The sequence below is a fragment of the Leptosomus discolor genome, chromosome 18 (genome assembly GCF_034619465.1).
Source record: "Leptosomus discolor isolate bLepDis1 chromosome 18, bLepDis1.hap2, whole genome shotgun sequence".
Taxonomy (NCBI): domain Eukaryota; kingdom Metazoa; phylum Chordata; class Aves; order Leptosomiformes; family Leptosomidae; genus Leptosomus; species Leptosomus discolor.
Window position 1 is genome coordinate 10,353,284 of NC_141408.1, and position 113,395 is coordinate 10,466,678.

Consider the following 113,395-nt stretch of genomic DNA (forward strand, 5'->3'; position numbering starts at 1 on the left):
ACGTCCCGGCACCCCAGCGGGGCCGGATCCGGGTCGCCAGCCCGGGATGACGGGGTGGGCAGGGGGACACCGGGCATGGCTGTGCCCCCCCCCCCCCCCCCCCCCCGCCCCGCGCCGCGCCCCACCCGCGCTGGTGGCCCCGGCCACGGTCCCAGCCGCCCCCCGCCCCCGGTCTGGAGAGGACCCGTCCCCCCCCTTCCCCCCCCCCCCATGTTTTGGTTGTTTCATTAATAAAAACTGGTGTTTTAGAAGAAGCAATGGCGTCTTCCTCGGCAGGGCCGGGCAGCTCGCAACGGGGGTGCGCCCCGCCCCTCCCCCGCCCCGGGTGGCCCTTGAGCCCCCCCCCCCCCCCCCGCATCCCACCCCGCGCCCCCCGCTGCATCCCCGCCCCCAGCCTGCACCCCCATGGCATCCCCCCCCACCCTGCCCCCTCCTCCCACACTCTGCGGTGGGGTGGGGCAGTGCCCCTTTAAGGGGCGTGGCCTCCGCTGAGCTGACGCCACGCGCTGGCTACCGCCCCCTCCGCACCGGCGCACCGTGCGCCGCGCGCCCCCTGCCGGCAGGTGGGCTCCACCGCGCCGCCCCACCCCGCCCCGCCCTGCGTCGTGACGTCACCGACGGCCGCTTTACCCCGTCTCCGTCTACCCGTGGCCCCCGGAACGTGACGGCAACCACGCGCCTGCGCGCCGTCCTCCTTCACCCCGCCTCTCCCGCGCCTGCGCTTCGCCTTGGCGCGCCTGCGCGGGAAGGGGGCGGAGCGAGACGGGAGCGCGGAGGGGGGGGGGGGGAGGCGGTGCCGGCGTCGCGCCTGCGCAATGTTGGCGCGTACGCACCATCCCCCCCCATCCCCCCCCCTCCGCCTCCCTCGCCGCGCCAGGGCCGAGAGCGCGAGGCGGTGCGGGGCCGCGCCTGCGCGCGCAGGGGGAACGGGGAGGGGGGGGGGGGGGGGAGGGGGAGGGAGGGGCGGAGGGGGCCCGGCGGCGGGGCGCGGTCTGCGCGTGCGCGGGCGGCGCGGCGGTGGCGGCGGGGCCCTGAGCGTCGGCGCCGCCTGTGTGTGTGCGTGTGAGTGCGTGTGTGTGCGCGCGGTGCGTGCACGGCGGCGGGCGCGGGGCCGCGCCGCCCCCTCCCTCCCCCCTTGCGCGGCATGGCAGCGGGCGCGGGGTCCCCCGCAGCCGCCCCCGGGCCCGGCTGGAGGAGGAGGAGGACGACGGGCAAGCCGCAGCGGCCCGTGGGCTAGGCCCCGCCGCCCGCCCGCCTCCGCTGCCGCCCCCCCCCCCCCCCCCCTTACCCCCCTCCGTCCTCGACGCGGAGCCGCCGCCGTTGAGGGGCCGCCCCCTCCCCCGCTTCGCTCCCTCTCGCCGGGGGGGGGCTCTCGGGGCCGCTCCCGGGCTGGATGAATGTGGGAGAAGATGGAGACCAAGACGATCGTCTACGACCTGGACACCTCCGGGGGGCTCATGGAGGTGAGGCCCGGGCCGCGGCGGCCGGGTGGGGGGGGGGGGGGGAAGAGGTTTGACCGGGGAGGCCGCGGGGCTGCAAAATGGCGAGGGGGACCCCCCCCGCCCCCCCCGAGCCCCGTGGCCATAGAAGGAAGTGCGGAGGGACGGAGGTGGCTCGCCCAATCCCCGGGAGAGGCCCTCCTGGACACGGGGCCGGCGGGCGGGGCGGGCCCGGCCGAGGCCGTGTCCTACCCGTCCCCCCAACGGTGGGCCGGTGTCCCTTTTTACCCGTTGGGCAGCTGGGAGGAGGGCTTTTGGGGTCAGGGTCCCTCCCAGCCCCTCAGAGCCCCTCTCTGTCTGTCTGTCTGTGCATGTGCAGCAAATCCAAGCCCTCCTGGCTCCCCCCAAGAGCGAAGATGGGGAAAAAAAGAGCAGGAGGCCCGAGAAGGAGCCCAGGCGGAGTGGCAGGGCCACTAACCACGATAGCTGCGATAGCTGCAAGGAAGGAGGGGATCTGCTGTGCTGCGATCACTGCCCCGCCGCTTTCCACCTCCAGTGCTGGTAAGGCTCGGCGCTATCTCCCTCCGGGTCTGGCCGTTCCGGCCCAGGCAGCACCTTCCCTCCAGCGGCTCCCGCTTCCCGTTAGGTCCCTGCCTTTGGCCCGGGGAGGGGCGGCGGCGGAGCGGGGGGAACACACACACACACACACACGACATGGGGCCGGGCGTACCAGGCGGGAACAAAAAGGAGGTGCAAACCCTACTCGGGTGCATCCCCCCGAGACTAATCGACAGCGGCCGAGGTGAAAAGCCCCCCCCCCCCGCTTTCTCTGAGGGGGTGTAGGGGGGGGTGCACGCCACCCTCCTTTCTTTTTGTGCTGAGCAGCGGTTGAGAGGAGGAGCGAGGCCGCCGGCTGTGCGGCCTGCCTGCTTTGGTGCTGGCCCTACCCGGCCTTCCCCCTCCTCCTCCCCTCTCCCCCCTCGGAGCGGATAACTTCCCCTCCTCACCCCTCTCTAAGGGTGCGTTGTTTGGGGGGCGGGGGGGGCCCTCCGGAGGGTCCTGGCCAGAGCCGAGGGGAAGCGGCGGTGGCGTCTCTGCACCAGGCCTTGACGTTCCCAGCGCTTCCGTGCTGCTGCAGCTGCTGGGAATAATGGAGGTTGCTGTCTCTGTGTCTCCCTGCCTCACTGTTTACAATATGGCGACCTTCCTTTAAATTATATTTTTATTCTCAGCGCCATTTTGGCTGCATATATGACTTCCAAACCCTCACAGCGCTCCCCCAGTATCTCAAACGCGAAAAATACCTTCCCTGCGGAAATCCAGGCCTCCAGACTTTAAAATTGGCCGGGTTTATTCCTTTCCCTCCTTTTTTTCCTTCCTCCTGACTCTTCAGACCCGCTCGTCTCATCTGTGGGAGTGACTGCCATGAATTGGGGGGCACTCGGGTCCTCTTGCTGGGAGCTGCGTGGCTTTGTTGATGAGGGCAGATCTTTCTGCATGCAAATCTGGGTGCCGTGTGGGAGCCGAGGAGCGTGTGGAGGCGGTGGCAAACCTCTAGTCGGTAGAGGCTGCAGCGGGAAGGGCTCTTGCAGCTTCCTAAGCTCTCGGGCACAAAGCAACCCGCCAAAGGCACCTGAACTTTCCGCCCTAAAGTTTTTTTTTCCTTTCTGCACGGGGAGCCCAGGCACATCCGAGGCTGCCTTACCCGAATCTCCCCTTCAACAGTTGACACAGGCGGGCGGTTTGTCTTAAATTAGCGCAGCCAGAGTGGATAATGGAGTGGAGGAGGGAGCGGGGCAAGTCAAACAGCTGGAGCTCGGGCGTACAGAGTATTCTTCCTTAGGGGAGATTTTTTAACCACATTCCTTTCTCTCTTTCATGCTTTGGAGCTTTGTTTGCCACCCTGTTACAGCTGTCTCCTCTTTGCCTTTTTTTTTTTTTTCCCCTCTTGTGGTTTTTTTTTTTTCTCTTTTCTTGGTGGTTATACTGTGTTTATATGGTAATTGCAGGTCTCTGAACACTTATTAAACTGATTGCTGATATCAAGAAAACTGCCTGTGCGGTCACAGTTCTGTAGGGAGTGTCCCGTTAGCAGCGTGTAGCCAGACGAACCCGACAATGCTGTAGCGTGCAGCCATGACATCATCCCTCCTGCCCTGAGGAAGTGCTACTGGTGGTGGTGGTGCAGATCCTCTCATATTTACTAGGAGGACACTAATTAGTATTATTTCTTGTCCGGCTGTAATTTCAGGGTGTTTTTTTTTTTTTTCTTCTGTCGGGCATAGTTGCTTAAAAGTCAGTGTTCACTTTCAGATGCTGCCAAACACACCCTGAGCTTTCTTTTAGGGAGGCTGGAGCGATGGCTGAAACTTTGTATTTTGAGATGGAAGAGCTGTGACTAATGCTGTAGAGTTTACTGGTTGATTCTGAGTCCTAGTTAGTCCCAACTGGAAATGAAACCGCTTTGTGCATGCCTAAATCTGGCTAAATTTCGTGGCTTAAATTGGCAAGTTTCTTTTAGTGGGTGAGGGGAAACAGCCATGTAAATCAGATGCCTGTAAAGCTTTGGCTGTACTGGAGTTAGTTGCATTATAGCTATAAAAAGATAATCTGTGGCTAACTAGTCACCCTTCAGAACAGAAGTGGAAGGGGCAATTCTGATGACACCTCACTTCATTTGTTGCCTTCCCTGGGGTATCTCGTTTTGAGAGCAGCCCAGACCCTGCTGCTGGAGGTGGCACAGTCTGGAGGGGCGCAGCGGCCCAGAGGCCACCGGCTTGGACCCAGTTCTGCCTCCCTGCTCGTGGACCTCTGTCCGTCGCTCCGTCAAGGCCTTCAAGCGAACCAGGGTGTTTCAAAGGGATGCTCAGGTTTTGTTTTCGTGTTTTCTCCCCTTTACCTCCTACACCTTGCTTAAAGTAAACTTCTGTTCTGGATAGAAACTTAGGCATAAAGGCAGCACTTGCAACTTCCTTTCTGCCTCCTTTTTTTATTTAAAGGATAGCAGCTGTAATGCAATGCTTGTTTTAAGTCATTTGAATAGCAGTTTAAATATACTGCTGGGGCATACTAGATGAATTGTGTCGACAGCTTAACTGTTCTTCAAATATTTATTGTAAACTTCAGTACCAGATTGCATTTATTATCAATATAGCAAAAAAAAAAAAAAAAAAAAAAAAGAAATAATAAGAGCAGCTCTTAATTGGTCTAGGATTTGCAGTCAGTTGATTAAAGCTGTACAGGAGAGGCCATATTATGAAAGAAAATGAATGACAAGGGTGTGATCAGCCCAAATGACGCAGTAGGCTGGAGACCAAGCCAGGAGTTAACCCAGCTCAGTGGCCCATAAACTACTTTTGTTTCTTCCTGTCTACAGAAGGCTCTTCTGTATTGTGTTGTTTAAACCTGTAGTGAGCGAGTTGCTCCATTAGGTAAGTGTGTGGTTCTCAAACCTCGGCAGTTTGCTTTAGCTTCAGTTTAGTACCTAAACCTGTTGTCTTCCGCAGAAAACAGAAGGCGCTCGGCCAAAACCCCAAAACTTTCCAAGTCTGATAGTATTACACGTCTCGATGGCAAATAACAAGTTTTGTTGATACACTGTGGGAACGACTGCTCTCCTGAATTAATGTGGGTGGAAGTGCCTTCCCAATTCATCTGTCAGGGTGTCAGCTCTTCTCGCAGCTCCATCGCTAGTTCAGCGTAAAACTCCTACAGGTGCTGTAAGTGTCCGTGGACTGGGAGGGTTACAGCCTGGCTGGAGATAAACTGGCTTGGTGGGAGGGATGCAGGAAAGTGTAAAATCCCTTCCAGATACGTAGTTTCAGCATACTTCGATTAATATCGTAGTCAGGTGACTCTCTTCAGGTTTGAATCTGCAGAGAGGGTTTTTTCTGTCCTTAATAATTCTTGAAAACAGAACACAGGATTTTTAGCTCTTAAGTCTGCTTCTGGTTATGCTGTTTGCCCATAATATGCTGCTTTGGGTGGTGGTGCAGTGTGCATTTTCATTCTGATGTTCTGCCTTAACCCAGGCCCCTGGGAACGATGTACGCTCCTTCTTTACATGATTGAAAACCAATTTTCCAGTACTACTTCTATTCTTCTTCATTTATATCCTCCTCCTGGCTATGTGATTGTTAGAATTCCCTGTATTTTCTTGAGCTTGTGGTAAACTTGATTCACGTTGAAGTCAGTTTGCAAAGTGACTGATGTTGCAAATTCATTACAGCTTCGCAGAAGGATTAGAAAGATCCCTGGGAGAGGAAAAGTTTAGTTAACAAGCTGGGGGAGGGGAGCGACAACAGGAGGGAGAACTGACACAGAACAGTTTTGTGTTTGTTTTTTCTTTTTTTTTTTTTTTTTAAAGTCTCACTGCCTGAGTTTCTGGTTGGAGGAGCCCAAAATCGCTAACCTCGCTGAATGCTGCCGTTCCCTCTTAGAAATCGCGCGCTGCTAGCATGGCAAAGTGACCCGAGTTGCCTAAAGCTGACCAGCTGCCCCTTACAGTAAACAGACAGTACCAGTTGGATGGCACTGCCCAGCAAAAAGGCTTCCCTTAGCTGCTGGATCAGCCCACAAGCTGTGCTGGGAGAGGTACACTGCATCCGTACTGGGGCCTGCTAGCTCCATCAGACTTTTTGCAACGCTTGCCTCTTCGTGTTTATATTTGGAGTGTTTGGCTCCATTTCCCCTCTGATTTGGCAGTCTTCGCCGAAGAACGGGAGTACAGAGCTGCAAAGCAGAGGAAGCTGAACTAGCCTGAGTTTTGCATATTTTCTCTGAGTCACCTCGGTTGAGCGCTTTGCACAAGGAATGGTAAAAGGTTGTGTCTGACTGGTAGGACATCAATAACTTTCCCCACCTTACTCAGGTCTAAAATGTCCTGCCTTATCTTGGCATTTGGTCTAGCTCTGGGGTTTTTGTGTGAATACTCATTCTGTGTGAGGGGAGGGAAACATTAGCCTGGTCTATTGTCTTAGCTAATCCTTCCCTTAACGGGCATCCTTGGCTGCCTCGGGGGTTTCAGGTGAAAATTTGGAAACTGAATGGTCTGAAGCATCTGCTGCTGCATGGAGTAGCTGGGTGTCCAGAAAAGTGCTGGAGAGGCTAACTTCATGCCTAACAGTGAGCTACAGAGGGGCAGGGTTTCAGTGCATTGAATTACGCCTTTTGCTGGCACTTCTGGCAGTTTCAAACAAGCTTGTAGTTTAACTCTGCAGGAAGTTTTTGTTTTGAGGTTTTCTGGTGTTTTGGTGTCTTTTTTACATTGATTGACTGGCAAAAACCTGCTTTAATGTTTCTGTAATTGCATTTTGAAGATCAGAGATTTAAGCTGTTCTGTTCCAAACGTTAATTTGAATGTATCTGTCTTAACCAATAGTTTGTTAAAACAATATACTTTCTTGTTTTCAAAGCAACAACTTTTTTTTTTCTCTTTGGTTCTGATACTTTGGTAGTGTTGGGGCCGGCGTAGTCTCGATCCTAAACCAGAAGGAAGCAATTGCACTGGCTGGGTTTCGCGGTGCGGAGGGTCACTGCGCCTGCGCCCGCAGATGTGGTAACATGATCAGTCTTGGCAGTTCTGTTCAGCAAAGTTGTACCGATGTGATCTTTCGCTCCCCTTGTTTTGTCCTAAATCTCTCGATGCAAAGGCAGATAAGGTCAGCCTAAATCTACGAGCTGAAGCCGAGGGCACCAGGAAACCGTTCACAGTAAGAGTTTGATGAACTAATCTGATTTTGGGGCTCGCAAACCACAGTTCTCACCTGTGTGTGTGCATGTGTGTTGCTTGTGTTAAACTGAGCGTGAGCAGATTTTGCAGTGTGGGCAAGAGTTGGGCGTTCAGATCAAGCTGTGGATTGCTGCTGCGGTTCTCAACATCAGCATAAAGTGGTAGGAGCGAGGCATGAGGATTCTGGCAAAGTCAAGGAGCGGGATGTTTAACTGCTTAACTTCCGCTTTGTCTTCTGACATGGCTGCTCTATGGACTACGTCAGGCGTCTGTGATGGTCTGAAGCTGTTCGAAAGGGCACGGTACGAGACTTAGTAAGGAAAGTTCTCCGCTGTTTTGTCCCGTTGCTTGGGAAGGTGCCAGTTTTATGTTGACTGGGACTTGTGGAACTCAGAGGTCTCCTTTTTTTTGTGCTGCTGTGGGGTCCATTTTTGAGTTGACTCCTCAAGTTTAGTAGGATGCAGGTGGCTTGCTTCGAGGTGGGGTTTGGGGCTCTGTTGGTGCTGCTCTGGAGCTGGTCTTTCCTGGCGTGTCAGACCTGCAGGCGTGACTCACAGGGAGCTTTTCAAAATGTGGGAAGGTCTTCCCAGAGGAATTCCAGCTCCTCCAGGCACTTGCAAAGGAAATTCTTAATTGGATTAGATTCGTAATACTAATCTGCTAATGACTGTTTGTTATGGAGATTTTGGCACTATCTTGTAAATATATTCACCTTCATTTAGCTTGCCTGGTGTCTTTTTGTCACATAGAAGCTCAGTGCTGTTAAGGTTGTACAGCCGCCTGTGGATCTTACAGTTGGGAATGGGAGGACTACTGTGTGTGTTACGCAAAGTGGTATCATGCTCTCATCCTTCTCCCCTCTCCATTTCTCAGTGTTGCTTTAGGTCGGGGTGGTAAGTGGGAAGCAGTCATGATTATCATGTCCCACATCCAGCTGTACCTCTCTCGCAGCGGGTGTGAAGGACACCTCGCATGGGGAATGCCCCCATACTGTTGTCAGCGGCAAAACTCTGTATTTGTAGTAAAAGTCAGGACCCAAACATGCATTTTTCCCCCTGAAACTGACCTTTTTGACTTGGGTTGTAGGTGCTGTTGTGATGGTGTGAAGGACACCTGCGGACAGGGCTCCTGGCTGTCTCCCTGTGTAGGACAGACTGAGTCATTTCGAGATTTCAGTTGTAGCATTGATACTGAAACAGTTTTTCATAGTAAAGGTGCTAACATCAATTCTTCCGTTTATTGACCCACACAAGTGGATGTTAAACTGGTTTTGTTGCTGGAATGACTCACTGGTACGTGTCAGGTGCTTGAGTTTTTCCTGTGCTCTGGAGCCCTTATTAATCCTTGAGTCAGTAGCAAGTAGCAGGAATCTGCTGTGAAGAAAGCGAGCAGTTACTTCCAGAGTAGCAAAGAGGTGTATCTTCCTGAAAGTCTGAATATTTAGGGAGTGCTGTCTGTTGCAATATAAATCATGTGTGAGAAGGACGTACCTGATTTTTTTTTTTTAACCAGTCAGGAAGTAAGCTTGGGCTTGTGAAAATGCTAATGTATCTGTGAATATAATACAGCTTTGTTATAGGGATATGAAGCACTGAATTTGAAAGAAGTTGAGCGTAAGCAAAAAGCATCTTGCCACGTCAGGTTATTGGCTAAACTTTTGATTTTTGTGACACGGTCAGATCGTCGGAGTTGGCTTTTTCTTCTCCTAATAGTCGATTTACGCTGCCTCCAACTCCACCGCTCGCTAGATGTCTGCCCAGCTTCCTCGAAGGAATGCTGCAGTATCCAGTGACTCTGTAAGCTGAGTAGAAGTAGTGTTGTACCTTCCCTTTAATAAAGGGGTTGACAGATACCAGTTGTAATGCGATTACATACCTTTTTAGGGTATGGAGTAAACGCTCCCTATAGCCAAAAACGAACAAGAAGAAAATTCTATAAATCATTCTTCCAGTTGGTGTATCAGATCTTGAGTACAAAAGGCAAAGAGCATCTCAGCCAGCTGGGGGAAATCTAGCGCCTGAACCCGACTCTAACCTATTTCTGCTGACGTCTGCTCTGCACGAGTCACTTGAATTAAACTAGATGGAGCTGGAGATTAGTGACTTTGAACCCTGCAGAAAGCAGTGGCCTGAGGATGCAATTTAGCAGGCTGCAAACCCCATGCTGAATTTCTGGCAAGCGCTAGTGATTGGTGTGAAACACCTGCCTGTACAGCCTCTGACTTTGGGCAAGGCATCATGTGAACTTCTCAGTGATCTCCGTCTCGAATAGCATCAGGAGCAGGATATGAAGGTGATCCGGAAAAGGTGGAAGAGAACGGATACCCTGCTTTAAGGGGTTTTTTGGTGGATATTTGTATTGCTGCTCTTTTCCCTCTGTTCCCCAGTGTTCTTGGAAAAGCCTAGTCCACATGTAGATGTCAGAATTATACTTCACCTCTGCTTGTGTGAAGCCAAATTCCTACTTTTACTTGTGTGGGTCTGTCCTTCATCCTCTTCTGATGTGCTGCTTTCCCTTTTTCCACCTTATTGCTTCTGTCCTTTCACCCCCGTCTCCTTTGAACACGTTTGGTATGACTAGGGCTGAATGTGTTCACTTCCCAGAAACCTCTCAGACCTGTGGTTTTGATTTTTTTCTTTTTTCCCCCACCAGAGATGTCTCTTCATTTATTGTTCTTTAAAGACAAAATTGGATGTGTGATTCTCACTAGAGCTGTGTTGTTCCTCAGCCCTCTTTCTTTTCCCTGAGCCTGCCCTGTGTGTCATCCTATAAAGATCTGAACACTTAACGAATCTGGACGTTGAATTCAGGCTGTGGTTGCTATTGTCTGCGGCACAGGCATGAGTGATACATGGGAAAGAAACAGGAGTCCGGACATGCAGAATGTCTGCATTTCTGGGTCTGACCCAAATTTTCCAAAGTCAAGAAGTCTTCTTATTGACTTCCATGAATTCTGCTTATAAGCACAAAGCTGGACTGATCCCTAGCAGCTATGTCCCAAATACCTGAGTTCATAACCAACCGAACTAATTTAAAAACAGACAAACCAACAAAAACCTCAGCATGGTACAGGTGATTTTACACACTTTTTAATGCATATTTATTTGTATAGATGTATACTTCGGGTTTTTTTAATATAAGTCGAAACTTAATATCTTAAAAACAATACTTTCTTTAATATTTTTGTCAGCTGTTAATGAGGATAATAACTAATGAGTTGTCTAGGGAATGGTCTCTTTGGGCCAGGTTCTTTCTATAAATAGAAATAACTCATTAAATCAAGTGATCACATGTTTACATGCAGCTTATCCAGTTTATTGGACTCTCCTGCTTGTCAGGTCTGAGACAAAAAAAGTTGTTCTTCATCACATTGGAGGGAGCTTTTCTGATTCCCTGTGAGTCTCAGGATTGCCTGCGCAGGAGTGCACGGGGAGGAGGCTGCGCCCCTGGTGACAAGTGGGGAGGGAAACTAGGTAAGGTGGGTAACGTCTGCTTCCGTGAGGTTGTACTTGGCTCTGCCTTCCCAGGATGAGACTAGCAGGAGCGGTTTGAGGAAGGATACCAGTAAATTACTTCACTGGCTTCAAAATTCACAAAGGACGCAAATTCACAACACACTAGTGCTTTGGCTTGTGAACCGGTACCGGGTTCTTAGGAGCAGGGCAGTAGTACTGCTGCCAGAGCCTCGAACTGCTGGCCAGCACCACGTTCTGCCCGTGCCGTGTTGAACGCTGGCGGTTTTAGGAGGTAGAAATAAGGACACAGTGAATGAAATTTTGGGATCTGGCATACCTGGTGATCCTATTTCTTAAACTCTTAAGAGTTCGACTCTTCCTCTGCTCTTGTACTGGCACGTGAGCAGATTATGTTAGTGTACCTTTATTTTTTCCTTGCATGCATCTTGTTTCTCGCTGTCTGGCTGTATAATGGTGTTTTAATCCTGGTTCTGTTCTCTGTCTGTTGCTGAACCCTTATTTCCAACTCTGGCCGTGCTGTCGGAAAGATGCATGCTAAGCAGATGCAGTGTTCCAGATGATGGGATTTGGTGACCTGTGAAATGGTCATTTCGGTTCCCTTCTTTGCATAGCGGCAGCCAAAATAATCATGTTCTGACCTGTACAGTGACGTCCAGGTCTCCCTGCTGGATGTTACTCATTTAGAACTTCTTATATGCATGCTGAAGACACTCACTTCAATGTAAACAAAGTTATGCTGGCTGCTATCAGGCCTTTTTTCACTAGTTCCCTCAGGAGAAGTTGAACTACAGATAAAAGTATAGTAGCCGATGCTCTGTAGTTAATGTGAATTGCACTGCTGGCTTCAAGTAGGTCTCACTTCTAAAATACGTGAGCCTAACTGAGACCAGAAAGTTCCTGCAACTCGCAGGTTAATGTGGTTGGGTGATGCTTAGAGGTCTGTAAAGAGCAAAGATTGTGCCTGTCTGATCTGAAGTTTGGTGGTCTCCATGTTGGTGCTTGAGAAATCTTCGGCTTCACCAGGAAGATTGTTTCTTGTACTTCTGAGTGTCATGGCTTTATCCATGTTAATGAGCAGTACTGGTAGACCTTCACTGAGTAGTTTGCGTTGAGGAATGATCCTGATGCTGCTGGAATAGAGCAGAGAGCTGACAGTGTTCCTAATAACTATTTTTAAGGTAACGGAGCCTGACATCTGTCTTCAGAAAACTCTTTGTTGATGCAAGAGTTGCAGTAAGAAGGTAAGAGGGTTGCAGTGGGAAGGAACTTGAAGCAGGCTGCAGCTGTTAGCTTGTTTCAGGTGGTTTTGTTATGTATGAGGTGGAGGCTCCGAGCGCTGCGTTCCAGGTGTCCTCCTCCTGCAGGGTTTTGGAGCAGCTGTGAACAGAAGTGTGTAACTTGGGCGCAGTAAAACTCTTTCAAAGAACTGAATTTGTAAATGATGCAACTTTCTCTGTTTCTCAATGAGGCGCTTGTAAGGCACTGACAGTGAGGTTGGTTTCCTGGTTTGTTTTAGTTACGGCTGCCATTGAGGCCCTGCTGGAGGAAACCAGGGAGCCTTGTTCTTTATGAAGCTGGTAGAACAGCTGTAGCTCTATCCATCATTGGGATAAATAAGAGTCCAATAAAGAGCCGAAAGCCTTCTTCCTTTATCTAACTGGCAAATATAACCGGCATCCTTCATTGTAAGCCTGTCATTGAGTCTTGGTGAGTTAATTAGAAGATTTCTGAGAAGGAAAAATGTTCTTCCCTGCATTTTTTTCATGGGGTTACTATTTTCCCCTGCACAATCTTAAGTCCGATTGTTGAAAACAACTGACATGAAAGACAAGTTATTCAGGAAAGCTTTGCCAGGCACTAGTTTTCCTGCCACCATTATCCCAGCCTGAGAGCTGGCTGTAGCCCGGTGGGTCTAGAGCGTGCTCTGAGTGGTGTTGACGTGCCTTTGACGCAAGATGGCCACCAGGAATGCCGTGTGTAAATAACTTCAAGTTTGCTTGTAGCTGGTTCCTTCGAGAGCTATGGCCCAGTTCGTATTGGAGAAGGTGCCATTCCTTTGAGCGTTTGTTTACGTATTTATTGAGGTCAGCAAAGTGAAGAGTAATTATGGGCTTTAGACTCGCAACAGGCATCTGATGTATGAGAGCTCCAGAGTGTGAAATTGAAAAGCTGAGTGGCTTCATGCTATTGTTTGCATGATAAAAACTCCTAATATATGGATGACTCTTGAAGATTTTTTTTTTAATTTCATCATAGCCATTTAAATTTTATTTAAGGGAGGCTTTGCATAATGTTCTGACCACGGGAGGTGGTCCAAAAGTTTACAAGAGCAAGTCTTGGCAACATAAATCTGGTATGAATTTCGGGAGATGTAACTTCTTTAGAAAAAGCCATGAGACTAGGATTACGGCAAGTGACTTTGTATCAATGTAGTGGCTTTTGAATAGCCAGTGATAAACATCTCCTTCAGTTTTCAGAGGCTTTGTTTAAGTTGATCTTCCAGGTGTTTGTATAGGTGTTAACTTTGAAAGTCAGCCTCAGTTTTTCGGAGCTGTTTTTTGTCTTAAATTCAGAAACACGTTCTCTGAGCAGATTTGATTCGGGTCACACCAAACCTCCTAGGTAGAATAGCGCTGGCCACCACTCTGGCCTGTGGTGACAAAACGGGAAACTTTCTGAAACAAAGGTTCAGCGAAATCGTACTGAGCAGTGCAACTGATGGGCGTGTAGCTGAAAGGAGATGTGTTGTAACTGAAGATAAAGTTGGTGCTGTACAATTCCAGGTCCTGTTGGCAGCAAACACTAATGGCTGGAGATCTGCATGCTAATGAACCTGTGAAAGATAGGGAGAAAACGGCCGTGGTGCTCCTGCCAAAGTGCTAATTCTTACCTTGGTTATGAAGATCAAGTATCTTGTTCAGATTTAAAAATCAGTTTCACTTATGCTTATAGTAAAAGGTTGAAGAATGTGGTCATAACTAGTTAATTAAAACGGCATTCTTTAGCGCTTCCCTGGCTTTATGCTAAGACCCAGGAAATGCTCTCTGCTTGCAGAGAGGCCAGCAGTGCAGGAACAGCATTCATCAGTCTTTGTTAGTGCAGCGAGCTGCCTTGATGAACAGTTCATTAACCAGGAGAAGCAGAATCAGTCTTTTAATACACTTGCTATAGCGGTTAGGCCCTGACAGCGAGCAGAAAAAGCTCAGGAGGCTAGTCTGAGAGCTAAACCTTGCTGCTGGTCTGAAACTAATCTTTTCCCCTCCTTCCACCAGCCTTTGGGTAGCAGCATTCATTAAAATACTTCTCTAAGCTGTCGTTTGAGAGTAGCGCGTATGCAGGATCTCATGGTCGTTGAGCAGATGGTTCGAACATAACAAATGGGACAATAACAGACGCACTTAAGAAGAAACCTGTTCTAACTCTTCTAGACACCTCTCAAGATTCACTGTGGTATTAATTGTTTCATTGTAAAATGTGTAAGATTGAGGTAACAGTTAAAACAAATAACCGGAGGCATCTGGCAGCGCGTGGATCCCTGGCACGCCGTGCAGGCGTTGGAATGGGGCAGACGTGTTTCCAGCAGTTCAGGCACGCTTGTCGGTAGCTTCAGAGGGCTAAAATTCACTACGAACAAATCCAAAGTCTGTGGGTTTTTTTTCCCCTGGGGTGCTGGGAGGGGAGGGGGGGAATGGGCCGGATGGATCTGTACTTGCTGTAGCTGCAGGTCTAAAGAGCCTGGTTTCTAGCAGGAGTAAAACCTGAGCTGTTGCAGGATCTGCCTTAGGATTCAGAATGGATTTACGCTGCAGCAAGCACGTGGGGATCATTTGTTACTCTCCTCCTTCCACCCCCCCCATCCCCACTTCTGGTAGCAAAAGATTAGTTTGGGGCAGGGGGAAGTTACTGCTTCAGCCAAACATTTGAGGCTTCATGTAAAGCAGCCAGTAGTTGAGGCTTTGGTGCTCTCGTCTAGAGCCTGATCTCTTGTTCATCCAAGTTCTCCAGGAAATGAGAAACATAAGCTGCAGGTATGTTTGTGCATATATGCAGAGTGCTGTGTTTCTGGAGCGCCGGGAACACGGAGGCCTCTGAAACCCTGCACTCCTCCTCAAAATGGCTGCCAGATGTGTTGGCTCTACTGAATTCTCTGGAGCCTGACACCAGAAATGCTGAGGTTATTACCAGTTTGGTTCTTGCTGCGTCCTTCCTTCGGTCTTCCAGGCGCGGTGTTGCAAGACCGAGTGTGACCCTGGACGGCTGCGGTACCTGCGGAGGCTTTCAGCTGGCACGCTGGCGCGCTCGGGGCAAGGCTCGCCGGGACTCTGTTTAAACAAAGGAAGCATGTTTGTTTTTACAGCTCAAGCTTGGGCGCCTGGGCTGGGATCCTGTGCCATTTCCCCGTGCTAGGAGCAAGATTCTCGAGGAAGACAGCCTCTCCCTGTGCTGCAAAGCACAGCTCTTACAAATATGCATCTTATCCTCTCCGGCTTGTCAGTGCTGGAGAATTCTTGAAGCTTAACTTGGATTTGGTTTGATATTTGTCTGTAGGTGCAATAAACAGTATAGAGGCCCCTGAAGTGAACCACAGTCTGGCTGCCGATGCTGGGTGTCTTCTCCGGACGGTCTTGTAAGCTCCTTGCTGGTGTGGCCGCACTACTGCTTGATCACCACATAACCCCGCCAGTCCCAGCTGGATCCTCTGTAACCCATTTCCCAGTCAGTGGGAAAGGGAGCTGCCAGCACCTGTGATAGTGCATCTGTCTGTTCAGCGTTCATCACAAGAGAGCAGACTTGCTATGCAGCTGTCTCTAGCATCACTAGGCAGAACTTTTAAGAGTGTATCTTTAAAGCCACGCTGCATGGTGACTGGCTGTTTTTCTGACAGCACGTACACTTTTCCTGCAACAGTCAGCAGTTTGCTGAAATAACAAACCTTAATGATAGAAAGGTGTTGGGAAGTACTTGGGCTAGTAGTAGGATCCGTAAGGAAAGTGTATCATCTAACATATGCTGCTCTGCCGTTTAACTGAGGAAAAATGTTTCTTGAAATAGTCCTCCTTACTCCTTCGTCTAATTTGCTTTGGTTTATTTCTGGCATCAAAATGAGAATGTCATTTCGATGTGGTACAGCTTTTATAGTAAGTGCAGATCCATATGAGTAGGATGTATCTTGTGCTTCGTAGCCAAGGCAAGCTGTATATGGTGACACTTTTAGGGAGTATTTGGGTTGTCTTAAGATAGAAAGTGGTTTCCACCATTAAGCGAGTGTGCCCAGGGATGGAGTGCATGGGAAGCGGTGGGTAGACTTCATGGCAGCTTGTTCAGTTGGACTTGTGCTGTGAATTCAAGGGATGGAAACGCCTGGATATATGTCTGGGCATGCTGCATGGGAACCTGTGTAGTCTTACGGGGAGCAATCGAGTTATTTAAGGAGGTATTGGGGGGGGGGGGGGGGGGGGGGGGGAGATACGTGTGGAGCACACAAGTGAACCTTCCATTTCTCTTTGCTGTTAAATTCTAAGACTGTCCCTGAAACGGTGGAGCATGCTGCATCGTGGAGATGAGAGATGGGTGTCGTGGAAGACTAGCTTTAGAGGTGGCTTGCTAAGTGGGTGTATGGGGGAGTGGAACCGGGGAGCATCACCCTAAAGAAAAGGAGGAAGTGCCTGGGAGCAGAACCTGCAGAGCTGCCCTGACTCGGGCTGCACGTCTGTGAGAAGAGGCGTTCCAGAAATAACAGTAAAGCGTTGCTTTGTGTTTCTCTTGTAGCAACCCTCCACTCAGTGAGGAAATGCTGCCGCCGGGGGAGTGGATGTGTCACCGCTGCACTGTGCGCCGCAAGGTAAAGCCTCTCAACAGACATGATCCCCGCCCTTCCGACTGCCCATTTGAAATGTGAACCCTGTGTTTTATACCTTCCTCTCCCCTTAAAGTGTATGTATATACCACCAGAGTTGCTCTTTGTACTCGTGGTTGTGAAGGGCTTTGTTAGGAACAGGCTTAAAGAAAACTAAGGGGTCTTGATGAGACCATCCTGATATTTTTAACCTCGCTACTAGGAACCAAAATTGAAGTGCCTGATAAGTTCTTGTCAAGCTGTGCCTTTTACACTGGTTTCCTTCCCCCCCCACACACACTTCTGGAAAGGAGGGGTTGCTGAGGCACAGAGGGAATGGCTCCCGTGCTTAAAGAGGTGAGCTGTCTGCAGGGGAAACAGGAGTCACGTTAATGCCGCTTTGGCATCAGGGCTGCGATGCTGGTTAACGTGTGTGTTTGAGAAGTGTGACTTCGCGGGAGTTGCACATCAGCAGAGGTTGAAATCACAGTGAGTTATGATTTCCTGGGCTGTTGAACAGGATGGGGAGGAGGTGATTGGGCAAGATTGTGGCTTGTCTTTTTTTTTTTTTTTCCCCTTGATGCTCTTTCTCCAGGAAGCTGTCTTGCCCAATGTAAACAACTTATTGCTGTGACTACGTAAGACTGCGTAGCAGAGGGTTTAGGAACTGCACCAAACTATCTAGCAACTGTTCCCTTGAAGTGACACCCAAAACAGATTGGAAGAAAACTGTGTACTCAGCCTTTTGTTCCTTGTTATGTTTCCAGGGTACTGTTCAGCCATCTGCCAACCGTAAAAATGAAGGTTGCAAATTGAAAAAATAATAATTAAATAAAAAGGAGAGGGAAAAACAAAAAAACCAAACCCCAACTTTTTTGTGTTAAAAATTGCCTGATAACACTTTGCTCCTTTTACAGACTGTTTTAGGGATCGAGTAGGTTGGTTGATCCATATTGGTGATGCTGTCAGGCACTGGAGCAGTGAACAGTTGCCCGTACTAGGCCACGCAGCGTCCCCTCCTGTTGCAAAATGGATCTTGTGGTGATTCCAGTGTGTTGTTTTCCTCTGCTGCAGTTCTCCCTGCTCACCTTGCTCAAGACCTGTCGTCGAGAGATAGCAGAGTGGTGTTTGTATATTGTGCTTGTGTTCCCAAGCTGACCTTGTTGTACTGTAATGGGTTTGGATGCACTGCCAGGGTTAGGAGACGGCACTGACACCGAACGGTCTAGCGTGGGGTTTCTCAGTGTTGGCTGGCAAAGTAAACAGAGTTGTCTGATCTGTCAGGTATTTAGGGCTAGGTGCTGTGAAATGCTGTACTGATCTGGGCTCCAGTATGGCTGTCCTGAAAGGAAAGAGACATGCTAATTTTCTACCCCATGCTTGGTTCCCTTCAGCTCTTTTGTCGTCTGTACATTAGCTGCAACCAAATTGTTTTTGCTAGGTCAAGTCTTTAATGACTTCACAGGGGAAGTTGTAGTAAGTGGCTCAAGCCTTTTCAGATGGTGTTTGTCTTCGATTGCATATTTGTCAAGGTTGATGTGCTTTGTTTGTGGCCTCCATGATAAGCCTGCCTATTCATGTCGTGCAGAAGCGAGAACAGAAGAAAGAGCTGGGGCAGGTAAATGGATTGGTGGACAAATCTGGGAAAAGGACCACCTCCCCCACCAGTGACGCAGACCTGTTGGACAGGTCTAGCAGCAGCATCAGGGCTAATGCGCATGCCAGGATCTTGGAAAGGAGAGCAAGCCGGCCTGGCACTCCCACATCCAATGCCAGCACCGAGACCCCCAACTCAGAGCAGAATGATGTCGATGAGGACATAATTGACGTGGATGATGACTCTGCCATTGCAGAAATGGACTGTGGGCAGCCCCAGCTGAAGCGACCCTTTGAGCTTCTTATTGCTGCTGCCATGGAAAGGAACCCAACGCAGTTCCAGTTGCCGAATGAACTGACCTGCACCACAGCACTTCCAGGTGAGCGATGGCTTGTCTAGCGTTGGTGGAGATGTCCGCAGCTGCGTCCTGCTGCCATCTTGCCCCTCTTCCCTTTTGGCTCTTCGGCAGTTGCGGTTCCAGTGATACTCAGAGGTGAAAGCAGAGGGTACAGAAGTACCCCTGGTCCTCCTCCAGCTGTCCAAACAGCAGGTGGCCTCTTTCAGATGTGAGCTGTGGGGACACTGCTGCTACACACTGCATTTCCATCTGCACTTGTGATAGAGCTTGCTGTTGTCACCTTAGTGTAGATGGTCAATCTGAAGGAAAAAGAATCCAATTGTCAAAATACTTTTATTTTGATTTATGATATGATAATCTGGTAACAAAGTAGTGACTTTGTGTATAGGATTTGAAATGATTAATTATAAAATACGCCTGTAAAACAGACAGTCTCTGTCACTTAACACTAAATTTAGTGCTTGATAAGGGTTCCTTAAAGCAGCTCTTTTTGCCTTTTCTGTGTCCCTCTGCCTGAGACAATGATGTGTATCTACCAAAATGCAAATCTCCGCTATGTGGGTAACCCAAAGCCTTTTAAAATTTACTTTCAGGTACTAGTAAGAGGAGGAGAAAGGAAGAAACCACAGGAAAGAATGTCAAGAAAGCACAACACGAGTTAGACCACAATGGTTTGGTTCCCTTGCCGGTGAAAGTCTGCTTCACATGCAACAGGTACGTGACTTTTCCAGGGAAGCTGTTTGGTGTAGCTGCACCCTTCACAGGAGCAAAGTTTTTGCTGAAAAAAGTAGATGACCTGTTCCCTTTCCCATTCTCTTTCATTACTTGCTTACAATCCTCTAAACGAACGGAGAAATAATCATCTTTGCTAAATAACGGTTGTTTAACCGTGGCAGGTGTAGGTGTGGCTTCTGCAGCCCTGCATGGCTGTAAAGGGGTTTAAAGCGAAGCCCAAAGAGAGTTGAGCCATCTCGTCTTCAGTATGTTACTACTAAGAAAAACTCTAAAGAGGTGGTGGTTTAGAAAATGGAGAAAATTGTTTACGGTTTGTGAAGGAAGTATGCGAGGAGGTGACCTTTAGGAAATAGAAATCTACTGAGAGACATTTAAGTCCAAGGCAGCTAAGAATATTGTGCTGAAATAGTAAATCTGAAAACCAGTATAAAATACTGCTGGTTTTTATAACTGCGTAAAAACCCAAAATGCACAGATAAATCCCATTTCAAAACGTCAGTGGAAACAAAAAACTTGATTCCAGGAACCCAGTCAGAGTGAGGCTGTGGAAGTGGGCTGGAGACTCAGGTTGGCTTTTGTGGAGAACAGCTGATGACTTAAAAGCCTGGGGAATCAGATGTAGTAGCTTTCTGGAGTTTGAGACTTTGCTCTGAGAACATCTTGTTGAAGTACACGTCCCGACTCACACACGATTCATCTGAGGAAAATTGTAATAACCTAAGTCTGAGGTTTCCTTCTGATCTCTGAATTTTGCTGTAAACGAAGCCACTCGGAACTAACGCACAAGGTCGACTTGGAAAGTTGCTTATGTGAATCTGACAGGTGCTTACAGCTTTCCAGCAAGGGCATCTCTTCCTGCCGAAGGATCTCTTTTGCACCAAGAAACCCTCGTGTGCATGGGCAAGTCCTTTTGCCTCGAGTGGGTCTTGCAGAAGGTCCGTATAGGTCAAGTTACAAATCTGAAGCCTAATTTTAGATGCAAGTAACACAGTGTAGGGGAATTGGTGGTTAAAGCTAAAGTGGTTCGCTGAGTTTGTCTGCGTCTTGGGTTTATTCTCTGTATTCTGTATGTGAAGTAAGAGACAGCTCTCTCTTTGCAGGAGTTGCAGAGTGGCACCTCTGATTCAGTGTGATTATTGCCCGCTCCTGTTCCACATGGATTGTCTGGAGCCACCGCTTACTGCCATGCCTCTGGGTAGATGGATGTGCCCAAATCACATAGAACACGTGGTGGTAAGCAGGACTATGATTGCAGTATGGTAACCGGATGCTGGAGTGGAACCTGGCAGGTCCATTAAAGGACAAAGTACAACAAGTGTAAAACAGCTTCTGAGCTCTTACTGCTCCCTGTAACGCTTGTAAAGCTCCTGCTGCAAGCCACGCACTCTCCAAAGGAATATGCTGCTGCTATCTGCAATAAAATATAAAGATGGGGAAACTCCTTCCTGTAACTGAAGCTGAGAGCTCAGAGTGTGGCTCACTGACAGCTTGTCTAGTTTTCAGACTGGACTCTTTAAGATCTAGATGAGCTTCCAGAACCGTGATACAAAGCAGCACAGTGCTACAAGTAGGGGAAGTAATTCTTTGCATGCTTAACCCAAAAAACTTTCGTTCCGAGAGGGAGTTTTCATTTGTGGAAAAGCAGCGTACTTGAGACTAAATACTCAGGAAACAGGGGGCTGAAACAAAGGGCTTGTGCCCAAAGAAACTGCTTCTGAGAGCATTGATGCTGCTTAGCAGGCCTCTAAATGCTTTTGTATTCATCTCCAGCCATGTGCCTTTTAACAGAAATGGTTAGTGCTGCAGGAAACAAATAGTCTAAAGCTGAGCTGATGCTGTACTGCCAGCGCTACGAGGCGTTATGAAAGTCTTAGGGTACATTAAAGTGACCCGCAGATCCCTAACTCCTGTGGCATTATCTGATCACCCAGCTGAACCAGAAGAACTTGACCCTGAGTAATCGGTGCCGAGTATTTGACCGGTTCCAGGACACCATATCTCAGCATGTTGTCAAAGTGGATTTCTTAAACCGAATCCATAAGAAACATCCTCCGAATCGCAGAGTTCTTCAATCAGTAAAGAGAAAAGGTCTGAAGGTACGTGTAAATGAGTAGGTGTGGGTGAAACTCCCTGTATATATATATCCTAGTTTGGAAGGGAAATCAGCACGCCCCGTTGGGATCGCCTCTTGGGGCAGGAGGAAGAGGGTGGGGTCTGAATGAATGTGTTGGTGAGAGGTCTGGAAGTCAGCAGTTACTTTTCACCATGTGTGGAATTTAAGAAGTTTTTTTTGGTTTGTTGTTTTGGGTTTGTTTTTTTTTTTTGCCAACCCTAAGGCTCAGATATTACAAGTGAGCCTTTAAATATAGCACAAGCGTAGAAAGTGCAACACAAAACCTCCTGAAGGTGGCCTTACAGTCAGAATTGGGGCTGTTGCATGTTCTCTGTTAAATCCCAAAGAGTATTTGCTGCCAGAATGCCTGAAAAATGCCATACAGGTTTCCCTTCTTACTTGGCCTTTTTTGCATGACTACATTCATGCTGCAGCCACCACGTTGTGCTGAAGTCATGCCTGACCTAAGGGAATAAAAACCTATTAATTCAGCCTAGCTGCATCAATTTAAAGTACTCAGCCCTTGAAACTTCTAATGTATTGTCTGCAGGGTTCCTTTGGGTCAGAAAGCAGCGAACATGAAGCGCAGTGCTGGTTAGGCACTTTGTTTAACTAGTCATTCTTGAGTAACTTTTCTCATGTGTGATCTTCTTTCTCTGCAATGTAGGTTCCTGATGCTATAAAGTCCCAGTACCGGCTTCCACCCCCGTTACTTGCACCTGCAGCAATTAGAGATGGCGAGCTGATCTGTAACGGGATCCCTGAGGAACCCTTGCAGAAGCACCTTTTGAACACTGAGCACTTAGCCAGCCAGACAGAACAACAGGAGGTAAATGAAGTCAAATGCTTGGACTCCATGTCTGTAGTTGCTTTGGTCGTCTTCCATTTCCGTCATGATCAGAGCAGTTGTCTAGGAAACCAGGCTCAAAATCATGCCTGAAGGTGATAGCTTGTCTTGTCTCTGACACCCTTGCCCGTTAAAACTTCATTTTGGCTTTCCAGGTGAAATGTAAAACTCTTGACACTTCAGGGGAGGGGTGAAATAGTCCTCTGGCCTTAGGAGTGGAGTCAAAGGCTCTCTGTCTAGATGTCATCTTTTATTTCCCTGCTGTGGGGAAATATTTTCCACTTTGATTATGTAACCTGCTCTCTGACATGTTTATTTGTATGTTAATGTCACATTTCTGGGCTGCTTTTAATTGCCAATAGAATTGGGCTTTTAAAATCAAGGTCAAATGGGTGTTTAAATCTTGTATGAAACTTCTTGCCAGGTTCCACAACACAAAGGCATGTTGCTTTGCAGTCGGTGGTGTAGTTCAGTCCTTCTGTTAGCTCAGGCAGGGTTCCTCGATGTGCCAGGTGTGCATTCACCACGGAGCTTAAAACTTCAAATAAATCTTTGGGTCTTCCTCTGCCTTGTGTAACAGGAAAGGTGCTCTCCTCCCCAGCTTTGGCAGGTGACTCCCTGTAGCGTGAGGTAGATCAGCATTTCTTCCCAGCGTGCTACAGAGTAAGTTGGAGGGTTGTGTTTGGATAGAAGCCCGTGTTAGTGAAAGATGCGTTTGTGAATAGCTGAAGAGTTGCAACGCTTAACAAGCGAAGAGGAGGAAGAGTTTGGGGGTGAGGAAGTGCATCGACTGCCTTCTCCCTCCTTTAATCTCAGCTCCTCTGTGTACTGTCCCCGGCATGGAGATAAACAGTATTTAATTTTGGTTGCGCTTTTGTACTTCTGGGCAAAACCTTCTCCTGTAATTCAAGGCTGCACCTGAGCGCTCAGCAGCACAGTGAGGCAGCTCAGGTTCTTCGAGCCGGGTAAACGGTGGAGTAACTGTTGAGGTTTGGAGCACTCTCTGCCTGTGGAGCTAACCTGCGCTTCTTTCTTCCTCCCAGTGGCTCTGTAGTGTTGTTGCGCTCCAGTGCAGCATATTGAAACATTTATCTGCTAAGCAGATGACTTCGCTTTGGGACTCTGAACAAACAGAGAAGGCTGATATTAAGCCTGTTATTGTGGCAGACGGCTCACTCGCCAACCCTTACCAGGCAGCTGACAAGGCACCCACACCTTCCCTCTATTCCATGTCATCCTGCACCTCAGGGATTACCACCCAGAATTCCTTGAGCTCCTCGCAATCCCAGCAGACTTTGTCACAGGAAGATGTCAACTGCAGCTCTTGTATAGATAAATCCAAGAAGGGGTCTTCTTGCGGGACTTCGAACGGGCCGACAGCCTCTGACATTAAAGTCAACGGTCCTCATTTCTACGGCGTTTCATCTGAATCTTCAGCGCAGTTGACTGACTCCCAGAGGCTAATCGGATCCGGTAACACAATACCCGTTTTGTCTCATCGGCAAACGTGGCCTCGGCCCCTCACGCCCCCAGCCACTTGTGGACTTCTCAATCACACCATTGGAACCATTGTCAAAACGGAGAACGTAGCAGGACCCGTTTCTTGTGCACAAAGGGGTTCTGTGCCGGTCACAAGTATGCCTACGTCCATATCGAGCTCCTGTGCCAGCCTGGAGACCACCAGCACTTTGCAAAGAAAGAATGTGCAGACGCAGATAGGACCGCCGCTGACGGCAGACCTGCGGTCGATGGGCTCCCCTCTGACCGCCACGAGGGCTCTCACCCCTCCGCAGGCTGCAGGGGATGGCATCTCTGCTGTGGGGTCCACAAACAGATTCTGTTCACCAGCACCACCTTCAGGTACGTGCCAAAGAGCTGATCTTGGCCCCCGGGGCTTGGAAAGTGTTCCAGCTGAATGTTATTCTGGACCTCAAGGCTCTAGCAGTTTGCCCTCATTTAACTGGGAACTGGGTTTTCTGTGGAGAGCCGGGAGAAGTTTCTCAAGTCTCCTCTGTCTTAGGTCCCTTCATGGGAGCCATGGGATGTGTTTTTGCTGGCTGCGTATAGCTGAGAGGGGAACTCTGTCCTGAGAAGCAGGATGGTAGAGCAGTTTAATTCTGGAAAGCAAGAGTAGTTTTAAATTAGAAGTCTTCGGCTGCACAGCCTTGATGTCGGAGAAGCGTGGGTTTGGGAAGCTGTAGCCCATTTAGTATCTGCTGGTCGGTTAATACAGGGTAGTTATGGACTGAATGTACCACCTCTGTCCTGAGTTGGACCCAAACACCATGCTGTACAAGTGCATATGCCTGTTCTTCAGCATACAAACATCAGGTCAAAAATGCTGATAGCTGAAAGTCAGAATTACTGCCCATAACTCAAATTTTGCTAGAGTAGGCTTTTGCTTAAAGCGTTCTCCTACTCTTCCCTTGCCCTACACCACAAGGCTCAAACTGGTAAAGCCTTTGTGCAGGCTGGGTTGGAAGCAGTCGCTGAAGAGCATGCGACAGAGCTGTCTGTCACTTCTCTTGCAGTTCCTAGCTGCTCAGTGGCAGGCTTCCACGGAGTGGCTCGGATCTGGTGATTGCAAGCAACAAAGGCAACATCTTTTTATTATTCTTTTGAAAATTCCTTAATGAGTTACTTCTGAGCTTTACCTCGCCTTTGGAAGCAGTCCTTGGAGTACTTGGCCTCCGTGCTTACTGCTGAACAAACTTGGTTACTCTGAGGCCGCTAGTTTGACCGTACCCTGCTTAGAAATGCAAGGCTGGGAGAAGTTTTGGTGGAAGAAATGAGACCATACTATAGGAAACATCATGCTTGTGGCTTGCAGAGCATGCAAACCCTACAGTTACTTAAGGTGTTAAATAATTGCTTTTGGTGTGAAGTTTGCATTCTACAAAATGCACATTAAACCATCAGTTTTGGTGCAGTGTCTCTTGGGAAAGGTGCAGATATTTAGGTTTTCCATCTAACACGATGCACGTATATATAACATCTTAAATTACAGTGTGCAGATTTTGTCGCTGAGTACAAAAATACAAATCATTCATCACCTTTTTTTTTTTTTTGACATAGATTTCAAGCATATAATAGTTCTACTTCTAAGTAAACCAGCTCCAGAAGATCTGGTGTCAACAATGCATTAAAGGGGTTTTGTTTCCTGGCATTTGCCGTGGCCTCTTTCAGCTGCATGGTTGCTGCCAAAGCAGTAGGATTTTATTTTGTAAATAGTAAAATCTGGTTATGATGGTCACATTCTTACTAGACAGTGAAGTGCACCCCGGACTTGATAATCGTGCAGGAATAAACATGTGGCAATTGTACTTTTTATGCATGTTCAGACCTGGACAAGCTACTCAGCCAACGTCTCTAGGTTTAGCAAGCTCTTCAAGCTCCTAGGGACTTTGTGCTTATCTTTCCAGTCTGTGTAGGAAATCACCTAGAGTCTCTCATTGGTACTGCTTTGAACAGGGGTAGGAGCTTAATGTATAGCTCCAGAATTCCTCTGCCAACTGGAGGTGAGAGGCAGAAGCTGGCAGTTGGCTCTGGGTTGGAGGCACACACTAGTCCTTCTGTGAGCAGAATAAAGCTAATGGCCTCTAATTCAGGCCTTTTTCAAGGCATGACTATGAGCAAAATTAGTCATTCTGAGCAGCTTGGAAGCAAAGTGCAGCCTGAGGGCTGGGTGAATGTCTTGCCAACGTCACAGTGACATATCTTCTCTGCACCATCTTTCCCTGTAGATGGTAAGGTCAGTCCCAGCACCTTATCCATAGGAAGCGCTTTAACTCTACCCTCATCACTCACTTCAAACTCTGCAGCTATGTTGGACCTCACCAGTTCCCTGAAAGCGTTTATGGACGGCGGTGAGTATCTGGTTCGTTATCAGTCCCTACGAGCCCTCTGTGTTTGCTTCCCTAGAGCGTTCTGTCTCTGCTTAAGGAAAAGTTCCAGAGATAAAGGAGGGTTGCAGTCAGGTGAGGGTGGGGCTGGGTATACATTACCTTAAATATGTCACATGCTTTCCTCCCGGCGGTGTTGCCAAGGCAGCAAGGCCAATGAAGCAGTTTGTGCCTGAAGCTTTTCTGGGGAACGATCACAAAGCTGTTGCAGGGGCCGCTTTCCAGGTGGAATTCGCAGGCAGAAACCTGCAGCCCTGCCGTGGCGTTAGCTGCAATCCAGAGCTGTTCTCGACGGGCGTAAAGTCCGGCCACAATAGATCTTGTAGTCGAGCAGTCACCTGAGTGGTGATGCTCTAATGGGTCAGTTAATTTTCTGATTTATTTCTGCTCCTGCCAGTCTTCTAGACTGGCCCTTTTTTTTTTTTTTTTTTTTTTTAATTTTCCTTTTGTTGCACTTGGCAAGGAATGCCAAACCTTAGCGGAGTGACTTGAGGAGGGGGAGATTGCTGAACAGCAATCATCGGTAGCATAGCGAGGCTGTTGCCAGAGACTTCTACATCTGAAGAACAGCCTTTCTGGCGTTGCCAGCATGACCCTCTTTTCTTGGGTGAACCCTGACTGCTCAGCCTGCCCAGACGACCTCTCTGCTCTCGGGAAAGGCCGTTACAGCTCTGCTTCTTCTGCTTGCCATTTTAGCTGTCATTGATGTGGAGAAAGCTCTTGGAAGAAGAGGTTAGCTAGCCTGCTTGCTGCCAGAAAGCAGAGCTCTGTAGGGCTTTACGAATATAAATACTTCAAAGCTATCGGCAACAGATCTGCTTTAAAGCTCGTTAATGATATTGTCTGAATTGCCCTGTTTGGTTTAATTGACCTTGCTGCAAAAGCGCGTGACTCAAGAACGAGCCTGTAGCAGCTTCAAAGGTGGTTACAGCTTTCCTCTGTAATGTAGGGTTAGACTTTCCAACTAGAGAATGGAGCTTCATGGGAAGGACCCAACCTGCTGCCCGAAGGGGCACCTCTGCAGACCCATTGGTGCTGAGCCAAACCAGCAGATTTTCAACTTCTATCAGTCCTTGTTCCCCTAAACTTCTGCTTGCTGCCTCAGTTGTAGCTCTCTGGCCATCGCTGGCACTCTCCTCGCCCCCTGCTCCCAGGAGACGATAGGAAGTGATAGATCCACCTATATGTAAGGTTCTTGGTATTGCAAAATTTGTCAAGTCTTTGCTGTTGAAGCAAATGGCAAGTTAGAAAGTGGGACAGTTAAATCCACTGCAGCTCAGATTGCACCCTTTCCGTGAATAACTTACTAATTGCTTTTTGTTTATTAACAGAGATTGAGATAAATATGCTGGATGAGCAGCTGATCAAGTTTCTGGCCTTGCAGAGAATACATCAGCTCTTTCCTTCCAAAGCTCAGTCTCTAGCGAGCAGTGTCAGTTCCCATCAGCAATCTCCTGTGGGAAACCACATCGAAGGTAAGAGCAGCCCTAGAATAGTTGGTTTATGTTGAGCCATAGCTTTTTGGCACTCCCTTGCCTATTCATTGAAGGAGATCTCCCTCTTCTTCTGTTATCTCTCTGATGCTGCCTTTCACATTTCTCTCCTCTCGTCCCCATGCTCTGGATATCCACTGGCCAGAAACTCCTTCAGGTCCCTCTACTTAATTATTTACAAATTATGGCAATGGAAATACCTTCAGTAACTTCTGATTTTTCTGCTGGAAATCTTTAGTGAAGCTGTGTTTTAGTCATCTTAGAATTAGCAAGAGATGGGAGGGTTCAGCTGCTTTTGTTTTTTCCCCTCACCTTTGAGATGGGTAAGAGAAATACCTGAATTCCTGCTCTCTCTTTCTGGAGAAGTTGCTTGTGAGACAAGCACCAAACAGGAGGAACTGGGGCACAGAATAGATGTGTGACTTTGTCACTGCCTGTTCAGAATGATGCCACTGTCAAGCCGCAATGCTAAATGCGACTAATGCAAACAATGGAAAACGACTTGCCCTTCTGTTGGAAATCTCCAGATTCCCAAGTTCAGCGTTGGCTTTGTGTATGGTCACTGGTCTCGGCATGCTAACACCTAAATGTGCAGGGCGAGCATGGCTTCATGTTCCTCTGCACGCAGCCAGTCCATTCAATCTGCTTTCAAGCCCTAACTGGACAGCCTGGTGATGGGAGCAGTTGTCTGCTCCCCCTCTGCTAGGCCTGGGGGTAAAATATTCAAGATCTTTGGAAGTCTGCTAGCAGTCGGTAACCTTCTTCTGAAACTGTGCTTGCCTGCTCGCTTGCTGCTGCAGCATCCCAGCATTCCCTGAATGCTTTGTCAATCTTCTTTGGAGCACTGCTGTAGGACACGGCACCAGGCTGTGAGATGAGCCGCTTTCCTGCGCGGCTCCGAACAGGCGAGTTCTGGAAATCTTCAGCAGCCTGCCTTTCCGAAGGCAGATCGATGCGGTCTTAACCCATCACCCTTTTTGGGCAGGAGTGATGCATCTAGCTGCCTGTTTAGCCTTGCTGATGAAATATTAGATCCAAAGCCTTTAGCGAGCCCTGTTGAGGCAGCAGAGCCAGACCGCTGAAAGGGCTTGTGCAGGGCGGCTGGGGAGGGGTGGGGACCTGCACGTCAGTGTGGCCGCTGCTCCTGACGTAGGTGGGCTCTGCAAGCAATCTCTCGTAATCCTCGTGTCCTGGTCTCTGCTTTCACACTCTTGGTATAAAACTGTCGTGCAGATGTGGTATCAGGAGAGGCCTAAACTCTGTATAAGCAGCTTATCTTCCAAAGACAGCTGCGGAAATCCTGGCTAGGCCTGTGTGGTCCAGGGTTTGAGATCTGTTCCACAGGAGATGATTTTTCTGTCCAGTCAATGTGGGCATGTGAGAACGTGTGATTTGGACTTGGCTGCCAGGGAGCTGCTCTGGAGGCTCAGCCCTGGAGCGGCTGTTGTCCAGAGTGCCGTAGGGGCCGACCTGAGGAGTCCACTCGTAAATCATCCTGTCCTGGGCGTAAATCATCCTGTCCTGGGCGCTGGGTTGGTCCCCGGATAAGCCCTGTTTAACCCCTGTGTGTTTCCTGCAAGAAGTGAAACCACATCTGTTAAGTTGGTGACGTTCACCAGCACCATTTTTTTTTTTTTTTTTTTAAGTGGCACTTTGACAGCAAGACTCAGCTCTTTGATTACCCAAAGTGGGAGAGATTAAGAAAGAAGCTGGTGGTAGGAGGCTTCTGTTTTCCTCAGTGTGGCTCCACGGTGCACACTCGGTTTTAACGTTCCCCTAGTTGCACGGCTTGTGTGGGCTACTGCAGAGAGCAATTTTCTCTGATGACTGGCAAAAAGATGTTCCATGCACAATCATTCCTAGAGGCTTGGGAACTGGAGTTGAGGCCAAAGCTGACTGCATCCTCCTTACGATCTGTGCTTTCTGGAGAGCCTAGCGCTGGGGACGCTGGGGTCAAGCAGCCTTCGTAGTTGATAACATTGTTCAAGTTAATTTCTTTTTATCTTGCAGCGCAAAGAAAGGAAGTGCAAGCCCGGGCGGTGTTCTATCCTCTGATGGGCTTGGGGGGGGCAGTCAATATGTGCTATCGAACCCTCTACATTGGGACAGGTGAGTAGCTTTTCCGTGCCCTGACCTCTCCGAATCAGGGTGGTTCTCCCTGACCCTCCCCAATAGGTGTTTGCCAAGTGGGTGTCGAAGAAAAACAGACCCATTGTGTACTGGGCTGCTTTGCTAACAAGAAACGTGGAAATTCCCCGTCCACTTGAGTCTTTGTGGGGTTGTACTTTTGTAACCTGGCTGGTATCGAGATCAGCAGAGTGGCTGTCCTGGAGATGTAATGCCTGACTGATGGAGAGAAGAGTCACGGCTTGCTTTCAGGGTTCATTTCTCTCTGCTTAGAGTCTTCTGGCGCTCGGGATAGACCCAGTCACTGTGAAATGCTCTTCAACCTTCATGGAGCTGCCGGCCTTCCCTCCCCCCACTGAAACTTTGTTCGGTGGCTTATCGAAGCATTATTCATGCAGTCCTGGGAGCGAGGACAAAGGCAGTTGCTCCCCTGTTGTTTTGCTAATTGAAGTTTAATTCTGTCTGTTGTTCTCTGCTGCCTGACAGTTTTTTTTTTTCTGAAATGAACTCAGCCTGTTTTATCCTCCCCGTTGACAGGAGCTGATATGGATGTGTGCCTTACAAGCTATGGTCACTGTAACTATGTGTCTGGCAAACATGCCTGCATATTCTACGATGAGGTGAGTGCCTCAGTGGGGGCGTTTTGGAGTGGGGTGGGTTTTTTTTTTTTTAATTTTTATTATTTGGCATGCATGGCAGTGGAAGCTGGAGATGCAGGCAGCAGGTTGTCTTTGTGTGGTGCTCCTTTGTGGACTACAAAGTAAGAGCCAGGGCTGTGAATGGTTTCACTCCAGTGAAGGCTGCGTCAGCGTTTTCTGTCAAACCCTTTTCTGAAGCACAGAGCTCTGCCAGCATGATTTCTCTGAGCTAACTGCTTGTGGACAAAGACTGACCACAAGTAAGCACTGTCACTGCTGGTGTCTAGGGAAAGAAAAAGTCGTAGAAACGCTTCGATACCTTTTGATCTGGCCGCTTCGTTAATAAAAAGCTAAACTTTACCTGTCGACATCAAACCTCAGCTGGAACAAAACAGGGAACTGCTCCGAGTCTCTTGTTTTCAGGTGTGATGGTGGAGCAAAGCGTTTGTGCTATCCACAGTGCTCTGTGTCAATTATTTATTTAACTAAAATTGCAGTTGGGCTCTCGGCACAAACCGAGGTCTACAGTTGCTCCTTAACTACAGTCCAGAGATTAGTTTGTTCTTGCAGTAAATAGACTGGCGGGTCTGCCAATAAAAGCGCTGCTGGAGATGTCTCTTAGCATGGAAACAGTCTTTGAAGCAAGATAGAGTCTTTTGTATCACCATTTGTCAACCAGCTACTGAGCAGGATCCAGGATTAACCCAGAGCCAGCTTGAGCTGTTCCTCCAGTGCACTACAAGCTACAGAACACACTCAGTAATGGGATCCAGACCTTAAATCTGTGTTGAAGCATCTCCTCACAGTGGTCAATCCTAAATCAGGCTCTAGGCACTGAACTTCTTCCATACTCCAGCAGGCCTTCTATGGCTGGGGCCGCTCTAGAGGGAGAACTCCTCCTCCTTAGCTCTGCCTGCTCCTTCTGCTTCTGGCCTTTGGCAGCTCATGCTTGGCCTTGGTCTCTGCAGTCTAGCAGGTCGCTTGAAAATTCACTGCCCTGCGCATGGGGAGTTTTTGTAACTTGATTAAAGCTCTGTAGTCCCTGGAGGACAAGGTCTTCAGCCCTCGGATGATTCCTGTGAGCTAACCTGAAATCTCCTCCACTCTGTCAACATCCTCTGCAAAGCTCAGCTGAGCGTGACGCTGCTTGTGTAACGCTCCGTGTCACGATAACGTCTCCTGGCGTTACAGCGCCTGCAAAAGGCCTGTAAATCCCAGACTGTCTGTCTCTCTCTTGTGGCTGCTGCAGCACGCTGGCATCCCTCTTGCCATCTCGTGTCTGCTTTCCAGAGCACCTCTCTTCCCTGCTGGGCACAGGTCTTGGGCTAAGTTTGCATCTAGTGCGCCTGTTAAAATGGCGTGTTCGCTTTGTGAGAATTGGCTTGAATCCCCGTTTCTGGAAGATCTCTGTCCAAGTGCAGCAGGTAGACCCCACTTCTCTTCAGAGCTGCTTTGGCCATCCTTCCCTGCAGGGAAGCAGCTCTTGCTGGAAAGCCGGCTGTTCTGTGAGCGTGAGCCACGCACAGGGGTCAGGTTGGTGGTCTCTGAAGCTGGAGGATATCTAAATTCTCTTACTTATCCATCAATATCAGTAGGGAGGGAGGGGTTGTGTTTCAGTGCTCCAAAAGGGGTATACAGGCAGAAGCCCTTCTGACACTTGATGTCCTGATTCCCTCCTCTTCCCTTCTTTTTTTTTTTTTTTTCCTCAGAATACGAAACATTACGAGCTGTTGAACTACAGTGAGCATGGGACGACCGTGGACAACGTTCTGTATTCGTGTGACTTCTCGGAGAAGATGACGCCCACTCCTCCCAGCAGTATTGTTGCCAAAGTGCAGAGTGTGATAAGTGAGTGTTGAGGTGGCGCCAGCCCCACGTCACACCACAGGGAGCGAGCGGAGGGGGGACAGGAGCGGGTGCACATCGATTCCTTGTCGATGCCCCTCGTCCTGCAGCGGCTGGCGCACCCCTGGCCCAAAGGGGAGCCTCTCTGGGTTGCACAAGACCTTCCTCTTGGCCTGGGGAGTGCTTTGCTGTTAACCCCGCTCCTGCCTCTGGTGCTGGGGTTAACCAAGCTCCAGCCCTGCCTGACATCAGCTCCGGTTCAGAGCTGGACTGAGGGTTTCCCCACGCACGTCCTCCCCTCCCAGGCTGTGAGTAAGCGATCTGGGCTGTGCTAGGGGTACCCCATCCCCGCATGGCTTACTCCTGCTCTCCACCTGATCGGCTTCCTATGGATTTTTTTTTGGCTGCCAGAATAGATGTGCGAGCGCCTCTGCCTCTCCGGGGCTGTGGGGAGATTCACGTTTCCCTTTGATGAGCTGCTCACGGAAATGCCTCCTGGCTGGAGGGTCTTACCCCAGAGGCACCTCAGCAGTAGCCCCTGTTGATGCGAACAAGCTGCTGCTGGCCTGCCCAAACCTTACATGTTGGGTTTTTTTCTTTCTTTCTTATCCAGAACGACATAAAAGCAGAAAACAAGAAGAGGAGCCGCATGAAGAAGCTGCTGTGATGAATTCACAGGCGCAAGGGCAGCATCGGAAACCCTGTAACTGCAAAGCCAGCAGCTCCAGCTTAATAGGGGGCAGCGGGGCTGGCTGGGAGGGGACAGCCCTGCTCCACCACGGCAGTTACATCAAGCTGGGCTGCCTGCAGTTTGTTTTCAGCATTACCGAATTTGCGACCAAACAGCCCAAGGGGGACACTGCCTTAGTACAAGACATGGACTTGGAGGAGAAGCTTTCTCTCAAACCCCACCAGGTGCCCGTGCTGCGGTCCAACTCAGTTCCCTAGGAATTTTAGGAAGAGAGCTTTTGGAGTAAGGAAAACGCCCTCAGACTCTTGCAATGCAAAAATGTACAAACCGAGGTGGGATTTTTCTGTGTCGGCCCAGAGACTGTTCACACGCCGTTTGCATGAAATGAAGAACGTTTAACTTTTTTTAATTTTTCTTTTTTGCTCAAGTTTTAGGGGCATTTGCACATATATTTGTACTATACATTTCATTTTAAAAGGAAAACTGCAGTGAGAGCAGGACGTGTCAGAGCGAGGGGCGACCGCTGTCTGACTCGAGGACTCTCTCTGACAGATAGTTCCCATGCAGTTGTAAAATAATCAGAAACTTGTTCTATTTTGTGCCAGTGACAATAGTTTTATATTAAAAGAGAAATACAGTTTTCATACAGCAAATCTATACAATATCATTGTTTTATTTAATGTAAAGAAGCGCTCTTCTTCCCACAGTTATTTTTCCCATCCCTCCCTGCTATGGTTGCACTACAAGTAGCTACTGTGTATTATGGGCAGTGAGAAATGAGTTCTTTTCCTGGTGTCCATCCTATTTTTATTTCAGATAAGGAAAAGTGTTGGATTCCGTGTAAATACATCAGTGATGGCATTTTTCAATGTTTTAAAGCTGTGTACAGTGCTACATGTGGTATGACGTTCCTCAAATTGTCTATTGTAGCAGATCGTTTGTCGTAACCTGTCTGTCTCTTTTGTTTATATGCCACCTCCCCGCAGCAGAACAGCTAGTTCCACTGTACATAGTAATTGTAACGTTTTAGACTTTACAGAAACTTTCCTGTATTCTGTATATAAAAAAAAAATACTTCACATTCTGTTTTCTGACTGTCTGTCTGAACTCTTGTCACCACAACCTGGAGCTTTCCCCGCACCCCCCCAGTGTCTGACCGCAGAAGAGGAGGAAGGGGCTGTGCCTGGCTGGAGGCAGCCCCGCGGGGAGGGTCGTGGGAGGATGCTGGTGGTCCAGGATGGCGGGGACTGAGGACATCAGGGTTGGGTTGGGTTGGGTTGGGTTGGGTTGGGTTGGGTTGGGTTGGGTTGGGTTGGGTTGGGTTGGGTTGGAGGGGACCTCGAAGGTCTCCTGGTCCAGAAGCATCTTCAGCTCGCTCAAGTCCAACCTGACCTCGAACGCTCCCAGGGGCTGGGGCATCTACCGCCTCTGGGCACGAAAGGGGGGGCCTGGCCCCCCGCCCTCTCCCGCAGCGCCCACCGCTCCGGGGGCTCGGGCTGGGCGGCGGGAGGCTGCGGGGAGCCGCTCCTCGCCCTCTCCCCGTCTCTCTGCTCCCACCCGGGGCCACGAATCCATCTCGTCCTCAAACAAAGCCCTCGGCGAACCTTCCCCCCCCCCCCCCCGCAAACCGCTGCGCTCCGGTCCCATAACCCCGCGCTTCGGTTGCGAAAGGAGCGGCGCGGCCTCCCTTCCCCCCCCGCCCCGTCTATTCTTCCCGCCCTGCGGGGGGCGGGGCGCGGGGCGGGACACGGAGGCGGCGGTGCCGGTGTGGCGGCGGGATGGGGTGGGTGCTGCTGGGCACCGGGCTGCTGCTGGCCCTCTACACGCTGCTCCGCCACGGGCTGCGCCGCGCCCCGCCGCCCCCCGTCCGCCCCGCGCTGCGCGGTCGCACCGCCATCGTTACGGGTGAGCGCCGGGAACGGCGGGCCCGGGAACGGGAACGGCCCGGCCCCGGGAACGGCGGGCCCCGCGCTCACGGCTCCGCTCCGCAGGGGGAAGCGGCGGCATCGGGCTGGCCACGGCGCTGGAGCTGGCCCGCGGCGGGGCCCGCGTCGTCCTGGCGGCCCGCAGCGTCCCGCGGGGGGAGGCCGCCGCCCGCCGCATCCGCACGGTGAGCGCCGCCGCGCCGCCACCCCCCCCCCCCAGGGGACCCGCGGGCACCCTCGTGGGACATCCCTGGGCACCGCGTGGGCACCCCCAGGACACCGCCAAAACACCCCCCCCAGCACCCCGGGGGCACCCTTGAGACACCCCTATGGGACATCCCTGGGCACCCCCAGGACACCGCCAAAACACCCCCCCTCAGCACCCCGGGGGCGCCCTTGAGACACCCCATTGGGACATCCGTGGGCACCCCCAGGACACCGCCAAAACACACCCCCCAGCACCCTGGGGACACCCTTGAGACACCCCCATGGGACATCCCTGGGCACCCCCAGGACACCTCCAAAACACCCCCCTTCAGCACCCCGGGGGCACCCTTGAGACACCCCATTGGGACATCCCTGGCCACCCCCAGGACACTCCTATGGGTACCCTCAGTAGACCCCCAGGACACCCCCGGGCACCCCCAGCACACCTCCAGGCACCCCTACACGACATCCCTGAGCATCACATGGGCACCCCCAGGACACCCCTGGTCACCCCCAGGGCACCACCCAGGACACTCCATGGGACACCCCATGGTGCACCCCGGGGGCACCCTTGAGACACCCCCATGGGACATCCCTGGGCACCCCCAGCACACCTCCAAAACACCCCCCCCAGCACCCCGGGGGCACCCTTGAGACACCCCATTGGGACATCCCTGGGCACTGTGTGGGCACCCCCAGGACACCCCTATGGGTACCCTCAGTAGACCCCCAGGACACCCCCGGGCACCCCCAGCACACCTCCAGGCACCCCCACACGACATCCCTGGGCATCACATGGGCACCCCCAGGACACCCCCATGGGCACACTTGGGAGACCCCCAGGACACCCCTGGTCACCCCCAGGGCACCACCCAGGACACCCCATGGTGCACCCCGGGGGCACCCTTGGGACACCCCCATGGGACATACCCAAGCACCCCTGGGCACCCTGAGGCATGGGCACCCCCAGCACAGCGCAGCCCCCCTCACCCTCACCAGATCCAGCTCCCAGAGCACACCCCCCCCCCCGGCCCCTGCCTGGATCCATCCCCCACCCCAGGCAGGGTGCCCCCCACCCCGGGGCCCTGCCCCAGGCTGTGCTGTGCCCGCAGGAGACGGGGAACGCCGAGGTGCGGTTCATGCAGCTGGACCTGGCCAGCCTGCGCTCCGTGCGCGCCTTCGCCAGCGCCTTCCTCCGCCAGGAGCCCCACCTGCACCTCCTCGTCAACAACGCGGGTGAGCACCCGGGACCCCCAATGTCCCCCCTCCTTGCACCCCCTGGGGCACCCACCGTGGGCCACCATTGCCTCCTTTGCAGGGGTGAGCGCCGGGGGCACGACGGAGGACGGCTTCAGCCTCCCCTTCCAGGTGAACCACTTGGGCCATTTCCTGCTCACCCAACTGCTGCTGGAGCGGCTGCAGAGCTGCGCCCCGAGCCGCGTGGTCATCGTCGCCTCCCGCGCCCACTGCGCCGGCCGCCTGCACCTCGACACCCTGGGCCACCCCCCCTCCGGGTGGCTGTCGACCTTTCAGGACTACTGCGACAGCAAGTTGGCCAACGTGCTGCACGCCCGCGAGCTGGCCACGCGACTGCAGGGCACCCAGGTGACGTGCTACGCTGTGCACCCAGGTAGGGACGCAGAGCTGGGGACGGTGGGACGGGGTGGGGTCTCTTTTTTGGGGGGGGGGGGGTGTCCTCTGCATGGTGCATGCTTTGCAGGGAGCAGCCCTGCGCACGGGGCTGCCGCTGCACGGCCTGATTTTTATACGGTGCAGCCTTTGCACAGAGAACTCCTGCACGTGGAGCGTCTCCTTGCACGAGGCATCCTTTGCACGGCGTCTCCCTTTGCGCAGAGCAAGCTTTTGCACGCAGCATCTGTTTGCACGGTGCAAACTTCGCACCGTGTCCCTTTGCACGATGCACTTTGCGCGCAGCGCACCCTGGGCCTGAAACATCCCTGTGCACGGCGCGGCCCTTTGCACGAAGCATCCCTGTGCACAGTGTCCCCGTGCACGGCGTGGCCCTTTGCACGAAGCACCCCTTGGCACAGCGCACCCTTGCACAGAGCATCCTTCTTGCACGGATCACTGAGCCACTGGCCACACGGGCCACGGGCAGCACCCCCGCGAGCGGCCACGTGCAAAAGCCACCCTGACACCGCCGCTTCCATTTCTTGCACCAGAGCCACCGGCTCCCGCTTGGGCCCATCCCCGCCGGGAGCCGGGGTGCAACATGGCCGCTTCCCTTCGCCCCAGGGTTCGTCAACACGGAGCTCTTCCGCCACGTGCCGCTCTGGCTGAAGCCGCTCTTCCTCCCGCTGGTCTGGCTCTTCTTCCTCGACGCGGCCGAGGGCGCCCAGACCTCCCTGCACTGCGCCACGCACGAGGGCCTCGAGCGCTTCAGTGGCCGCTACTTTGCCGACTGTCGCCTGCAGGAGCCGTGGCCACCGGCCCGCGACGACCGGCTCGCCCGGGCGCTCTGGGAGGCCAGCGAGAGGCTGGTGGGGCTGGGGGGGCCCGCGGGGAGCCCCTCGCCGGCCGCTGCTGCGGTCGCGCAATAAAAGTGCCGGTGGTGCAAGGGAGGGAGCCGCCGTCAGCTCCTGCGCCCGGGGCGGGTACGGGGAGGCAGAGGGTGGCCTCGGGCACGGCCCTGGCTGCGGGAGGCTGCGGCCCTGCGTGCGGGGCAGGCCCGGCGTGCTCCAGTGCAGCTGGGCACCGGGGGGTGCCCCCCTGCAGCGGGGGTGCAGCAGCGGGGGGTACATGCACGGTGCAGCGGGGGTGCAGGTGCGGTGCAGCGCGCTGCCCCCTGCGCACGCCTGCAGCAGCAGTGCAGCCCCCGCCTTCCTCTGGCGGCAAGGCTGCTGCCCTGCTCGGCAAAGACGCGCTGCGGCGTGCAGCGTGCCCCGCCTTGCACGCCCATGCACGCGCTGCGGTGTGCAGCGTGCCCCGCCTTGCACGCCCATGCACGCGCTGCGGTGCACGCACGCCCTGCCGCGCACACACGTGCCACAGCGTGCACACCCCACCTTGTGCGCCCGTGCACACCCAGCAGTGCACACCCAGCAGTGCACAGCCTCCTTGCACGCCCATGCACACACGCAGTGCACACTCCCCTCCTGCACGCCTATGCACACCCCCAGCAGTGCACACACCCCCCCAGTGTACGCCCCTGCACATACAGTGCACGCCCCCCCTTGCACACCCACGCACACCCCCAGCAGTGCGCGCACCCAATGCACACACCCCCCTTGCACACACCCAGTGCACACCCCCACCCCTGCACGCCCATGCACACAGTGCACACACCCTTGCACACACCCAGTGCACACCCCCACCCTTGCACGCCCATGCACACAGTGCACACATCCTTGCACACACCCAGTGCACACACACCCCCTTGCACACACCCAGTGCACACACACCCAGTGCACACATCCCCCCTTGCACACCCATGTACACAGTGCACACCCCCTTGCACACACCCAGTGCACACACCCCCCCTTGCACGCACACCCAGTGCACACACCCCCCCCCTTGCACGCCCATGCACACAGTGCACACCCCCTTGCACACACACCCCCTTGCACACCCCCAGTGCACACACACACCCCCTTGCACGCCCATGCACACCCAGCAGCGCGCACACGCCCCTCGCGCACCGCTGCCCCCGCCGCAGTGCGCACGCGCGCGCCCCATGTTACCGCGCGCGCAGACACGCGGCACCCAACATGGCGGCGGGCGCGCGGATGCTCAGCCCCGCCCCCGGGGGGGGGGGAAGTGGCGCGGCGCGGCCGCAGCACTGACCTTCCCAATATGGCTGCGCCCGCGGGTCGCGCCCGTGACGCAAGACGCGCGGGGGCGTGGCTTGGCGGGCGCGGGGGCTTGCGGGAGCGGGCGGTGGGGCGGCGGCGGCGGGCGCGGTGGGCACCATGGGCAACTGCCACACGGTGGGGCCCAACGAGGCGCTGGTGGTGTCAGGTACGGCCGGAGCCTCGCAGGGGGCCTGGGGGGGTCCCTGTCACGGGGGGGACCCTGAGAGTATTGGGGGGGGGGTGGGGGGGGTGTCTCTGTAATGGGGTCTGCTGGGAGGGGGGCCCCGGGGGGAATTGGGGGGTCCTGGCTATGAGGGGACTCTCAGGGGTCCCTGTCATGGGATGTGGTGTTGGGGGGGGGGGGGGGGGGTGGTCGTCACTGTCCTGAGGGGGCTTTGAGGGAGTGAAGGGGGACCCTGCGATGGGGGGTGTCCTGGGTGGTGCTTTGCGGGGGGGGGGGCTGGGAACTGGTGGGGAATGGGAGGCTCTGCCTGGCGGGGTGGGGGTGGCGTTCGGGGGTACTGCAGCAGGCTGGCCTGTGATTTTGGGGGGGGGGGGTGTTCCCCTAAAGGAACACTGGGATGTTGTGGGGGGAGGCCCTTCCTTGAAGGGAGCATGGGGGGGCGAGGGGTGTCCCTGTCATGAGGGGACCTTGCGGTGTTGTTCAGGGGGGTGTCGTGCTGTGGGTGTCCCTGCCCTGGGGTGCTGGCGGGTGTCCCTGCCAAGAGGGTGGTCTGGGGTGGTGGGCAGCTCCCTACCACACAGGCCCTGGGCCTTCGGGTTGGGGTCCCTGCGGCGCAGAAGGCGGGGGGCGAGGTCGCGGTGCCAGCGGCACACCCCGGTGCTGCTGCTGCTGGTTTCGGATGATGTCAAGCAGTGGCACCGGCCAGGCTGCCGGGCTCTGGGCCGCTGCCAACAGCGGCTTGGGTTGCCAAGAAGCCGTCCTGTTCCTGGGGGGCAGGTTGGCTTGGCCGGGCAGGAGGAGCTGGGTGTGAGCATCCCGCTGGGACGGAGAGGGCAGCCCGGGGCAGGGCACCTGGGGTGCCGTTATCCATCGTGTCCTATGGCTGCTTCGTTACTAGCACGTCACCGGGCCTCTCGGTGCTGCTGACAGATGCTGGGCGCAGCTGATGCCCACCAGATAGGTACAGTTTGCTCTTCAGGCGAGCTGGTGGCTTAGGTAAGGGTTAAATAAACCAGCAGTGAAATCCCCTGTGCCTGATTCAACCTGTAGCTGCTCCAATACTCTGCTGAGGCTCTAAAGTGCACTTTGGCGTAGACCAGGCTGCATGCGGGCAGGACTTAATTACCATTAAGTGATGTAACGGCTTGCTGTAAGGGCTGGATACTCCGCTCTTGTGTGACAGGCTGGGGGCCATATGCGAGGTAATAACCAAGTTAGATACAGATGTTTTGTCGCTTCACGTGTCCTCAGTCATGTTACATCCTTTCTGTCGATGCTGGACTAGTTTTGTGGCAAGTGCTGTGGTGCTCAAACCTAAATTCACGTGGGGGAAAATGTTTATCAACGTCAAGGCTGTGCTGCGATTGCGGCTCTGCCGTGCATGTGAAATTATGTTGTTGTGTTTTCGGAGCCAAAGCCTCCAGCGGGCTGAAGCACTTCCTTCTGACTGGTCTGTTATCGGTTCATCTCTCTTGGATCACAGACCTGTTACAGGAATTGCTGAGGAGATGCCAGAAACAGGCTGCAGTTTTGGAACCAAATATACCCGCTGTGGCGGCTGCTTCTAAGGAGTTACAAACCGCACCCACCAGCTGCCTGGCACAACGGTATTTCTTGCGGTTTTCCTGGTCTTCTGCACGTCTCTGCAGTTCCCAGCTGGGATCTAGAGCTGATTCTGTGCTTCCCTCTGAAAAGACCCCCGTCAAAATCGGCGCTGCTTGATGAAACACCATGTCCAGCAGGAGGAATTGGGACCTGTGCTCCAGGTGTGCCGGGATGCCCTTCAGTCTTAAAAGCTTGGTTTCGCTTCTCTTCAGATCTGAAGTTTACAAAACGCGGCTTGCGGGATGAGCCAGCAGGAATTTGTGGCATCTGCTTGCAATTCCAAGCGTTGCTCCTTCCCACAGCCGGGAGCAGGGAGCCGAGGACACTCCTCGATGTACAGCCACGTTCTGCGAAGGGAGCATAGATCACGCCAGGCTCTGCGAGTCAGAATTGGGTTCAGTGCTGCCACCAGATGTGGTTTTCCTCTGCTGCTGCCCAACGTGGTCTGCAAACGCTTGGTGTCCCCTGAGAGCACCGGCTGTGAGCTTCAGGGGCAGCCCGAGAGGCTGTGGGCGCTCGGCAGAGCCCGGCAGTTCCTCCGCACTTACGTGCAGAGTGAACACCAGGGCATTAGCAGGAGGCGTGTGACTACAAGCAGTTGTACTTCCAGGAACTTGAGCCACGTCTCTCCGGGGAAAAAGAGAGAGGACCTTGGGGGCCAGCATTTATTTGGGTGCTATTAGGTTGGATTTGGGGAGAGGGAAGGGAAGAATAAACCAACAGCAAGTAACACTAACAGCAGGCTTTCGGCTTGCAGTCTTGAATTGTCATACAATTGTGACTTGAAAGACTTCGCTTTGTGGGAAGGCACCTCCAAATCATGAAGCTGATGGACATTTTTCTGTGTATTCTGTGCTTCTTGAAGGAGGTTTAGTCACGTGCCTCCCCTGGCGTGTGGTTTCTCTCTGAGGAGTGGGGTTCCTTTCTTGCGAGACACTTGAGTTCCTCCAGTGCTCAAGGAGCAGCCGGCCATGCCTTGGGAACATCTGTGTGTGAGGAGCTTCATAGCCTTATTTGGGAAGCTGCTTCCCAGGCACGGGTCAGCCTTCCCACTGGCACTCGCGGCCTTCCCTGTTGAGCAACACCAGTCTCCTTCTAAGAACTGGCACTTGGTCAGCCTACCCACCCGTGGGACGTGGAGCCCAGGCGTTGTGAGAATGCTCCACAAAGCCCTTCGGAGGCGACGATGGTCTCTCTGGAATGTGGGTTGGGTAGTGGTGCTGGGAGCCTCCCAGTGAGGTTTGGTGGAAGCTCTGGGGAGGCTTCGGCAGGCGCCTGGCCCATCGCTGAGTCCTCCCCAAGCACAGCTGGAGCCGCTTGAGTTTTCAGGGAGATACACAACGTACCTGTTCGTCCTGATATCCGAATGTTCCCACTGCCCAAAGAGGTTGTCTCAGATGCCTAACGCAGGTTTGGGGTTACAGTCTGGTTGCATGCAGCTTTCGTGGCTAAGGATCGATCTGCTCATGTTGAAATACACCGTAATATTTCTGCAGAGTCTCATAATAAGGAGGTTTAGTTTATAATAGCCACGTTCCTCTTACCGGTACCGTAAGTAAATCGTGTGGCCCAAGTCTCTACGGTTGGGGCGTTTTCCTCCTGGCTGTCGAGGGCTGCAGGGTGGCACCAGGCAGCAATGGTCCAGCAGCCAGAGGAGCTTCAAGGTGAGCACGTGGAGATACGTGACAGGGGAAGGCTGGCACAGCCCACTGTGTTTCTGGGTGAGAACAAGCTGCTGTTTCAGCAGAAGTTTGGGGGGTGAAAGGAGGAAAACAAAAAAAAGGTCAGGGGAGTTGCAGCCCAGTCGACCTAGCTTTGTTGCCTGGGAGAATACTGAAACAAATACGTTGCTCGTCAACACCAAGATGAAAACAACTACACGTATTTGCTGAGTATGAGCTGTGCCCAGCTGATCCCACTTCCCTCTCAGGTGGGCTGACGCTGCGTAGGGGATGAGGAGAAGCAGCAGATGTGGTACACCTCGCCTTTGCTAAGGCTTGTTCTACTCTGACGGTTTCTCAGAAATCAGAAACATGATCCAGCCCAGTTCCTCAAACTTTACTTTAGTGCAGCACCCTTTGGGGCTCCGTGATCTCTGTCGAAGTCAGTAATTCCAGTTTTCTGTAAACATTTCCTGCCGCACCCCAGCAGTCAGGGGTAGTTAACCCTTCCGGAGCTGCTCTAAGCTCGCGAGTCCTGTTACTGCATCCTTCTCATTCCTGCAAGAGGAACCGGTCATGATATTGAGCCAGCATGACTGTGCTGTTTTTATGGTACTTCTCTAAGGTTTGAAAGCCTAAAATAAAGGCTTCCTGAGGCTTTGCAAGCCCTTCTGCAAGAGGTCTACAGTGCAAGAAGGAACTGGTTTCTCAGATACTATAAAATTGATATGAAACTGCCTGAAAAACCATTGCCAGGGAACTTGACAGTGTCTCACTGTTCAGCTGAAAGGATTTTTCAACTAAAAGTTCCTTGTTTTGGCTTGGATAATGGAATCGAGAAAGTGCTTGTTGAATTTGCAGACAGTGCTGAGCTGGGAATGGATTCGAGAGCTTTGAAGAGCTGGATTAGAATCAAAGCGAACTTGACAGATTGACCAAATGGTCTGAAAGAAATACAATGCAGATCGACAAGGAGACATGCAGAGAGCTACACTTGGGTGATACCAGCCGAGTGCAGGAATCCAGAACAGGAGGAGATGGTCCAGGCCGTGTCCTGCAGAAAGACGTGGTGATCAGCAAGAGCCGACTGAGGCCTCACGCCTGCAGCGGGGCTGGTGGCATTGGGATTGTCCCTCCACTTCCAGCTGCAGGCCCGTGTGACGCTGGCTAGTTGCAATTCCAGTTCTTCAGCCTCAAAAGCAATATGAGTTTGTGGGAAGGAGCAGGCGGCATCACCTGGGTTTCACGTGACAGTGTGCCTTTGGAGCGGTTCAAAACTGTTCCCCCAGGGTTGAGGTCGAGGTATTCCACCTCTTGCACAGGGCAAGCCGGGCAGAAAACTTCTAGTGGCACTGATTGTCGCCTGCCAGGTTTAACTGAGTGTTCCTGCAGAGTTAGGTTCGTCATTTTGGCTAGCCAAAAATCTTTCCTCGCAGTCGTGCTACTTGTGACGCTCGGGGGTTGCTTTCCAGAGGGCAGCATTGCAGCTTGTCAAGTCTGTAGCGTGAGACGGCCGGTGCTCGAAATGGGTGTTCACCCCTTGCACAAAAGGCAACTTATGCAGCTTCTCTGTGGTGTTTCCTTCTCAGGAGGTAGTTCTTCAGCTTTTTGCAGGTGGTGGGGCTCGAGGTTTCCCTTGTCAGGTGCTTATTAAGTCTCCAAGACTTGTGAAATTACTCTTCAGAAAGCATAGCAGGAGAAGGAGGTGGACAGAACAGCCTCGGGGCTTTCCTTTTGGTTTCCAAGGGGAATTCTGGGGTAGGATCTCTGTAGTTTTGTTGTGTAACTTCATTGTGGTTTTGTCTTCTCTGTGTTTCTGTTTACAAGATGAGTTAAGCTAAATGTGTTTTTAAACACGCTCTGTACCGTTGATACTCATAGCTTAAAACAAATCATTTTGATATAGATTACATCCAGAACAAGCTAGCCAGCATAATCTGCTTTCGTCTGCTGTGGTGACCATCAAAGGGGTTTATGGATTCAACTTGGAGCCCTGCATCATTTTAAATTAATTTTTGTTAACCTTGTGCCATTTCTGGATGTGGACAAAGCCTAATTTATATGCACAGTGGGGCCTAAGAACCAGACACTGATTTTAGTCTAGACCCTACTTTACTACGTGATTTTCTTTATGTATCCCTTTGCCTTTTTCTCTCCTCTCCGTTACATCTTTTGTCAGTAACTGTTTTCAATTATCGATTTTTTTTTTTTCCTTGTCTTTCTGCACTCGCTTGATAGCCCCCCATGACATCTCCCAGCACAGCGCTGCTTCCCTAACAAACCCGGCTTCTGTGCGACTGGGCCGAGCTGTTCATTCCCAGCTTTGGCGGCGGGTCCCCCTGGAGGAGGAGGCTCTGGCACCGCATTGCCCTGAACCGAGGCGTGACGATGGCAGCTCGGTCTGGGCAGGTGAAGGCAGCGGTGTCTGCTTTGTTCGTGCCTTCAGCCTGCAACAGTCTCCGGGAAGGAGCATAGTTATTGAGTTACCGTAGCAGCCTGTTTGCCACGGCCTGATTTCTGAACGCTCACCGCTTCCTGCCAGTGCACAAGCTCGTTGCCTCGAGTTACGTTGGGAGAACAAGCAACACAGAGCTTCTCCACAACCTCAAATTGTTCCAGCTTTGGTGTTTTGAGCCCTGTAACTGTTGGGGCTTCTCTTCTTCCTTGCGTGCTGTCCCATCAGAGCAGCAGCTTTCTGCATCCTCTGAGAGCTCCATTTATCTACAAATTCCCAAGCGATTAATCTCATTTCATCAAAAAAAAAAAACCCAAAAAACACCCACCACCACCAACCCAAAACCCAGACAATGTGCTTTCTCCTGGCTTTGGGAATTCTTGCTTGGACGTGGGACCCCTTCGTTTGGGAAGAGGCCAAGCTGGATGGCAGCTTCCCGGCTATGAATCCTCCGTTTGTAGTGCGCCTGGCCGCCGCACACTGCCCCGGAAGAGGCACGGTGGATGTTTGTGGAAGCGATGGCCAAGCGGCTGTGAGACCCGGGCTGCTAGAACAGTGGGTGTATTATAGCTGGAAAAGGCAATTTCTCTGCCAAATCTCATTGTGCAAGAGGGTTTATTCTTTAGCCTTGCAAAGATTTTGCTTTGTTGGTTCTTTTTTCGCTTGCTCTCTGAGACTTGGGAAAGAGGCTGCAGGACTGCAATGGAAAATGAGCGTTCAGCTCATCTGACTTGCGTTACCAGGACGGAGCTCTGCTGCGCTCAGACGTCCGGCTTGCATGAAAGCAACCAGCTGGCATCCCGCTCCTGTTTCATGTGTTCGTGTTCACTGGTTTTCCTTACGCTCTGAACGCTTTTGGGCATACAGTCTGGCTTAGTAACCTGTGCTGTGCAGCAACGGTGTGTAGCGCTGGGAAGCCAACGTGGAGCTTGCTTTGGGTGTGGTACTAAATAAGGTATTTCCGTGCATTGCCTGCAGGAGAAAAGAAAGATCCGTGTGGAGAGGCACGGTCTTGTAACAATGGTGGGATTAGGGTGCAGAATTTTCTTGGAACACTATTACGAAACCACTACCGGAGGTTCAGTAAAGACCACGTAGACCTCGTGATCTAAAATACCTTTCCATGTGGAGCTGCTTTTCCCAACTGCGAGGAACACCTCCGTTCCTGTTGATGGAAAACAAGGGCCTGGCTAAAAAGGCTGAGCTAACCAGGCTGGTGTCCCCCAAGAAATGTTAGAAGGCGTTGCGGTCAGTGTGCTGCAGGATGTTGTATCATCAGCTTCTGTAACTCCTTGCCTGGCTGAAACAGCCTTCCAGCTACAGGAAGAAGCCATCCAGAGGCTGTCTCGGAGGTGACGGGAGAATATTCCTCTAGGCTGTGAAGCACAGGAGACCTGAAAAAGCGTGTAAATCCATCTCGCGTTTGTGTTTACTTCTTACTGAAACCAGAGGGTGAAGAATTGTAGATGGAGGCCTATCCGCTGATTTATCAAGCAGTGCGTGGAAGCCAGTGAAGCAGGCGATATCTTTAGCTGATAGCTGAAGATGGCCAAACACTTGAGGATGGAGAGGAGGGACAGAGTCTCCTCCTGCGGTCCAGAGAGCCCTGCCGGCACGCTGGCCTGGCTGTGTGCTGCCTTTGCTTCTTCCTTTTGACCTGTTGCAGCCAACTGAATCATTATCCTCTCTCTTGGAAGGGCTGGCTTCCGTGGCTGCTGTCTGCTGGCTTCATCGTTCTCCCTTTCTCCTCCCACAAGGCGATGCTCCCACGGCGTTGCAGCCACGCTGATTTCCCTGCCTGCCTGCTCTTCCTCTGCACCGGCTCTGTCTTGCCTGCCTAGATAAGTCCTGCAGGGCTCAAACTGTCTGTTGCTGGGTTGGTACAGCCCTTGCCTTGCTGAGGCCCTCGGGTGCTGCTGTAAGAAGTGTGATTATGAATAGCAGGCTAGGGAGGGACCGCTGGCTTGATCTGCTGGAGAGACGGCAGCTCGCAGCCATGGTCCGAGCCCGGGGGGGCTGCAGAGCTCCTCCCTTGCCAGGCATGAAACCTGGGGCTGGTGGCTGGCAGGGGGCTCTCTTGGAAGGCAGCAGGTGGTCTTATTCGTTGAATCAAAGATGTGAAAATCCAGACAGCCTCTTCTGGCTTCACTGGGGTCAAATCTTAAATGTGTTGGAGGAGTTCTGGAGGCTGCCCGAGCTCCGGGCACAGCCAGCTCTGTGATGGACCATCAAAGCCTCAGGCACTGTAGTACTTGCGTGAGCCAGTGTCTTGGTTTGAAAAGACAGGTGTCTGTGGAGGAAGGCAGGAGCCTCCCTTGAAATGGAAAGTGCAACCCCCTTCCCTCCAAATTATTATAATTTTGAAATTAACGGGCCTTCAGGCAAAGATATGGGGAATAGGAATAACAGTTCTTTACTAATATATATATATATAACACAAGGCAGGAAAAAACAAACAACCCACTGGTTTACACTGACAGAGTCAGGAATACAACCTGACACCCTGTTAGGGTGGCAGTAGCAGTCGGATAAGATGCTGGCTGCAGTCCTCCTGAAGCGATGGATGCAGTTCTGTGGAAGCAGCGATCAGATCAAAGAGTCTGGTCTTCCTCCGAAGGTCCGGTGGTAGGTAGGTAGCTCTTGTCCTCTGGAACTCCAGTGGGGGGAAAAGCTCCTCTGGGAATCCAGTGGAAGAAAGGCGGCTAGGGTGTTCAAAATCTCCGTTTTTATTTGGCATGGACTGCTTGGCTCCTTCCCCCCCCTCCCCGGGCGGAGCATCTCACCATGGGATGGGGAGTCCTGAGGCAGTTCCTTGATGGGGCATTAACAGGAGATAGCCCAGGAGGGAGTTATCGATGGGTCAGGCGATAAGGCATTGTTGTGCCCATTGACAGGAGATAGTCCAGAGGGGGGAGGCAGGGAGCACCGCCCCACCTGGTCTCAACAGCTCCTGGAGATGGTAATAGAATTTTTTTTTTTTTTTTTTCCTTTTGGCACATTTTACATCGTAACCCAGGACAGCCAGAACTAGGAGATGTTTCTGGGGAGCTCAAGGGTTCTTCTCTCCTCCAGTGCTGACCTGCTAGCTTTTTGGTGGGTTTAAGGGTGTTCTGCAGCATGGGGTGAACAAAAGGAGATGGATTTCTTATGTGGCTTTGCATAACGGAGCTGGTGCATCAAGGTTAAAGATACTGAAACGTGTACTTAAACCAGTTCTGGTTGCTTGAACTGCTTAACAAAACTAAAGTGAAATCCTGGTTTGAAATACAGTCACTTTCTGTGTGTTATTGTTCGTCATACTGAATTATTGCAAATACTGTTTTCCAATTTTATCAGACAATTCTGAAAAAAGGTTGCCTTTGGAAAGTTGCCGTGTGGAGCCCGTGGAGGCGAGGAAGAGCGTGGGTTTCCCCAGTGGCCGGCTGCGTTATGGCCGACCGAAGGGCATCCCAGGGCTGCTGTGGATCTTGGAAAGAGTTTTCTGTGTTCATTATTTATCAGACAGTGCCAGCGTGCTTGGATTCTTCTGGGTCATGCTGCAGAGCTTGGCTTGGGAGCACTGGTTGCTGTAACACGGCCAAGCCGAGGAGCTGGGGGGACCGATGACCCCCCAGGATGCCTTTTCCTCAGCACCCAGAGCCTGGGCAGGCTTGGTGTGAAGTTGTTCTGCTCGTGAGTCAGTCTGGGTGCAGGTTTTTCCCTGGCTGAGGGCAAATTGTGTGTGTCATCCCTACATCTCTGTGCTTTCTGCTGTGCTGCAGGTGGCTGCTGTGGCTCCGACGTCAAGCAGTATGTGTACGGAGGCTGGGCCTGGGCTTGGTGGTGCATTACTGACACCCAAAGGTAAGGAGACCCCCATTATTTGTGTGGTTCGAGTAGGAGTTAGGCAAAGCCATCCCAGTGGGGCTGTCAGCAGTGTCTTTAGGAACACAGGACCGGGCACTGCAAATGAAACCATGGATGAGCATCAGCCCAACCCACGGCCTTTGGCTGTGGCCAGCTGCCGGAGCTCGGAAGGCAGGCTGCCTTGCCAACGGCCCTGCCAGGAGGTGGAAGAGCAGCACGTGCCCTGTGTCGTGCCTGGAAGCGTAAGGAACGTAGGGTCCCTCGCAACCGCACAGCTTCTCTCCATCCTCTGCTTTGAGTGGTGGGGGCTGAGGTTGGCCGAGGCCCCGCAGGAGGTAAATCCTGTCATTTCAGGCTTACTAACAGGAAACCATGATGTGCAAAATAAAATCACAAGGTGGGGGAGTTCTGTGCTGACTGTTTGAGCTGGGTGTCACAGTGCAAAAGACAAAAAAGAACAGAAATCCCATGCGCTCAGCTGAAGTACTTTTCAGATCGCCTCTCTGTCCACAGCGCTCCTCAAACCCAAGGCAATCAGGGACTTTTTTTAATTTTCCTTTTTCGTTGTTTTTTTATTTACATAAAAGCCACCAAGCTGAGAGGGCCGTAGCCTGGCTGGTCGGTGAGTGCTGAGGAAGGCAAGAGCCCTGCTCTCCTCTGCCGCTGCCTTTGCAGTGCTCTGCAGCTACGAGGCTCTTGCAGGGATGCTGGGCAGTGGGGCTGCTGGGCTGGCTCATCCATGAGTTCACCAGAGGAGCTGAGTTCTGCCCGGTATGGCCCAAACCCTCACCCAGTAACAAATACATTTGTGACATGCAGTGGGCCAGTGCCTCCTCCTGCTCCTCAAGTCTCTTTTTCTAAAGATATGCTGACTGCTGTCACCTTGGGAGCAGACTGTGTTCTTGTTTAAAACCACGGGATTTCCTTTCTCTCTGTTTCCTCAGTCGTGGATTTTGCTTGCTGCTTCTTACCACGCTGGTCTCTGAACTAATATGCTGCAACAGTGCTGCTGTCCTGCTAACTAGCTCTTTGTCTTTAGGATCTGTGGGAATGTTACTCTCTCCTAACACCTCCCTCGTGCTCACCAGTGCAGGTTTCTTCCATCTGTGTAAAAAAATAATAGGGAAAAAGGATAAAGACGTGACTTTTGGGGTTTTGCACTGAGTGATGGCCAGAGGTTGTAGTTAACCCTTGCTGGCTGATCTTGCCACCTCTTTTCCCTGTTCACGTGTTGCCACCAGCAGACAAAGTGAGCATGTTGCTGCCCTCACTCTGCAGATGACGCACTACCGTAGCTGCTGTTCGCCTGGGGGTCAGGCAGCTTGCCTTCTTCGAAGGGGTCCTGGCTGCTGCTGAAAACTGACTCACGACAGCTCTCGGGTCCTCTCCCAGGTGGCTGGTAGTCAGGATTGCTACAAGAGCCTACCGCAGTGCTCCGGCTGCGTGAAGAGGTCTCGGCTAACAACTGCTGCTTTAGCCTGGGCTCTCCAGCAATGCTCATATGAGGTGGGAAGGAAGAGCCCAGCTTGTGGGGCTCAGTGCTTAAAAACTGCGTTTGATCCACGTAAGCTTCGTTCCCAAATTTTTATGAGGCATCTTTTTGGGAGAACTGTTGAACAAACGGTTTCTGCTCCTCCTCTTGTGCGAGAAGCCCAGAGAACAGCGCAGGACCTTGACCTGCCGTGTGCAGGAGATAACAGATGTATTCGGGAGGCTGACTTAATAAGTTAAGCAAAGGCTGAGTCCAGGGCCAAGAACTGCTTGCCAGGAATGAGCTGTCATATGACAGAGGTCTGTGCATTACTCAGCAAACGGGGCTCTTGACAGGAATGCCAGCACCCAAACAAATCTTTTACTTTCAAACCTGTACCCGTGATTCATGCCATGGGATATGGGGCTTAATTCTCCTTTTGAGAACAGACCCTTTCCCGAATACCATAAGCCGTGCCACAGATGGAGCCCGCTGCATTGACATGAAGAGTGAGGCAGATTTCCTCCTCCGAAATTAGGACATCTTTTCTGGAACTGCCAGTGCTGAAAGCGAGAGAGACGGCAGCAATTGTGTTGCTGTCAGCGGCATCCCGCCAGGTAGCACTAACCTGGGAACAAAAGGAGCAGTTAGAGCTGGCAGGGTGCGGGGCTCTTATGGTGCCGCAACCTTGAGAGCGGGAGAAAAAAAGAGGGGAAAAAAAAAAAAAGTTCAGTCCCAGTTTAAGGGTCAGAAATAAAAGCAGTGAGAGAGACAGCGTGGTGTTACATGCCTCTGGGGGAACCAAATGGTATTATTCAGCTTCTCAGGACAGGACTTGGAAGCACTTTCTCTCATCAGCGCCTTAGCCAGGGTGGCCAGGTCCCTGGCATTTTGATTTTTCTGGCCCCTCTTAAGTGTTGGCATAGAAGCACCTCAATTATTACCAAAAAAAAGGAAATTTCTGGACTCCTACAGAGCGTTCTAGCTGACTCCAGGATGGCAGTCCAGGTGGGATACACAGTTCAGTTTCATCTGCGGTGGCGTACGGGACGCAGGGTGGCGATGAGTCCCCAGCCTGTTTATCCTCATGAAAAGAAGCAGCTGGATGCTGCAAACTCCCCGTCGTGACCAGGGAAGCTGCTCTGACCCAGCGTTACGGGCGGTGGGAGAAAGGCAAACTGAACAGGGGAGTGCCGAAACCTGAAAGTCTCGTCTGTCCTTTGCAATGAGTGTCTGACTCTCTGATAACTGCTTTGTGTATTTGCTGTCCTACCCTTATTCCTCGCTGCTCAGACTGTCTTTGGAGGTTATGACCATCCTCTGTCGCTGTGAGAATATTGAGACGTCGGAGGGGGTCCCACTGTACGTAACAGGGGTTGCACAGGTAATAATCCACCAGCTTCCTAACATCATGTCTAACTGTTTATCCCTCTGTTTTGGGCAGCAGCAACAGCAGCAGCAGCAGCAGGATAACATAAAAACTGATGGTTTTCTAATGGGATGGCTGAAATCTCAATGCCCTCCTCTCCTTCCCCTTCTCCGCTGGGGCGCACTCCACAGTTTGTAGGTAATGCAGACAGATGTGTACTTGGCAAATTCCAAATTCAGCATTGCTGTGCTGGACCCTTCTGATAACGCTGCAGACATTCGCTCCAGCTGTAACCCTTTCCTCGACAGCACTGTTTCCCTTGTGTGCTTGGTGGAGAGCAGAAGGGAACCCGCTTTTGTGTGGAGCCACAACCTGGCCAGACTGGGTCCTGTACAGGATTTGGGGCAGGTGGGAAGGCAGGTTTCGTGCCGTTTCAAAAGGAAACCCGTACACGTGTGGGGAAATTGCAGCTGTACCTGGCTCTGCGGTTTTGGATGCGGGTTTCTGCTCAGGCCTTCTTCCTCCACGAGGAAACAGTGCCCGTTTTGGGTGGAAACAGTGCCCGTTTTGGGTGTTGTCACGTTTGAAAGTACAGCATAGAGACCTCGGATGAGTTGCATCATACAGGACTAGCGTTTGCACTGTGAGCAGTTATGAACCCGTGTAACAGTGGTTACCAAACATCCCTGAGACTTGCCAGCTAAGAAGCAGCACGGTATTGAAATTAAATTCAGTGTGTAGATTAGGCCTTCAGAAGGCTAAAATCCTGCACTAGCTGATGAAAGCTGTGAAAGCGTACGGCAAAAAATGCCTGTGCGCATCCTGGGCGCTGGGATCCGTTTTATCCGCTCCCAGTTTGCATGCCAGTTTAATTAGGACAGGAGCCAAGGCAGGCATGAACTTGCAGAGATCCGTTTTGGCACTTCCAGCCAATCCTGGAGCGACTCAGCCTGCCCGCAGCAGCCCAGCGCAGCCCCTTCATGGTTCGGATATTTGACCTAATGTTCGCTGACACAAGCTCCCTGCCCTGTGGCTCCCTGTCCTGACTCTCAGTGCCTTCCCAGCTTGTTAGGGCTGACATGAGAGCCAGGCTTTGCTTCCTGAAGCAGAACCTGCCACGGCCAAGCGTGTCTTCTGTTTTACCAGATCGTGACCTGCAGGTTGCCAGGTCTGGCCAAAGTACCACGAGCCCACCTCGGGTGACTGAGCAAGCTCTGGATCTGTTCCTGGGTGCTTGATACTATAGAGGCACAGCCCTAAAGAGCTGGAGAGTCACTTCTGTCTGCCTTTGGGTCACAGGACCCAGGAAAAACAAGAGGGAGAGGTGAACCAGATGAGGGGGTAGGTCTGCAGTAATGCTAACCCAGCGAGGGCGAAGGGGGGGCTGCTGCTTGCAGCATCGGCGCCGGGCTTTGCCCAGCACCAGGGCTCCTGCGTGGGGTGGGCGGGAGCATCCCGGGTCCATGCTGTGCTTTTCAACCGGTGACACCAGCCAGCGAGAGCGCTCCCTGCCCCGGCGTTGGGCAGCGTGGCCCTGTGGGGTCCCCGAGCTGCTCGCTCTTGGCCACTTGGCTAGCCCAGCAGAAGGGAAAGGGTCACAGTATCGCTTCCAGGCTGGCTCCCAGCCTTTCTCTGCTGATAAATTGCCTTTAAGCGTTATCTGAAAATCTCTTTCTTGGCCAAAGTGACTTGTCTGTCTGCAGTCACGGACGTAGTCCCGCGGCTGCGTTCTGTGCCTGTCTTACATTACCTGTGAGGAGTGCGGCAGGCAGTCCGGGGCAGGAGATGCAAAGGGAAGAGCTGAGCGTGTGTTACGTGGAAACGTGCAAATATTTTACGTTTTTTGGCAGGATTTCCCTAGAGATAATGACGTTACAGCCCAGGTGTGAGGACGTAGAGACGGCGGAGGGGGTAGCTTTAACTGTCACAGGTGTGGCACAGGTACAGTAACTCCAAAACATCATTTCAGGAATGCATGTCTCTAACTTACATCTGGTTTTCACCCTTAAGAGGTTACTGTTCAGGAACAGAAGCCAAGTGCTCTTGTACAAATTCTTGTACAAAACCCCCACTGTCCTCCTTGGTTCAAACACACTACAGCATGCCCTGTGTTGTGAAGGGGGTTGTGACCTCTCCTCCTCTCCCCAAAATCATTCCTCTTTTTCTGGGATCTCATTTGTCCACGTGGCAAATGAGGTGTGTGGGGGTGACTTGATCTGTTTGTGAAACGCTGATGTACCGCGGTGCCCTTGGAGCTGTGTGTGACCCTGCAGGACGGAGCCGCTCACTCCTGAGATGGTATCGAGCGTTATGTTGCTTTGGATTATTATTATTATTATTATTAGCACGTGGACCTTGTAATCATTCACGGTGAGTTAAAGCTTGAAGAAAGAGCTTAGTTCCTCCAGGCACTAAAATTTTTGTGTCAAATTTCTGGCTTGAATTGAATTTTGATTCTCTCAAGCCTTCTTCGTGCATGAAAACCCAGCTCTTGCCGCTTGTAACAGTGCACCGAAACACCTGCATTTCTTAGACTCCAAGGTCTGCCACCCTGATACAGAGTCTGGCCTTGTGACCAGGTCCTGCCTTGGAGAGGATGCTGGGAGGAAAACGTTGTTGGCTTTTGACAGAATTTGACTCCCCAAATAGGCAGCTGGATGCTTTGATTGAAAATTGCTCCTGACAGCTCGTGCTGGCTGTGTGAAACGGAGATAGCGGTTGTCAGTGCGCACAAGGCTGCGGTCACCGTGTGTCCAAGGCATGTCCAGGTCTGTTGCTGCAGGAGAGGCGACTGCCACGTTCCCTACGGTGAGCAGTGGATCCGAGGGGAGCTGTGGAGTGACGCAGTGACGTGACCAGAATCCCACATGCGTCAAAAGGCTCCCCCCCCCAGGGAAGAGCACCGTGGCTGCTGCAGCCCTTTTAAGACTTAAGCACTTGACAGATTTCACCCAGTGCTTTCCAGAGCGGCCGATTCCTCCCTGGGTTCATTGGTTTGCTCTGAACTGACGTGGCGGAGGAGCTGCGTGTGTGCCTGCGCGTCAGTGAGGATGTGACTTCAGCCAGGGGCGGTTTCTGGGTTGTCACACACGGCAGAAGGGCTGGGCACGACCGTGACTCAACCGCGGATAATCCATCGCCCTGCTGCCGTGGGGGAACGGGGCTACGTGCGAGAGCACCAGCACGGGAGCCACCTGCCTGGGCTCGTCCTGCCTCTAACGCCGCGAACCAGCATCCTTGTTTTCAGTTTTTCCGTTCCTTATATCCATTTAGCTGCTAAGGTGTCACGGAACTACAGCGGTCTTTGCGTGGTTGGCAAAATGCGTGCAGCCACGTCTCCCCTCACACGCATTTCATTAATCTGTAGACTTTTCCTTCTGCATTTGGAAAAGGTATTTCTGTGAAGCCAGCGTTCCCTTTTTGACCTAGCTTTGGGACATCCTTCCGTTGCCTGCAAAATGGTCTAGGCTGGGTGGCGTGCGCTAGCAGAAGGCTGGATCACTGGGTGCCTTGGTTTAAAAATGCAGCTCCCAATTCATCCCATTCCTATGATTCTCTCTTCTCACTGAGGGAGAACTTTAAATTTTAAAGATTTAGGGTTGTGAATTACCATGCAGAAAGCAGGCTTGAGGCAGTTGGGGGCGTGCGTGGCAGAGCTTACCTTGATTTTGCAGGAGTACTTCTGAGGCAAACATTTTTCTTTCAAGGGCTTGTGCGAAACAGGAAAAAGGCAAGTAAATTATTACTCGAGAAACGCCTTTTAAAATGTTTGCCGTAATAATGGAAGTGCTTAATGTGCATAAAGATGCTGTTGGGTTTTTTTTTTTTGAAGAGGGATGTAATGAGTACTCCCCAGTAGCCTCCTTCCTGTGTTGGCTGGGTGCTCGGGGGGCGCTGGGATGCTGCTGCCTTAGGCCGTGCTGGGCTTCGTATCCTCCCGTCCTCTTTTTTCTGAGCCTCAAGCTAATTGGATTGTCTTTGCTCGCCCCTCGCTGTGATTGCAGCTGGCTCTGGCTGGGTACGGCAGTATCGATCCTCCAGACGGGATTGTTTGATGGAAGCGCTCTGATTCCCTGCCAGCTAAACTCGCTCTCTGATGTGGATGACATTTGAAGAAGCACCGAGTGTCGCAGTGCCCTGTCTGAAATACTGGAAACAAGCTGAGCGCAAATTGCTCAGCTCTGTTTTGTTTCGTGCAGCCTTGGCTTTGTAGGTTGACATCCGTGTTCAGCAGATAACCAGGCTGGCTCGGGGTTTGCCGGCGCAGGCAGGCTGCTGGCTGGCTTTATGCACAGAGGCTGAATCATTCCTTGCTCCTGGGAAGTACCGCAGGGAATCTCTTACAGAACATCCCGCTCCATGCTCTGACTGTCCTCTCGAAGGGTGGGGATTGTTTAGAGAGGTGGAATTGCTGGCAGATGCACACCGTAAACGTTGCTGCCGAGGCTAATTGGGTTGGTTATTTGCAAAAACCTCCCGTTGCAGCTGCGTGAGCAGCTCTCCCAACTCCCCCTTGTGTAGAAAGGGCACGCAGCTGGCCTGGGGTGCAGGAGCAAGGAACCGCTGTGGCCTGGCCCTGCAGGGAGACCAGAGGTCTTGGGGAGAAAGCAGAAGGGGATTGACAGGCTTCCCTGAGGGTCGGTTTGGTGTTTTGACCAGGAGACCCAGACTGAGAAGCAGAGGTGGGACACAGGCTCAGCCCGGGTTGGTGCTTCTTCACGTTACAAAGGGTAGGGTTGTGGCAGCTGAGTCTTGGTCAGCTTGCCCTGTCTAACACAGTCCACCTCTGGTCCCCATAGAAGGTGGTGGCTGGTCCCAGTTGTCCTGCTCTCTGGCCTGATGCTGCTGTTCGGCTCCGGGGGTTAGGCTGCAGGATCCGAAAGACTCGCAGACTATCAGACCAGGCTTTCTCAAGAAGTAGTTGTGTTGCTTTAGCCAGCAGTTTGACCCTGAAAAGTGGTCTTGTAGGTGGCAGGATGAGGTCTGTAGGCTGTGAACCCATCAAGACCGTGCATTGGGACCCTCGGAGGGCCCCTGTGCAGCACCTGAAGCTTCAGAGTTCTCTGAGCCAGGACCATGCTGGCATCACAGGCAGCAACAGGTCCAGCCAGGGCCCTTGGAGCAGGATGCAGGGTGCCACCAGCGTCTCATGGGAGAGGAGGCACTGCCCAGCCCAGATGTCTCCATGAGAGGGTGCTGTGGGACCCACTCAGGGCCCAGAGGTCCCAGCAGAGCTGTATGGCTGGTATGGCCCTGCTTCCTTCTCCGGTGCTGCCGGGCACAGAGACATTTGTGTGTCCAGGCTTTGCCTGAGCCCTCAGACTGGACTGGGCCACCAGGAGCTGTCATGTTGGTGGGTTGTAGCTCATAGCTGGATCCTACAGAGCTCTGTGAGCACACATCTCCACTGCCTAACATACCCCATAGGGATTTTTAACCCACTTTGTCTTTAGAAAAGCAGCCCCGTGACCAGCAGGACCATCTTAAGACCCTGGCTTGTCTGGTCCTGGGGATGCTTTTACATCTGGCTCTGACTGGGGGAGGTGAAAGCGGCGCTGGGGCAGCTGTGTCCCACCTCTGGGGATTGTTACCAGACTGACCATGCAGAGCAGGACAACTGGGTCCTGGCTGTGGCCCATTGGGGTCACCACGAAGGGCAGCTGGGAGCTCCCAGCCACGAGCAGGACAAACCAGTGTGCAACGGCCACCTCGTCTCATCTGTCCTTGCAGGGAAGGCCAAATGGAGCCCCTGTTCCCAAGCTGCTCCTTGGGCATGTCAGATGCTTCCTTGTTCTCTGCTTTTCCCGTCTCAGAAAAATGAATTCTAGTGAAGAAGGAGGAAGAGAAAGGTCACAAAATGGCTTTTGGCCAGGGGTAGTGATAGAAAGCCCTCTCCTCCTGGGTCTGGTTTTGGTACCGTGGCTGAACTGGTGGTTCAGGGCTCTTTGGTAGGGTTTTCATCAGGTGGGACTTGTAGAGCCAGGCTTTGTGTCCCCCATCACCCAGTGGCCGCTGCTGCAGGATAGATGGCTGCGGGGAGCACCTCTCCACCCTGAGCTGCAGTCGGTGTTTGGAGAGGTGTCCGCCCCGGCCGCTGGCGCCGCTGCCTGTGCCTGCAGCAGGGCTCTCCCCAGCGGCAGTGAGCGGGGGCTCGCTGGCCGGGCCGGTGGCCTGGCTCAGCACGGTGACAGCTCAGCATGGTCCCTTGGAGCATCGGTAGCACAGGGGCCTGGCAGCCTGGTGGTGGTACTGCTGCTTCTGCTGCTGCTGCTGTTGGGTGCCTGTCCCTCTTCGGGCAGGCACCTCCAGTCCCTTTGGTTTTGTCTCCTGTCTCTAGGTGAAGATAATGACCGAGAAGGAGCTTCTGGCTGTGGCCTGTGAGCAGTTCTTGGGGAAGAACGTGCAGGATGTGAAGAACGTCGTCCTTCAGACGCTGGAGGGGCATCTGCGCTCCATCCTAGGTGTGGAAGGGGCTCACGCCCTTGCAGGCAGCTTGAGCAGCTTTCTCCCTTCCCTGCCGGCTGGTCCCAGCAGTATCGCTGCCGCCGCAGCAGCTACCATGGGCGCTGCCTCTGCTGACTGCAGAGGTGCCATCTTGGGTTGTTCCTCCCTTACAGCAGCTCCTGCTGTGTTGCTGGGTGTTGTGATAAGTGAGTTTTCAGTGCCTGCAGTAAGAGATGTCTGAGTTCCCGTGGGTTACAGGTGTGTGTGGTGCTTGTGAGACCGAGATGTCGGTCTGCCCTGCAGGGTCTGGGTAGAGGATTATGCCCTTGTGCCCAGACCTGAAGAGATTAGGGGCAACGAGGATGTTGCTGAGCTTAGACCCATGCCATTGTGTGTTCCCTCTTCCCAATAAAGTGCTTGGCCTTCCTTCCCTCTGCAGGTACGCTGACAGTAGAGCAGATCTACCAGGACAGGGATCAATTTGCCAAGCTGGTGCGGGAGGTGGCAGCTCCCGACGTGGGTCGCATGGGTATTGAGATCCTGAGCTTCACCATCAAGGTACGCCCAGACGTAGGGCGCTGCTCTGTGGGCCACTTGGCAGAGCTGTAGCAGCGGCCCGGCAGAGCCTGGCGCTGGCTCCTCTGCCGCGGCTGGCCGAGAGGCTCCGGCTGACAGCCGGCCCCAGCCCTCCGGGAGGTTCCGTGGCAGCACGTCCTGCATCCCGGCAGCTGGGCGAAGAGCACCTGGTTAAACACGGCTCGGGGAGAGAGCTCGCTGAGAACGGAGCCTCCAGGGAGTCGGGGGGAAGGTGTCGGCAGAGCCCGCCTCTCCCTGTCACGCCTGTTTCTGTCTGGCAGCAGGCTGCCGTGGCGCGTTCTGACCCCGGCCTCACCACACGAGTAGATGCTCTGAGCTTCAGCGGGATGGAGTCGCTCGTTTGAAGTGGTCGTGACTTATCTTCCCCCTCTCCAGGACGTCTATGATAAAGTGGATTACTTGAGCTCCCTGGGAAAGACTCAGACTGCGGCTGTCCAAAGGGATGCCGACATCGGGGTGGCAGAAGCCGAGCGAGATGCTGGCATTCGGGTGAGTCCGGGGATGCGCTGGGCTTCCCCAGAGCAGCCTGGTTGGCTCCAGCTGCACACCCTGGAGCTCTGCTCTCTGTTTCATCCCTGCAGGAGGCAGAGTGCAAGAAAGAAATGATGGATGTCAAGTTCATGGCAGATACCAAAATAGCAGATTCCAGACGGGCTTTTGAATTGCAGAAAGCTGCCTTCAGTGAGGAGGTCAACGTTAAGGTGAGAAGTATCCGCCAGCCCACTGCGGTACCCTGGCTGGTTCGTGACGGTATTGGTAGCTTGGGGACTTGTCAGATTCCTCCTCCTACATAGGTTAGGAGAGCTGGAGGTGGAGAACCCAGGTTTTTATGTCACAGTGTGAGCTCCTTGCAGCAGATTCCTGTTTGCAACAGTTAGGTGGGACTAGGAGGAGAGGAAAGGGTGGGGAGGGTCATCCAAGCTGAACCTGGAGCCAGCTGGGTTCAAGTGCTGTGGGAAGAGCACGCAGGGAAGGACAGCTCTGAAGATTGGGGTGTCACCCCTGGGAAGAGGTTTAGGAAGAAGAGCCGTGTCTGGTTTCAGGGCCTGCCAAGGGTCCTTATGTCTCCACACAGGAGATCATGGCCAAGACCCTTCTTCTCATCTCTCCTGTGTGCAGACTGCGGAGGCCCAGCTGGCCTACGAGCTCCAGAGTGCCCGGGAGCAGCAGAAGATCCGCCAGGAGGAAATTGAAATCGAGGTGGTGCAGCGCAAGAAGCAGATCGATGTCGAAGAGAAAGAGATCATCCGGATGGAGAAGGAGCTGATAGCCACTGTGAAGCGGCCGGCCGAGGCCGAAGCCTACCGCATCCAGCAGATCGCCGAGGGCGAGAAGTGAGTGAGCCCGTCCCTGGGTCCAGCCCCGAGCCCGTCCCCGGGTCCAGCCCCGAGCCCGGCTGCGCGCTGGGCTGGGGTGAGGCAGGAGGACGGTGCAGCGGGTGCCGCGCTGCCACCCGGCTGGTGGGCTCTCTGCAGGGCGGGCACGTGGCTGACGGAGGGAGGGAAGCGGTGCCGGGTACGCTGCGGGGATCTGGGCTGCTGGAGGGCTGGGTTTCCCTTTCCAGGGTGAAGCAAGTCCTCATTGCTCAGGCGGAGGCGGAAAAGATCCGCAAGATCGGAGAAGCGGAGGCTTTTGTGATTGAGGCCATCGGGATGGCGGAGGCGGAGAGGATGAAGCTGAAAGCTGAAGCGCTCCAGCAGTACGGAGAAGCTGCCCAGCTGGCTCTAGTGCTGGATGCGCTGCCTGAGGTGAGGGGGGAGCAGCTTTCTCCTGCTCCAGGCGAGTGGGGGGGAGTTCCCAAGCTGGGCTGGATCTCCTAGGGGCACAGCAAGGCCCCGTGTCATGTGTAGGGTCATTGCCCAGCAGGCTGGTGAGCAGCTCCTTGACTTTGCTCCTCCCACCCTCCTTCCTTGCTTCCCCAGATCGCTGCCAAAGTGGCTGCTCCCCTTTCCAAAGTGGACGAGATCGTTATTCTCAGCGGAGAGAGCAGCAACACAACGTCCGAGGTGAACCGCCTGCTGGCCGAGATCCCCGCCTCCGTGCGTGCCATCACTGGCGTGGATCTCACAAAGGTGAGCCGAGCACCGGCAAGTCCTGCAGCTCTTAGGGCACAGGGACTTGCCTGAAAACTTTCAGACTCCTCGGGAGCCTCTGCTTCCCCAGCCCTGGCCAGGCACGGAATGTGCAGGCAGCTCCTTGCCTCCCCCTAACAGCTTCTCTCTTCTGTAGATTCCCCTGATCCAGAAAGCCACTGGAGCCCAGGCGTGAGGCTGGCCAACCCAAAGTTAGTGAAGATCACTCCCTTTTATGCACTCAGACATCAACTGCCTTCAACACGTGGGAATTCCTTTTATATCAAAGACAATTGGAGTTTAATTTTTAAGCTCTGGTGCCTTATTTTGTAGGGCCAGAAAGATGCATGTCCAATCAGCTGCTCTTTTTATTACAAAGGGTGGGAGGGGATTTATTTTCTAACTGTGTAGCGTAGCAGCCCGGGGTTTGGGTCTGATCCCCAGTTGTGACTGGCAGCTTGTTCTGGTGTTGCAATCCTGGTGCCTTGCTGTTCTCTGTCCTCGGGTGGACGCCCAGAGCTTGGAGCAGAGGCTCGGTGGGATGCAGAGTGCGGAGCTCTAGGAAGAGAACAGCCAGGACCTGCCTGCCCTGGGCTCCCGCCTGCCCTGGGCTCCCACCTGCCCTCCCGCAGTGACCCTCCTGGGCACTGCCCAGCCCCTGCCCCTGCCCTCAAGCTGTTTCTGTGGCTGGTTTTCCCCGTCTGAGTGTCTCGCCCGCAGGACCCTGCTCCGTGCTAGCAGTCCTGCCCAGGCTGGGCTTCCCCGCGGTGGCAGCCACCCCCCCGAGAGGGTGACAATCATGTGCTGCCAGGGCGTGCTGCCTGCTCCCATCCTGCCTTCCCTCGGGGACGTTTCCTCCCGGGATCTGGAGGGGGGAGAGCTCAGGGGGGCTGTTCGTGGAGGGAGCCCAGCTCAGCCCTGGTCTGAGCCAGGCTTGGTGAGTGCCCACTACCAGGACTGCCAAAAAACAGCGCTGTGCCAAAGCCACCCCATTCTCCGAGAGGGAGACGAGACCCCCCCAAAGGCTGCTGTCCCCGAGCGCCGTGGTGCCTCTTGACCCCCACAGCTCCTCAAGCCGTGGGTCAGAGGGAGGCAGGGGACCAGGCAAGGTGCTGTGGTGGGGACAGGCTCCTCCAGCACCGTGGCCTGTACAGCTGGCCGGGGACCAGTGTTCCTGGGGCTACCCCTGGCCCTGAGTGCTGGCCAAGGGATGCTCTGGCAGGCGCTGCAGAAGCCCCTACCTCGCTCAGTCCCCCTCCCTCTTATGGCCAGTGGCTTTGCTGCCCTAAGTGACAATGTGAAAGAGGTTGTCCCCTGTGTGTGTCCTCCCCACGGTGCCACCGGGGCCCTGCGCTGGCCCGTGCCCCTTCCCCGCCTGTGCTCAGCGTGGCTGCGGCAGCCAAACCCACGTGTGAAGCCAGCCCGGTGCTGCTGGGGGGGTGGTGACCTACGCAGGCACCACGGGGTGCTGGTGGGTCCCTCCGCTGGCTCTTTCACCCGCAGCTCGCTGCCACCCACCCCCCAGTTGCCATAGGGTGGGTGCAGGGACCCTCTCCGCCCTCCTGGCAGCGCCCCCCGGTACTGGCCGGTCCCTTTGCCAGCAGGAGTGACCCGCTGCAGGGTGGCTGGGTGCTGCTGGGCTGGTGGCACCCCGTGTCCCCCTCCCTGCCGCCGGGGTGGGGAGGATCGGCGTTATCAGCCCCCGGCTTGTGGTCGCGCCGCGGTGCCGCCGGCACAGATCTGGCGCTGGCTGGCGGGTGTGCCGGGCGAGGCGCCCTATCTGCATGTGCGTGTGCATGCCCGTGTCCCTGCGACCGTCACCGCTGTACGATAATAAAGCCTTGTCACCACGAGCCTTGGCTCTCGTCTCGTGCCTCCTGCACCCCTCTCCCCTGCTGCGGCACCACCGCGCCCGGGGCAATGCCAGAGCCGGTGCTTGACCAGCCACGGCGTGGCCTGGCCGGGGGCTACTGGCCCCAGAGCAGGTGTGTGTTCGTGCAGGGATGGGGAAACAAGGGGTGTATGGGAGTGAGGTCGTGGCTCACGCTGCTCCCCGGGGGCTCCTGACCTCCCCATGGCCACCATTCCCCACGGGCTCCTTGCCCCGTCCTGGGGGCTGCTCACCGACCGCCCTTGGTGGGGGCAGAGCCTTGTCCTGCTCCCGCACGGGTGCGTACGGAGCCAGGAGCCACCGAGGGCGGCCGGTGAGCTCCGGCCGTGTCGCCCTCGTTAAGCCAGGGAGCTGATCGCTGGGGGAGGCCCCCAACCAGCGGTACCCCAGGGTTCGGAGCAGGGCCAAGGCTCTGTCCATCCCAGCAGCCAGGCTGGTGGCACCAGCTCATGCTGCCACCATCTGCCCTTGCCCTGCCTCCGGAGCCCCGTCCCAGGCTGGTGCACCCTTCCCTGCACGGGGTGGGGGGGGTTGACAGCAGGGGTGGCCCTGGGGGTACCTGTCCTTCTGGGGGTCAGCCTGCGAGTGGGAGCAGTGACAACCAGTGACAGGGGGGCCTTTGCTGCGCTGCCCTCCCCAGTGCAAGGGTGGTTCCCTTGTGCCCTCAAGACCCTCCGTGTCCCCAGCTCAGGCTGGGCAGGACAAAGAGCCCCGTCCCGGTGGCCCTGCAGATATGGCGGGTGGGGACAGCTTGGCAGCCCCCAGCAGCTCCTTATCTGCAGCCAGATATGCTGCCCTGGAGCAGCACGGCTGGCAGGAGGGCTGCAGCACCCAGGGGGTCCCCACACCAACTCCGTGGTGCTGGCCTGGGGACACTCAGGCCCCTTCTGTCCTGCGGGGTGCAGGGCCACAGGGCAGGGCTGCCCTGAGGTGCTGTGGGTGCTGAGCAGGCAGTGGGGCTGGGATGGGGATAATCCCATGGGTCTCACGTGGGGCTGGCAGGGCTTGGGGGACTCTTGGGGACACTTTGCCTATGTCCCTGCTCTAGGTGCTGGGCTGCCTGTGGCGTAGTTCGAGGAGCACTATAGGTGTGTCCCCCCAAGGGCATTTCTGGGCCACAGGAGGGGTTGAAGATAGGAGGGGACAGTCCCTTGCAGCCCACAAGTCCTGGCATCCTCGTGCCTGGGGACAGACTGGTGCCAGGGCTTGACCCTGTGCCACCTCCTGCCAGAATCTGGCCAGGCTGGGGGGAGCATGGGTGATGCTGCCCCTCTTTCTGTCACCCAGAGGTGACAGTGGCTCTAGGGACACCTCGCATGGCAGGGAAGGGTCCTCGATAGCCGGACGCTGCTGCTTATCGGGGTCCCCATGCAGACGGTCCTGGCGGGGAATTATCACCTCCCTGCAGGCGGCTTCCAGGAACACCGGCGTGTCCTGGCGCAAACAACTGGGCACAATGGCATGGCTCACCGCAGGACATGGCCCTGGGGGGACAGACAGTGCTGGGGACATGCATGGCTGGGGGACACATATGACAAGGGTCCTGCACAGGCAGGCGATGCTCATGGCCAGGGGCTGCAGCCATTTGAGGACACACATGGCCAGGGGACAAGTATAACCAGGGTCATGTGCAACGAGGTGACACAGACCCCTTGGGGACACGAGTGGCCAGGGGGGCATGTCCTTTGGGGACACACAGCTGGGGGATACATCCCTCCAGGGGACAAATCCTGGGGGGGCCACATGCAGGCAGGGGACATGTATTCCCAAGGGATGTGTGGATCTGCAGGGTGGAGGGCACATCTTCTTGGGGGGGGACACACTCCTAGGGGACATGTCCCTCAGAGAAGCATATATGGCCAGGGGTCACAGCACTTTGCTGGCCACCCACCCCAGGGGGGGACAGGCTTCCTATGCCCACATGCATGTGCCTCATCTGCGGGTACCTGTACAGGTTGACCCCCTGCACCTACATGTGTGTCCCCCCCCCATCACTCTGGGCCCCATCCCCATGGATCTGCCCCCCTGCCATGTCCAAAGCTCTTGTCCAGCAACCAGGAACCACTTGGCAACAGGTAGCTCCCAGTTTGGGGTCCCCCCACCTATAGGGAGGGACCATCCCAGTGACCACAGGGGTCAAGACAGGAAGACAAGGGGTTTGTGGGGGCCTTTGACACAGAGGGGGGCCTCCCACAAGCCCCCCCGCCCCGTCCCCAAGCCCACCAGGGGCTCTGCCAGGCTGGGAGGAGCTGCTTGGGGCTGTGCCCCCCCCTCCCCCCTGCTGGGCATGAAGGGGTTAAGGGGCCCTGTCCAGCTGTGCAGTGCAGATGTGAGATATGCAGATGAGGCAGAGCAGGTTTTATAAGGCGGGTGCAGACCCAGCACCCCACAAAGCCCCAGTGCCACCCCCATAGGTAGGTGCCACCTCCTGGGGAGCTGCTGTCCTGCTCCAGGGTGGTGAGACTGGGGGGGGACAAAGATGGGGTAGGAGGACTGCTGGGGTCAGGGGGCTATTGGGAGCCTCTGTCCTGCTCTGGAGTGGTGGGATTGGGGGGAGATAAGGAGGGGTTAGGGGGGTGCTGGGATGGGGGCGGTCATTGGGAGCTTTCATCCTGCTCTGGGGCGGTGGGTATGCGGAGGTTCAAAGATGGGGTAGGGGGACTGCTGGGGTCAGGGGGCTATTGTGAGCCTCTGTCCTGCTCTGGGGTGTTGGAACTGGGAAGACAAGGAGGAGGCAGAGGGATGCTGAGGTGGGGAGGCCTTCGGAAGCCTCCATCCTGCGCCAGAGCAGTGGGACCAGGGGGACAGGGGTGGGGTAAGGGGGGTGTGCCGGGGACCCCGGTGCTGTGCTCCCTAACGGTGCTCTCTCCCTGCCATGCAGGCGCTGCTCCCCAGTCACCCCACGGCACACCGCCCGCCTCCCCGGGCAGGATATCATCGTATACTGTAAGTTGGCGATGAGACACTACAGTATAGATGATGTACTCCCCGGGGCGGCACCGCCACGGCCCGGAGCCGGGGCTGCGACGTGGGACCGCGGCGTGAGGCACGGAGGGATGGCAGGGACACGGGGCTGGGACGTGGGACCGCGGCGTGGGGCACAGAGGGATGGCAGGGACACGGGGCTGGGATGTGGGACCGCGGCGTGGGGCACGGAGGGATGGCAGGGACACGGGGCTGGGACGTGGGACTGCGGGAGCAGGGAGGTTGGGGGGCCGTGGGGCACCCCGAGGTGCGGGCAGCTCTGGGACCCGCGGCCGGCGGGGAAACCGTTACCATTACTGAGTTTAGTAATGGTAACGGTTCTGCCGACGGTCGGGCACACGGCACGATGTGGTGTGGCACGGCACGGCACGGCACGGCACGGTACAGTGCAGTATGGCATGGAATGACACGGGGGGACAGGGCCCAGAACGGTACGGCATGGCGTGGCACGGCATAGCGTGGCGTGAGATGGCACAGCACGGCACGGCGTGGCACGGACACAGCGACGGAGCCCGGGGATCGGGCACGGGGCAATAAAGGGGGTTACGGCACCGCGGCTCTGGTCTCTCCTTCCTCACCGCGTCCCCTGGGGGCTCCGGGCCCAGCGGCAGGGGTGGGTCACTGGGGTGGGTCACTGGGTGTACTGGGGTGTTGGGGGGCTCAGGGGGTGCACTGGGGTGCAGGGCGGGACAGGGAACCGTGGGGTGTGTTTGGGTGTAGGGGGGCTACAGGGGTACTTTGGGGTGCAGGGGGCACTGGAATGCATTGGGGTGTACTGCAGGGGCACTGGGGAGAACCGGGAGGCACTGGGGTGTGTGGTGAAGGGGACTGGGGAGATTTTGGGAGCGCTGGGGTGTATTGCAGGGGGAGCACTCGGGTGCCCAGGGCTGCACTGAAGAGCAATGGGAGCACTGGGACTCACTGGGGAGCGCGGAGGAGTATTCAGATGTGTGGGATGTGTTTCAGGGGGCACTGGGGTACACTGGGATGGCCTGCGGTGTGTTGTAGGGAGCATTGGGATACACTGGGGTGTGTTGCGAGGGTCACTGGGGCTCACTGGGTGCACTGGGGTGTGTTGCAGGGAGCACTAGGACACACTGGGGTGTGTTGCAGAGGGCGCTGGGGCTCACTGGGTGCACTGGGGTGTGTTGCAGGGAGCACTAGGACACACTGGGGTGTGTTGCAGAGGGCGCTGGGGCTCACTGGGTGCACTGGGGTGTGTTGCAGGGAGCACTGGGACACACTGGGGTGTGTTGCAGAGGGCGCTGGGGCTCACTGGGTGCACTGGGGTGTGTTGCAGGGAGCACTGGGACACACTGGGGTGTGTTGCAGAGGGCGCTGGGGCTCACTGGGTGCACTGGGGTGTGTTGCAGGGAGCACTAGGACACACTGAAGTGTGTTGCAGAGGGCACTGGTGTTCACTGGGCGCACTGAAATGTGTTGCAGGGGGCACTGGGACACACTGGGGTGTGTTGCGAGGGGCACTGGGGCTCGCTGGGTGTACTGGGGTGTGCTGCAGGGTGCACTGGGACACACTGGGGTGTGTTGCGAGGGGCACTGGGGCTCGCTGGGTGTACTGGGGTGTGCTGCAGAGGGCACTGGGCGCACTGGGATGTGTTGTGGGGGGCACTGGGACTCACTGGGCTGTGTGGTGGGGACTCTGGGAGCACTGGGAGCACTGGGCTGTGTGGCAGGGTGCCACCGCCCTGCGCCGCGCGGCGGGGCCAGCAGGGGGCGCTCCCGCTCATCTCCCCGCCCACTCCCCGCCCCCCTGCCCCGCCCTCGCCAGCCCGCACCTCCCGCTTCCTCCCCACAACCCCCTGCGGCGGAGAGCGGCGCGCTGGTCCCGCCCTCCCCCTCCACTCTATGCTCCCCCGCTTTGAGCCAATGAGGGCGGGCGCCGCTCGCGCTCCCGCCCTGCCCCGCGGCGGGGCAAGATGGCGGCTCCCTTCGCCGTGGCGGCGGCCCGGGCCGTGCGCTGGGCCGTGAGGGGCGCCGCGGCGGGGCCGCTCCTGCTGGGCCCAGGTGGGGCGGGCGCGGCCGGGGCCGGGGCCGAGGCTTTGCTCCGGGGGCGGCCGGGGCCGTGAGGCGGCGCGAGGCGGGTTTCTGAGGCGAGCCTGGTGGTCGGGGGCATGAGGCCGGGGGCGGACGGAGCGGGGCCGGCCCAGAGGCGTTGTGTGAGGGAGGAGCGCTGCCTGGGCGCTGCAGGGTGGGGAGAAAAGGGACGACACGGTTTCGGGACGTTTAAATGGAGTGTTTGTTGGTGCTGTCCTTCCAGCCCGTCTCTTGGAGAGCTGCGCCCCCTGGGCCGCCGCGCCCCCCGCCCGCTGGAGCGGGAGCAGCTCCGCGCTGGGCAGCATCTTGGGCATCCCCGACGAGAAGCCGGCTGGCACCTTGGGCCGGCATCCTCCGCCCGTTGTCACCAGCAAAAGTGAGTGATACTAGCTGCCGCCCGGGGCCCGGCGTTGGGATGGACGATCCTAACCCACTGTGGGGTTTTAGCGACGTTCAAACTCCTTCTTTTCCTGCTAGAGGAACAAAACCGTCTCTTACGGCATCGGCCTGACCAGCCCCAGAACCCCAAAGTTCTAAGAATTGCCATCATCGGAGCGCCCAACGCTGGGAAGTCGACGCTCTCCAATCAGCTCTTGGGCAGAAAGGTACAGCTGGGGTGGAGCAACAAGTTCAGGCTGCGAAATGTCTTTTTTTGACATATTCTGGCTATGTAACGTGTTTCATTTCTTACAGGTTTTCCCTGTCTCTAAGAAAGTGCACACGACGCGGTGCAAAGCCCAGGGTGTCGTCACGTGTGAGGACACCCAACTGGTGAGCTTCCAGACCTGCTCCCACTTGGGGCAGCGAGAATTGTTAGCCAGAAAGTGCAGGGGGTTCTTGTTTGTACCCCATGAGGTCACTTCTAATTGCATAAAATAAGTTTTAGCTTGGCCGCCAACCGCAGGCCAACTTACAAGCTCTGTCTTTGCTCTTTCTAGATCATTCTGGACACACCTGGCCTCACTAGTCCCTTCAAAGCCAAAAGGTATCACCGCTGTTGTGGGGAGAGCAGGGGTGTCCTGTCTGTTGAGGTTTGAGAAAACCAGAGAGTGATTTCCACCATGCAAAGTTTGTAAAATAGGAGGGATGGGAGTGTCTATTTTTAGCCTTATTGTGGTCTCCAGAGTTTTTCGTTGTTGCAATTTCAGTAGCACAGAGAGCCTGTGGCATCCCTTGAGCCCTGTTATGTTTGATTCTGCGTACCTGCGTGTCACGAGATATGTCACAGCCCATGAGACAGCTTTGTGTCAGCTGGGATGGTGGAAAACGCTGGGTTTCCTTCCCTTTGAGGGGGAGGAAGGCGATTGTGACCAAATGTGTCCGGCTTACTCATCTGCATTTGTCTTTCAGACACAAATTAGACAAAGCCATGCTGACAGACCCATGGGATAGCATGAAACATGCAGATTTAGGTGGGTACTCAGCTCCTTGGATCAAGCCAAACCCTTTATCTGCCACAGAAGTTTACAGCTCTGTGGCTCTGGTACCTGGATGTTTACTGGGCAGTGAAGGCAGCCCTGGGAGCGTGAGGGAGGAGGGAAGGGCAGTGAAAAGGTTTGAAATAGCGAGCTGAGGAGGGGATAAGAGTTGCCTGGCGCCGAGGGGGGCCAGCTTGGGTTAATAATTGGGCTTGGATGTTAAGTTTTACTATGTGTGATGTCATCTGGATGACAGGTGTAAACTGCACTTTATTGTTTTATCAATAAAAATGCTCCTTTTTAGTTCTACCCATGTGCTCTCCTGTAGGAGAGAGAGAAGTAGTAGCAGGAGGGAAGTGACCATAGGGTGTGAAGCAGCTGAAAAGGAGCACCTTGGAAAGTGCAGGTTCATCGTGTTTCCCTCGCTCTTTTCTGGCAGTTCTGGTTTTGGTGGACGTGTCGGATCACTGGACGCGAAACTCCCTGAGCAAGGAGGTGCTGCAGTGTCTCTCTCAGTTTCCCCAGATCCCCAGTGTCCTGGTGCTGAACAAGGTGAGTGGGGAGCTTGTTCTTTCCACCTTCTGCGGTGCGTTACGCTGGTGCCTTCAGACAGGACCCGGCATCGGGGCCGGGTGTGTTGAAGGACACCGGTTCCCCCCTCTGCCCCGGCGTGTTTTAAGTGTGTGTGTTGGCGCTGCGTGCACAAGCGTCCCTGAAGCTGTACGGACTGGGGTTTAAATCCCCCTGGGAAGAGGAGCTGGTGCCACAGTGGGGTTGGCCAGTGAGAATCTGAGCAGAGCCGACAGAGAAGGTGTTGCTGTCAAGTCGACCGTGTTGGGACAAACGGCTGGAGCTGCCGACGCGCTCTGGTTTGGCCCCTGGTTGAAAAACTGCTCGGTTCTGTTGCAGAAGCCTTGTCCTGCAGCGGCTGCCTCCCCTGGGTGGTTTCTTCTGGCTCCTTCAGATCCAGGGCCCAAGGTGCCAACCTCATTTAGGACGAATTCCTGACACCTCTTTTTCTCTCGCTTTAGGTGGATCTGCTCAAGAATAAGTTTATCCTGCTGGAACTAGTAACTGAGCTAACGAAGGGGATGGTCGATGGAAAGAAACTGGAAATGAGCTCTGCATTTAAACATAGTTCCAGTTCTTCAGCAAAGTGTCCTCGGGCTTCTCCCCCTGTGAACAGGCCTCCCGAGTCTCACTGTCTGCAGGAGACACACCAAGCCCGGGAGGGCTCCAGCTCAGACAGCAGCAGTGACACGAGGGCTTCCGAGTCCGGTCTTGTCGCGGAAGCAGCACAAGGGCTGAAGCGCCATGGCCCCAGAGACCTAGAAAACATGAAAGGCTGGCCCTGCTTCCAGGAGATCTTCATGCTGGCAGCTCTCCATGGGGAGGAGGTGGACACGCTCAAGGTAACTGCAGCCTGAGCTTCCATCACACTGGTGTGCTCTTACCCGTGTGGGACCCCGGTACTTCATCCTGAGCTTCACCTCCTGTGAGGAGGTAGCAGAGCTGCTGTGCTTGGCCTAGGATGTGGGAGGGAAGATACCAAACTGCTGCCCCGAGGCCTGACTAGCAGCAGCGCCCTCACAGCGACTCGCTGCAGGGTGAGCCCGGGGCTTGGTGGCACCGCGAGGGCGGTACGTGACCCCGATGGGCGCGGTGTGTGTTTTGTGCCGACAGCGGTACCTCCTGATGCAAGCCAAGCCAGGCCCTTGGGAGTTTCACAGCGAGGTTTTGACCAGCCAGTCGCCTCAAGAGATCTGTGACAACACCATCAGGGGGAAGGTGCTGGAGTACCTGCCGCTGGAAGTGCCCTACGGCGTGGTTCAGGTGGGGAGCGTGCGCGAGCAGCCTTGCCTTTACGCGGTTTGGTGGGAAACGATCGGGCTGTGCGGTGGGAATCCCGCTGTTGGAGTCTGTGAAATCTGCCAGACCCTTTACAGGCCCCGTGGGGTGACTTGGGACTTGGCACGTTGGGTGCTGTGAGCCCTTTTAAGGGCCACCCTGGCGTGCTGGTGTCGGGGGAGCCGAGCAGGTGGCATTGGCGGTTCCTGCGGCGCTTTGCCGAATCGCCGAGCGCACGTTTGCTGCTGCAGGTGACGGAGATGTGGGAGGAAGGACCGAGTGGGGAGCTCCTCATCGTGCAGAAGCTCTTGGTCCCCAGGAAGTCTCATATGGTGAGTAACAGAAGAGAGACGGGGCGCTGGGGAGCAGGTTCCTTAGGTCCAGCCTTGTCCGTCCTTGCTGCGACCCCCTCTCCCTCCGCTGCGGGGTCTCTGGGAGGAAGAGCCAGGTGCCCCACACAGTCAGTAGCAGCTTGCACCTTTCTGAAGGTGCCCATGGTTTGGTTTTGGGATTTCTCTAACTGCTTTATCCCCTTTAATTGCTTCTGGGGCTGCCCTGTTGCTTTCCTGGGTGATTCCTCCCCGCAGTTAAGTAATGTAAGGATGAGGATGATGATCTTCTCCTCTCTGGGTTTTGATACAGGCGATGTTGATTGGAAGAGAAGGTAAGGTTATCAGCAGGATTGCTCAGGAGGCTGGCTGTGACCTGATGAACGTTTTCCTGTGTGATGTCCACTTGAAGCTCAAGGTGGAGGTGAAGAGTTGAGCTCTTTGAGTATGTTTTAACAGCCCTTGGGCTCTCTGGTCACGTGGAGAAACTAAGACCGTTTCCCTCTGTGAGCGCCCTGGCACCTTTTTCTCAATGCAGAAACAGGATGATGGAATCCATCTAGCAGGCTGAAGTAGGATATATTATTCTTTGGGGGAATGGCCCAACCTGAAATAAAATCTTCTGACCTTATCTTGTGGAAGCTGGGGACGGACAGCAGAGAACCAGCTGCACGTGCCATTCTAGCCCTGCGTTACGGAGCCATCGTCCCCTTCTTCTGGGCTCTGTCCCACATCCTTGCTGTCGAGTTTTTGTGCCTGGAAGTTCAGGAGCATCTCCTGTCTTTGAGCAGACAAAGGGTTGCAGGATTCTCGGCACACGTTGGTCATCTCTTCCGAAGGCTGAACCTCTCCAGCAGCGGCTGTGCAGGAGGAGGAGGCTGCCGGCGCGGTGCTCTCCTGTCGGCTGTGCTCTCTGCCCTGTTGAAGTTCAGGGGTGTGTGACTGTGTAGGGGTGTGCTGGCCAGCAGAAACGCTCTGTAGTGACGGGCTGTGACAGAGGAACCTCCCAAACCCTCTGTAGATCTTCAGGGCCAACGGTTTCCAGCTCCTGTGTGGGAGCCCTTCCCGCGGGCTTGCGTGCACCATCCTCTTCCACGACTGCGAGCTGCTGCTCTCGTTTGGACCTCTCCTGTGCAGTAGGTCGTAAAAATGCTTGTTCCTGCCTCTGTCATCCTTCCCTCCAACTTCCTCAGCAGTTTGCTGCTCCTGGCATGTGGTCCTTGCTCCAGAGGGCTGGGTCTGATCACAGACTGATCCGAGCGGATCCCTGGAGAAGCAAGAAGTGGAACCGTGGTCAGTGTGTGTAGGAGCTGCTTCCCTGACCGCTGGTGAGAGGAGCAGGGAGGTCGGAGAACGGCTCTCTGGGCTGCGAGCGTTTGCTGGAGCATATTTGAAAGGGAAACGGAGCAGGGAGGAGGTGTTTTGTTTCTGGTGCCCAGCGGGGTTCTGCCTGTCCGCCCCTCTGGAGCTTGGCTAATGGCTGAATGTGGAGTGGCTTGGTCTGAAGATGCTGCTAGCAGCATCTCATAGGAGCTTACTGCTTCAAAAGGGCTTATTTGTCACGTGAAACCAGAGCGGACCCCCTTTCTTAGGAATTTGGGTCACTTATCGCACCAAAGCTGCTTCAGAGTCATTGCTCTTTGCGCCAAGGTCGCAGATAACAAACGCAGAGGCTGTCGCAGCTGGAGAGAAGCCCAAAGGGGGGAGATCAGGGGCTTCTGCAGCTCGGGTTTAACGGGGCGTCGGGGATGGAGAGCAGCTGGCAGCGGTCGGGGCGCGAGTGAGGCTTGGAGGCTGGGGGAGCAGGGCGGTACCCAGGGCTGGGGCACTGCGGCCGAGCCCTTGGCGTGGAGCCTGGTGCCACGTGTGTGTGCCCGGGTCCCTGCCCTCCCTGCCGGTCTGCACATGGGGGCTTGAGTTTTTGTCTTCCCCCGGTGGCTGTGCTGAGGTGTTGGAGTAGCTTCCTGCCAGAAATCCAGGTAAATTAACACCCCTGAGTGTGGAGACCCTAGGCTACTGCCCTAACACGGGAGAGATCTGGTAGGTTCTGCTGGGGCCTCTCAGCTCCTGCCTGGAACCCAAACCTGCTGAGGAAATCCTGTGCCCCCACCGTCGGCCCAACGTCGAGGATTCTGCCATCAGGAATACAGGATCATCCAAAAGCCGGGTTGAGAAGCCTCCGTGGAGCAGCCTCTTCCCCCCCGTGCAGGGGACACTGTGGTCCTCTAAATCCTGCTGCCCCACTTTTGTATTTTCCTTGCAATAAAATGAGGTCCCAGCACACGCGCTTTGTTCTCACCTCCTTTCTCCCCCCCCCCCCCGTTAGCCCCCACCTTCCCTCCGTTTTATTCCAACTAAAACCAGGCCCCTTTGCTGCCTTTCATCCCTTTCCTCCCAGTTGAGCTCGGATCCCGTTTCCTGAGCCCTGCCTTCTCAAAGTTCCACCTTGCGGGGTGGGGGGGGCAAAGCCGGGTAAGGGTGTTTTGGGGGTACGAGGCGGCGGCCGCGGCAGGCAGAGGTTCAAGGTCGCACGGTGCTGCTGCAGAGCCTCGTCCCAGGCTTCTTCCGGGGGTCCTGGGGGCGCTGGAAGTGCTCCAGGCGATGGAAGAGGTGGAGGCATGGCGGGAGCAGCGGCTGAGACGACCCCCCCCCCCCGGTGTTCGGCGCTGTACGCGCCACCGGGCGCCGCCAGGGGGCGGGGCGGCGCGGCGCAGCCCGCCCGCCCCTTTCGGAAGAAGCCGCGCATGCGCGGTTGGGCGGGGACGGTGGAGCGGGCAGCGCGCGTGCGCGGGAGCGGCTGGCGCAGCCACCACGGCGAGAGCGGGCGGCGGCGGCGGCGGCGGCGGAGGAGGAGGAGGAGGAGGAGGAGGCGGGGGGAGGCGGCGGCGGACGCAAACGCGAACGGCGGGGCCGGCACGGGCACAGCGGCGGCGGCGCCATGAGGCCCGGGCAGGGGCACCGAGAGTAAGTGCTGGGCGGGATGAGCGGCCGCCATCTCCCTCGCAGGGCGGCGGGACCGGCGCGGCCCACTCCTTCCCCCCCCTCCCCCCCCCCCCCCCTCCCCCCCCCCCATTGTCCTTCCCGGGTGTCCCCTCCCCCCATCTTCTGAGGCAGCGTTGAGGTATCCCCGCTGTCGCGACAGCGCTGCGGGGCCGCTCCCGGGAGGCGGGTGAGGGACGGGACGCGGGGACGGCCGTCCCCGCGTCCCGTCCCTCACCCGCCTCCCGGGAGCGGCCCCGGCCCAGCCGCCTCCCCGGGGGCCTCCTCCTCTCAGTCCGGAGCTCCCCGGCTTGTCCTTGTGGGGAGCCGACAGCCCGCCTAGGCCCCTCTGCGACCCCGGCGCTTGGAGCTTTAAATACCTTTCCCTCGAGCTTAAATACACGGCGGGAATCGCGATAATACGTCAGCCGTCGCGACAGAGCAGTGCCTTCAGGAAAAAGGGGGGGGATTGCGGTTGCGGTGCGCGCAAATCCTTTGTGTGATTCTTTGCCAAGAAAAGTGTCTTTTTTTGCAAGAGGGATCGTTAATAAATTGTTCGTCGTTTTTTTTTTTTTTTTTTTTTCTTATTTCCTACCTACCATTTTTTTTTTTCGAGCATCTTAACACAAGCGTGAAGAAAACTGCAGAGCTCGACTTCTCTGGTTTCAGTCCACTCGTGCGAGCAAAGTACTTAAATGCTTTTGGTTATGCAGCGTATGATCTTCCCAGAGCAGCACCTGCGAGGGCTCACGGACGTGTTTTATCCTTCTCTTGATATCACCTCTAATTGCTAGGTACAAGTTTTAGGATAAATTGCAGATGCAGGTTGCTTAGTTCCTTGTACGCGCTTCTTACCTTGATTTTTCTTTCTTTAATCGCATCTACTGTCTCGAGAAAACGTAAGTTTATTTGGAAAACTTTTTGCAACGATACTTTTGCCTCTTTATTGCACAAACGCAGCTCTTTGTTGCGCTGGTGGCTGCAGGAGAGCACGCTCTCAGGAGATGAGGTTGGGTTCCCGAGTGATGTCATTTGTGCTGGAGCAACGGTGATGACTTTGTGATTGAATAAATCCTCCTGGACGTGTCAGGCTTCGTGATTTTGTGTGTGTGTGCTGTAGAAACTTTGTCTGATTCAGCAGTCGACTGAGAAGATTCTGTGAGCGGTGCTACGTAGGCAGTAAAGGAATATAGTGGTGATAGTTGCTTTTTCCTCTCAGCGTGTGTATTTCTGAATCGGATCTTTTTTCACCTAAAGAATTCGAACTTGTTGGGGTCCATTCATTTAAGTAAATACGTAAAGCAGTGGGGAAAGATGCTGTTGAAGCGTATGACGGGTATCTGAGGTGGAGAGAGCAAGCTCTCGCAGCCTGGGGAGGGAAGGATGCAGGGAGGGTGTTCAGGTGGGTCTGGTGTCCTGTAAACCAGTCCAGAGGGTCCGAAAACTTGGGGGAGAAAAAGCAGCGACAACAGAAAGCAAGCAGCGGTGAATTAACTGACCGGTAATTTTTAGTGAGGAAGGCTTGGGTCGAAAGCAAGTAAGTGTCAGAACAGAGGGTAAGATATGCAATAAATACAGAATCTAAGCTTTCAGGATAAAATGCTTCCATGAAAGAAAGGCTGTTTATTTTTTAAAGTATATTTGCACTGTGCAGTTGGGTAGAATTTCTGAGGTGAAGAAATCTGAGATTGACCCTTTTCTGGGGGAGTTGCAGGTCAAGCTGGAGCTAGAAGATGGGTTGATGAATAGGCTGTAATTTACAAGCATCGCTTCAAGTATTTTCAATATTTCTCAACTATTTTAAGAAGCCATATTGAGCTCGAGCCCAACCAGCCTGATAGTCTAGAGAGAGGAAGGATGTGTGTTGCTGGAACAAGAATTAAGCAAAAATAGATAAATGTGACATAATGGATGACAAGGGAAAGATGATCACTGAAAGATGCTGGCATGCTCTCTGTTCCTTCATGCTTGGCATGTATTTTGTTGTGTTACATGGCTTTTGAAGTGTAAAAAAAAAAAAAAAAAGAAAAAGAAAAGGAAAAAAAAATCTCATTTTATGCTGAGATAAAAGAAGAGGCAGGTGCTTAAATTCTGTTAAGGATCAGCTTTGATACTGACGATAAGTAGTGACCTTACGTGCGGTTACCCCTCTGTCATTTTGTGAACTTCTCAATTGAATAAATAACACACTTAGCACCGGATAAATACCATTTAATAAGATGGTATTTTTGATCCCCCTTTCACTTCACATTGCAAACAGATTCACACTTTTTCTGCTTGAGCACAGCCTGAGGTGCTATTTCTGTTAATAACATTAAAAAATAAGTTGGAGAATGTCCACATAGTATTGTTTTTTATCCAAATGTAAGATTAAGGAACCCTTATGTTCTCTGTAACTTGGATATTTGCCTTCATTTAAGTCTTATTTGTATTTGTTTCAAGTTGTCCTCTGATAGATGAGCTTTTATATCTACGTTTGCTTCTGGGAACCGGTACCAGATCAAGCGGAGAAGTAAGGATTTTTGTCAAGGACTGAAGTACCCGTATTCCCCAGAAACGCAGGCTGTGTGATGTGCAGCAGCCTTAGCTTGTGTCCTCACCTGCACTCGCTGAAATGCCTGGACTTGGGATGGGAACTTTTGTGGGCGTTTCCTCTCCAGTGCAATACTTTTCTTTTTCACCATGGTTTCTCCATTCTTCATTTTTGACCTCGACGTGGTGCTGCCCAGCACGTGGTGATGGGGAGAGGAGGAGGTAGGGGTGGTTGCTCAATCTGCCCCCACCCCAGAGCCTCCATCGCTGAAACATGTCCTATATCTTGCTGGCTCGTGCATCTTCAGCGAGGTAATAGTGAGGGGAGTTAACTGATTTACGGAGATAGCAGGTGAAGTAATGTCCATTCTGTATTTCTCTAAAGCTTGGTGACTTCCAGGATTCTGGGATTTCTGGGATTGTTAAATACACCACCGAGAACATGGCCACAGCTCGACTCACTTGATTTATTTAATGGATGATCACGAACCTTTACATGATTGCTTTCAGAACATGTAGCTCCCTGAATACTACACCCAACAGTGGGGTAACAGGTCACTCCATCACACTGTAGACTGTAACCAGGGCCTGCTGACTCCTCTAAGGCTGTTTGTGGGGGGAGATGCTCCTGGAAATGAGTAAGGTTTCACAGTTTTCTGCCTCTGTAATGGAGTGTATCGCCCTCCCGTTTTCAGCATTTTAGACGTTTTCAGACTGGGAAGTGAATAATTTAAATTTTGTTCGTGGTATGCCGTGTTCCCATTGTCTTTTGTGGCTCGTTGTAAAGTCTTAACCATAACCGTCTTTGAGAGATTTTTCTTTTAATTGCAGATTGTTAGTTTCAGTTTGAATATGAATGCTAAGATGAGTTTGTCACACTATTCATCTTTTTTCTTTCTAAAAAAAAATGATTTCCAAATACTGATTCAGCTGCTGAGGAGCAGAGCTCCTGAAAAGGCGTTCTGCTGACTGGCATCCAGAAGAGTTGTTTTTAACTTTGCCCAAAGATATTTTTCCAATGGGTTCCTCAAAAGCTAAGCTTACTATCCAAAATAGTTATAGCCTGGCCGCAGCCTTGCCTGCCTCCGGAGCTGACAGAGACCATTGTGTTCATCAGCTGCTGCTTTCAATGTTTTTGGTAATTTGATTTAAATGGGCACTTAAAAAACCCGACGATGACTGCAGCCCATGGGTGATCCGGCTTCATAGGTCCTGCAGACCCCTAAATTCAGTGCATTCTGTCTGGGTGTCTCTTCATGCCTCCTGCCCATTTTGTATTTGTTTGATATGCTGTTGGTATAATTATTCTCCCGTTGTGCTCAGAAATTATGTCTAGTTTACGTATTCCCATTGCTGAAGTTGTGTTTAAAGATTAGTCCAAGTTTTCAGGGTTCATGAAGAAAATGGTGCTGTTTCGTTATTGGATTGATTTCACAAGAATGTCGTTTGGCTGCGGTCTGGCCTTGGTACGGGATGGCGAGGGCGTAGCACTTGGGGTGTGCTGGGATGAAGACTGCGAGAGATTTTTAGTTTTCAAGGCCCCTGCAGCATCGCTGAGTCTGAGGATGATGATGTGCTGGGAACACGCAGAGCAGTTGAGTTGAATGTCTGGGTTATTGATGTATTCAGAGAGAACTCAACTGCTCCAGGCTTTTAAATAGATGCATTGATGGGTGTACTGTAGGGAAACGTGTTAGAAAACAGGTTTTCTGTAAACGCAATGCATGTGAGACAAAGCGTTAAGTAAAATTGTGTTGAATTAGGTGATGGATCCTGCCTCCAGCAGGAGGGGGCTCAGTAGCATCTTTGGCGTGCAGTGAGTGAGAGGAGGTTCTTAAATTTCTTACGGTGTCTGTAGTAATGTGATGCAGGAAAGGTGAACCATGAAAGTGAAGCTATTTTTAGTATTTAAAAAAAAAAAAAAACCCAGTCAAAAAATGATCTACCGAGTGATACGTTGCTGACGTCCGTAGCGCAGCCAACCCAATTAAGGTGCCGTATATTGTTTCCAGCAGGATTCTGATTGTTTCTAATTTGGGAACCACGTGAGAGCGAGTGGAAATAGGTGAAGCGACTTTGCTGTTCGGAGTGGATCTGGCATCCAGGGCTTTCTGTAACTGCACTTCTCCTGCTTGGGCAATCTCCCTGCCCTCTGCTTCTCAGCTAAGATGGTAGCTGCACGCAGCCTTCCCAGGTGATTTCTTCCTGCACGGTGAGTGTAGGGTTCCTGGCAGAGAAGAATGATTTGCTGCTGTAGGGAGAGCAGAGGGCAGTGAAAGAGGGGGGAAAACCCAAAAAATCATGCCTGTTTTTACTTGGTAAAATACTGCAGAAGTCAGTGTTCAGCGCTGTGGATTTTTTTTTTGTTTCCTGACCCCAGCGTATCCTTTGCTGTATCCTGCTGTCCCTCTGCTTGCCTTCACGTTGTCAGACTTGGAGCGTGCCGGTTAGAGGACTGGCGTATCGCAGTCCTGCCCTTTCCTGTGGCTGTTGCCTCTCGCTCGTTTGTTCCTCTCCGTAGGCAGTTTCTGCACGCGGAGCGCTTTGAGAAATGTCGTACGAGCGCTGTCCTTAGCCAATACCGTGTGTATATATAGTTCAAATGCTGTTGGATGGAAATAGCATTGTATGAGCCTTTTTCAAAAAAAATTACCCATATGCTCCCACTCTCCAAAGTAAACTTCCTCCTCTGCTAATCTTTTTTTAAATCTGGGATGGAAAGAGCGTACATTTTTAACATCTGGAAAGGGGAGCCCTTGATGCCTGCTCTGTTATTCTTCTATCTGGCATTGCTTTTCATTCATCCTTCTAGTCTGTCACTGTTTTTCTTAATTTTTTTGTCCTCTAAGCTAGAGGAATGTCACGTGCTTTGGCTTCGTTGTGGACAGGGAAAGTGAGGTATTTGCTTGCCCTTCTTCTCCAGCTCATCAGTCTATTCTGATTTTCAGTTGGTTTTTTTTTTTTTTTCTTCAGCTACAGAAAAGCCCTCAGCTTTTTGCCTAGAATGGGTGGTGTGTTCCCAGAGCTGGTAATTCATGCATCCTTTTACTCCAAATTGTTCACAACTATGCTGAGCATTTGTGAATGTGTGTGGGGAGAAATCAATATGTGAAAAGGCCAGAGCAGGCAAGGGAAAACGATTCTCCCAGCGCCTTTTGCCTGGTCACACCATTGCCTGATTTTTAGTTTTCCTGCCTGTGAACTCTTCAGTGTTTAAATTTAGAAATGGCTTGTTTTGGAACAAGTCCTGTTAAGATCATTTCCAGAAGATTTGTGTGTAATTTAATCCCATTCAGGTTTGCTGCTCTGATCTGTGATTAGCTGGTTCTGCAAGACTTCAGCTTGCTCTTTCTCCCTATACCTCTCCCAGTATTTTCTAGAAATTTGGGGTATTTTCCTAGTCAAAACTGCGAGAGCATTTATGAAGCCTTTTATACCTTTTCTATTCTGTTTCTATTCATTGACAAGGTGGTATTTTTAGAGTTGGCTTTGTTCATTTTTGTTAAAATAGTCTGAATGTTTAAAAAAATGTGACTTCAGGCTCTCTGAAGGATCTCATTAGTGATATAAATACCCTAGAAATGGAATACACGTTCTTTAGAAATTAGCCTGAATAATATATTTAATATTTCTGATGTATATTCTCTCTTATTTACTATTCATTTCCAGCACAGTTTAGTTTAATATTTCACAGGATCTTCTTACTTACAGATTATCCGTGAGTGAAGCTGCCAATGAAGAACCAAAAAAGTCTTCTCAAAACGTGACAGTACGACATAACATTTCAGCCACTTAAATTTTAAGTCGAGGCAGGAAAGAATTAAGATTTTACATACTTCCATCTAGTGTACGTGAGGGAAATTGCATCCGCCGTTCAAATCCCAGCCCTTCTCCTCGCAGTTCCAGTTGGGCAAGGATCATCTCAGCCGTTGGTCTTTGTTAAGCGGTTACTGCTGACAAACTGGGTAGCATCCCAGGGCTGACAGATTTTAGCTCTGAGTATTTATGTGGCGGCAGCTTTGCGATGTCCATAAAATGGCGACACGCGGAGTTTAAGAAAAATCACCTTTCACCGGGTGGCATTCATGCTCTCCTTCAGTGTGTTCTGCTCTATTTACTTGTCATTCTGTGCTAGAATTTCAGCTGCTTGATTTATGAATTATTGCTATTGGAATAAAATTAAAGTGGCTGTTCAGTTATTTAAGAGCCAATTAAATCTGATTTTATTCTGATGTAACATTTCCAATGAAAGCGCGTAAAACGCAGCCTTTGGAGGAAAGTTAGACATAAAAATGTTTAGTGTTTGTTTTTTATAATCTCTGCTTTAGACAGCTTGACTTGCCAAATAAAATCCATTGCAATCTCACAGTAGTGAGTTCAGGTGTTCGAAGTTGCTCTGTATAAGAAAATAAAGCCGTTTTGGTGTTTTCAGTGATCCTTTATGAATCTTTAGCTGTGGCTGCTGCTTGGAGAGAGTATTCAACCAGGAGAAATTAATTTCTCTTGTTTGCAACACTTTTGGATAATATAATTTATTTACTGGACTTTGAAGACTTTCAAAGGTAGAAACAATGGATTGTCTGGGACTCACGTTTCTCAAATCACGGGTTGTTTTGTCTTGAGGGATCGGTGTTTATGTTGGTTGAGTTTCCAGTATCAGAATGTGCTAATTACTGCGAGGTCCCCCGCTCACAGAGCACGCTCAGGACCAGATGCTTTGAGAAATGCACCCAAGGACCTCAAGCGGTTCCTGCAGGACAGACAGAGATGTGTCATTTGTCGCGTGATGTCGGGGAGCCGAGTTCGCTCTTAACAATCTGCTGGGGCGCAGACACACCAAAAAGCTGATGGTACCAGAAAATACCCTGCCAAGCCTTACGGTCCTGAATTGTGTTAGCAATAAATTCAGCAAGTGCAGAATGAGCAGGTACTTTTCATTACGTGTGGCAATTAAAATCTGTCTCTTGATTGTGGCATTTTGTATTAGGGGAAATGATGCTGCCAATCCCGGTTTTATTTTGACAATTTAACACTGTACATTATGTCTTCTGTGGGCTGGGAGGATGCTGGCTGAGACTATTTTGATATTAAGGGTCTGGTTTGCCTTATTTTTTATTAAAAATAAATCATACTGATGCAGATATAATCTTATTTCTAACTAGACAAGCCTGCACTAGCCCTAGCCAGCTCTCGGGTTTGTGGCGTCTGTCTCCGACAAGATCACAGATACGGAGAAAATGATTTATTTTAGTTCCCAGTGCTTAGATAAAACTCTGTTTTTGTGCAGATGGCACTGAAAGGATAACACATAGCTCAGATAAATTTGTATAAAGCCCTGTATATTTGTACCAGAATCCAAGTCTTCAGTACATCAGTAATATTGAGATTTAGACCACTATCATACTAGCCTGGGTTTTTTTCAGCGTATAGAATTAATTGCCACGAGTAGAGGTCAGCGGGGTTGGTGTACTCCGGTCTGGCTGTTCCGTGCATCTTGGTGGGGTGCTTCCAGCTGCCCAGCCCAGTACCCCAAAAAGCTGTGGGGAGTTGTCTGGTTGATACTGGAGGATGCTTTGGGGTTTTTGGATGGAAAACATCCAGAGCGGTGCAGAGCAGGAGCACGAGGGCACTCGGCTTTTTGGAGAGGGTGGGAGATGGTACAAGTGTTTGTGGAGGTACCTGCTCCGCCATCAAAGGCTTTTATAAAGCACTTTAGTAGAGTGTGATAAAGAAAATTCTGATAGTTGCACTAAGTCTAAATACATGTTTACTAAACAACATTAATGGATTTAAAATGTTTTTAGGAATAGTTATTAGCCCTTTTGTCTCGTATGGCGAAGGGAGTTTTGTCTCGATGGGGGGCTGCCATTTTAATGCTTGCTGGCAGGAGGCCTATTTTGATCATGCAAATTAGGTTGGAAAAAGTAGGCTAAGCCATTAAAAAGTAGGAGAGATCATGAAATTTTAAATTTTTAAGGTGACTGTTTTTCTAATTCTTAACATTTTTGTTACCGTCGGTAGCGTACGTCACTTTATTTTCCTTAATTCTCACCTCCTCATCCCTTAACGCTGACAACCTCAATGCTGGTTGTTCTCACATCCACTACTCAAAATGGCAGTTGTAGTCCATTGGCTCTTTTATTCCCAGCAAGGTGCCTGGAAATACTGCCACGTGGCGTGTTTTTGTGTAATTAGAAATGCAGATGCAGACTTCTTTGTTGCACCGTGGTTAATTTTTTCTATTCTGTGACCATTAAGAGGGACTGAAGGTTAAACTTGGCTTATGTAAACTCTGGGTGTTCGCAGGGTGGTTCTTGGCAAGGGGATTCATTCTGGCGGTGAGCAAGGGGCACACGTGCATATGGGCGAGGATCAGAGCCGGTGCCCAGAAGACCGGATCTCCAGTGAGAAGACACTGGAGTTTTCACCAGACTGGTGGAATGGAGTCCCGCTGGAGATGTGGCGAAGAGCCCCCTGCTACCCATCCTGGCCGGCACCCGGACCCCGTGGCCACCGTCCTGCAGGAACGCAGCAGCTCGTCCTTTGCATCCTGCTCCTCCGGGCAGCAAGTCGGCAAAATAACGGTCTTGGTGCCTGCCGGCTCACGAGCTTCATTTCATCCTATTAATTTTTAATAGAAAATTAACATGAAGCTAGCGTACTTCTAACGTGGCTTTGCTTGCGTGTGGAAAGACCCCCGGTTTGTGTTTGATTTGGATAAGAATGTTGGATCTTGCAGGAGCCAGACCCTCATGGTGGAGCCAGCAGCCGGAGCAGCGTGGGGCTTTGAGCTGAGGGACGCGTCTTTGTAGGGCTGTCACCTTCAGCAAAGACAGTACTAGTGCCCCGTCCCACCTCAGTGACCACAGATGTTGGTTGGATTTTAAATGTGTATCTCTAAAAGTGGCGCGCTGCGGCGGGGTGGTGTTTGTACGCCGTGCTGCTTGGATAAACTGAGGGGAACTGGGGATTTCCAGCTAAACGCGTGCAACAAGTGTGTTGCATGGCGATTAGCACAGAGCTGACCTGACCGGTGTCTGGTGGAAAATGCCAAACGATGAGTACCAATTTACTTCAGTAAATATTAATTTAAGCGATTTAAGGTTTCTATTGTTAAAAAAAAATAGTATATTTTTAATTGCCGTTTTCACTAGGAGCTAGTACAGGAGAGTTGTGCTGGAGATGGAGAGTTTGTACCCAGCCACCCAGCTGTGGCTTTGCTACAGTCGATGTTCTGCAGCCTCCAACATAGTAAACTTGAAACAGGAAGGTCTGCTCTGTGAGTTGATTGTATCTTTCTCGTTAAGATAGATTCTGGGAAAGTAAGCTGCATTCCTTAGCTCTTGCAAACCTTTTTAATTGTTTTTTTTCTCACAACCTTAGCCCGATCTTATCGTGTGAGTAGTTGTTACATCATATTTGCTGTATTCTCTCTACTGGGAAGTCAGATAATTGCTTTATACTTTTTAATGGGAAGTGTTTGGGAAGCCTGTTACCTCGGAGATGTGGATGAGCAGTGCAGCGACTATTGCAGCGCTCACATTCTCACAGCTCTTCTGGAGCTCAGCGGGCAGCGAGCAGAAGAAGGGAGGCACGGACGGCTGGCACCTTCTCTTGGGTTGAGTAGCAGCCATGAAGTTACTCGGTGTTTCAGACTCCGTGATAAAAGCAAAGCTACCAGCTCTGATGTGCCTTGTATTTAGGTGTATCACATCTGCAGGAATATTCAGCCAGACTTCCCTTATGAAGTAATATTATAGGGTATTAATTATTCATAGTCAGTTTAATTCTTCTTTCTTGCATATTTAATTGTAATAGCATGCTGTATGTCGCAGTGATTTCCCAGAAGAACTGTACACCAAAGGAAAACCATTCAGGTATATAGTCTTAAATATGTCCGTGCTAATCTTTGTTGTTTAATTTCGGAGCAGAATGGGATATTATCAGATGTTTCTTGCAGAGAAACAATTATGCAAAATCATGATTTCACTTAATCTTTTCAGCTAAATTCTTCAAGCTCAAATAGCTGGTTTGAGTTTTGCCCATGACATTTATGTTGTCTTGCTTATTTTATGAGGCAAAAATGCTTAATGGGAGGGAGGACGTGACTTTTGTTGTCTCTGAAGGGGGAAACCTCTATCAAAGGCTTTCGAAGTGCCGATCGATTCCTTCCAGAAGATGAAGGAAGGGAATAAGATTTTTATTGAGTTTTTTTCAGTGATCAGAATAGCAATGCTCGTGTGATTAAGGTTGGGTTTTTTTAACGACTTGGATGGTCTCTTAGTGCTTGACGTGAGAAAATATTGGAGGCCCAGGAACTGCAAATGCATTCACAATTTGATTTGCATCCCCCTCGTTCTAGAGCTGTTTCACGCTCCTAAGGCACTGGGTGAAACTGAATCCCTCATGTTTGGAGAGCAGGATTGTTCTCTGAGATTTACCGTAGGAGTTTAAACTTCTGAAAAATCTGTTTACAATGTGCCTGAACTGGAGGATAGAGGACACAGTAGAGACTGTTATCTGTTTACTGCTCAGATAAGGAGGTGGAATAGATTGCTGGCCTGTTTCTGAACTCTGCTTAATGAATGGTTGCTAGGCAAATTGCATCTCAATCAGCTTAATCCTCAAGATGTCATTTACAGGTCTGCTCTTTGTGAGGGCCAGAACCGTGTGCTTTCAAACTGTACAGGCCAGAAATTGCTAGCAAAGCAGCTTAGAATAGCTTGTTCAAAAATTCAGCGTACATGTGTTGCTGAGCTGCCCAATTTAAAGTGCCTGTTGTCGCAGGGCCGTCGTTGCGCGGCCACGCGCTCGATTAGATGTTCGGTGGTAGACGGGAGGCAGCAGCATCGTTAGCACCGTTTCTGGATCAGCACGGTGTACGTCGTAACGTTTTGGCACTGGGTTAACGTGACAGGAAACGTTTCTAAATGGGGACTGCACTGCTGACGTGATGAAAGGTATTTCTGTTTTGATGGAGTTTGCTCAGAGCCCGGTGTGATTTCGGGGTGTGTACGTGGGACATGATTAACTTTGGCAAACAGCTGAAAGTGGAAGATGGTGTTCCCAGGCACGGGGCTGGCCTTGGTGAGAGATCTCTAATCAGGAGAGGGTATGGGCTGATCGTATGAAGGCTTCAGCCTGCCTCTGGAATGTGGACTTTCTCCCGCAGCATCAGGAGAGAGCTGGTTAATTGCATATGCTGGTATGTGTGTTGGCCACACGCATCAGGCTCATGATTTAGTCCAAAGGAAAAAGTTCCCTTAACATAGTTAAGCTTTAACAGTCTCTTTGTAAAGAAAGATAACAAGATACTTGTTTTTATTGGTTTCCCATGGCAGTGATTAATCTTACTGCAGGCAGAGCATTGTTCTTTGCATGGCTACACCTTCCTTTCCTTTGACATATATCCTCTGTGAGTGCTGTATGTCGTGACACCGAACACTGTAAATGCAAACTGGAAAAGACTGGACTTGTTGAACGCTAAAGACATTTTAGAACTGTTTATGGTCACGGTGTGCTGATATGAAATGTCCTTCACGTGGCACAGTTACTAAAAGTGCAGGTGAAAGCGTAGTGTGTGAACTTTGCAGTGCTTGCACAGCGTGGATGTGTGCAGCTTTTGTGTTATTTGAAAATACTGTTAGGATTTTAGGAAAAGATTGTATGAAAATGTTGAGAGCCTCTCCAAATAAAGCATCAATAAAATATTCCACCTTAGTCACCAGCAAAATGATAGTGGTGCTTGCATCTTTACGCTGTACATGGGAAGAGGACTGTTGAACAGAAGACTTTGTGATCAGAGAGTGCTTTTCATGCAAATGAAGATTTTATTACATGCTGCTGAATCAGGGGCTTGTGTAGCGAGAACAGCACAGAAGTGATAAGATCACTTTGTCATAGCTTGAAATTTTGCCCAGCGTGTCTTTCAGATCGCTGAAACGGGCAAGAAACACTCTTGTTAAGGGCACAGCAGTAACTGATATAATATTTTGAGGGCTGGGCTTTTTCTTCGTGGCACAGTCTGTCTACAGTGACCTGCCACGTGTCTACAGCCCTGATTTCAAAGCAATGAGGAACTGCAACGTGTAGGCGACCCTGTGTAGCAGCAAAGTTGTAAAAGCTCCCGTTCCTGATGGGATCCTTGTTCTGCTTTTGCCTGAGCGGGTACAGAATCTCCTCTCTGCTGCAAGCTGGGAGCCGTCAGCACTGGGTAGAGCCGAGCTGGCCGTCCGTTTGGCTGGGATGGCCCGTGTTGCCTGTTCCCGAGTTGTTCAGGGGCTCTGCGTGTGCAGCGGGGCTGTGTTTTGCTGCAGAGGGCACCCATCCAGGACTGATCCTGTTGATTTTCCTTTTGTATTTTGTTAGCTAAGATTGTCTTCCCGATGCCCTTCTTTCACGGTTAGAACCGGTTTGGTTTAATGAGGACCGTTGTTGCCAACAAGCGAATGGATATATGTGGTGAATAGGCATCTAAATCTTCCCCTGCAGATGGGTAGTGTTCAGCATCCTGATGTGACCTTGGTAAAAGTTCTTCAGTGTGCTGCTTTCCCTCTTTATTTATCTCTCTTGCTATGTAGCAGCTTTCCTTACAGAGAAGTGTCTGAGCTATTGGAAATCTGTCCTCTCTTCTCTTCCTCTCTCCAGAGACACTGTCAGCATAACACCCGAGCTACTTAGATTGACGCCTGAATATTCTGCTTTTGCACAATCAGGAGGCATTCAGTAAAGCAGCAAGATGAGAAGAAGTTTAAAATTTAGGACTGACGTTTTTAGACACTTTTCAGTGCATAATTTTGAATAGTCTTGGTGAGGAAGGTCAAAGGCTTCCTTCACATGGGATGCCCTTGTATGTGGGTGTTGAGCATCCATCCAAGTGTATAGCGCAGGGGTGAAACGTGCTTAGCAGCCTTCGGATTGCTGCGTGGGGCCGTTCACATTTCAGATTCTCATCTGAAGAGTCTAGGAACAAAATCTAACCCTGCATGTTCCTGGAGAGTTTCAGAGCAGCAGGATGGAACCTTTTTCCTGGTTTTTGCATGCAAATTATGGTAAGGATTATTCAGTGTTTAAAATCTGGTTTATACCGGCTTCTGAATTTCATTTAAAATAAACATCTGGAGAGCTTTTTGATCTCCTGTGCAAGACTGTTGTCTGCCTCGCTTGTTAAAGTGACTTCTGCTTAATTTTTAGTGAAAGGCAAAGACCTAGATCACTTCAGCCCAGAGGTGATCTAAATGGTTCACCTTCTGCAGTTAGAAATTTCCATGAGTGCACAGCCCATCCGGCAGGTATTTAAAAACCTTTCTCTCAGGGAGTGTGGCAGCAGTAGGTGTCTGTTCTGTGCTGCTCTTTGGGTTCTGCAAGGCTGCTACCTGTCGGGCGGTTGGTACGTCTGCAAAGCCTCGTTCTCCTGGTGCTGAGCATGTATCGGATGCTCCGTTTGAGAATTACACTCTTGTCCCTTTTCAGCTTGCAGTACAAAGCCCTCCTCCGGAAGACTGCCAGGGTTTGCCCGTATCCCGCGGTCAGATCGGTGGAGCAGTGTCACACAGAGAGTCATGGGTTATTTATTCAAATAGGCATTACATTAGGAGTATGTTTTCTCTGGTTTGACAGGAGCTCGCTCCTCTACTCTTCGCTGGAGACTGCAAATGCGTGCCCGTGGCGAGAGTGCTGGGTATGTGCTTCCTCTGTCTTTCTGGCTTTGAAATGGGTTCCTGTTGCTCTTTGGCAGACCCTGAAGCAGTGATCTGTGGAAGCGGCGTATTCAGAGCGAGAGTGACTTTACCTCTTTGTTTTCTCTTTGTATTTATTTCTGTATGGGCTTAGCTGGTCCCACATTATGTGTGAAGTAGTTAAATTTTAGCCTGCATCTCTAGGATGTGATTTCTCCCCCTCCCTTCCAGTTGCTTTGATCAAATCAAATAAAAACGCAGTGCTTTCATTTCTAGTTTTGTAGTTTCAAAGACAATCTCTTGACATGCTCTAGCAGTCTGGACCCGAGTCCTTTTTTTTTTTCCCTTAGTCCAAAGGCACACTGTGTCTTGCGCCTTTCTCTGTATCAGCAGTTGCAATCTGCATTGGCTTTTATCTGCATCAAAAGACAAATGGAAGAGAGCAAGACACTGCAGGAATGGGAAACAGACTTGTATGTGCGATGGAAATATATAATCCTGACGTTCCGTCTGCCACATGGACTACAGACCAGTTTTTATATTGGAAATCTGTAGCCTATACTCCCATAAATGTGAGTTTAGATTTTAGGCTTTGAAGGTTGCTTAATCCCCCCAGTGGTTAATACCAACATGAAATTTTCTGTGATGTCAAGCCTTTCCTTCTAAATACTTTTTTTTGCATATGTCAACTATACAAAGCAACACTCAATTTGAGAAATTAGCATTCAAACACTCTGTAAGCACTTTATTTTTGTCCGCTTTGTGAGCAGCTGAACGTGTGTCCGGGCTGAAATACGCTGAGCTGCTGCTTCCCGGCGAGTGTGCCGGTGCCGCTCGGCAGGAGGAGCGGTGAGAAGGCTCCCGGCCACACAGGCATGGGAGAATTTGGAACTTTGTCTGGAGTCCTGAAAAGGCACTCCTGACCTCCGTCCTGGAAAAGTACATCTGCAAATCTGCTCGGCGGCATCCCGGGGGAGAGGATCCCAGCTAAGCTGTACTAAATCATACCCAGTTTCTCAGCGAGATGAGCACTCTGGTCGCTGTCATCCCGATCAAAATCCGAACCGTGTCTGATGGCATTCGTAATGTGGCAGTACACGTTACTTTTTCAAAGTAGTAGTGCTTAAAGCAAAGTGTGTTTCTCTCTGCATTAAGGAGTCAGATTCAGCTATTCAAAGCAAGTTGATAAATTGCTTTTCATTAAGTGTCTGAGCGCCAAGGGGTTCAGTATGTGTTCCAAGGAAAAAATACATTAATTACAGCTTCTGTAGAGCATTTATCAATCACACAGTTATAAACAGTACTAATGCAGTTAATTGAAGGTAGAAAAATTTACCTTTTGAATTTGGTGACTGTAGCAAGTCTATGGTTGGAAAGACAAATTGTCTGGAAATGAAAATCAAGCGATGCTTTGTGGCTTGCCCGAGTAGCGCGCTCAAGTGTACACTTGACCAGCCTCTCGCACGGTGTTCAGAGGGGGTGGGCTGCCTTTTAGCGTGAGACGCACCGTGGAGGTCAGGGTGTTACGGCCCAGGCTATCGGGAGCTCGGCCTTTGTGCAGGTGGGTTGGTGCTTGTTTGCCGTCGAGGTACAGTCGTATGGGCTGCGGTAGCAGTATTCGTTCTCTCCTCGCCCACACAGCCGGGTTGTGTGTACTGTGCAGACGGGTGTCTCGCTGACTGTAGTGCAGCTACAGCTGCCTCTCTGTCCTGTCCGTACCATTTCTTTATTGCCGTGTGTGCGTGTTGGATTTTTTTTTTTTAAAAAAAGTAAAATAAAAGGCAAGTGCAGAGGAGGAAGGATGCACAAAAGCAACCCAAAATCTCCTGCTCACCTGTAGCCAGTACAACCTACCGTGAAGAAAGAAGTCTTTTGTGAATGTAAACTTGGGATAAAGGCGGTGTGTTGGCGGCTGCTGAAGGAATCCCGTGAGATCGTGCTGAAGTGTTTTATCGGGCCTGCAGACAAAAATTTCTGGTGCTTGTGGTGGGCAGAGGTTTTGCAAGCATCTTGCACACTCGTGTTGCTTTGCCTGTGGCTGTTTTGAACTGCCAGGTGGGCAACTGGCCCGTTTTCATGCTTTGGAGGAAAGCACTGAGAATAGTAGAGATTTTTTACAGCAGCTCACAATTAATGTATTTCTTGTCCTTTCTTCTGCTGAGTTGTTATGAGATGGCCTTTGAGTTTCTTGGAAGACTGATAAGGACACTAGGTGTGTGTCAGGACAAGCCAGCGGGGCACCAGCACCTCGTTCTGAAGGTTGACAGGAAAACGCCATCCCAGTGTCTGGTCCAGCCGTTTGGTATTCACCTGATGGCTTGTATTTTCTGCTGGTGAGTGTTTTGTACTTGTCTTGCAGCTTCTGTTTGAGGTTCTTCGATTGCTTTTCATCTTTACAGTAGGCTGCACAATATCTCCAGCTACAGAAGAAGGTCTTATCTTGCCATTGCAAATGGTAAAATGTGTATCTAAGAGCTGATGCGTCCGTGGTCCGGCAGGAAGCTCTGGCACTGTGCGCAATTAGAGATCTCTCTTAAATAAAAATCTGCCGTATATTTCTCCACTTGCTTTGTAAATGGGCTGTTAAAATTTCACCATAGGTGGGACCTTAATTCAGTATCCAAAGAGCTAAATACTAAACCAAACAACTGTCAGTGTAATTGTACAGGTCAGCATGGTACACATGCATAACCAATGCACACTGAACTCCATCCCGCCCTTGGCCCTGCCCGCCTGTGTTCACACACCTCTGGCACACCTGGTCTGCAAGTGAGTCCCTTTTTTTTTGTTTTATTAATATGTGAGTTCAGTTTTTTGTTTCGTATGAAATCTGATTCGTTCTGCCTCATCTTATTTGCAAATATTTCTCACTTTCAGGTGAATCTATTTTTAAAACAGGACTCAAAGCATATTTTTCAATATCTAACAAATGTCTAATGTGTTGTTTGTGTTGCATAGCAATAATATTTGTTCAAAGTTTGCTCTGAAAATTTTTTTTTTTTTTTTAAATAATCAGCTTGTAATAAACAGGGGAAGATAGCTACTTCCCTACTCAGGGAACTGTCATAATCTGTAACTTCTAACGATATTTTAGAAGGAAAAACTGTCATCCTTCTGTCATGTGCAGCCACGAGGATTTCTGTAAGTCATGATTAAGACTTTAATTCTGGGCTTTTATAGAGTAAGTGTGGAATGAGGGAGATAATGATAATGGTGATCTGTGCGAAGCAGCCACCGGAGAGGGAACTATTTAATGTTTCCTTTCCCCTTCGCCTCGGCAGCTGTTTGCTGTACTTAAGAAAAGCTTCCTTTTCACATCTGGGAAGGCAAGAAAGTCGTGAGAGAGGAATTCTGGCCAAGAGTGGCATGAGGAAGCTCACAGCTCTTTGCATGTCCTTTGTGGTAAAGTAAACCCCGTAACTACAACCTCGTGCTTCTCCCAGACATAGAACGAGGAGGAAAGCTGCACGTAACGCCAACGCGGTGCGCCTTCTTGCCGACGATGTTGAGGTTATAACTGCGGGCTCTCCGCTGTGGGAAAGGGGTCACTATGTATTTTGGTTTCTTATCACTTGAAGGCAGAAGGAAGTTACGTACGAGGATGGAGAATGTCTGTGGTGGGAATGTGTGGTGCCTCCGTTGGGGTATGTGTTAGCAACATCCTGTAGTTCGGCAGTCACTGCGCTGGTCTGGGTTTGCCCTGGATGGAAGTCGTCTCAGCTAACCATCATGTTCACGTGAAAACATGCACACTTGTGTCTGTAAGTCAGTTCTGTGTTTTTGTAGTAGCTGCTGTGACATTATAGATGCTGCTCGAGCATGTAGGAAGAAAGTGGGTTTAGTTTGCCCTGAGGATAAGGGATGCTTTGGAGGAAGGAATGTTTGTTTGCATCTCTCGGTGTCTTGTTGAAGAAAATGGTATCTTCCATGAATGTTACAGTGATGGGTAGGGAGTCTGCTTTGCTTTTTGAAAATACAAATGTAAGCCTAAAATCCTGGGCCAGTTACGATTTTGATGGCAACACTGTATTTACCCGGCCTCTGCTCTTAGCGGCTGCAGTTCAGCTGTAGGATCCTTTGCACCCTCTCCTGAATGACCGTGCAGAGTTATGCGCTGTGAAACTTAAGATAAATCCCAGACTGCTTCTTTGTCCCTGTTTCCCACCAGTACAGGATTAAAAACTTGGAGTTGGAAGTTACCATATAAAAGGAGGAACAAAACTAATTAAGGTCAGAGTGCTTTAGTGTAGCAAAAATTGAGAGGAGGCAGATACAAAGCTATTCAAATCACTTTTGACTTCAGGCAGGCCGATTTTCCTATTTCTTGCATGTGTTCCCATGGTAAAGGTAGTATCTCATCTGTCTCATAACTGACCACTGGCATATGTGTTTCAAGCACAGCCAGAAATACTCCTTTGAAGCTTTGGCCAGGCCCTACAATCGTCCCGACTTGTCTTTTCTACATCTTCCCTTCGCCTTAGAAGCGGCCTGCAACACCTGGCAAGACCTACTTACGCCTGTGTTGTCTGTCAGCTCCTGCCACCTTGCAGAATACAGAGTTAAATCTAAAAATAGGCTTAAAAAGAGGTGAGGGCTTTGAGCAAAGTAAAATAAGCCACTGATTTGGGTCATGAAAGGGAATTGATGTCACTGGTTCTCCGTTGCAGCTTTCTTGAGCTAAGAATTTCTTTCTGGGCCGTGAAAATGCGGAGGAGCGGTGGTGAGCAAACGGCGCTCGGGAGAGGGAAGGGTGGTCTGCTTCCAGTTCTCCCCGGGAGACTGCCGGGACCGGGACCTTGTAAGCCTGACGTGAGGAGTCAAGGTGGTGTTGAGTGCTCCACAGTTTCATTTCTCTTCACGGTCTTCTTCAGTGGTAGAAAACTGTCACCCACTGCTGTCCTTTTAACAAGGAGTGGTAACCGCTGCATCGAGTGATTAAATGCTTCATTCAAAGTTACGTCAGGAACCTGTGGTGAGCTGGATACTTCCCTCGATCTCTTCTGTCGTAGGCTAGTCCGTAATCAGGAGATCAGTCTTCTAACATAAATCTGGTCAAAAAACCTTAAGCCACTGTAAGCGGAGTTGTGTGCAATTTTTGCCCATTTCAGAGTGGTTGTGTGGCTTCAGTAATGTTTGTTAAGTGCTTTGATAGGCTTTGGTGAAGGGCAGAGCGTTAATAATTAAAATTGGAAGGAAGTTCTAAAGTAGTATGAGGGATGACGACCGCTTTCTGGTCTGTTAGTTAACAAAAATGCAAAATATAAACGGGTGAATCAGCAGGAATTTAGTTTAACGTTCCCTTCCCCCAGCCACCTGCATGGGCTGAGCACAAAAAGCAGCTAATTGTCTGTTCTGCTGTGGAGATGAAAGAAGCTGGTCCTACAACAGGAAAGGCTATTGAACTGCATGAAGGTGGTAAATTATCAGCACTGAAAACCTTTTGAGTTGGTATCTTTACGTGCTGAAAAAGTACATTATTGGTACTGGTATTTGCAGCGATTGGGGGCTGATGAAACCAGCGTCTCGTGACATGAATCTTGTGTTTCAGTCCATGTAATTAAGAGGTCAGTAAAACTGAAACTTGTTTTTGAAACTGTACGCCTTCACCGTGTTTGGGTATTGTGGGAGGGTGTGTTTGGTGAGGACGGGCCCCTCTTAATGGCTTTATCTTGGCCCAGCTAACGAGCTCTTTGCAGAATTGCGCTGTGATTTGCAGTGGGCAGACTGTAGTGTTTGTCCATTTTACTGCTAGCAGTTTCATTTGCAAAGTGCAGGCAGGAGCAGGCTTCTTGCCAGCAACAGCTTCATTCAGATTAGGGCTTTAGTTCAATTATGTCCAATTAACTTTTATTGCAGATAGCAGTGATAATTACTTGCAAGTCAATTTTTTGGCTGTGGTTATCCCAAGGCTAGAGTCTGAGCTTGATGGATTTTAATAACTGAAGTGACGTATAGCTTTTCCTCTTTTTTTTTCTTCTCTAGGCCTCAATTAGATGAAAGGTCAGAAGCTATGTAAAAATCCGTCTTACAATTAAAGCCAACTGTTCTACTCTTCAGCAGATGCGTAGTACTGTGTTTTAAAATAATCTCTTGGGACTGACCTAAAAAAAGGCTTTTTAAACTCTTTAAGATCATAACCTTGAGCTTGCTGCTGCTTTAGCCAAAGAGTGAGTTGGATGGAGCCGATGGCACACGTGGCAGTACCTGCCCGCCTGGAGCCGAGAGCCGCTGCCTCGGCTTTTTTTACTGCACTGCATCCTGTTCAAAGTTGCTCACCTAGAAGCCTTTAGTGGTAGCCCTTGGGCATGAGGAGTGTGATATGAACAATATTCCATTTAAGTGCTGTTACCCCAAAAGCTTCTTCATTTTCTTCCTTGTTGAGCTTCCATCCCAGCTCGGGGAGAGGAGCAGAGCTGTGCTGCAGCCCCTCCTCTCCTGAAGCACCCCACGTACATTTAAATTCTCTCTGCCTTCCCCTCCAAACTGTTTAATTTTGTTGCCTGAGTAACATTATAAATGGAGGTCAGCCTAAAAGGTGAAATGGTTTACAAGTGAAATCATAGTTAATTAAACTGCAAGAGGCAAAAATTGATTTTGATCGAAACTGTTGCAGGGCTCCACAAAAGGTCCAGCTGAATGCAGAAAGCCAAAAAGGTCCTGTGCTGGCAGGTGCTGACGGTGCACTCCGCTTGTTACAAAGGGCGACTCTTTATTGTTCAGTCTTCCTATTTATTTATCCCCAGGTACACTCGATGCTATTGTGATTTATTGCCATTTCAAAAGACGACCTCTCTGCGCATTATTTTGCAGTTTTCCATTTATAAAACATTAAGAGGATGTGATACCAGCCAGCGACGAATACAGTGCTAGCTTGGTGATTTTTGCTTCAGGAAACTGTAAGATTTATCTCTGGCTCTTCAGCAGTCCTGGGAAAGGGCCATTCTGCTAAGTGCCCAGGAATAAAAGGGAGTTTTAGGGCTGGAAAGAGGCAGGAGGAAGCCCGCAGGATCAGTCTAGACGCTGTCAAGCGAGGCATGGCTGACTGGAAGGAATCGTAGCGAATGCTGAGGTTGGCAGGGGTATTCAGTGTCTGCAGTTGACATGAACAAATTCTTGAAACCTCTAGATTTTAGGTTACTTTGGGAGAGGGAAAAGGAATGAGTCTCATTTGGTCTTGAGCAGCCTGCCGGGGGGTAAATGAGACACTGAGTTTCCCTTGGAGCATGAAAATTGGCCCGGATTCAATTACGTTTCCTGACAAGCTCTTACAGCCGTTTGCACCAAAGAAACTTCATAACCCGAGTTAGTTTTTGGGTTTGTTTGCAGCATTTATATATGCTGGAACTTGGAACGTCACGCGTGCGCTCGGCGGTTGCTGTAAATCCCGGCAGCGGCTCTGGAACTTCACAGGGCTCCCCTGTGAAGGAGGAGGAGAAGCGAGGCGCATCAGCCAGCCACCAGCGCTTAACAGCCCTCACACGGGACCCCAGGGTGCTGGAAACTTGGAATAGTTGCTTTTGTGTGTGGGTGGATGCTCCTGCTTCCTCCTGGCCCCAGGCTTTGTGAACAAGCCCGCAGTTAATCGTGGAATTTCAAACATGTGTGTTTACTTTCAGGAACCTAACTTTAGACTTCACCAGCTTGCTTTCGTCTAAACCAGCTCAGTTTCCCATATTTCACTGGCTGGGGATGGTTTCTGAGGAGTGTTTCCTTTGTGTACTTACCCTGTAAGGCCTCTTGGGAGCTTCAGAGACTTGACGTATTTCAAAACTTGGCAATAATTCTGCCTATGTGGTCTGTTTATATAATGATAAAGCTGCGTTAGAGTGTTAGAAATTTCCTAGTAGTACTGAGTTGCTTTACACTTAGCTTTTACTCTAGCTTGCAAAAGTACCCCCCAGCCTGAGGAGCACTGGGTCTGGCAGAGGCAATACTAAACTTTGAATATCAGCCAGAAAATAATATATGTTTTTAGTCCAGGAAGGCAATATCACAGTAAGATTTACTGGAACTGATTCTTAGCGTTCCAGGGAGGGTGTCCCTGGGCAGTGGGCGGAGGCGAGTTCTTCCGTCCTACCCGGTAAGCCTTGGTGGTGCCAGGGCTTAGTCTGAAAATCAGTGCAGGGGACACTGTGCTGCCTGGACCAAAAACCACCCTGATGTGCAGGTAAGGCTGAACGTAACAGTCATTGTGGGGATGTGACAGTTACCCCAAATCCCAAGCACTGCAAATCCCTCTTAAGCTTAACATGCTTTGATTTAATTACTAATAGATCTTAGGAGAAAAAAAGTATCTGTTCATGTGTCTAAACCTGCTGTTTGATAGAGCATCCTGCAGTATGTGTGCTGTTAAGATTATATCCTGCAGCCAGATTAGATTAAAATCACTTCAAAGAGGGGTATTTATTTATTTATTCCAATCTAAGGATTGTTTTCCTCTAGGAATGTACTTTATCTTTTTATATATATTTTCAAGACAAAGCTCGTTATGCTGTGTTTGGCGATATACAGGATCAGTTTAAAATAGAATTTAAAAACTTTAAAGGTAAGGGGTTTACAGCAGCCCTCCATTGCTGGATGCCAAAGCCTACTGGTCACTTGCTCTCTGATTTGCAGCTGACTGGTTTAGATGACAGTGTTACTGAGCCTGGTGCAGCCCAAAAACCCCTCGGTTCCTGATTCCCAGTGTCCGTTCCAGTTCCCCCAGTAACACACTGCCCATCCTTGGAGGCGCTGGGGCAGCAGCCGCACGGGGAGCTTTGCAGGTGCTGGTGGTGCCCACACAAGTTGCCACTGGGGAGCCAAGTCTGCTAGTGAGAAGTCTTGACGTGCCAAGTTCGGTTTCTCTCCCGCTCTGGACTAATTAGAAGCAATAAAGCGGGGGGGACGATGGGCCCAGCTGCCTTTGTGTCAGGACCCCGCGCCGCCAACCCGAGGCCGTGCACCACAACAGTTTGAGGCAGCCATTAGTGCTCCCCCCAGTCCCAAACACAGTCCATGCCGGGGAGTTCAGCTCATTTGAGCTGGGAGGTATGTTGGAGTTGGCTGCGCTAGTTCCTGCTGAAGGAGCGTCAGGTCAGAAAGTAGTAGTCAGGTGCGGAGTATCTCAAAGGGAATAAACGTTAATTAATTTCTAACCAAAAAAAAATGGACTTGTTTATAAAGAGATTTCAAATGCATTTGTTTTCAAATGCTGCGATCTCGATTTTGAAAAGCTTAATTTCATAGAGAATAAAAATTGGAGCAGGATTTTAATTATAGTATGGAATTCAGAGATGGAGTTATGGTCAGCACTTCTGTATGAGTCTGAATTTCTTTTTTTAATGCTCAGCAGTGACCTAGATGGCATCAATTTGGTTATTGCAAATCAAGCTGAAAGAATTATTTTATGCTTCTACTTAAAATGATTTTTTTTAAGTCCAGTATTTCCTTTAAAATGATTATTGCCACCCCAGTCTTTTATGAACCTTTGGCATTGCCTAAAATGATTATCTGCCCGCGGGAACAACTTGCCTTTATAGCCCTCTCTAAAACATTACTCTCTGTATTGGAGCTAAAGCTTCTGTAAATACATATTTTGACCTTCAAGGAAATACTGCTGTCTTATCACAGAAGCCTGGCTATTCTGAGTTGAATGCTGCGACCACTCTTAATCACTTGTTCTCTCTCCTAATGTGCCATTATCCTGTTTATTGCTGTGTGCGTGGCGCTGAGCCTCTCTGTGGCACTTCAGGAAGAGGCTTACTCGGAGAGTGGCGGTGTTCAAGCCGTAATGAGCGTTAATGACGGAGCAGGTGAGCAAACCCTCCGCGTACCTTGCTGTCAGAAATGCTGCTGGTTCAGCCAAAGAGCACGGCGAGCGCGGGGCTGCGCCGCAGAGCGCTTTGCTCTCTTTCGGGGCTGCACGCGAACTTGCCGTCGGTTGAGTGATGCTGCAGACACCGAGCTCTCTTGGTCGTGCAGGGGTGGAAGTAATCATGAGCTGGCGTCAGACGTTACGGGAGTAAAAGGTAGAGGCTTAGGTGAATATGGGAATGGTGTGATCTGATGGTTTTCTGACTACAGCGAAGGCTCTTAATTTTGTTTGTCTGCTTTCCGCTGAGAAGTAGGTCTTGGTTTTGCCAGTCTTCTGAAGTTGATGAAATGAGGAAAAAAGGAAAATACAATTATTATTTTTTCCTGCTGACTGTGAGCATTTCTGTTGCTTACTCAGGTGAAGCTCTGGCAGCTCACAGTGATTTTGTCTTGTGATTAAAAGAAGCTGGATTCTTGTTTTGCCTTTTTGGTCTTGCTGGGCATAATTTGGGGCAAGAAACTGCTGCCCACAGGCTGTTTGCAAAGTTTCACTGAACATTGCATATTTACAGTCATGAATAAACCTCATCTATAAAGATCGAGCAACTTTTCAGTTCCTAAAGCAATTCCTTTAAGTTGTGGATGTCACGGGTCTTCAGTCATTGTTTCTGAACACCTGAAAGACTCCAGGAACTCTTCCTCCTACAGAGGGTGAGAAGAAAATCCGGGTTTAGATTTATTTTACAAGGTTTTACAACTACGTATCCTGGACTTCTGGGTGGTGCAGATTGTTACTATCTCCTAGGGATGAAATGGAGAATGATGTAAACTTGTTCTGTTGGTGGTTGCACTGTCAGCCCTGCAGCTTGGTGAGATTATGTGTTTGTTTCTCACGGCACTGAGTTGCTGTTACTCAGAGCGGGTGGTAGGGTGAATGGGCAATAGCATGGAGCTGTCAAGCTGACATTCAGAGCCCAAAACTATTTTTAATTGTTAGTCACAGTGGCATCCAACAGGCTCGCTCAGCAACACTCGGTCAGCTTTTGAGAGCGCTCACACAGTGAGGACGCAGCAGCTTTTGTAAATTAATATTTGTATGAGATTTCTTGGCCGTTGGTTTAATCAGCCTTTGCGTGTTGAGCCGAGGAGATGCATATAAATATGGAGCTAATGAATGCTACACAGTGAGTAATTGCTGTGCTATGGGGAGGCTTTAAGTCCACGCTGTTTGCTGTGTCAGTGCAGTTATTCCTTGGGCGGTCTGACTTGTGATGGTGGTCCGGGGTTAGGTTTCAAATTAAAGGCTTTTTGAAACGTCCCCACGGAGAAGTCGGCTTTTGGAGCTTTCTGGAGCATGAAGGCGGTGGTGCTGCCCAGGACACAGCGCTGACGTTGCCGTGTCGGGTGTCATCCAAAGGTTTCCTTCACGCCGCCTGTGCAGTCCTCGGCAGTGGCCTCTGCGGGGCTTCTGCAGCCGTGGCCTCTCGTGCCGGTCTCGAGCGTTCTGCTTCGCCTCTTTTCATCTTTGAATGCCTCCCCACTTGTTTTAATTGGGGTTTGTGAAACAATGACTGAAATTAAGTCAGCGTATAACTTTTGAAGCCTTCAACTCTTTCCATGTCTTGGGGGTCATATAACGAGCCCCAGGGCCTTTCTAGCCGCTCCTTGGGTGTTTCGGCAAAAGCATTCCCTGCCTAGCGGCACTGGTGCTTGCAGAGATCTGGGCAAGGAGGAGAAGTCAACTGATTTCCCCAGCTTGGCTCAGCCACCTCGTTTCCCAGAGCTTTCTAAAGCGCTCCTGGCTGGCTGTGGCCTGCCCCAGTAGCTGCAGCAGGGGGGGATTTGAGCAGGGCTTTGGACCGGGTGGCCTCTAGAGACCTTGTTCAGACTCAAATTTCTCTCTGTGGTCCTAGTAACGTTGGGAGACTTTGAGCTGGAGTTAGCTTTGTTGCTGGAAACCCCCCTTGCGTCTGTACGCCGATGATGGGATTTGAGGGTCGCTGCGCGGTGTTGGTATACAAAGCGCTTTAGCACTCCGTGCGTTCGTTTTGAGGTTGGATTTCCTAAATGCTGAACCTCCGCAGCAGAGGATGGTGGCACCTTTGCAGCTCCTTTGTGCAGAAGGCACGTCTTGCCGTTCGTCTAACCTAGAGCCGTGCAGGTTAGCGAGTCTCCTGTGAAATGAAGGAAGTTGTAGCCATTCATCTTCCAGCCTAATGGACCACAGAAGTTACAAGCTGTAGCATGCAGCTTAATCTTGCCACAAGGCAGAGCGCTGCATACTTTGCCTTCAATTTATGCATGCCGTGCCTTTTTATTAAATGTAAAAGAGCAGTTGACAGGATTTCTCCAGAGGACTTGCTTTAGCTATACCTGGTAGATGGCCAGCGCCTTTCAGTGTACAGTAAAGTGAGTGATGGTGGTTTCTTTACCGTTCATAACAACCACCTTTGAAATCTGAGGACAGAGTTATGGGCTATCCTCTGTGTGTCAAGCAGCAGAGGAGAGCGAGATGGCTGTTCTAGTTTTAACCCTGCAGGTGACCCACTCCCACTTCTTGAAGTATTTCCGTTGCCGTTCCGAGATGCAGTAGGGGCCGGAGCAGCCTTGCGCATCTGTGCTTGGTCAGGCCTTCACCCAGGGATGGCTCTTTGCCGCTTTCTTTTCTCTGTTCCTCCTTGTATTATAACTTTGAATTGTCTCTCTGTTGTTGCAGTGTGCAGAGGAGTGAATGCCCCATGTTGTGTTAGTGCCTGTCTGCCATGCTGGCCTGTCTGCCAGGACCAGGTGACCTCTCCTTTCAGCTTCTTTCTTACACGCAGATGAACACTGGACTTCAGAAATGTGAGTGACGTTTTGTCTGCAGGATGTGGTTAACTGTTAAATCTGGCTCTGGTACAGCTGTGACATAAACATTTAGGATACAGTGGAAAAACTATTTAATGTTAGAGTCTTTCGTTTGTTATGCCTTCAAGGCATCCATCAATAACGGCTCTGAGAACTCGCTGTGGAGGTTCACCTGTGTGCAGCAAGCTCTCCCCCCACTTCCTGGCTTTATAAAGGTTAATTTTAACCACAGTAAGATGAAATGCAAGTGAGGTTTCTGTGAGATTCAGGCCTCTTTGCTGAAAACATTTTGTTGTGCTAAAAGTGTGCCAGCTGACTTGCTTCTTAACACAACTTTTTCCTGACTCTTTTTCGCTTCCATTCATTTAATTACTTGTAGACACCAATACAAGTTGGATCAGGCTAATGCAAACCTTTTGAGGTCAGCAGCTCTGTTGTTCTGCCTACTTGGGGTATATACTGCAAATATTGGTGATTAGCCCAAATCACTAAAGTTCAAAGTTTCCATCTTCTTTCTGATGTCTCTTTGGTGCCTGTGAAAATATGTCTGCAGAGTACTCTAATAATTCTTCTTTGATAACTTCAGTCACTTTTGATAGTTGTACTGGTATTTTTAAGAATAACTTATGCTTGGGAATGTTAAGTTTACTGGCTAGAGACTCTTTTAAATCTTACTCTGTCCCTCCTCTTTATCACTGAAGTTGCACGTTGATTGTTCAGCTGAAATTTCAGAAATACCAAGGTTTCTACATGAGATCTGTGGACTTGGTTCTTAGGGCTGCGACCTGTCTCTTGCAATGAAATGCGCATTGGGAGATCTCCGTACCCTCAGCTCGCTGATGGACTCGTTGCTCTTTAAAACCAAGTAATTTACAGTCTAGTGGTAGCAAAATGGTTAATATGTTAAGGCCTGTGAGGCTACTGAAAATAGGTAAGAGAAGTCCTGGTCCTGCCCGAAGTGAACGACGCTGTTCACGCATACGTGTGCTCCCCCGCATCGCTCGCAGAGCGTTTATGCCAACTCCATGGGCTCGGTGACTGTAACGACGCTTTCAGCAAGGGTAAAAATCTTTACTCGCAACAGGGCTTCCTTAGATGGCATGAAACTGGGCGTTCCCCTCCTTTCTCTTTTCCATGTCCAGTCTGAGCTTTGCTGACCGAAACGTGCTTATTCAAAAGGCAAGCTGTTGTGGGGAGAACGCGCCCAGGTCCTCCCTTGACACGAAGTTTCTTTGGCGGATCGGAAAGCTTAGTTCCGAAAGCAAATCGCCGAGGTTCACGTGAGGGTAGCTGTGCATCAGTCAGGTATTTGCTCGTTACACCTTTCGGAGGCAGCGTGCTGGTGTGTGGGCAGTTTCTTAATCCGATGGTACCTGAGGCTGTTTCTGAGAACTGCTTATCCCCGTGCTGAAAGCATGGCTGTATCCCGCTTAGTGAAGAGCTTCGGGTACTGCGTTGGAAAGAATTTAGGACATAAAGTAGCTGGCAGGCACTGGCTGGCAGGCAGTGGTGATGCTCAGCTGTTCCAGTTTGTTCTGATTTATATGGAAAATGAAACTGCTGTACAGACCTTGCTCACCCCTGCTGCTGATGTGTGCAAGATTAATTGGTGCGTTTCTGTCCGGACTGTATATGCACAAGTAGTCTAGCCCCTGGCCAAAGAAAAGCTGAGTTAATGAGCATTTTTAATGAACGGTGACTTGTGACTTTTGATGGGGGGTTGGAATCGGGCTTCAACAATAGTGCTGTTGCATTTAGAAAAGGCACAGAACTCCCCATGATAGCCTTTATTCAGACTTACAGTGTTTGCATTAACAATTTTTTAAGTGTAGTTTCCTGGATCAGACTTTTTATTAACACTTAAAAATCCACATTAGCTTAATTCTCTTTTTTTTTTTTTTTCCTTATTCACTTTCAAATAAGAGTCTTTTTTCTTAAAGGTGGTCTGTGCAGTAGGAGGCTTGTAGATTAATATGCACATATTTTTTTCCTTTAGGAAAAAAAAAAAAGGACTTCCAATTTCAGTATTTTTCTTTGAATTCCAGCCTGCATCACAGGATAGGCTAACCCTGAAATTCTTCCTTATCCACACAGGGGATTTCACACTGGCTCCATATTGATATTCTTCCTCCCAGTGACTCCAGTGTAAACCTAACCAGGCAGGATACCTGAGGCAAGACCCAGCAGTTTCCGCAGCCGCTGTTGGACTTAGCGGCAGTGTCGCAAGGCCTGGGGGGAAAAGGGTGGTTTTCTGTGACAGTGGTGCAAAGTCAAGGGGGAAGGTGCTTCTTGGAGAGCTTTTGTTGGGGGGGTGTGGGGAGCAAAAGAGAAGAGCAGGTAGGGACTGAATATGGGGTCATCAGCTCAATCGAGTCCTTTCTAGGGGTGAGGGCTCTTTCTGTAAAGCCTGTAGAGGAATTACTGTAATTGAGGTTTTTACCCAGAAGATGGGCACAGCTGTTCTGTCGCCTGTCCCAGCGCAGATGCTCTCATTAGGGTAGGAATCCTGAAGGCCTGTTCAATGTTAACGAAAATTTAACCGTAGGCAGTTTTAAAAGCAGCGGGGTTCTAAGCCTTAGTGTGAAACGTACTTAAAAGATGTTACCTTAGGGCTGAGGTGAGTCAGAGAAATATATCTCATTGCGTGGTAAAAATAGCTCCAGCGGTGAGACGCGCGCAGGAATGTGACCAGATGAATTGGTTGCCATGGGGTTAGCGGGAGCGTGAACTTGCAGCTCACCCATCTATTGGGGTAATTGCTCATAGGCACAGCTTTACCCGATAGTAAACACAAAATAATTAATTTTCAACAAAAGCATTCTGCCTTGCGTTTACCGTGAGGTAGCTTTGTGGAGCTCATCCCATGGTTTCCTTCTTGCTCATCTGCCTCGTCGTTTTATGGTCTGATCCGGAATTCTTGTGCTTGCACACGGATGATGAGCATATTCTAATACCAGCATTTTCTTTTGCTGTATTCTAGCTGGTTGTCCATTCACGTGGTTACCAGACCTAATGGTTCTTTACGGGTTTGTAGGATATGTGTGTGGGATGTTTAGACTCTTGCTCACCCCACAGTGCCTTTCTCTTTTCTCCCAATTTTTTGCTGCCTTAATTGTTAACAGTCATTGGATCTCGCCTGTGGAGCTACTAGCAAAGCGCATTTTCAGCGGCACGTTGGGGCATGCAGAAATACATCACCTTCAGGCCTAAGCAGAGTGGCTGAGGTAGTCCATAGGAAAAGGAGAATACTCCTAGCTGCGCTCAAGTTGGTTGAAATGGTGGGTAGTTTCAGAAGATCCTGTCCAAGGGATTTAAAAGATGGTTTGGCGTTTGGTAGGACACCAAGCTTGATGTTGGTTGGTGCGTCATTTAAGTTTAACTGAGGGGTTATTTTCTCTCGTCAGAGGAGGGAGTTTTTCCAGATTCGGGGTTACAGATGTGTTGTAACTGATAGCCGCAGCCTGTTCAAACGCTGGTGTTTTAGCTGCTTTCTAAAAGCTTCCACTGCCGTTCCCGTGTAACAGAAAAATGGGTACTTGAGTAAAAGAACGTTTAGTGACCCGTTCAGTGTTTATACTCCTCACCTAATTTGCTGGTATGCCTATAGAAATGTAAACCAGGCTGGGAATTTTGGTGGTAAAGGTGTCTTAATGTATCTACTTAGTTTTCATCTGAAAATAAAAGCTTTATGTGACAATGGCCGTAAGTGTAGCATAAACCATGATAGACAGGTGTGGGTTCCTTTGTCCGTTGTTGATGGTCCTTGTCTGATTCACGGTGAGTTGCAAGGGTCGTCTCTTGGGGAAGAAACAGAACTTAATGAGCGTGGGCAACGCTAAAAATAAAGGTTGGGAGTTCATAAAGGCCTTGGCTGCTGAGGCAAGGTAGTCCTGGCAAACGCTGTTCGGAGGCTCTTCTCTCCCTTAGGAGCATAGCAGCTCGCTGGGAAGGACAGAGATAAACCACCTGCCTGCAGCAGCAGGTACAGGGATATGTACAGAGATTAGTATCTGGTTAATATCAAATGAGCATTTCCTTTGAGAGAAAGGGTGGGACGTGCCACTGTTCAGACAGCACAGGGAGTGACACTGTAACTGGTGCTGTGCTAGGGATGCAAGACAACCTGCAAAGCTTATTTCACAAAAGATATTTTTCATGTTTCGTTAATTATTGTTTCTTTTGATATCCATCCTGTTTTCCGTGTTATGACCCTTACTTTCTGAAAGCGAGTGCTCTTAGAGCAGCGCTGCTCTCCCTCGCCTCTGAAGACTGGAAGCCGCAGGATGCCCAGAGATGGCTGGTACTCGTGTGTTCAGGAGTCTTTTGGAGGCAATTTGCTTAAAAGAACGAGAGGTGGATTTTCAAGAGGAAGGGCCGTTTGCATGGGAGCATCAAGATCTTTGCCTGGACCATTAGTTTCCTTGGGTCAGGGGGCCAGATGTGGGGCTGGGGGTGCTCTTGGGCTCTGGAGGAGCTGGCTGCCACGTTTCCCATTCTCTCAGCACAGCTTGGGGATGCTGAAAATTGTAGTAAAAAGGATGGGCGTTTTTTTCCAGTAAACTGTTTGCAAGGTGGGGGTAAAAAAAAAAAATCAAGCAAAAGCAAAATCAGATTGTCAAAGCTGCAGGCCATTATTTGAAGATTATAAAATCACTTCTAAAGCAGTAGTCCCATAGGAGTTAAGCAGCAGAGCTGTGGTAGGGGAATACTCTGCTTGGAATACGATTATAGCGAGAGAGGCCCAAGCATTTCCCTAGATTTCTGAAGTTCTTTCCAGAAGCAGTTCGAGCTTGTGGGCAGCGTAGGTATCTGCTATCAGAGTCAAGTAAAACCACATCCCTCTCTCCAGAAATCTTTTGTCTGTGTCTGGGGAGCAGCATGTTTCTAATCTTGTGAGGCAATCACGTAATTTTGCTGTGTGATAAGAGGATGCTGTCCTTAGCAAGGTGCCACGCTGAAAATTCAGCTGAAGAAATACTTGCAAGCTCTAAAGTAATGCACGTGTAGCCTCCTTCCATTTGCTGAACTTGGACTGACAAGAGCTTCCTAATGGACAAGACGACACCTAAAGTGCTTTCAGATGTCAGCGTCTAGAAAAGAGCTCAGCTGTAAATGGAGGCTTGAGCTGAAGTGCTTCGTGTGTGTATTGGGTCTGTGTGGCAAGGTTTTGATAGCGGAGGGGGTTACAGGGGGATGGATGCTGTGAGAAGCTGCTAGAAGCTTCCTCCGTGTCCGGTGGAGCCAATGCCAGCCGGCTCCAAGACCGACCCGCCGCTGGCCAAGGCCGAGCCCACCAGCGATGGTGGTGGTGCCTCTGGGAGAACGTATTTAAGCAGGAGCATAAGAAAACCCTGCACAATGGCAGCTGGAGAGGAGAGGAGTGAGAATGTGTGCGAGAAACAACTCTGCCGACACCAAGGTCCGTGGAGAGGGAGGAGGGGTGGAGGTGCTCCAGGCACCAGAGCAGCGATTCCCCTGCAGCCCGTGGTGAAGACCGCGGTGAGGCAGGCTGTCCCCCTGCAGCCCGGCAGGTTAATGGTGGAGCAGACCTCCACCTGCAGCCCATGGAGGACCCCATGGGCAGGTGGATGCCCGAAGGAGGCTGCTGGAGCAGGCTCCTGGCAGGACCTGTGGCCCCCTGGAGAGAGGAGCCCCCGCTGGAGCAGGTTTGCTGGCAGGACTTGTCACCCTGCGGGGGACCCGTGCTGGAGCAGTCTGTTCCTGAAGGACTGCCCCCATGGAAGGGACCCACGCTGGAGCAGTTCGTGAAGAACTGCAGCCCGTGGGAAGGACTCACATTGGAGAAGTTCGTGGAGGGAAGGACCCCGCACTGGAGCAGGGGAAGAGTGTGAGGAGTCCTCTCCCTGAGGAGGAAGGAGCAGCACAGAGAGCGTGTGATGAACCGACCATAACTCCCATTCCCCATCCCCCTGTGCTGCTGGTGGGGAGGAGGGAGAGAAAATCAAGAGTGAAGTTAAGCCTGGGAAGAACCGGGGGTGGGGGGAAGGTGGTTTAAGATTTGGTTTTATTTCTCATTATCCTACTCTGATTTCATTGGTAATGAATTGAACTAATTTTTCCCCAAGTCGAGTCTGTTTTGCCCATGGTGGTAGTTGGTGAGTGAGCTCCCCGTCCTTCTCTCAACACACAAGCCTTTCGTTACGTTTTCTCTCCCCTGTCCTGCTGAGGAAGGGAGTGACAGAGCAGCTTTCGTGGGCACCTGGCATCCAACCAGGGTCAACCCACCACCTCAGCATTATACGGGCTTAATGTTTAATTCGTAACTTTCTGATTTTGAATTACACAGTAAAGATATGGAGAATGGCTTGAAGAGCCGTGGGGAGGCCAGCCTTAAATTAAAGAGAACAGAAACTAGCCCATCACTGCAAGCCATAAGAAATACTTCAAGCTGGAGACAATCCGGGGTGTCTAACACGTTTTTGTCAACTGCAAACATACTCTGATGAAAACACTGGTTTCATTTTGCTCCCCGAGGCAGGTCTTGCTTTAAGCTGAACTGGGGGTTGTGTTGGCCACCAGGTAATAAAGAGAATGAGGTATCTGGTACACAGTGCGCTGGTCTGGGCAGATGAAGTTTCTTGCCTTTTGATTCCTTGGAAATTTTCTACCCTTGTTGTGCAACTGTCTTGCCCTGGGGTTGATCCCTTGCTTACCTGAACTGGCATTGACGAATTTCCTTTCTCCGCAGGGGACACTACACAGAAAATGAGATCTGCACAGTATCCTACCCCAGCAGAATTGGATGCTTATGCTAAGAAGGTCGCCAACAATCCACTGACTATAAAAATTTTTCCAAACAGTGTCAAGGTTCCCCAGAGGAAACACATACGCCGTACTGTGAACGGACTTGATACTTCGGGCCAGAGGTACAGTCCCTACCCGTCTCAGGCCACCACGAAAACAGGCCTCCTGGCGATAGTCAAATCTCCAGCGAAAGGAATCCTCAAAGACTTTGACGGGACGCGCGCGCGCCTGCTGCCGGACGCGATGATGAACCCCCCTTCCACCCCGTACGTTGCACCTAGCACTTTAACCCACCCCCAGGCGCTTGCTCGCCAGCAGGCTCTCCAGCATGCACAGACTTTGCCGCACCCCCAGAGCATACCGCAGCCACAGACTTTGCAGCACCCTCAGGGTATACCACAGCCACAAAGCTTACCGCACCCTCAGGGGATCCCGCAGCCGCAGGCGCTGCCGCACCCTCAGAATATGCAGCAGCCGCAGGGCTTGCAGCACCCTCAGACCATGGCACACCAGGCGCTGCAGCACCCCCCGAATCCTTTGCTGCAGCCGGGTTTACATGGAAGCAGAAAGATGCCGGATGCGGACGCGCCGCCGAATGTGACCGTGTCTACCTCAACCATTCCCCTCTCTATGGCTGCCACCCTGCAGCAGAACCAGCCACCGGACCTGAGCAGCATTGTGCACCAGATTAACCAGTTCTGCCAGGCCAGAGCTGGCATTAGCACTACCTCAGTGTGTGAGGGACAGATTGCAAACCCCAGCCCTATAAGTCGCAACCTGCTTATCAATGCAAGTACCAGGGTATCTACTCACAATGTCCCCACACCCATGCCTTCCTGTGTAGTAAACCCTGTAGATCATGCTGCTGCTGCTATCCCTCCTGCCTCGGTTAACGTGCCCATGGTGAATATTAACAGGGTGCCGCCCGCCTACCAGAACGAAATCAAATCGGTTGCGTGGAACCAGCACCAGCTTGCGCATCTGCAGCAAATGTGTGGGGATGCTGCCGGGCCCGCTGGACTCGCGGCGAAGCACCCGCAGAGAGAGATCGCAGGGCAGAGCTTCCCTGGCAAAACTTCCAACTACCCTCAAGAACTGTGCATGGGCCAGTCGTTCAGCCTGAAGCCCCCCATCGAGAAGCCGACGCCTTCTCCGCCTGTGAACGGGTTGCAGGGACCCTTGCCATATACCAATGGGCACTATTTCCAGCCCATCTGGAATAACATTCTGCCCACACCCAACAGTGACAGCTCTGGGTCCCAGGACCTCGCCATGCCTTTCCACGGGGGGCAGCCAGCAGGAGCGCCGCTAGATTGTGCAGGAGGAACTCATTACAGAGCTGGAGCTGGCCCATCCAGCCAGAATAATGTGATGCAGACCATGGATTACCTAAGCGGGGACTTCCAGCAGTCCTGCTTCAGAGAGCAGAGCATGGCCGTGCTGGGAAAAGTCCATCGGCCTCCCATGAACCGAGCACCTGAACCAACCGATAGTCGAAATCTTCATATTCAACACCCAGGGTATAGATAGGCTGCAGTCACTTTCACAGACAAAAATTATAGGTTTAGTCTTAATTTTAATTAATAAGCAAGGCATTTTTAACTTGCAAACTTGTGTGATCATTATAGTAACCATTGGAAGAAGACATACTGTATATCGAAAAGCTTTGCTTACGTGTTATCCATCTCCTTTGTGCATCAAATATTTAACATGCCTTTTGTGTCAAAGAATTTCATTACACTACTTCACGCCACAGCTGTTTCCTCGCCGCAGAATCCCCTTTGTGCAGCTTTTGCCTTCTGCTTAGTAGCTGCTTGCTGGACTGATGTTGAGTTGCTGCAGGGTTTCGCAGTGGCATCTGTTCACCAGCTCCGTCAAGAGCGAGGTAGCGTAGCTGCTTAAATTTCCATCTCAATTTCCTCTGAAGATTAAGAGCAACAGAATTTGTCAGGAAGTAGGGCTTATTTTCAACTCGAAAGCCCGTTTCATTAATGCATTAAACATTGACCATTTGCACTGTCTAGAGGCCTATTTAATTGAAAAAGAAGCCTGCGTTTGCAAAGAGCTAGCTAGGGGTATGGATTGAGGCGTGAACATAGGAAGGAGCTTTTCAGCTGTTTCTTGCCGAGACGCCCACATTTCTCGTTTAGACTTTGTCCAAAGTCAAAAGTCTCTGGCAGATTTTTCTGACACTTTCTTGTTTTGTTTGCAGACAGGGTATGGAGGAGGGGGGAATGGCGGTTTTGGGATGTAGGCAGCGTAGCTGCCGTAGGGAGCTGCCTTTTTTATCTTTCCATCGCATTTCCCTTCCCTGCTCCCCTCTGGCCAGCGTGAGAGCTGACTTTGTCTGAACCCCTCGCTGCTAGGAGTCTGGCCGTCCTGATGCAAAGGGAATCCAGACCCACTGACAACTCCAAAAAGGGTTCAGCGGCTTCTCCAGGAGCTGGAATTAATGTCAGGGCGAGGAGACGTAGCTGGAGCTCGTCTTGGGCGCGGGGGCAGCGTGGCAGGGCCCGTTCCGCCGGGCCGGGGGGCGGTTGATGGGGAGCGAAGCTCCGCTGGCTGAGCTCACCGGCGCTCCCGTGTTCCCCTCCCTCAGAACACCGCAGCGGGTGTAACGGAACCGTTCTCCTCTCTGGGAATTAGAGAAGCTGTTCCTAACATCCCTTTTTCCCAGGTCTCGGTGCCTAACTCCTCCTGCCCCTTTCCCTCCTCACTTCCAGCAGCTCGTCAAGTCAGTGACCGTAGGACACTAACGACTGGGTAACCTCAGCGTCTTGTTCTCCTCGGCGTCCCTAAATGTCCCTTTCCTTTCTAACAGCCGAATTTGTTGTAAGTAGAAAATTTCTCTGTTAATGAGACTAATACTTGAACATAATGATCACAATCAAGTTTGGAAATTAAAAAAAAAAAAAAAAAGAAAAGAAAAGAAAAAAAAAAAGAAGAAATGCATTGATTCTTTATATGTACACTGGCTAAAAATATTGCTCTACACTGTAACTTTTAAGTGTAATATTTCTGTATGAATGTCGCCTGGTAGTGTGGGTTTGAGTAGCATTGTGTATGGGTGAACCCACTGGCCTCTGCCATCCACTGGCCTCCCTCACAGCCCTTCGAAAAAACAAAGCCTTAAGTATTTGCTCCTTGAACTTTCCTTAACGAGCATGGTTTAAAATCTTAAGACATCATACAAAATTTAAAAAAAAAAAAAAAATAACAAGTTTTGAAGTGACGTCATAGTTGGCTAGAGATTCTTAAAAGTTTTTCGTAAATGGAAAAATTAGAAAACATTTATTTGTATTTTTTTAATTTAGACGTGTAGTCCTGGGCTGTAACAAATATTTAGGTTTCAAAGCTTAGCAGAGTACGTTTTCTGACTCCTTGCGTAAGTTAGTACACTTATGTCATTATTTAAATTCTTTTAAGTGTACTATAAACCGTTCTTTAGTGGTAACTCTTTAGCAAAGTTAAGCAATTTGACTAAAGACGGATTAAATTATGTGTTGGCTTGTGTTGCCTTATATTTAAAAAGGAAAAATTGCCTGATTGTGTTATGCCAAATGATAGCAACATGAAGTCCTAATTTATTGTTTATAATCGTATTCCTGCAGTCTTTGTGAAAACTGGTAAATATACATCTATGAAAGAACTAAAACCCTGAGGCTTTTCATGCAATATTTTTCTGAATACATTATATTGGAAGCCAAGGTTCGAGTCTGAAGCTGCTTCCCTTACGGTCTCCCCGTCTTCCCGTCCTCCTCCCCCAAATCGACAAATCGATCTAGGGCTGTGCTTTGACTTTAACCCTCTCCTGCCGAGTTGGTCACTGTAAGGTGTTCTGCTACCTGAATACGTACCTTTTTACTAAATAAAATCTTGGCATCTCCTCTGTTCAGTAGCCTGCCACAAATCTCAACCCAGACTGTTATTAAAAGCGAGTTTTTTTGGTTTCCTCCTGCCCTTCTCCGGAGAGGGAGAGACCGAGCGGAGTCCCGTGCCGTGGCGGTGGTGGCGACGCGCTGCGAGTCGCTGGGGATCGATCTGCAGGGGCAGAGCCCCGAGACTTTGCCCCGCTACAGCAGGACCAGGAAGCAAAAATTACTCTCAAGGCTCATCCGGGTGGGACATGGCTTGAAAAAACCAGGAACCGTTTTACTATTAAAACACGCTGAAATGTTTCCTTTTGTTCCAGGAGTGAGATTTTTCTCTAAACCAGCCCTTTCCACCTCTGCAGCAGCCTGTCGCCGACGGGCTCCCCCTCCCCGCCACATCTGTAGAGGGAAACCCACCCGGACCTGCCGCGCTCCCGGGGGCGCCTTTGGGAGCAGCCGCTGTGTGGGGACGGGGACGGGGACGTGGCCCTGTCCCCAACGAGGTGACGAAGGGCAGGAGCAGACGCGGCAGGTGCCGGAGGCCGGCGCTCCGGCGGAGGTTTTACCTCCCCGTGCGGAAATAACCGAAAGGCCGGGGCCACCCCCGGGCTCTCCCCCGCACCCCGAGGCAGGGGGTCGCCCGCCTGTGGGGCTCACACCCCTGCGCCCGTCGCAGCGCTCGCCTCGCCCGTCTGTCTGTCCTTCCGTCGGGGCGTCAGTGGCTTCCCGACCTCTGACTCCAGCCCGAGGCTCCTGTTCCCAGATGGGTCTGGGTACTGGCAGGTAGCGGCTCCGCTCCTTGAGGAAGAGTTAAGGTATTTTCAGATGTTCTCCTGAACTATTTGCGCTGCCCCATCAGCACCGAAATCCGTCCCCTTCACAGCACCGCACTGATTTAGCGGAATATCGTGACTCTAATCGTTCTGGCGACTCCCTGGCCAGCCGGAGGTGGCCGTTGGATAGGTCCTAGGAGGGATGAAGTGTTGTAAACCCTTCCCTGAGGAAGCTCCCATCTCTGCTGTGTCTTGTCTTCCGAGCAGAAGCTTTGAAGCTGTTAAATCGCAGGCCCAGTTTGTTACAGCCCAAAGTTAACGTTTTATAAAGACACTTGTGAATTTTCTTTAAGCTTACGGTGTGAAAGATGTCGCCGTGGGACTCGGCCGCTCCCCTAGAAACCAAACAGAAATGTTTGCTGGGGCTCGCTGCGGGGAGAACTGGGAATTGCTGCTGTATTTCATTAAACCACAGACTGATTATAAACGCTGCTGCTTATGTGCTACGGGTATGAACTAGAATTTTTATTTTATTTTAATTTATTTTTTGTCTGCAGGAAAAATAAAAAAGGAAAAAAAAAAGAGAGAGAAAGAAAGAGAGACCTGGTCCCTCTGCCCCTTCTGCTGGTTTGATGCAGTGCGAGTGCGTGGGGCTTGCGTGGCCGTGGTCAGCAGCACGGGGAGCCACGGGGCAGCACTTGTCCCAAAGGGAACCTGGGGAAGGGTCTCCGTGGGTTTCTGGGGGTACGAATGCATCGGGCAGGGTCTGCCTGCCCATCTCCGGTAAGAGCACTGGGAAAACAGGAGAGGTACAAAATCCCAGAGCCAGAAAAGTGCTGAAATAATGGTTTTAAAAAGGAGGAGGAGTCGAGGAGGCGGTTTAAGTCCTGTCAAGGTGAACTCAGATTTAAGAAACCTACTTGGTTCCCATGTGCTTTTCTGGGAATTTGGGCTAAACCAGGCCCTTAGCCCAGCTAAGCTTAGCTGGGAAGAGCTCTGTTTGCCCACGGGCACTGCTGCCTCCCAGCTCCAGCATCCAGCAACGCCGTCCATCCCCCCTCGGGATCCTCCTCTCCTTCGACTCGCATCGCTGGAGCTCCCTCTGTATCTGGTTTCTTCATCTGTCCCCCCACCAGGAGGAATCCCTTCTGC

The 113,395-nt window shown here is 51.5% G+C and overlaps 5 protein-coding genes across 11 annotated transcripts; all 5 read left to right on the forward strand.

The window, feature by feature from the left end:
- The first annotated feature begins 1,377 nt into the window (after positions 1-1,377).
- On the forward strand, positions 1,378-33,907 carry PHF12 (PHD finger protein 12). 3 transcript variants are annotated; one of them, XM_086475068.1, is made up of 16 exons: positions 1,378-1,463; positions 1,819-2,000; positions 16,416-16,493; positions 16,816-16,827; positions 18,049-18,458; positions 19,031-19,151; positions 20,273-20,405; positions 21,104-21,268; positions 21,953-22,114; positions 23,176-23,992; positions 25,876-25,998; positions 27,366-27,509; positions 29,538-29,636; positions 30,192-30,274; positions 32,002-32,140; positions 32,751-33,907. In XM_086475068.1, the coding sequence occupies exons 1-16, from the start codon at positions 1,398-1,400 to the stop codon at positions 33,083-33,085; spliced, it is 3,069 nt and encodes a 1,022-aa protein (XP_086331194.1). In that variant the 5' UTR covers positions 1,378-1,397; the 3' UTR covers positions 33,086-33,907. The 3 variants fall into 3 exon arrangements, with proteins under 3 accessions (XP_086331194.1, XP_086331193.1, XP_086331195.1); XM_086475067.1 differs by lacking the exon at positions 16,816-16,827 and having other exon boundaries at positions 16,416-16,488; positions 18,071-18,458; XM_086475069.1 differs by lacking the exons at positions 16,816-16,827; positions 29,538-29,636 and having other exon boundaries at positions 16,416-16,488; positions 18,071-18,458.
- Positions 33,908-34,606: 699 nt separating this feature from the next.
- Positions 34,607-37,521, forward strand: DHRS13 (dehydrogenase/reductase 13). Its single transcript, XM_086475023.1, has 5 exons — positions 34,607-34,733; positions 34,820-34,938; positions 36,073-36,196; positions 36,279-36,590; positions 37,217-37,521. The coding sequence occupies exons 1-5, from the start codon at positions 34,607-34,609 to the stop codon at positions 37,519-37,521; spliced, it is 987 nt and encodes a 328-aa protein (XP_086331149.1).
- A 1,368-nt stretch (positions 37,522-38,889) lies between these two features.
- FLOT2 (flotillin 2) lies at positions 38,890-60,787 on the forward strand. Of its 4 annotated transcripts, XM_086475019.1 has the most exons (11): positions 38,890-38,938; positions 48,439-48,520; positions 53,214-53,304; positions 57,701-57,824; positions 58,247-58,365; positions 58,780-58,893; positions 58,986-59,105; positions 59,524-59,738; positions 59,969-60,152; positions 60,327-60,476; positions 60,634-60,787. In XM_086475019.1, the coding sequence occupies exons 1-11, from the start codon at positions 38,890-38,892 to the stop codon at positions 60,670-60,672; spliced, it is 1,287 nt and encodes a 428-aa protein (XP_086331145.1). In that variant the 3' UTR covers positions 60,673-60,787. The 4 variants fall into 4 exon arrangements, with proteins under 4 accessions (XP_086331145.1, XP_086331148.1, XP_086331147.1 ...); XM_086475020.1 differs by lacking the exons at positions 38,890-38,938; positions 48,439-48,520 and adding an exon at positions 52,692-52,704; XM_086475022.1 differs by lacking the exons at positions 48,439-48,520; positions 53,214-53,304 and having other exon boundaries at positions 38,907-38,938.
- A 6,502-nt stretch (positions 60,788-67,289) lies between these two features.
- On the forward strand, positions 67,290-73,283 carry ERAL1 (Era like 12S mitochondrial rRNA chaperone 1). Its single transcript, XM_086475106.1, has 11 exons — positions 67,290-67,377; positions 67,631-67,783; positions 67,885-68,012; positions 68,101-68,178; positions 68,346-68,392; positions 68,758-68,819; positions 69,265-69,377; positions 69,857-70,237; positions 70,509-70,658; positions 70,925-71,005; positions 71,316-73,283. The coding sequence occupies exons 1-11, from the start codon at positions 67,290-67,292 to the stop codon at positions 71,436-71,438; spliced, it is 1,404 nt and encodes a 467-aa protein (XP_086331232.1). The 3' UTR covers positions 71,439-73,283.
- Positions 73,284-73,956: 673 nt separating this feature from the next.
- FAM222B (family with sequence similarity 222 member B) lies at positions 73,957-109,328 on the forward strand. 2 transcript variants are annotated; one of them, XM_086475073.1, is made up of 2 exons: positions 73,957-73,966; positions 107,655-109,328. In XM_086475073.1, exon 2 carries the CDS (start codon positions 107,842-107,844, stop codon positions 109,126-109,128), a length of 1,287 nt encoding a protein of 428 aa, XP_086331199.1. In that variant the 5' UTR covers positions 73,957-73,966; positions 107,655-107,841; the 3' UTR covers positions 109,129-109,328. The 2 variants fall into 2 exon arrangements, with proteins under 2 accessions (XP_086331199.1, XP_009957885.2); XM_009959583.2 differs by lacking the exon at positions 73,957-73,966 and adding an exon at positions 100,717-100,830 and having other exon boundaries at positions 107,543-109,328.
- The last annotated feature ends 4,067 nt before the right edge of the window (positions 109,329-113,395 follow it).

Excerpts from the sequence above, each read along its gene's own strand:
- DHRS13 (XM_086475023.1), top strand. The coding sequence starts at position 34,607 with ATGGGGTGGGTGCTGCTGGGCACCGGGCTGCTGCTGGCCCTCTACACG. Across the intron at positions 36,197-36,278 it reads CCTCCTCGTCAACAACGCGG|GGGTGAGCGCCGGGGGCACG; the intron begins GTGAGCACCCGG and ends CCTCCTTTGCAG. Across the intron at positions 36,591-37,216 it reads GTGCTACGCTGTGCACCCAG|GGTTCGTCAACACGGAGCTC; the intron begins GTAGGGACGCAG and ends CCTTCGCCCCAG.
- ERAL1 (XM_086475106.1), top strand. The coding sequence starts at position 67,290 with ATGGCGGCTCCCTTCGCCGTGGCGGCGGCCCGGGCCGTGCGCTGGGCC. Across the intron at positions 70,238-70,508 it reads AGGAGGTGGACACGCTCAAG|CGGTACCTCCTGATGCAAGC; the intron begins GTAACTGCAGCC and ends TTGTGCCGACAG. Across the intron at positions 70,659-70,924 it reads TGCCCTACGGCGTGGTTCAG|GTGACGGAGATGTGGGAGGA; the intron begins GTGGGGAGCGTG and ends TTGCTGCTGCAG.
- PHF12 (XM_086475068.1), top strand. The coding sequence starts at position 1,398 with ATGTGGGAGAAGATGGAGACCAAGACGATCGTCTACGACCTGGACACC. Across the intron at positions 2,001-16,415 it reads GCTTTCCACCTCCAGTGCTG|CAACCCTCCACTCAGTGAGG; the intron begins GTAAGGCTCGGC and ends TTTCTCTTGTAG. Across the intron at positions 27,510-29,537 it reads TGTGGGAAACCACATCGAAG|CGCAAAGAAAGGAAGTGCAA; the intron begins GTAAGAGCAGCC and ends TTTATCTTGCAG.
- FLOT2 (XM_086475019.1), top strand. The coding sequence starts at position 38,890 with ATGGGCAACTGCCACACGGTGGGGCCCAACGAGGCGCTGGTGGTGTCA. Across the intron at positions 38,939-48,438 it reads CGAGGCGCTGGTGGTGTCAG|GTGGCTGCTGTGGCTCCGAC; the intron begins GTACGGCCGGAG and ends GCTGTGCTGCAG. Across the intron at positions 57,825-58,246 it reads GCATCTGCGCTCCATCCTAG|GTACGCTGACAGTAGAGCAG; the intron begins GTGTGGAAGGGG and ends TTCCCTCTGCAG.
- FAM222B (XM_009959583.2), top strand. The coding sequence starts at position 100,749 with ATGCTGGCCTGTCTGCCAGGACCAGGTGACCTCTCCTTTCAGCTTCTT. Across the intron at positions 100,831-107,542 it reads GAACACTGGACTTCAGAAAT|GGGACACTACACAGAAAATG; the intron begins GTGAGTGACGTT and ends CTTTCTCCGCAG.